At 38.0% G+C, this 125,234-nt stretch overlaps 7 protein-coding genes across 16 annotated transcripts; 4 read left to right on the plus strand and 3 right to left on the minus strand.

The window, feature by feature from the left end:
• Positions 1–980: 980 nt before the first annotated feature.
• On the plus strand, positions 981–2,610 carry si:dkey-78k11.9 (P2Y purinoceptor 1). The gene has a single exon (XM_053644299.1). It carries the CDS (start codon positions 1,078–1,080, stop codon positions 2,047–2,049), a length of 972 nt encoding a protein of 323 aa, XP_053500274.1. The 5' UTR covers positions 981–1,077; the 3' UTR covers positions 2,050–2,610.
• A 770-nt stretch (positions 2,611–3,380) lies between these two features.
• Positions 3,381–19,627, plus strand: pfkfb1 (6-phosphofructo-2-kinase/fructose-2,6-biphosphatase 1). 8 transcript variants are annotated; one of them, XM_053644284.1, is made up of 15 exons: positions 10,044–10,726; positions 11,852–11,902; positions 12,560–12,685; positions 13,304–13,400; positions 13,520–13,586; positions 14,510–14,584; positions 14,702–14,758; positions 14,862–14,983; positions 15,084–15,291; positions 17,353–17,499; positions 17,580–17,684; positions 18,746–18,875; positions 18,969–19,031; positions 19,137–19,201; positions 19,304–19,627. In XM_053644284.1, the coding sequence occupies exons 3-15, from the start codon at positions 12,592–12,594 to the stop codon at positions 19,361–19,363; spliced, it is 1,290 nt and encodes a 429-aa protein (XP_053500259.1). In that variant the 5' UTR covers positions 10,044–10,726; positions 11,852–11,902; positions 12,560–12,591; the 3' UTR covers positions 19,364–19,627. The 8 variants fall into 8 exon arrangements, with proteins under 8 accessions (XP_053500257.1, XP_053500258.1, XP_053500256.1 ...); XM_053644282.1 differs by lacking the exons at positions 10,044–10,726; positions 11,852–11,902 and adding an exon at positions 3,381–4,558; XM_053644283.1 differs by lacking the exons at positions 10,044–10,726; positions 11,852–11,902 and adding an exon at positions 4,770–4,843.
• Positions 19,628–21,292: 1,665 nt separating this feature from the next.
• On the plus strand, positions 21,293–38,689 carry itih6 (inter-alpha-trypsin inhibitor heavy chain family member 6). The gene is made up of 17 exons (XM_053643557.1): positions 21,293–21,526; positions 24,990–25,025; positions 26,753–26,907; positions 28,915–29,025; positions 30,709–30,956; positions 31,282–31,451; positions 31,543–31,659; positions 31,754–31,925; positions 32,018–32,295; positions 32,455–33,634; positions 35,576–35,602; positions 35,963–35,980; positions 36,085–36,138; positions 36,319–36,375; positions 36,480–36,593; positions 37,043–37,417; positions 38,112–38,689. The coding sequence occupies exons 1-17, from the start codon at positions 21,416–21,418 to the stop codon at positions 38,378–38,380; spliced, it is 3,492 nt and encodes a 1,163-aa protein (XP_053499532.1). The 5' UTR covers positions 21,293–21,415; the 3' UTR covers positions 38,381–38,689.
• A 195-nt stretch (positions 38,690–38,884) lies between these two features.
• gdi1 (GDP dissociation inhibitor 1) lies at positions 38,885–49,135 on the minus strand. Of its 2 annotated transcripts, XM_053644292.1 has the most exons (11): positions 48,115–49,135; positions 46,445–46,552; positions 46,139–46,238; positions 45,179–45,313; positions 44,857–45,055; positions 43,930–44,061; positions 43,434–43,533; positions 43,033–43,204; positions 41,635–41,779; positions 40,968–41,022; positions 38,885–40,882 (listed from the first exon to the last, which is right to left on the minus strand). In XM_053644292.1, exons 1-11 carry the CDS (start codon positions 48,157–48,159, stop codon positions 40,730–40,732), a joined length of 1,344 nt encoding a protein of 447 aa, XP_053500267.1. In that variant the 5' UTR covers positions 48,160–49,135; the 3' UTR covers positions 38,885–40,729. The 2 variants fall into 2 exon arrangements, with proteins under 2 accessions (XP_053500267.1, XP_053500266.1); XM_053644291.1 differs by lacking the exon at positions 48,115–49,135 and having other exon boundaries at positions 46,445–46,939.
• Positions 49,136–51,002: 1,867 nt separating this feature from the next.
• On the plus strand, positions 51,003–62,336 carry atp6ap1b (ATPase H+ transporting accessory protein 1b). The gene is made up of 10 exons (XM_053644290.1): positions 51,003–51,260; positions 53,263–53,389; positions 53,960–54,034; positions 55,800–55,990; positions 56,968–56,999; positions 57,113–57,198; positions 58,523–58,764; positions 58,854–58,904; positions 59,025–59,262; positions 60,380–62,336. Exons 1-10 carry the CDS (start codon positions 51,133–51,135, stop codon positions 60,584–60,586), a joined length of 1,377 nt encoding a protein of 458 aa, XP_053500265.1. The 5' UTR covers positions 51,003–51,132; the 3' UTR covers positions 60,587–62,336.
• A 3,204-nt stretch (positions 62,337–65,540) lies between these two features.
• LOC128619392 (complement receptor type 1) lies at positions 65,541–91,361 on the minus strand. Its single transcript, XM_053643558.1, has 28 exons — positions 90,633–91,361; positions 86,373–86,460; positions 85,621–85,738; positions 82,893–83,078; positions 82,455–82,554; positions 82,250–82,323; positions 81,976–82,155; positions 81,689–81,865; positions 80,709–80,897; positions 80,129–80,228; positions 79,925–79,998; positions 79,651–79,830; positions 79,364–79,540; positions 77,603–77,647; positions 77,313–77,375; positions 76,445–76,469; positions 72,892–72,980; positions 72,102–72,197; positions 69,951–70,133; positions 69,668–69,767; positions 69,481–69,557; positions 69,219–69,398; positions 68,646–68,822; positions 68,135–68,209; positions 67,718–67,768; positions 67,050–67,086; positions 66,470–66,531; positions 65,541–65,674 (listed from the first exon to the last, which is right to left on the minus strand). The coding sequence occupies exons 1-27, from the start codon at positions 91,025–91,027 to the stop codon at positions 66,486–66,488; spliced, it is 3,282 nt and encodes a 1,093-aa protein (XP_053499533.1). The 5' UTR covers positions 91,028–91,361; the 3' UTR covers positions 65,541–65,674; positions 66,470–66,485.
• Positions 91,362–92,417: 1,056 nt separating this feature from the next.
• LOC128619831 (C4b-binding protein alpha chain-like) lies at positions 92,418–116,215 on the minus strand. 2 transcript variants are annotated; one of them, XM_053644293.1, is made up of 12 exons: positions 116,081–116,215; positions 106,526–106,662; positions 104,475–104,657; positions 103,245–103,350; positions 102,457–102,530; positions 101,777–101,956; positions 101,425–101,601; positions 101,088–101,264; positions 99,502–99,678; positions 98,088–98,135; positions 96,290–96,344; positions 92,418–94,410 (listed from the first exon to the last, which is right to left on the minus strand). In XM_053644293.1, the coding sequence occupies exons 2-12, from the start codon at positions 106,581–106,583 to the stop codon at positions 94,353–94,355; spliced, it is 1,293 nt and encodes a 430-aa protein (XP_053500268.1). In that variant the 5' UTR covers positions 106,584–106,662; positions 116,081–116,215; the 3' UTR covers positions 92,418–94,352. The 2 variants fall into 2 exon arrangements, with proteins under 2 accessions (XP_053500268.1, XP_053500269.1); XM_053644294.1 differs by lacking the exon at positions 116,081–116,215 and adding an exon at positions 113,365–116,062.
• Positions 116,216–125,234: the final 9,019 nt, after the last annotated feature.

Below are 125,234 nucleotides of genomic sequence, written 5' to 3' on the forward strand. Positions count from 1 at the left end.
GTCAGATATCCACATATTTTTGAATATATTGTGAAGGTTCTTTGATTTGTTTAGTTGTATAATGACTTTTTATTTATTGTTTTTTGTTTGATAACAGGTGGGTATGGTGGTGCAGTCACATGGGGTATTGATATTTGCTAGGTCATAATATCAGAAATTAGAAAATGATACCGGAGTGCAAAACAAAAATTAATTTAAAAAATGAAAATGGTGGATTTTACTTAGATGGTTTTTTCAAGGACCTACCTTCGTATTACTTGGACCAGCTTTAATGTATCTGCTGTTCCATGGGCCACATTTATTTCTGATAATACATATCATAATGTGTTTAGTTGCTACATAGAGGTTTGATCGTATCTCTTGTAACTGCTATTTTAAATTTGCTAGTTTCATATTCACACATTTGAGTATTTCCAGTCAGTAGCGTATGAACATCACACCAGACTACTGTTAGACAACATGATTTGAACGTGGCATTGAAAGCAGAACTGATTCTGAATTAGTATCTATAGCACTGAAACATTAGAGAGGAACAAAAAAAAGTGTGATCTTTTTTTCAGTCTTTACCAACTGCCTGGTTTCAGTAGCATCTTCCTGCGTATGAATTATGAAAAGAAAACCACTCCAACCAACTATTCCGTGCACAGACAAACTAATTAGCTGAGTTTTTAAAGTAGCAAGAGTAGTAGCTCCAAAACTAATGGTACAACAGCAAGCAGCTTATACAACAATCATTTCTTGTATAGTTGTAAGGAATAGTCAACCATAGTAATTATAATTATTAATCATTGATACTGGTGTAAAATGGTAATCAGATACAATTAATGTATGACTGGGTAGTTGCTATTATTATTTTATAAATGATCTGCTAATACCATATTATCATGAAATTTGAATGGTACTTAAATATCATTTTATGTGTTACTCAAGGCACCTGCTTCTGCAAACTCAATTTCCTGTTTAGTGGGTTGTCTTAATGCGCCTTTCAGAGGGGGAACAAAAGCTTGTGCAGAAACACACAGTTGCTGAAAATTCAGAAAGCCTTCCAGAAATGGTTGCTACTCTTATAGCTGTAAAATGGTAGCCAATAAAACTGATAGTTTCTGCTTTAAGGTTAACTTTGAATTTCCAAAAATCTTCTCATCCACTGCATTTTGTATCATTTTTATTTTTGGACTTCTTGGTAACTGCTGGGGACTAAAATCTATTTTTACAAACTGGAGGAAGCTGGGAAACATTAAAATATTTGCCTTAAACTTATGCATTGCTGATATTTTACACCTGCTTACCTTGCCATTTTGGGTGACCTATCAAGTGCACGGCCAAAAATGGATCTTTGGACAGCCTTTCTGCAAGATAACAAGATTCCTGTTCAACACCAATCTCTATGGAAGTATTGGATTTCTCACATGCATCAGTGTGTACAGGTATCTGGGCATTGTATACACTCTGAAGGTAAAAGGCAGGATAAAAGTGTGCCACTCCGTAGGAATATCCGCTGTGGTCTGGATTATGGTGTTGGTTCAATGTCTGCCTGATGTGTTCTTTGATAAAACATTTAAGAAAAGAGAGAAATGCTATGACTCAACTACAGACCAGAGCGTTGGGAGCTACTTGACATACAGCATTATACTGACAGTTACTGGATTTGTAATCCCTTTGGTGTTAATCGTGTGCTGCTATGGCCACATGGCTGTGATTCTAGCCACTAAGAAAGACATCGGCGACACCACGCTGAAGCTGAAGTGCCTCAGGCTGGTGGTGATCCTGGCTGTGCTCTTTTCCATATGCTTCATCCCCATCCACATCTTCAGAAATCTCAACCTGATGACTCGCATCTCAAAAATAAATAAAGTATGTAAGACATGGTATTCCGGCATGTATGTTGCCAGACATGTAAGCGAAGGGCTAGCAAGTCTGAACTGTGTCATTAACCCACTGGTATATCTGTTGAACAGTGATGAACTGCTGAAGAGGTTTTTAAATTTGGGGCGAAAACGACAAGAAGCTCCAAGTTCACCTGAACTCTCGCCTATGAGATCAACATAGAAATTAAGTAATCTTACATAAAAAGGGAATGTTCAATATAATCAAGTTCATGTGTGTCTGTGTGTGGGGGGGTTTTGTTTCTTTATTTCTTTATTATTTCTCAATTAACATGTAATGCGCTGAATGTTCATACAAAAACTCTTGCATGAAGTATTGTGGTTTGTTTTTCAATATTAAAACTGACTGTAAAATGGATAGTGGTACTCCAGGTAAAGCATAGTGTACAACATAAAATATAATAATAATAATAATAATAATAATTATTATTATTATTATTATTATTATTATTATTATTATTATTAAAATGTATACCAAATACCAAAAATAAGGGTGGTTAATACTATTAAAGTATTGTTCTTTATGTGTAATTTATGTGTATTTGGGTGTTTCTGCAACTACTGGTATTTTTGGCTTTATGTTTTTTAGTTGTTGTTGTTGTTGTTGTTGCTTTGGGGTTTGTTTTTTTTTGAGTGGGAGGAAATGGACCTTTGCAGCTTATTATTCAGTCATTGTTAATCGTGGCAAATACTTAATTAAAAAATTTATTTATTAATATAATAATTTATTAATGCAATTTATTAATCCATGAATACGTTTTTTTAATTATTATTTATTTATTTTAACTAATGCATTAAATGATGTTAGTTAAGGGAACCTTAATGTAAATCATCACCTATGCACTCGTGAACATTTTTTTTTTTTTTTTTTTTTAATAAAATAGTATTTATATTTATTAATTTAGCCAACACTTTAGTCCAGGTAAGTTACAAATAAGGCAAAAATATTAGGAATATTACACTTTAAAATGCAAAGAAATGGATTTGACTGTAATACAGAGAGTGATAGAATTGCTGCAGAACCTATTTTCCTCTGCTAGAAAGTTTGTGAGGGAGGTTAATAGGAACGTTTTAGTTGAGTCATTTTCAAGACACTTTTACACAAACTACTCAATGACTACTTTCTATAACACTGTCATACATAGATTCTCACTGTGTTTGTCAAAAGATTGAGGGCAATTAAATAGGTCATTCTGTACCAAGGGGATTTTCTGAGAAGAAGACCTCTTTTCCTTATCATCATCTGGAGTTTTTGCATGTCGTGTGAGCTCTGACAGCAAAGTCCCAAAACCGCTAAGCAGGTCTCATAGGAACATGTGATATCATATCATAACCCAATATCCGAATCTCACTATTACTACAACTAGTATGCCAGTTCTGAAAGGGGAAGTGAAAACAACAGAAACTTATTCTGAGAACTGAACCCTGACTACAGATCTGCAAACCTCCTACTCTTTCTAGATATAAGACATTCGTGGTTATGAATAGGTATATTTCCTTTGTTTCTAAGAATACCATACCATTAGTTGCACCTCTGCAAAGAATACGTTTTGCATTCTGTACCCATGTACAACAACCATGTACACCTCAAATATTTTTGATAATCGTATATCTACTCCTGCACTGACATCTGGTGGCTAATCAATGTTTCTGACCTTCATCCACTTCATTCATTAATCTGCTGTCCTCTGCGTCTGGGTGAACACTGAATGCTATGACTTGTCTACATTGTGCTTCAACTTCCCCTGCTTTTCCAACTCTGAACTTAAATATTTATCCTTTAAATATTTGCCTACTTAAATATTTATCCTTTCTATTTCTATTATCCGGTACAGTTGCACAGACGTGTAGAATCAATTTCCAAGGCTCACTGAAGCAATTTTGGTGGCTCTGGTGTCCAAAACATCTTATTATTAATTTGTCAAACATCTGTATATCAGTCACACTAGCAGTTTTCTATTTTAATATATTTCACATATATTGCAGTTTATATGGGTGAATATACTAACAATAAATTATAATATATGAACTGTTCGATAGAGTATTGTATATCACAATGCAAATGATGCATGGTTTTAATTTAATCATGCATCCTTTGTTATCCTCAATACTGTTTTATTCCATAATGTGATCAACATTTGAGCAGGGAATGAAAATAAAAATACATAAAATGCTGTCATATTATTTCTCCATTAGATTAGTGTATAAAACCAGCAGCTTCAGTGAAGACTGTCACAATTTATCCTACCACATATACTGAAATTTGTATATTCCTACTGTGTATACCCAAATATCCATTGCAGAATAATGTTCTGTGTTAATAGTGTCAAAGACAATTCTGCATATGATCAGTGGAGAATGTGCGTACATGCTAAAAGTCACAGCATGACCTTTGCTCTTGTTATGTGTGATGTGTGTATATAGTGATCCCTTGGTCTGGATGATGTTAAAGGCCAAGATCAGACTGCTCAGATCATATGTCTGTGTGTAATGAGGGAGGGTGTGGGAACCTCAGCAAGAGCCAAAGCCTGTCAGTTCATAAAAGCATCCAATATATACGGCATCAAGCATATGGTACGGTGGTGTGTTCAGGCAATTTCTTTTCAGTTTTCTTCCGGAGATGGACATGTTTCCGAAAGAGTTGCGCATGCAAACCCTCTGTGACAGCACAGGTGAGGACGATGGGCTGACCAGAGATGACCCATAAGTGAACCTATAGAGAGCACACACTGTCAGACTATATCACCTAATTGCATGCATACTAAATGAATAGATTTTTGATATAATTTACATAAATAGCTCCATTGTTAATATACTACCATGTTAAAGGAATGGTCAGTACGCCAGGGTGTTTGGTGCCCAACTTCTGTTGTTTTGCACTGAAGCTATGACGCTAATGTAGCTAGCAAGTAACGGAAGAGCGTGTCCACATCCTGTTCATCAACAGTGACACACAGGTTTGAGGAGATGGTTTATTAAGATACAGTGTGGCTTAATGTAAACTATAAACATTAACAATCACTTGTTTTTGTTTAACCAGAATCATATTTCTTTTTGCTTAGACTAGAGCAATTGTTAACACTTTACAATGCTATAATATGCAATAACTCTTAGGTAACTAAGCAGAAATGAATGAGTAGTACTATATTAACAACAAAGTCACTACTAATAAATACTGGGTAATTACTCAGTAAGTAATAATAAAGTAACGGTTTGCTCATAGTTGATTATGAACTAAGCAATAATTACAGAGTCTTGCATACTAATACACAATAGTATTGTACATTTAGCTTAACAACATCATTTGAAACAACAATATGAAGATTTGGTCATGTATTTACATACCATATTTTGAGGAATACTTCTATTAATTGTTAGATACATTCGTCTCATAGCTCCAGTGCAAAACTAGCATCAGACATCAAGCATGTCATGGCTGATCTACTAACTTTATGGAAGTAATTAGAACACCATTAATGCACCTCCTGTGTTGTGGCTGTATGGAAGCATTGTTCATCTTTCTCTCTCATTTTCCAAATCATTTTCTATTTACAGACCATGCATGCGTTCGTGAGGATGGTTAGCAACTCCCCTGGGTTCAAAACAGCCACAGCTAACATACTGACTGGGTTGCATCACTCCAGCTGGTCAGGCTTTTAATAGCACCAGACATTCATTGAGTAACTAAAAGAGCAGGACACAAATATTTTATAAGATTTTGTATATGAGTTAATGATGGATTATTAAAACGTTTTGTCTTTAATATTTTGTTTCTTTGAACTGTTGGTTTATTCACTAATGGTTGTTCACTATGCAATATCATCTGACTTTTTATCTTTTGGCATATACTGAGTTATATTTGCCCTTAATTAGTATGCAAGCAATGTTCTGTATAAGGATTCACAGTGCAAGCTGTTTACTGTACTCATTTTTACACTTCAAACTACACAAATACAGTATATAAGAAAAGCCATATAAATAAACGCAGACCTAACTTAAAGGTTTCCAAGTACTAAGCACATCATTTAACATGTTCTTAGAAGCATGGGGTTTTGAGCGAAATGCCGACTACCTGAAAAACATATGTGGTTAAGTCTTAACCCCACTTGGCATTAAATAGAACAAGCCAAGGTTTGCTTTCTCTTTCTAAAGTGTGGGCATATTTTCATAAATGTCACACAGAGCTGTAGAAGCTACACTGATTAAGCAAGTGCAGCTGCTGGGGGTTTTATTAATCTATGCCTCATTCCTCATTCACAATCACTGGATTGATGAGATGTTTATCATGAAAATTGTCAGTTAGACACCTATTCTTCTCTGCTTATTGATTCTACTGGTGTCTAGTTTGTGTCATCTGTCTCTAATTGTATTTTTTACTTCAGAGACTCCTCCCAAAAAACAAACAACAAGAGACTTAAGCTGTGGTACAAGCCTGGACAAACATCCCAAAACAACATTGCAACAGTTTGATCGATCGATCGATCGATCTATCTATCTATCTATCTATCTATCTATCATCTATCTATCTATCTATCATCTATCTATCTATCATCTATCTATCTATCTATCATCTATCTATCTATCATCTATCTATCTATCTATCATCTATCTATCTATCTATCTATCTATCTATCATCTATCTATCTATCTATCTATCATCTATCTATCTATCTATCATCTATCTATCTATCTATCTATCATCATTTACCATTTTTTTAAAAACTGAAATCATTAAGCATTTTCCAATGAAACACAAAAAGGAAAATATTATTTTTTTAACGATATTGTTACTCTTTGGTACTACCTATTATATCGGACACTTCCTCATTAAAACTGTGCACCGGTCGGCGCTACACTGTCACTTACTGTGAATATTGTCCTGTTTTAGTAGTACTGTACTGTCCTGTGTTGTTGCTTGTAGATCTTATCTAGTTGTGTGTCGTCTCATGTGGTTAGTGTGTTGTTTTATGTAGCACCGTGGTCCTGGAGGAACATTGTTTTGTTTCACTGTGAACTGTACCTGCTGTATATGGTTGAAATGACAATGAAGCCACTTGAACTTGAGCTTGAAATGTTTTCCCATGTTCGTTCTTGTTGAAAGAGGCGCTAATTTAGCATCAGTAACTAAAATCAGTGTTTGATTTGAGGAAGATTGTCCATCCATCCATTTATTTTCTGTGCTGCTTATCCTGCACAGGGTCTTGGGGAGCCTGGAGCCTATCCCAAGGAACTTGGGGCACAAGGTGGGGGACACCCTGGACGGGTTGCCAACCCATCGAAGGGGACAATCACACACACACTCTCACACTATGGACAGTTTAGAGATTCCAATCAGCCTACAATGCATGTCTTTGGACTGGGGGCGGAAACCAGAGTACCCAGTACAAGGAAGTACACTTTTACTTGAGTTTTACTTTTGAATTTGTATACTTTTACTGCCTCTGATTTATTACATCGGGTTAGCTGGCTAAGATTGGATGTTTTCCCTAACAGTAGTGTAGAATGTCTCAAAGAAAGGTCTTGATTTTAGTTCTGCCTCGTCTTGGTCTTGGTCTCAGTTGGTATAGGTCTTAGTCTGGATTTATTGCAGTCATAATGTAACATTATTATGAAGGCAGGTAAAAGACCTGTGTGAAGTTGGCCCCCCACCCAACGCAAAACGTTGGCAAAATAGTCTCAATCATTTGTGCTCCGTTTGTGCTGGTTTGTGCCGTAAAAATTTTCGTTCGTGCTGCTTCAGTTCTGGAGATATTAAAAGAATCATTTTAAAGGTCATTCTAAAGAAAGGTCATTCTGGGGTCACTCAGCCCCCCCCACATGCTCCAAATTCACTCCAAATAGTCTCAATCATTTGTGCTCAGTTTGTGCAGATAAAAGCTTAGTTCTTGTGACTGTCATAAATAAATACACACACCATAATCTGTTTGCTGTAGCTCTGTGTTTATACATACATAGGCTGTGTGTGTGTGTGTGTGTGTGTGTGTGTGTGTATATATGTGTGTGTGTATATATATATATATATATATATATATATATATATATATATATATATATATATATATAATTTTATTTTTATTTTATGTATATATATACATGTGTGTGTGTGTGTGTGTGTGGAAACTTAATGACTTAAATGACTCAGTGAATTAAGAATTAATTAATTAAGATTTTACTTGTGAAATTGAATTACTGTGTACTATCAAACATCCTTTGACGCAAATAATGGACCTTTAAAAACTTAAACTTAAAAACACTTACTACTTACAAGCTACTATCTGTCTTCAAACCAAGACTTGAGTGAAAAACACCATCAAGCCCGACACTGACAAGCTTAGCTCTCTTGAATGTTGTACCATTATGATTGAAGTTAACTAATAATATTGTAAGTGACAGTGTTAAAACATTGTACTTACACTGGCCAGAATTTTGATTTAGTAACTATATCGACTTTTCCTATACTAACAACACTAATTTCCACAAGATTATCGTGAACACAAGTGTCACTTACACCTAGTGCTGGCAGTGAAGTGTAGCAGATGATCCTCCTTGTAAATAAATGAAAAGTTCAATCATGAGAGACCAGTGAATGAACTAAAGAGAATTGTTTATTGAACAAATGATATGATTTGTCTTGAAAAAGTCTTTGGCAATTCGATTCTAAAAGGGTGCTCACACAGAAGAGATTTGCGCCTATAATTCAATGTCACAAACGAAACTTTTATGGGCACAAACCAGCACAAACGGAGCACAAACGATTGAGACTATTTTACTGACGTTTTGAGTTGGGTGGGGGGCCAACTTCAGGCAGGTAGGAAGAAGTGCTTTAGCTATATAGCGTATATGGTGCGTTTTCATACCATGTTCTTTGGATATATCTAGTCAACTAGCAACCAAGGTTTTGTAGGTTCCGTTCGTTGGTTGTTGTCGTTTCCTTCTGTAATCAAGTTTTGGTAGTGTATCCTGTGTGAATAATAATAATAATAATAATAATAATAATAATAATATCTTGTGATCTGATCTATGCTGCAGGCAACGATCCTTCAAAAACCTTTAATGAAAAGATTAATTAGTAAATGCAAATTTCCCTCTCATTACAATGTTTAACAAAGAGACCAGGTAGAGAATTAAGGGCAAGATACTAGTGACTCGATAAATATCTTGCAGGTGTCATCTTCCCAGACGGTGCAAAGGATCAGACGTGATTCAGGCCAGGCTCAAGCCATCTAATCTTGTTAGCAAACATATGCAGACTGAGACATCTCAGTCTTTTAGGCAAAGAGCATCACTGACTGTATAACTGACCTACTGCTTTGTTTATTCTGGTTTTATTCAATCTTGCACTAATATGTCTAATGGAAGCAAAATGAATAGAAATTTCTACAAGGATACTGCTTACAGTGGAACTATACTTTAAATGTGGTGGGGGGGATTGATAGGGAAAATTTCACTAATGTCTCTATGTTGGAATTGAACAGATAATGTGTTCAAAACAGATACAAATACAGATATGAATAGGGTGATCAGTTACTGGTCAGATATGAAGCTTGCAGGACAAACAAAGACCACGTTCTTTAATGTGAACGTGAGTCAATACGCGATGCATTTGCAGCATTCATTCATTCATCCTTAGTAACTGCCTGTGTACGGTTTCAGTGGTTTAAATTAAGCTACTAGGTTTGTTTCTATTTTGAGAAATAGAACCAACTAAATTTGTTAGAAAATATTGTGGACAGGTGCAAACAAAGATAATAACTGCATGTGTTGGACTAAAAAAACTATGGAAGCTTGTTCCACTTGACTTTTGATAAAGTATATTACACAAATTTGCCTTGCAATTGCGACTTTGTATATTGTGTTTGCAAGTTAATATCAAGCAATAGTGACTTTTTATCTTGCAATTACAAATAACAACACACAATTATGACTTTGTTTAGAGTTATTTTCATGCAACTGTTACATTTAAGACATGAAATTTAACAATATAAGTATATTTAGCAAGGTGTAAACAAGTATCAGGACCTACCTAAGGTATTCTTTTCTCCTGTCCATGCCAGGAGAATATCTTAGGCTTTAACAGGTTGACTTGCTTGTGGTGTTGTTGTGATTTAGTTGGGGGGAGGGGATAGTGTAATAAGCAGAAGCACAAAGTCGCACAAAGGTAAAAATTAACAGCTGTGAGATATTAACTTGGAATTGCAGGATAAATAGACAGTTGTGCGATATTATTTTGCAACTGAGGGATAAAATGTGACATTTTTGAGATAAATCTGTGTAATATTTTCTGATACGTGGTGGAAAACAAATTCCATAAAAACATTAAAAAAAAACAAGCCTTCTGTGTTTAGGCCACGCCCATTTCTGGTTTCAATACAGATATGAATATTTGAAGCACTAAACAGATACAGATGTTGTTAGTGGCATTTTACTACACCAACACTCTGTGATAGATACACTATAGTGACGATTTCTTAAATTGTTCTGTAAGTGACTTCGGCTGGGAACACAACTGAACTTAGAGCCTTTTCCAGATGGTTAATGAGTCAATCCCATAGGCCTCTATGTCGCTTCCTTACTGCTCCTCTTATCACAGTCTCCTCCTCCTCTCCCTCCCCATGCTCACGTCTCCAAGGCAACAGTCAGGTGACCTCAGAAGGAGCAGAACTCACAGAAGGCTGCTTTGTGAGTGTGCGACTGTGACTTGGTGACTTTAGGCTCAGGGGAAGAACAAGGCAGTTAAATGTTATATGACATGTCCACAGAAAAGACAGAACTCATGCAGACCCCTTTGCTGAAAATCTGGGTGCCTGGAGCTGGAGGCTCACTGAGTCAAAGGAGAGGCTGTGAGTGTGAAAAAAATATTTTCATCTTGTTGTTGTTGTTGTTGTTGTTGTGTTTTTTGATCTTAGTCTGCTACTTGTTTAGCGGACATTTCACATCTCCAGTAACAGACCGCTGATAAACATATGTATATATAAAGTAATTCACGTTAATTAATGTTTCAGCATTTTAGATAATCTACCTCCATGTAGATGAGCTGTATAAATTTTTTTCTACTAGTGTCCTTGTTTTTTTTCGGTTTGTATGATGAATTAAGGAAGGTGTTTATCATGCAGTAGCTGGAAAAAGCAAACTATTCCTTCTTTCATTGATTGCTCTGATTTGGGCTGTGTTTTCACCCCACACATCCTCCTCCCATCCAGTCTGCATACAATTTCACCACATTCACTTTAGTATTTCATAGTCTATCAATATCTGAACATAGCAAAAAAAACAAAAAAACTATTACTGGGAATGTGGGCCATCTTGCATGAAAAAATAATTAAGCCTTTACACAATTTTTTCAGAGAATTTTGCCAGAAAATGAGTGGTGTATTGCAAGTTAATGATTGCTGTTATATTGCCTTGCTGTCTCATTGTCCATCCTGAGAAACAGGTGGTAGGACAGCATGCTGTGAGGACGCATGTGGACTCTGATAGCCCTGGGCATAAAAGATCCCCAGTAGTGTTTCCATGAACACCTTGGGGGGGAGGGTGTTACTGGATGTAAAGCAATAGAGGGGATGGGCAGAATTGTTCAAAATGTTCTCCAACACTGCTACCATCCTCTTCATGGTTACCTCCTAATTTTTGATGGCGCTGGTCTTCCTGAATGTTTATGAGTTGATCGATGCCCCCTGCAGTGACATTGACCTTCCAATGGACCACAGGATAAAAGAGAACTCTGGCCACAACAGTCTGATAGAAAAGTACATTCTGGTCTTTCATGTACAGTGCATCAGTGGTATTAGTCCAGTCCAACTGTTCAGTCAGTCTGTTGATCAAGTAGATTCCCAGGTACTTGTCGAGCTGCACCAAAGGTCAGATCTGTTTGCTGTCCAGCCTCTCAAAGCTGTGTCTTCATAATGTGAGGCAAAAGGGTCTATAGTGCTTAAGAATGTTGAACTGTCCTGTTTTTGTCATTTCAGCCATACAGGAAGTCATCCTGTGCTAGGGCCATTTCTGCCATTTCAGAACAGGTACTGTGGCATTCCACTGTAGCACCCTGTGGCTGATTCTAACACACCCCACAGCCTTGTCTTATCCCAGATCTCTTCAGTCAGTCCTCAGACAGTCAGATTACAGTGTGGTGGTGCTCCTAGTGATGGGGTAAACAGTGTGGGATCCAAAGTGGGGGATTCACAGGGACTGCAAAAAGAAGGAAAGAGGGTAGAGTTAGGATTTATGCCTTGCCTGGAAAAAAAAACAACAAAAAAAAACTGGAGTAGGTGACGGTTTGTAGGGTTGAGGTGGCCTGTTGGGACAATCTTCTTCACATTGTTTTGCTGCACCTTTTGCCCTCATTTAGTCACTTCTTAAGCTCTGACTACTCCCATTTGTTCTCCTGAACTGAAAGCACTTGTCTCTTTGTTCAACTGGTCTTTCAGGTCCTTAGAGGTCCATGGTTGCTATTTAGAATACGGCACACATTCTTCGTGGGAATTGTGAGATAGGAATCTGTTATGCACTAACCCTAAGCCCCTCAGATTAAGTTACCCCAACCACTACTATACATTTTTAAATATTGAGACAATATGTCTTTTTTTTTGGCATTTAACCTTTCTTTAATCAATATGTTTCCTGTCTTTTTGGAAAAGTATACTGTTTTACTCACTGTGGTATTCATTATTCTGCAGCGTCACGACCCCAGTTTACAAACTCTCCAACCATGATTGTAATGGTGGGGCTGCCTGCCAGAGGAAAGACTTATATCTCCAGGAAGCTTACACGCTACTTCAACTGGATTGGAGTCCCAACTCAAGGTGCTCGGCCAATTTATAACAGAAGTTCTCAATTCAGAGCATATGTTCATCTGGTTTAGTGTCTGAACCAAAAATATGACTGCAAAAATATGGAGAGCCAATTCTGGACCTGTAGATCAGTACCAGTAGTACCAGAGTACATGATCTGGGAGGAATGGATGCAGATCTGTTAGATATGGAAGGGTAGAACCATGAGGGCTTTAAAAGAAAGGAGTAGGAGTTTGTATTTAATATACTGAGTGTAACGTAGAGTACTTGCTTCTTATGAGAACCTAATTTCGGGGTCTGAATTTTTAATGCGTTAAAGCGTATTTTTTATTGTAGCAGAGTAGTCTAATTATAAGGTTATGAAAAGATGAGCCATATTTTTTTATTGGCTTTTTTTATTGGCTCTTTTTTTTTTTTTTTTTTTTACAATATTTTTTATTGTAGCAGAGTAGTCTAATTATAAGGTTATGAAAGGATGAGCCAAGGTTTCAGCAAACTGAGTGACAGATGAAGTCAGGCAATGTTGCCAAACTGAAGATAAAGACGAGAACAAAACGAGTTTGAGTATAGAACCCAAGATTATCCTAAGATTGTGTAAAATTTTAAAAATGTGATCCCACTTCTCTGCAGTCTTTAATCTGGGCCAGTACAGAAGAGAAGCAGTCAAGAGTTACAAAAACTATGAATTCTTCCACCCAGATAATGAAGAGGCCATGAATATCCGCAGGTATGGAGCAAGATATATCAAAGGAAAGATATAAAAGGCTACACACTACATGAATGCACTGCAATAGCTTGTGTACTGATTAGTATTGTATGGTAATAGTGTAACTCTGTTGTGTGCAGGGCTTGCGTTTTCAAGGCCCTCAAGGACATTGCCAACTACTTCACTAGGGAGCAGGGACAAGTAGCAGTGAGTAAGAGGCAATATGAGAGCACTGCTCATCAAAGCACAGCAAAACCTGTAGTATCATATACTGCTATATTCACTGTTTATTAACCGTGCATGTCTCAGAACACAAAAAAATATCATTACTGATTGATATTTGTCATAAATATGCAGTACTGGTATGGCAATATACTGTATCATTATAAGCAAATCTAAAAAGATTTTTCCTTTTGCTATACCAGTGTAGAAAATAAAACCTTAAAAAAGCTTTCTGACAGTTACAAAGGTAAAGCATACCGTAAGTAAATATAAATGAATGCATGAATGCATTAATGGATTAATAAAATTTGCGAAAACAGTTTACCTTACATTTAAAAAAAAAAATTATTCCACAAAATGTAAATGACTAAGAATCTATTTAAAATGACCTAGGAACATTTCTGCCCTTTTACTCTTATATCAAATACAATTTTACTGAGATTATTTCATGAGAAAGCAAACTAAACTCATACATAATGCTTAGTGTAGTCGATTTTTCGACATATATTGAGGAATTCATTGGTTTAAATAAAAATAAAAATAAAAAACATCATTGTGCAAGCAAATTTGATCTAAACATCATCCAACAGTAACATCATATTTTGAGCTCTAGGGTATCTTAAAACACACAAATTTCCTGATTGCACTAGCGCTGCAGTTTTGTATACTGATATTGTTTAAAGCTGTACTATAGCAAAAACCATGACACTGTACTCATTTTTCCCTAGTAATTCCATCTTTCATCTGAATAAAATGATCTAAAATAGGAACGTTGTTTCTATTGATAATGCTAGCCGGTACTGACTGAGTTTGAATTTAACTTAGTGGGTGTCTGTTTGAACGACAACAAAAAAGACATAATGGGGTGATGAAGCTGAATCAATCTCTGGTGAAATTGTTTTACAAAGGTATTTGATGCCACTAACACCACAACGGAGAGGAGAGGAATCATCACCAGCTTCGCCAAGGAGAGGGGCTACAAGGCAGGTGCAGGGCTTCCCACACGTACATAGAACATAGAAATGTTTCTCCAAATAAAAAAAATAAAAAAACACTTGCTCGTTTTCAAAGTTCTTCAGCAGTAAATAATTTATTTTCAGGTGTTTTTTATCGAGTCGATTTGTGATGACCCAGAAATTATTGAGGCAAATATAAAGGTAAGGAACAATGTAAGAATCTACTCTAATCTAATCTTATCTAATTACGCATTTAAGTTGAAGCACTTTTCATTTAAATCTATTTTTCGTTGGAAAATAACAGGAAGTGAAACTGAATAGCCCGGACTATGAGACCTGTGATAAAGACGAGGTGCTGGAGGACTTTCTGAAGCGCGTTGAATGCTACAAGATGACTTACATTTCCCTTGATGATGAAAAGGACAGGTTAAAATACATCATATGCATCTTAAGAACAAGAGATAATACAAACTACCTGTGTATTTCAATCAATTCTTTCTTCCGCTTCCTATCTTGTGTACATTAGGAATATGTCCTACATTAAGATCTTCAACGTGGGCACCAGATATCTGGTGAACAGGGTTCAGGACCATATCCAGAGCCGTATAGTGTACTACCTCATGAACATCCATGTCACACCACGCTCCATCTACCTCAGCAGGCATGGGGAGAGCGAGCTGAACCAGTTGGGCCGCATCGGAGGAGACTCTGGCCTTTCTTCACAAGGCAAAAGGGTGAGACAAGGCCTGCTGTGTCTTTTGGGTTTGCATGAGTAGTAATATTTGTGAAATCTACATAATTCACTGATGATCAGTGATGGATGATCATAATATTAGATTGAGGGATAAAATTTAATATATATCAAAAGCGACAATGAAACAGTCTTAGGATTGAGTGAATACTGTATACTGTATACTAGGCATCTCTGCTGATGTTAACAAACATATTGTCTTTGAGCTACAAAAAAAATGACCTCTTATAAATGATGTCAAAAAGCTTGGATGTGTTAATTCCTGTGAAAATGCCAGGGTCTAAATGTATATGATACGTGATGCCCCACTAATAAGTCATTCAGTATAACACAGATCCCAGAGAGACGTTTTTTGGGTCATATACACTCACTGTTCATTTTAATATGCCCATCGGTACACTTTCAATCAGTTATATAATCATCCAATCATGTGACAGCAGCACAATGCAAACAATCATGCATATACAGGTCAGGAGCTTCCGTTAATGTACACATTGAACATCAGAATGAAGAAAGAGTGTGATCTCTATGACTTTGATCGTGGCATGGATGTTGGTTCAAGGAGAACTGGTTTGAGTATTTCAGAAACTGCTGATCTTCTGGGAATTTCACACACATCAGTCTCTAGAGTTTACACAGAATGGTGCGAAAAACACCAACAGTCTGTCAATGATAAGTGTATGGATAGCCAAACATTGGCCCAAATGTGGCTGTGGCTCAGGTGGTAGAGGGGGTTGTCCACTAATCGTAGGGTTGGCGGGTCGATTCCCGGCCCACGTGACTCCACATACCGAAGTGTCCTTGGGCAAGACACTGAACCCCAAGTTGCTCCCGATGGCAAGTTAGTGTCTTGCAGCTCTGCTACCATTGGTGTGTGACTGTGAATGAGACACAGTGTAAAGTGCTTTGGATAAACGCGCTATATAAGTGCAGTCAAGAAAAATCATCCAGAAGTGGAAACATGCATTTTATCATTCAGAAAATGTACTAAACAAGCTCAGGCAACAATATTTCATCTTTACAGTACACTGCTGGTAATGGCTGCATTTTTCTCTTCAATGGGTAACAGCATTGAAAGGAACAGGGTTCATTTTTTTAGCATAGCAAATACACAAAATGTGGTTAAGTAGCACCTATACTAACGTCATGAGGACATTAATGACATTCTAATGTAAAAGTTATTTTTATAACATCAATTTAATTTTTCAGTTTATAATTTGGGCTAACATGTTTGCATTTTCCAGATCATTTGACCTCATCAGTTAATATCACAATATAAATGTTTTTACATATATATATATATATATATATATATATATATATATATATATATATATATATATATACATATTAAACAATTAGAGAACTTAATTTTCTTCTTCCCATGACCTTCAGGAAATTCAGACGATGCAAATTCCTGTCGAACATGTGACTTGTTCCAGATATTTCATGGGGGGGAATGTGTTCAGGTAACAGGGTAGAGTGAATGTTTTGGAACTAAATTGTGCACTTTTCATGACATACAATGGATACAAATGTTTACATGTTATACAGATTTACATTACATTTACATTAATGCAAAAATACTTCAAATTAAGGCAAAAAATAAATAAAATAAGGCAAAGCGTAATTATAGTGGACTGGGACTGGCAAAATGCTGTTTTCTAAGTGCTGTTGATTTTGTAGGTTGTTTATTAATGTTGTAAGTTACAGTATTGATCTGAATCATGTGCATGCGTTCTTGTGAAAGGCAATTTGAGTATATTTAAAATTTACTTTACATACTTATTTGTAAATGTAATGTCAGTGGGATACAAATGGCACCCCAATTGTGTAGTCAGTCCAAAATGAGCCGATGACACAGTCAATAATGACTCTGACTCACTAACTCAATTCAACAGCACCATCTGCTGGGAAAAATCGTCTTTAAAAGAATCATCCTTGGCCTTAAAAGGCTTCTTTAGATCCACCACATGTGTGAAGCATAATGGTTTATAATGTAGCTTGTTTGGTATAGACTAAACACCTCTGCTTTGTTTGTCAGTATGCTGGTGCTCTGTCAGAGTTCATCAGAAATCAGGCGATAAAAGACCTAAAAGTGTGGACGAGTCACTTGAAACGGACCATACAGACGGCTGAGGCTCTGGGAGTCACTTACGAGCAGTGGAAAGCCCTGAATGAGATCGATGCTGTAAGATAATATCTCTGATATCTATAAACAACACTAGATATATCAAAACTGCATGTTATAATGTCAAACTCTCATTTAAGGGTGTGTGTGAGGAGATGACTTATGAAGAGATCCAGGAGAACTACCCAGAGGAGTTCGCGATGAGAGACCAAGACAAGTATCGGTACAGATACCCCAAAGGAGAAGTAAGCTAGATTCACAACACCATCCAATCTGTTTAGTGTCAAAATGGCATTGTATATATTTTTTCTAATGCTGGAGTGATACCATTTTTCCCAACATAAATTATTAGGTCCTATAAGTTTTTGAGTGATGACTTTAGTCTTTTGTAAGATTTCCCAAGTATATAAAATATGTTCTAGTATCTAGTATGTTACTGTTTCTATAGTAACAACTTAAACAAGGACTTGTATGATCCACATAAACAGATTTAAAAATCTGTGTAGTTGTTGATATGGTGAAGTTTTGTTTGAGGAGATATTTTTTCGAAGGAGTCTCCAGTGTCAGTATTTTTCAACAGTCAGAAGTAAAGCTGTAAAGATGTTCCAAAAAAGTTGCTACAGGGGCAATTTAGGACTAATAGCAATGTGAGAAGTTGAAATAAGAAGGTGGTGTGAAACAGGTGAGGCAATCGTCTAATCATAGTGTATAAGGAGCCTCAAAAAAAGGCCTAGTACTTCAAGACCAAGGATGGGTTCAGGCTCGCCAATCTGCCGACAGACGCGTCAGCTTTTCTGTTTGCGTAAGCACAAAATAAGGCAACGAAGACCCTGTACAGTTGCGCAGCTGAAGAAATGCATAATGGATGAATGGGGGAAAATTCCACTTGTTAAACTTAACCAAGTGGTGCCTTCACTCAGCGCTCAAACGCTTAATAAGTGTTATTAAAATAAAAGATGATGCTACATAGTGGTAAACTGTCGACTGTCCCAACTTTTTTGGAGTGTGTTGCAGTCATCAGATTTGACATATCAAAAATAAATTAAATTCACAAAGTAAAACATCAAATAATGTGTTAATGATGTGTTTTCAATATAGTACAGGGTGAACTGATTTTCAAACCACTCTTTTTGTTAGTTTTTTTTGCATTTTCCATACTGTCCCAACTTTTTCGGAATTGGGGCAGTACAAAGAGCATCTGGATAATCTCTTGCTGCTTAGCCAATAGAGCAGGCTAATATGTCATGTTGAAAGCCTGATTTAGCATGACCTCAAAGTTACCGTTTCTTCTCTGTCTGTCACACAGTCTTACGAAGACTTGGTGCATCGCCTAGAGCCAGTCATCATGGAGCTGGAGAGACAGGAGAATGTGCTGGTCATCTGCCACCAGGCAGTCATGCGTTCTCTGTTGGCCTACTTCCTGGACAAAAGTGCAGGTTTGAAACAAAAGCCAGGCACTTTATTTCAGCACTGAACACTTCACTAATGTGCAACTCTGTGACAGCACTGAAAATCTGTTTTCTCCACAGACGAACTTCCGTACCTTAAATGTCCACTCCATACTGTACTCAAACTAACACCAGTGGCCTACGGTTAGTATAAGACATGCTGTATATTATTTTAATAATTTGTAACAATTTTGCTGATTCTGTTTATTTATTTTTATTTATTTATTTTTGCTGTTTTTTTTCATATAGGATGCAAAGTGGAATCTATTTACCTAAACATCCCAGCAGTCAACACACACAGAGAAAAACCTGCGGTAATCACCCAAATGCATAACAGAGCAGCAGATTCAGCATTATTTCTGAATATGTGTAAACATATTGTATTTGTTTATGTGTATATTTTATTTGTTTCCTAGAACGTGGATGTGACAAGACCTCCAGAAGAAGCACTTCGCACAGTTCCTGAACATTTCTAACACAGCTTATACAACACTTAGTTCCAAAAGTGATGATATTCAGTATAACAGCTCTGTTACATTTCAGTGTTTCTATCACTCCGCTCGACTGTGTTCGCCACATAAGTCTAAGAATAATTCATTTCACTGAAACCGTTACTGCACTTACTGCGGTCTGTCAGTCAGTCTGTGTATTACACTGCATCACACAACGCTCTATCCAGCTGTGGCTTCTGTGGGAACTGTTTTTGTTGACGGAGGAAAAATAAACAAAATCTTTGGCCATATTGTGTCTGAAATGTCGTTTACGTGATATGAGTTTTCTGTTTGTAGAACTGTTATATAAAAGCAGCATGCCGTTGCAATCAGTATTAGCTCAGCTGTGATTATTAGGATGTGTGATGCGTTGGGGAGAGTTTATTTTAGACTATATGTCTGATTGAAAAAAGGAGATCTTTAGAAGGTTTTGCTGAACAATGTGTGATTAACCTCAAATTTAATCTTATCTTAAAACATGGTTGAATAGGAGGGAGCGAGAGAGAGAGAGAGAGAGAGAGAGAGAGAGAGAGAGAGAGAGAGAAACACTGTGTGAGGTAGATACAGATAGACAGAGAGGGAGAGAGAGTTAGACAGAGAGAGAGAGAGAGACAGACAGACAGAGCTGATGAGAGAGAGAGTTAGATGAACAGACAGAGAGTGAGAGAGACAGACAAACAGATAGTGTGAGGGAGAGACAGACATCACAGAGATCCTGAGGTACAAAGAGAGAGAGAGAGAGAGAGAGAGAGAGAGAGAGAGAGAGAGAGAGAGAGAGGCATCAGGACCTCGGACAGCAACCAAACAAACACTCATCTGTCATACACACAGCTCATAACTTCAACAATCTGACCACAGCTAGCACACATTTCTATTTCAATTGTTTCACTAAATTCCCATAATTCCACTGCAAGCAGAGGTGGTAAAGGTCATCTAAATAAACACTGAAGTGCAGCTTGAAATTCTTCAGTCAAGTTAAAGTAGAAAAGTATTAGTGAGTAAGTATAGTGAGTTTTATTGAGTTTGAGTAAAGATTGGATATGAATTTGGATATGAAAACCTGCTATTGCTGTTATTCCTGTAAGAAATAAATGATAGAATGTTACTTAGTACAGCATCTCAATATGTGAGTCAATTTTGCTTAGTCTAGTAAGTCTTGATCAAATTAGAATATGTTGATGGTTAATTTGGAGAAATCCTTCATACCTGCTTCAACCTGATCGGGGTCACGGCTGCTCCAGAGCCTAGCCCAAGAGCACTCAGATAGCAGCATGCACACTCATTCACGTGTGCAATTTGGCACAGCCAGTCCATGGGTGTGCGATTGTGCCCTGCGATGGGTTGGCACCCAGTCCAGGGTGTCCCCTGCCTTGTGCCTCAGGTTCCGTGGGATAGGCTCCAGGTTCCCCCCACAGCCCTGTTCAGAATAAGCAGTATAGAAAATGGATGGATGGATGGATAGCTAGTCAACACTTTGAGGTTTTCAGAATTGTCGCTGGGGGATTTTGGTTTATTAATGGCAAGGAAGTTTTAGATAAGGTGGCGATTCAAAGATTTGATTTATTGCTGCTATAATAAAGAATTTCGAATACCATAGTATTAGAAGAAAGATCTCAGTGCACGTGATTGCAATCAATGAACAAAAGCTGCGCATATCTACAGAGCACTGTATGGAAAATGACGCACAAACAAACACACACATATACACACACACACACACAAGGCGGGCATTCACGGGTTAACGGTTTGAGGATACTTGGGGCCTCCAAATGATGGCAGGATTGCGCGAAATTTCCAGCAGAGAGCTGCACTTGAACTCGAGCCAATAAACACCCCCTCTGTTCCTCAATATCTAGCCTTCCCACAGGTATGAGACTGACTCTCTCCTGCGCACAGACCTGGATGACTTGTAGAAGTACGGGGGAGGGATTTATACATCAAAAATAAGAAAACACACAGCATTTTGTCACACAATGTTTCGTGTGTGGGTTGCATGAAGCTGTTGGAGGCTGAACAGAGACGTTAGACTGATTTAAAATGATTATGAACATGGACGGGATTGTGCTGAGGCTGCTCATGTTTGTGGTGTGTGTTGGAGGAGCAGCTGAGTTCAGAACGCGTACAGACGCACGAGGTGCCGCTTTCACGGTGAGTGTGTGTGTGTGTGTGTGAGAGAGAGATCATCTGAATTTATGTATCAAGTGATGAGTATAAGGAAATATCATTTATGTCTTTTTTTAAAGCGTAGAATCTATACACAAAAGCACATTTTCTGATCGCTTGGTGCTCTTTGTTAGAAAGTGTACTTGTGTGCTGTCATGTGTTGGCACCCCGTCCAAGGTGTCCTCCGTCTTGTGCCTCCAGCCCCCTGGGATAGGCTCCAGGCTCCCCGCAACCCTGTGTAGGATAAGCGGTACAGAAAATGAATGGATGGATGTACTTCATACTTTATGAAATTTATCCATTTAACAGCCGCTTTTATGACCAACCATTTATTTAAGCAGAATTCTGCAGAGAAGGTTAAGCATTTATAATAAAATGATTCTTCAAGAGAAGCCCTTTACATACTAGCTCTAGGTAAGAATCAAGGGTTCTTACTTTTTTTCAGCAGGCTCTTGGAATCCTCTCTGATAGGGAAACATATGTTGTTGGGTTTTAGGACAAATTGGAAAACAAGAACAAAACTTGTGATTTGGGTTTTACCATTTTCTCTAAGAGGGGAGGAACCCAGGAGATCTTAGAGATATTAGTTTTTTAGAAGATTCATAGCAGGTGTGACCTGAAGAAACCCTATGTTCCAAGAACCATCAGTTTTTAGAGTGTAGAGAGAACAGCGAGAGGTACAACTGAACATATACACACATCTTGGTGAAAACCTTCTATTGACATCATTTTAATGGAGCTTATTAATGATATGTTACACCTTGAATCAACCCAAACCTTAACCTTAGTAACCAAATGGAAACATTGTGGCTCGTTTTATTTTAATTTTTTAAAATAAAAGCTGCAGTTTTTGTAAACAAAAAAGTTCCTGTACTTGTGGCGACATTTAATCCCCACCAAGATATACAAACATTAGAACAATAGTCACACAGTCAGAGTTATACAAGTTGAAGAAGACTAAACTTGTACAAAGTCATACATGTAACCACAGAGGACAATGTGACAAAATCACCTCAGTCTACTGAAAGAAATTCATATGAATTTTCAGCCCAGAGATTGCACGCTCTGAGTATTTGTCTATCAAAAATACATGAGTTTTTTACATTAATGTCTATAGTCTATACAGTGGGGGAAATAAGTATTGGACACGTCAACATTTTTTTCAGTAAATATTTTTCCAATGAGGCAATTCATATAAAATTTTCACCAGACATCAGTATTAACTCAAGAAATCTGGAAATAGAAAGAATTCACAACATTAAAGTCCATAATAAAGTTATGTGTAACAAAGTGGAATGACAAGGGGAAAAAAGTATTGAACACGCGAACTGAAATGTATTTAATACTCAGTGGAGAAGCCTTTGTTTGTAATGACAGCTTCAAGACACTTCCTGTATGAAGAAATTAATGGGTCGCAGTATTCAGTTCTTCTAAACATATTGTCTTTAAATCTTGTTCAATTGGATTCGAGTCAGGTGATTGACTCAGCCATTATAATGCCTTGATTTTTTTTCCCTGAATCCAATTGAGAGTTTCCTTTGCTGTATGCTTTGTATCGTTGTCCTGCTGGAAGCTCCACCCACGTCTCATCTTCATCATCCTGGTGGATGGCAGCAGATTCTTCTCAAGAATCTCCCGGAAAAGGGCTCCATTCATCGTTCCTTCAGTTATATGAAGTCTGCCAGTACCATGTGATGAAAAACAGCCCCACACCATGATGCTTCCACCTCCAAACTTCACTGTTTATATAGTGTTTTAAGTGCAGTGCCATTTCTTCTCCGAACATGGTGTGTAGTACGACAGCCAAAAAGTTCTATTTTGCTCTTGTCTGACCAGACTACACTCTCCCAGTATTTCATAGGCTTGTCCACATGAGTTGTAGCAAACTTTAAACAAGCTTTGACATGCCTTTTCTTTAGTAATGGAGTGTTGCAGGGTGAGTGTGCACAGAGGCCATGGCAGTGGAGTGCATTGCCTATTGTTTTCTCTGTGACGATGGCACCTGCTGCCTCCAAGTGTTTCTGGAGCTCTTTCTGAGTGGTCCTTATCTCTTGGGCTACTCTTCTGACTATTCTTCTGACTCCTTGGTCAGAAATCTTGTGAGGAGCTCCTGTGCGTGGCCGGGTTGATGACGGAGTGATGTTGCTTCCACTTGCAGATAATGGCCCCAATGGTGTTTACTGGAGGATTCAGAAGTTTTGAAATACATCTGTATGCGATTCCATCAATATGTTTTGCAACTATAAGGTTGTGAAGGTCTTGGGAGAGCTCTTTGCTTTTACCCATCATGAGATGTTTCTTATGTGACACCTTGGTAATGAAAAGCCTTTTTATAGACCATCAATTTACTAACCCAGCTGATATTAATTTGCACAGATAGGGGGTATAATTACTTTCTAACTCTTTACGGATTTCAGCTGGTTCCTTGCCTTACCTTGCCTTGGAGAACTGCTTTTTCTTAGCGTGTTCAATACTTTTTTCCCGTGTCATTCCACTTTATTACACATAACTTTATTTATGGACTTTAATGTTGTGAATTCTTTCTATTTCCAGATTTCTTGAGTTAATACTGATGTCTGGTGAAAATTTCACGTGAATAACCTCATTGGAAATATATTTACTGAAAAAAATGTTGACACGTCCAATACTTATTTCCCCCACTGTATATGTATAAACAGATGTGCACACTGAATGAATAGTAAGCTTATAAGAACTGCTTGTTTGCACTTGCATCCCAATTAAATGACGCATGACTTGAGTGTCAAAGTGATTTTATTTTATTTACGTGCACAAACACAGGCAAAGCACAAGCTGACTGTTTTCCCCATTTCACATTCCCTGCATCCATACAGGATTATATGGTAATACACTAACACAGTGATCGTTTATGTGTAAAATTAACATCTAAGAGTCGTCTGTGTACAGTACTGATATTTACCTCCATTTGCACGTCTTTCATGAATGGCTTTGATTCAGTCTATTTTAATACGACGTCGAGTCCCAACCATGTCTCACACGTTGGCGTCAGAGTGATGGACCAAAGTGAGGGGCAGAGTACAGGCGTGTTTTCTGATCTCTTAGTCCATTTTTGTTCAGTATTATACTACATTAAAATGGTTTATACTTACATAAAATGATTTTTAATGTAAAGTAGTTTAATTTAAGACTATAAACACTTCAGCTTTGAGTCAAACTCTCATTGGTCATGCTTGTTTTACAGTCAGGTAATTCATACTTCTGCCAAACACCAGTCTAAACAAAAAGGCAGGACTCTATAATTTGTGTCTATGTGGTATAAACGTTCAAAGAATGGGGTTTTCTCATGCTTACTTGCTGCAGACTCCGAAAAACAGTCTCGTAGAAAAGCAATCTAATATTAATTGTGAAAATGATTCAAATCAGTGGTCTAATTCTAACTTGTCATTCTGTGGTATTGCTTCTTCTCTAGAGATTAAGACGTCAGAGCAACACAGCTAAACCTGCAGTAAGTACTGGATTTTATAATACATACAGTATTTTATTGTTTTTATCATTCACTTGTGAGGACAAACACCATGCCTGCCAATGTTTTCCACTACGGACCAATATTACTGGCACTACTGAAAATATGTTAAATGAAACCATGTTTATTTTAAGAATATGGACACTGGTCAGTCCTGACAAGGATTTTAGGCTAATAATAATTTTATAAGGATAAGGAGTCTTTATTGGTCACATATACATTATAGTGCCGTGAAATCCTTTTCTTCGCATACCCCAGCATGTTAGGTCAGAGCGCAGGGTGAGCCATGATACAGTGCCCCTGGAGCAGAGAGGGTTAAGGGTCTTGCTCAAGGGCCCAACGGTGGCAGCTCAGCAGTGCAGGGGTTTGAACCACCAACCTTCCGATCAATAACTCAGAACCTTAACCGCTAAACCACCACTATCCCCCAATGCAATTATCTGGAATTGTTCTATTTTTTTCTGAAGAAAATGAGGATTTGCTACATCATTTGACTCACTCAAAATACTCATGTGTGTATGATGTAAAAACACAACTGAGTTTCATGTTTGATTTTCTCTTTCTCATATGTATCTACCATTAATAGAGTTATGAAATATCGGAAGCTTGTGACAAAGGCCAGTTGCTTCACCTTTTTCCAAGTTGACTTCTTATAAATTCCCCTCTGTCCCTTTCACTACTAGTCACAACATTTCTGCTCCCACCAAGTTCTCCCAAGTTCTCTGCAATCACAGGCATGGCCTTTGCTCACAAATAGTTAATCTAGTCTTACGATTGCAAATGTATAATAATTTATATAATTGGTACAAAGTGGTCAATTAATTTATGGCTTTTCCTATGAAGTCTGCATGACTGTCAATTATACTGTTAATTATACTTATGCAGGCTTCACGTTTTTTTCCCCCTCGATGCACAAAAAACCAGTCATGCAAATCAGACGTCTAACTAAATATTTGGGTATGTTTATTTTCCACCAAATATCTCCAAGAATAACCTACTTTCCCTAAAGTAGCCATTTGACTGTCATTGCAGAACTTCTCCTGAACCCCTCTGGCAAGGATATCTCATTTACTCTTAGAAATGCTTTGATCAAAACTGTATAAAACTTTAAAAACTGGATGCCTTGAAATTCCATTCCAGTGACTACATCTTGCTCTGAAAAATCACTGTACGGTGATCAAATGTTTTGTTTTGTTTTTTCTCGGAAACTAGAAGAATGGGAGCTCCAATCAGATTGCAACCTTCATATCCTGTGGATAGATAAGAATGGATAACGACCAAAAATTACCCAAGACCTGTTTCCAAATGCTACTAATAGTACAGTTCAAGAATAGAATAAAAAGGACAGACTCTGTAATATGTTATTTTTATATTTGTTCATACCTGGTGTAAAAGTATACTATATATATGCATATCACTTATGAAGGAAGGTTTTCCTAATATTTTAACAGGTACCATGGTGTCCTTAGCCAGACCAATGTGGTCTGAACAAGGGCCAAGCAAACACGCACACACACACACTGCTATGGGCTGCCATTAAATCTCATGACAGGCCAGTCTAACTGCAGGAATAAATGAACTACACAGATACAAGGTGCACATATATATAGCTTCGTTTATAGCAGAGTTTCTCAAATCCACTGCTGGTGACTTATTGTTCTGCACAGTTTCACTTTTATGTACTCACTTTGATAACCTTTGATATCTAGCTGAAGATCACAGATTACCATGTGCGATGCACCGTCATCTCCCGCTATGCTCTCACCACAGTAGAGAGTTCAGTGTGGAACCAGCTCCATTTCACCAAAGAGGTAGCGTTTGAGGTTGACCTGTCTCCCTCAGCCTTCATCTCCAACTTTACCATGTGAGTCATAAATAGTACTATAAATTTCTCCATTTTTGTTCTCCAATTCAGTATACATCTTCTCAGTAACTGTTGAACAACAATAACTTACGCAGGAACTAAAAATGAAGGAAAGGGCCTCCTAGGAATAGCCATATTAGCACGCAAAATCCCTAGAAGTCCCTGTGTAATAGCCGTTATTAGAGAAATGATAACATATTAGAATGACAGCACTGATATAAACCTGTGATTTGAATTACACCTGGCACTATTGTTAGAAAAATAATATGTTATTTTTCTAATTTTAGGCTGTTGTAGAAAAATAATCAACACCTTCTGATTTGAGAATTCAACAGCGCTGTGGTTTTACTACAGAAGGCCTTCTATGGTTCATAAAGTGTATAGAATTATGTGTTAACATATAAAATACAGTTTACCCATGGGGAAGTAACAAATATTTAGTAATTAAATGGAAAAACCATAGTCAAGCTAAATCATGTGATCAAATGTCTCTAACTTATTCTTCATAATACGATATTTAAAGACAGCACAAGAAAATAAATGAAAGAGAGATAAAAGGTTTCAAAAATGACGCTTAAACCAGGAAGAGGTCTAATCCCAAAATAAAACTTCAAAGAAGTCCTCTCTAAGCACTGCTAGGGGAAAGAAGACACATTTGTATATGACTAAGAGGCCTGAAAACCACTTTTCCTTTAAAAAGAATCCTCCGTGTAAGCAAGATCCCGCAAATAAGAAAATGGCAGGCTGGCTGCTCGAGTTGCCAGGAGCTGAATTTGGGGGTGGAAGTGGTTGACGAATGGGGAACCTTCATGCCAGATGAATAGTGGGCTTTGTAGCAAGAAGCCAGAGAGCTAACAGAGAAAATGACATGAGCTAGCCATGTTTGTCCTTCTCCTCTTGCCCACTTGAGTTTACTAAGGCATGTGGCCAAGGAATACACCCTCACATATCATTACGTGAGCACAAACACATTCAGTACACATGCAAGTACAATACACCTACGCACTTACGCCCAGGAGTAGTTCCAGTTAAAAATATATCTCATATGAATAAAACACGTCTGTATTTGCACACAAAACTATACATACACATGCTGAAACTTGTCTTTCGAACACTGACGTCATGCGGGTTATAACTGAGAGGTCTGTGTTGTTCATCTCACTCTGCCATGAACAGCTAATCCAGATCTCTCGCTGGCTCACACAGCACACATACTGTTGCATCTGTTTTCCACTGGCCCTTAAACTCCCCTTTCAATATTGCTCTGTCTGAGACAAGCCCTGTTTCAAAGCTGTCTGTTTATTTTGGTGGGTTTGGTGATTTTTTATTTAAATATGTTTAGGTGAATGGGTCAGCTTTATATTTAGGTTCTTTGCACCACCTTAAACAGGATACACAGTGTGTTTAAAGGGAGTGAGAAAAGAATATGGGGAAATGGTGGTATAAGGCAACATATGGAAGGTGTGTAACATACTGCCACTATCTGTATCTGTATCTGTTTAGTGCTCTAAATATCAGTATCTGTATCAGTATCTCTATGTAGATTTAAACATGAAATGGGTATGATCAAAACCAGAATATTTTTTTAACACAATGGAAAAAAAAAAAAAAAACAGAGATAGAAACGCCAGCAGTGTCCGCATGGTATGTGAATTCTTGCTCTGAGAGTTTCTCAGCCTCAGCTGCATCAGTTGCATAATTGACCTCAACTAGAGATGTTTTTTAAATCATGTTTGCTCACGTTTGTACCAGTCTACAATATTTAGTTGGTTATAATTTCCAAAATATAAACAAACTTATAGCCTAATTTAAACCATAACGGCCCTGACCAGGCAGGTACGAAGGATTCTGTAAACGCATGTTAGTGAATGGATTGCAGATATGCTAAATACAAATAATGCAAATAATCTTTCATTCACCAGAACTTCTCAAGGATTTGACCTGACTATTCGCTTTAGTTTGAACTATTCTTTTTTCCCCCCCCTTTTCTTGTAAATAACACCTCAGCACATCTAACGGTAAAGTCCATGTGGCCGAAGTGAAGGAGAGAGCTGCTGCCAGGAAGATCTACGATGATGCCAAGAAGCAGGGGAAAACAACAGGACTTGTTGCCACCAAGTCAGTCCAAAAGTGTATTTGATACCTCCTCTGCTGGGATTACGCCATGTTTCTTTTGGCATTGACTGAGTGAGCAGACATCCACTTGAAAAATGCTATAGGCCATGTTTCTTTCAATTTTTCTTAAAGGTAAAGCAGGGGTGTCAAACATACAGCCCATGCACTGGGTTACACTGGGTTAAAAACAACAGCTGAGTAAGTATAGGACAGATTTTGAGCTAAACTAACCCATCAAGTTGGGTTGTTAATTTTAACCCAGCAAATGGGTTAAAAAGGATGGTTTCATTTTTACAAAAACGCTGGGTTAGTTTTATTTCATGAATGGGTTAATATTTTCAGGGCTATTTTTACCCATTGAAAATGTCAAATATACTACATTGTAAACAAATACGTCAATGTATTGCTAGAGATGTTAAGTGGTTTTTATATATAGACTTGAAGTAAATGTCTCAAATAAGTCATATATTTAAGACGAAAACGTCAGATTTTGATCAAAGTAGACGTTTAAAACTTCCGAAAAACTGAATAATCCAGTGAGATCCAGTGGGAATTACAAACAAGTAAGCCAAAACTAACGAAGATGTCATGTACACTGGACAGTTATTGTACATTTTTGCTTTTTTCTTGTGTACAGTAATGGTTTTATGGATAAATATATTGATACGAACCTCGTCTCTCCAAATAAATCTAACAGTCTGTCCTTGTGAAAACCGCTACCTCCACCTGAGGTGAATTCAAACAGTCTGCACTGAGTTGACGTGACCCAAGGAGCTGGGCTGAAGCATCGGAGTGGCATCAGGGTGCATTGATTCAACTGTCAGTGAAAATGACCCAGCCACTAACCTGGTGGTTGGGTCACACAAAACTACCCAAGACTGAGAAAATAACCCAATTAAATGACCCAAAAGGCTCAACCCAGCATTTGGGTAGAAAGAACCATGCGAAAAACGAGTGTGACCAGAGAACCATGCGAAAAATGTTCTAATCAGGCCCATCAAGTGAATTTAATAAGTGTTCTAAATTTAAATCATTATGTAGCCTGTAACTGAATTAAAAAAATAATAATAATTTTTAAATAATGAGTCTCTGTTATTCCACCAGGTGCCAAAATAGCGCAATAAACTCAGAGACATAAATCTTAAATCTAAATACGTCCATCTAATTTAGGAATTTCACACCAATGGGGGTAAATACTTATACAATCACTAATCCGACATTTAAGTTTTTTATTTGTAAATAATTAAGCAAACTACATTGATTTCCCCCACTTCAATATAATAATAATAATAATAATAATAATAATAATAATTATTATTATTATTATTATTATTATTATTATTATTATTATTGTTGTTGTTGTTGTTTTTTTAAACAATTTTTATTGTTATTTATTTATTTATTTATTTCTATTTTTTATTCTTTATTTTTTTTCAAGTCCACATGAAACCGGACCAAGTATAATGTGGTCCATTACCTTAAATGAGTTTGACACTCCTGGTTTAAAGCATACCACAGTCCATAAAGGTTTTCTTATTGAAACTTTTTGCAGAGCAGTATGTATTTCATAATAGGTTCAATTAGGATATTATTTTTTGCATTATTCATAAATGGGACTGTGTTAAAAGTGCCATAGAGTTGTTGAGTTGCTTTTCTGTTTTTGTAATCTGTTCCTTTGGTTTAAAGGGAGCGGGAGATTGAGAAGTTTCGGGTGGCTGTCAGTGTGCCTCCTGGAGTCCACATGCACTTTTCCCTGATGTACGAGGAGCTACTGACACGACAGCTGGGGCGCTATGAGCTGGCTTTGGGCCTCAGGCCTGGACAACCTGTGCAGAATCTCTCTGTGGATGTTAGTATAGCAGAGAGGACTGGAATCAGCTTCATCAAAGTGCTACCGCTCAGAACCAGTCGCCTACTCACCAACACTGACCAAGGTGCAAATTAAAGACAAACATTAAATTGTCCATAATCACTAGAGTTGGGCTACTCCTGGCTACACCACTGCATGTTAAGGCTGTTTTTGTTTTTTTTATTTGTTTTTTTATTCTATACTGTGTTATTTTAGTAACTGTTACATCTGTACTTCCAGTTTGGTGTGGTCTCTTTAAGAAGATTCCTTTAAGAAGATACATCTCATTGATATCAAAGAGCCTTTTAGGCTTTTTTTCTGAGCCTTAGCTTTTATCAAGGCAGTTCCTTTAATAACCTTTAATGACTTCAGTATGCTGATGCCGCTAAACTGTTTGCACATGCTTGCAGCCGAGGCCGAAGCACCCCCCTCCGCTCAGGTGCAGCAGAACCTACACTGTGCTCACATTCATTACAACCCTAGCCTGCAGAAGCAGAGGACCATCTCCCCCAAAGGCATCAATGCAGACTTTGTCCTCCAGTATGATGTAGAGCAAAAAGATCTCATGGGAGATATCCAGGTTATGACACTATCATACATGTACAGAATGACTCTTCGTGTTGCGCCGATAAGAGGTTTTCACATTTGGTTCCTTTGCTTCTTCTTTTCAGGTGCACAATGGTTACTTCGTTCATTACTTTTCCCCACGGGACCTGCCAGTAGTTTCTAAAGATATTGTCTTCGTTATTGACATCAGTGGTTCCATGATGGGCACGAAGATCAAACAGGTGTCATATCTTATCAATTATGAAAATGTGAGTAAATTCAACACATAATTCCTAGTCAGTTACTAGCCATCTTATATGTTTTTTCTTGACCCAGACTAAGGCAGCGATATCTACGATCCTGGCTGACCTAGGTGAGGGTGACTACTTCAATCTCATTACGTTTTCGGATAAAGTGCAGATCTGGAAGGAAGGCCGCACTGTACTGGCCACAAAGCAGAACGTACGGGACGCGAGGGAGTTTGTCAAGAAAATCGTTGCAGATGGCTGTAGGTGTCTATCAGTGTCCCTACAAATTACTTCTTCGTAATGTAAAGACCATTACTAACAGCTTTCTCTCCCTGGATTTCTTCCTCTCTAGGGACAAATATCAATGCGGCTCTTCTCTCAGCAGCACAGCTGATCAACTCCTCCTCTTCATCTCCTGATAGCCAATTGTCATCACCAAGACGAGTTCCCATGATCATCTTTCTGACTGATGGAGAGGCTACAATTGGAGTGACTGCACAAGAGGTCATTCTGCATAATGCTCAGAGTGCGCTGGGTTCAGTCTCTCTGTTTGCCCTGGCATTCGGAGATGATGCAGATTTTCCTCTACTGAAACGTCTGGCTTTGGAGAACCGTGGGATAGCACGGATGGTACAGTATACAGCCATAAAGTTTTGTTCTCAGTGATACAAAATTTTGAATGTTTAAAAGTGAAAAAGAACAGGTACACTAAGAATCGCTAAGAGTAAAAGCAGATAACTGGCAAATGACCAATGAAATGTAATATTTTTTTTCTTATACTCCTTTCAGGTATATGAGGATGCTGATGCTGCACTCCAGTTAAAGGGTTTCTATGATGAGGTAGCGAGTCCACTACTGTCAGATATCCAGCTTTCCTACCTTGATGACCAAGCTTATGACGTTACAAGGGCCCTTTTCCCCAACTTCTTCCAAGGCTCTGAACTGGTAGTCACAGGGAAAATTAAGCCAGACATACAGGATCTGAAAGTTTCGTTGACAGCAAGTGGCAAAAAGCAGAAGGTGAAGGTAGAGAGTGAGTTTGTACTGGCCAATCTTGAAGTAAATGAGACCTCAGCACTACTGGGTTGTACCAGGGAACAGCGTGGCATCTCCAACTTTGTGCATCGCCTCTGGGCCTATTACACTATCAAGGAGCTTTTGATTGCTAAACTCAACAGCTCAGATCCATTAGCACAACGCTTGCTAGCAGAGAAGGCCACCAACCTTTCACTGAAATATAACTTTGTCACTCCAGTCACCTCTTTGGTGGTGGTTAAACCAGATATTGATGAGCCAAATCCAACCACTGTCTCTACAACCACGACTACACCCAAGCCTGTCACTACCACTACAGCAAGTGTGATGACCACACCTACACAAACGCCAAGTACCTCTAAAATGACTTCTACTTCCGAGGCCTTGATCAAAAAGCCAGGCAAACCTTTAAAGACCAAACCCCTTCCACACGACCTGCCTATTCCTAGACATCCAGTAAATACTCCTTCTTCAGACAAAAATGTAGCAGCTTCATCACCCAAGAGGACCACATCTTTACCACACAGCGCATCTAAGACCACCTCTGTCCCTCTGTTGAGCAAAGCTCCCATTGTTCCAACCAGCAGCATGAAAACCGAAGCGCCCACTTTCCTCCCATTCAATTCCACCACTTCAACACCTCTCAAGAGTTCAGTTCCAATGGCAAACGTGGCTGAAACCACAACACAACACAGCTCAGGGAAACATCAAGTCCTGCCTCTGGAGAAACCCACATTCTTATCTGACACTGACAATTTTGCCACACCTGATGTTCCTGCAGTGCAGCCAGATTTTTACAAAGTCCCTTCATCAAATGCTTCACCTGAAGATCTTGATCAGGAAATCAACATCTCCACTCTTGTGGCTGCCTCATTTGCCCCTATGCCAGGCATGACAGATGCACCCAATATCTGGGAAGCTACTGGTATTTTAGGTAAGTTCTAATATCATGCAGAGATGCTTTGAAATTCTAGTAACGGCTGCATTTTCATCGGCGGTGTTACAATATACAAAGTTCAATGTGCTTCCAGTTTAAATTCAACTTTCAATTAAATTAAAGATTTGTTTGGTGAAAACAGTAGCCTATAAAGGTAAACCTTTTATTGAAATCCAAAAATTAATCTACTGGTCTTGGGCTCACACAATAGACCTGAAATGACCCCCAAAATATTAGGCATTGGGAACGGAAGGCACATTTTTCTTATTTTTCTCAGCCTTTGTATGGGAAACAAGGTCAGTGTGGTGCACACGCATTTCTGACGTATGGGCATTATCAACACCATAATCTCCCTTTCCCTCTGCTTAATCTTTGGGATATATTTTATAATAGAAATGGTCCTGTACATCATAGACACACTGTCTGCACATAGACAATGCCTTTGTTTTGGGAATTTGATTCGATTTAATTCAGATTATTTACTTTGGAGTGTTTTTAAACTAGTCCAATTTGGCAAAAAATAATGTGACCCTGGCAACCATGGGGCAGCATGATTCTTGTCCCAGTGGGCCTAAATTACTGCTTGTTACAGTTCCCATTTTTAACCACTGCAACGATAACTCTATGGAACTAAATAAAGGACAGTAAAGGGCAGTAAGCTCTGCCTAGAAAAGTATCGTGCAAGTGTGCGCAACTGCGTCAAACTTTTAAAGATTGTATTAGTATTAGTATTAGTATTTAGTGTGCGTAACTGCATCAAACTTTTAAAGATTGTATTAGTATTTAGTATTCAACGATTGCGAAAATGTTTGACAGATTTGAAAGAGTTCTGCTGTGTCTATTATTAAAAGTGTTATACAAATAAAACCTTTGGTCAGCGAAATGCAATGAACAAGGAAATCCCAGCACAAGAACTATAATAGCTTCACTAGAAGGGTGCACGGTGGCTTAGTGGTTAGCACGTTCGCCTCACGCCTCCAGGGTTGGGGTTTGCATGTTCTCCCCGTGCTGCGGGGGTTCCCTCCGGGTACTCCGGTTTCCTCCCCCAGTCCAAAGACATGCATGGTAGGCTTATTGGCATGTCCAAAGTGTCCGTAGTGTATGAATGGGTGTGTGAGTGTGTATATGATTGTGCCCTGTGATGGATTGGCACCCTGTCCAGGGTGTACCCCGCCTTGTGCCCGATGCTCCCTGGGATAGACTCCAGGTTCCCCGTGACCCTGAAAAGGATAAAGCGGTATAGAAGATGGATGAATGGATCCATCATTTAAATGAGCTCATTTGTTTGAGCACAGATGTCTTTTAGCATTAGATTTTTTTGCAAAAAGATTATTAATACTGTATTCTTTGCTGAAATTATTCTTTTTTCATGACCTCATAGTAAACGTGCAAATATGCTTATGCATATTTTGTGCTAATATTTGATCCTAAATAATCCTAAACCATTTTTTCCACAATATTAATGTAATGAAGGTTAGGACGGATGCAGGTGCAGATAAGAGCTTTTAATAAACACAAATCCAGACAAATTCAAATCTTGAGACAATAGCGTGGTCAAAAACAGGCAATGGGTCAGTCGATCTGCAAACAGGCATAAACTAGGCAAGGCAAGAAACGAGAACGAGAAACAAGATCAATGAACATGAAACAAAACGAGGAACAGGGTACAAATGCTCGGTAAGGTGATAACACTCAATACTTCATTGTCATTGTGTTCAAACAGTCTCTTTATACTGTGGTTGTGAGTGCTGTGAATTTGATGCAGGTGTGCATGATTAGAATGAACGTGAGTGTTCTGGGAATTGCAATACATGGCGGCCATGTTTGTAGGCCGCAGTGCAGGATGGGAAATGTAGTTACTGGTTTGCTCTGATATGACAGCTTTTACTCAATTTTTATAGTTGCATTGACTTAAACATTATCTTCTCTGTCTAACAGATGTTTCTACAGCCATCCTGACAAAAGGTAAAGCAAACACTTTTAGTCTTTTGCGTCATTCTAGACTTCTAGCTTAGACTAGACTTGTAGTGGTGATTTATCATTAACACATGGTACTACAATCCTAAATAGATGTAATTTTAGTCAATGATACATCTCAATAAACCTTTTGTTTATTTTTCTTTTTACATTTCTGGAATACATGTTAAAAATGACTTAAATGACTTCACTATAGTAGTAGACTGAGTGATTGTGTCATGATTAATTGGTTGACAGTGAAATGTTGGTTTACCAGACCAGCAAGTAGTGCAAAGATTTTATTTTTGGTGATAGCATATGCATAGAACGTATAAAAAAAAGATACAATATTCTTTATCACTTGTACAGATGCTGATGATGTGAAAGGTATGTCATTTGTTTGATATACATGCATTGGGTTTTTTATTGGTTTGTTTGTTTGTTTTTGGACTGATAAGAATTAACCAATACCAATGTAATCCATCTTATAGAGTATGATGTCTCATATGAGTACGACACCGACTACATCATCCATTATGATTCTCGTAAGTCAGAAAGCACCCTATATGAATAATATGACAGCATCAAGCAATATATTACTTCTCAGTCATATATGTATATACACATATATACTCATTCATTTGCTAGACTTTGGGAAAATACATTGTATCTCATGCAGTCTTTTACAGTATGAATATTTCATTTCAATTTCTCTTTTCTTCCAGCGTCACGAGATGACACAACAGATATCCTAAGTTCTGTGGGAATCTTCTCCTCCTCAGGTAGGTTTTTCATTTTTCACTGTGGCAAAAATTTTTTTTGAAGATTTATAGTTGAGTTTGAGGATTAATTCCTTTTCATATACCTTTTATTGTGTTTTTCAAAGTGGATGGAGACCCCCATTTTGTCGTTATGCTCCCAAGGATACATGAAAATCTGTGTTTTACTGTTGATGGCGAGGCCAATGATGTGTTGCATCTTCTGGAGGACCCAGTCAGAGGTAACTATAACAGTGTTCATTTTATGTAGCAGCAGCTGTGACAATCCTTACAAGTTTATATTAATTCGCTCATTCTAAAACGTTACAGTTTCTATAGTAACAACTTACACAGGGACTTGCTCCATGTAAACAGACTTAAAAAGTTTGTTTTATTTCTTACTTAAACCTCATGTTCTGTTCACTGATGGATGGATGGATGGATGGATTTATATTTTATAATAATACAGATGAAACATTTTAATTAACGATCTAAATTATCAGTAAATATAAATATGTTTAATGGTGTATGTGTGCACCACACCTTTTTTGATCTTTGTACTCTAAGGTCAACTTGACCCTAACGTAACTGCAGCAAAACAAATGTATTTTTCAAATGATTATTTTTACTATTACTATTATTTTCCATGAATTATTAGTGAAAAGAATGTCTTATACACCCCACCCTGCAGGCATTACAGTGAATGGCCATTTGATGTTGGCTCCTCCTAAGATTGGAATCGAGGACCGCACTCGCACCTTCTTCGACAAGATAAGCATCAGAATTTCAAAAGGTGGCATCAAGATCACCTTCACAATAGACTCAGTGGTAGTGAAGGGAGAAGGGCTTGAAACTCTGCCTATCAGACAGAAAGGATCTGTGACACTCCCAGGCTTGAAGATTGTGCTTGATGGACACCAGAGCTGTTGGATTGAGCTCGGAAAAGGCGTCATGTTCCTGGTTCTGATCCATCGATATAGTCACCCCACCTATTTCCAGGTGGAGCATCTAGGATTCTACACAGCTGATGGAGAGGGGTTATCTTCTTCAACGCAAGGTCTACTCGGTATGTAGCACAAAATGTTCTCCTTCTCATGGTGTCCAAAACATTTATTCACTCAGCAGACTTACAAGTGAGACAGAATCTATCCAGTGCAAGCGTATAGCTAAGCACTTGGAGGGTTCTCAAAGCAAGGCTCTCCCCTCAACTGTATAGGTTTCCTCTGGGTTCTCTAGTTTCCTCCCGGCTTCCAAAAACATGCCCGTAGGTAAATTGGTTGTGCTTAATTGTCCCTAGGTGTGAGTGAAGGTGTGAAAGTGTGCCCCGCAGGGTGTATTCCCACCTCATACCCATTACTGGATAGGCTCTGGCTTCAGCATGACCCTGCCAAGGATAAAGCCCTTTCTGAAAATGAATGAATAAATAAATGAATGTTCGTTGCGTAGACATAGATTTAAATTTAGATTTAATTAATATGCAGCAACCCTGTCCAGGGTGTACCCCGCCTTGTGTCCGATGCTTCCTGGGATAGGCTCCAAGTTTCCCCGTGACCCTGAAGGAAGGATAAGCGGTATAGAAGATGGATGGATGGATGGATAATATGTAGCATAGTCAATATAGTATGATTAGCAACAGGTATGAATAGGTCTGCTGTTAGACTATAGGTCTACACTGGAAAGGAGCATTATTAAGAGGATATCTTGCTACTACCGCATAATAGTGCAGACCTGACCCTGAAAACGTCTTCTTCCTTGTCCAGGCCAGTTCCAGCACAGCACCATAGAGGTGGTGAGGATAACAGACAGACACGGTGCCGTGTTCCACCACGGTCAGATCAGCAACAACAACACTCTGGCTTTGGGATTACTCAAGAAAGGGGACGAACAAATTCCAGTCACTTTACAGGATAAGACTTTGAAGGACACATTAAATAAGCGCCACTTGGCCCAGTGCTGGGTGGTGCCCAAGGTGGAAGTGGAGCGGCTCCTGGAGCGGCCTTACCAAAGCTATGTGGTGGATGACCTTTAAATGCCCTGCGGCTACATTTCAAGCTCATGGCTGCTGATTCAAAGCAGGGCCATACAAGAATATAGGACACTACAGTGCAGCGGTGGCATATTCACTCTCAGCTAACATGTAAGCATAGAGCGTGTACAGTATGGGAAAGTGACACTGTGGAAAGTTTTGATGTCTGTATAGAAAATATGACGATATTGCTTTAAAGACTGAAGAATCCAGGAGTTTGAATCGGGATGCGCTCAAGATGAGAAGCTCCAGTTGAAATCCACCAACGAATATTCATACCCAAGTCACAAAGAACTGTATTTCTGGTACCGATTTTATTTCCGGAAATTATTTTAAAATATATATATATATATATATATATATATATATATATATATAATTATGTTTGAAAGCAAGGATTTTTATGTAATGATTATAGTTATTTTGTAGAAACATATACGTGTACAAAATAACCCATTAAATGTGTATTTTTGGAAGAGTGGTACTCAAACCCAGTTTTATTTCCTTAAAAGAAAGAAACCAAAGGCTCTCCTATTTTCAGCATTTTATTCACATTTGAATTCATTTTTCATTCATTGCACAAGACTGCTCAAACACTTGTGATAAAGTCACATCTTAGTCATCAACTGTTTCACGTTCATATGCCAGTGTTAAGTGTTTAGTTCCATGATACACATACAGAAAATAAATAAAGTGCAAAAATAATATTTAAACAGCTACTAGAGTTTAACAACAACAACAACAAAAAAAAACAGATAGTAGGTCAATTTCAATAAGAGCTACGTTCACCAGTAAGATTAATGCTATTTGATCCAGTTTCCAGTGTTAATTTTTTTCTTGGTCAGTTAATAAGACACAAGGAGGAAAGGAGGAAAGGAGATGAAATTGTACCAGTGTGTGTCCTTATAGTAGCATAGTATTCAGCATCACGGTGAGACGACATGTCCACCAAAACCATCTGCGGTAACGCAAAAAAAAAAAAACCCAGAACAAAAAACAAACAAAAACAAAAACACAAAGAGCACTTTTTGAGAATAAAAAGCTGGAATGAAACCTCGGTTGGATTTGGTCATTTATAAATAACACAAGGAAAAGCCTGAAAGTTCTATTCCTTGTGTAATTTAAAAAATGGTAACCTAACACATACGTTAAGTCTTTATACAGTGTTTAATGTTTAAGTATAAATCATTGCTGTGGCTGAACAAGCATGATGGGAAGAAGCACTCCAGCACAATTTCTATCAAAAAATCAACACGGAGAAAGAAGAGAACACACAACTCCAAGTTCTTAGACCAGGGTCCAGCCTAGTTTAACAAACCAGAACACCTAGAAGATAAACAAGTGTCAAACCACAAAGGGGCACGATATTTATTAAAGAGTCACATTACCATGATTTCTATACAAACTGCTGCTGTTGTAGATCCTGAACACGGCTTCTACACGGGCAACTGAAATATTACGTTAATGGCTTTTAATCTCCAATTCCGTACCGCCTAAGTGGTCTCATTCCCATCCTTATCCAACAGTTAAATAAGCCGAGCGTGTCTGTAGAGGCTTTAGGTTCGAAGCAGTGTTGTTTGGAAAGGTGTTGAATGAAAGATGCATGCATGCGTACCGATAGTATACATTAAAGGCAAATCTTCTATCATTTTAGATCATCCCCCTTTTGTTATGACATGTGAACGATGCTTCATAAATGCGAATGTGCAAAATCGTCAGGGTACAGTCGTGGACTTGTCATTAACACCCGTTCAGCTAGCAGAAGGCTTTTAAAGGTGATTCTCTTGGGGTGTTCATTTAACAATCCTTTTTTTTTTTCTTTTTTTTTTTAAAACAGATCGGGAAGTAAAAATGTTTGTGTTTATAGCGATTTTCACAGCGATATCTTCTTGTTCCTAGTGTTAATGGAGCTTGAAAAGACACAAGGGCTTTCTGTGAAAGGCATCATTCATAAACCAAAACAATTACTAAATAAATAAGGCTTGGATATGTTTCACTTCAACAAGATAGTAGCTCGGAAATGACGCATACCGTATTCACGAGAAATGTAAGACTGCTTTGTGAAGGATGAGCAGGGGGAACGTGAGTATAAGAGAGTTGTGCCTGTGTGCTAAAATGTACATAATTTGGAAAAAGGAGTCGAGAGCGAGGAGGAAGCAAAGGAGTAAGACAAGTAGAAGGAGAATGTAGGACAGCTGAACTATAACTGCAGCCTGGTTTGATCGCTACAATCCTGCTTATCTGATACCAGCTACAAATCCTCTACTAAGCAAGCACAAACCCTCAAATCTGCCCCACTCACAGCTGTCCTGATCTACTGCCTTCTCCTCCCCTCCAGCTCGTCTCCCTCCCTCACTGCTCTTCCTCCCCGAAGACGTCGTTCTGTTTGCGCTTCATGTTCTCGAAGTCGAAGTCGCTGCCGGTCATGCGCTTGTAGATGTCCTTGATGTCGTTGCAGGTCGTTTCAAAGTGAGTGGTGGCATCGTAAGACCGCGACGCGAACACCTGCAGGACATCAAAAAGGCTTATACAACTGCTTTGCTTTGCTTTTCTCTGGCCATTTATTTACTCGGGTAGGGTGAGCACTCACCTGGCTATCTGACCCGTCATCTGTCGGTTCGTACATGTCACTGATAGCCACAAACCTAAACGATAAAGACAGAATCATAAACAACAACAACACTAATGATAAAAATAATAAATATTATTAACATAGCTGTAAAATATTTCTTTAAAAAAAAATAATGTTAATAAAGACTATAGTTGTATAATCATTCATAATTAACTACTATATAGTAAAGTAATTTATAGAGAATTGATCAATTCAGATATTATGGTTGTAAAATAATAATTATTCATTATTATTAGTAGTAGTAGTAGTACTAGTCATTTTAGTAGTATTAATACTTTTCAATATCACATTTAATACATTTAAAATGCAGTTCAAAGTGCTTTACAGTATTTACAAAATAGCAAGTTAGCATATAAAATATTCAAAGTAAAAACAAAAGACACTGCAATGTTACAGCAATTATCAAACTTAGATTTGAGATTTGTGGAGCACGAAAGTAAACCTTTTTTTAATGGCCAATTACTCTTAATAAGTAATAAAACTTCATCTGTAAAATCTAATTGGAGCACAACTGGTCAGGTGTACAGATATATATATATATATATATATAAATAACATATACAGTGTACCTGTGTACCTGCAGAAAAGTGCAAGTAAAGAAATAGTGAGTATGCAGAAAACATACTTTTGGTCAATGGGCTCCAGCAGCTCGAGTGCCGGCTCGATTTCAGCTTCAGGCTCGGCGGTTTCCACAGTGGTACTCACAATGGCGATGTACTTGCCTTGGGCTGCCACGTTATGGGCATAGGAGATCATACACACGTAGATATCTGTGCACGAAACAACAAAGGAGCATTATGTCACAGTACATAAATACATGCTGATTAAATGCTAAACGGTCTGCACTTATGTAGCGCCTTTTAACCTTTCAACAAAGCGATTTACGTTGTTTCTCGTTCACCAATTCACACACACACACACACACACACACACACACACACCAATGGCAGCAGCCCTACCATGCAGAGCGCTTGCATGCCATTGGTAGCAACTTTGGGTTCAGTGTCTTGCCCAAGGACACGTCGGCATATGGATTCGCGTGGCCCGGGGATCGAGCCGCCAACCCTGCAATTAGTGGACAACCCACTCGACCACCTGAGCCACAGCCGCCTAATTAATTTTCCATTAAATGAAGCTCTGTAAAACTAGCCCCCAGTCAAGGTCCAAAATTCCCATTTCACTTGAACTGTGACCAACCTGAGATGATGTGAGCGTGCCATCTAGTGGTGTTATTGTGTAATTACTATACAGAAACTTAAAAGTATACTCGGAAATGATCTAAGATGCTCTCTGTAGCATGTGCACTGTGCAACGTCTTGAGTTATGCTGATATAGGAGATGTATTTTCTTTTATATTATAATTAATATACAGCAATCCTGGATGAAGGCTTTCCTTTAGTGGAAAACCTACTGGCAGTTACAAAGTGCAGACACTGGACACTCCGTGCAAGTGCTGCATAAAAATCTCCTTACAAATGTCTCCATCATATCAATGAGGACATGCTTTTCTTTATTATATAACATGCTTTTATCCATACATTATTGGACCTCCATACAAGTCCCTATGAATGAGCTGTTACTATGGAAACAAGCACATTAATATAAACCTGTGATTAGAACTACAGCTGGCACTGCTGTCAGAGTTAATGTTATAGAAAATTAACCCAGTGCTTCTCAAACTGGGGGCCGAGGCACCCTGGGGGGCCACCAGATGGCGCCAGGGTGGCCACACATAAATTCCAGAACATTATTTTTTTTAATAATTTTTTTTTTACCTGTATGTAAGTCTGGATTGTAAACCTTTGAACTATGATGTACATAAAAATGAGAAATATTAATAAATGAAATCAATTATACACAACACACTAAGACACACACCAAACAGAGACATCTGTCGATATACTAGTGTACAGTACTGTTAGCCTCGCGCTGATAAAACCTAAAACTATTTCACACGTTTTTAGATAGAGGACGTACACACAGAGGTGAAGCCGGAGATGCAAGTCGTGTGTTCAGCACTGACCTGACTTGCGGTTAACTTGGTTCTGCGGGATGATGATCTGACACGAGTTTGCATCATTAGTGTTCTTTATGGGATGGCTGAGGATGCAGATGACCCGAATCACTTGGCCTGCTTTGCGCACGCGGTCCGGGATGTAACTGGGGTCGCAGATCAGCTGCTTGCATCGTGCAATCTGATAGGAAAAGACAGACGATTCAGTTCACCTAGATAAAGATGGCAAGAGGCAAAAGTTACTTATAGCAGAAGTAAATACTCGTGCTGCGTCCTTTTCCTTACAGTGACACGCCTTTTCAGCCAAGTGAATTTTATTCATGTTTGGTTTATAACTGAAGCTTAAAAGTCATGTCAGCAAACTGCAGTATCAATACAGCACAAGGGAAACACTATTAAGCTGAGTTCACCTCTCCTTCAGATTTGACTCCAATGACATGCCCGCCCTCCATGACAATCTCGTCTACCGGCTTGTTAAGCATGTAAGTTCCTCCATAAATCGCACTTAGCCTGTTAATACAAAACACAGAATAATGCAACGAACAAAATACAGAGGAACTCCGCTACGAACAAAATAATTATTTAATGAAATGAAAACTTTAGATTTGTTCCTATAAAGTGCTGCTGTAATCGGAAAGGCTGTCGTGTGCTCATCCCAGTACTCTTCTTCACAATCTGCTCACACTGAACAGCCTTTCAACACTTACTTCTGTTTGACTTTAAACTATATAGCTGTAGAAGAGTGATTATTTATAATAATAACAGCGGTTCCCTTTTGAGTCTGGTTCCTCTTGAGGTTACTTCCTCATGTTGTTTGTGGCTTTTTTTGTGGTGGAAAAATCGTTAAAAATATGAACCAGGCTGGTGGGAAAATGGGTTGAGGTGCTCGAGCTGTGTTTTGCTCACCTGGCAAAGCCCTGAGGCAGTTCCCCCAAGCCGTACAGCGGGTACAGGTAAGGGCTCTTCCCGTAGCGGGCCAATGATTCGCTGTACAGCTTAATGCGATTAATAGTCTCCAGACATGGCTGCTCAAGGTAACTGTTGAAGAGAAAATCCCAAAGGAAATCCTGACTTTCAAGATATATATGATGTAGAAAATCCAAGTTTAACTTTGACTTACAGTCAGCGAGAAAAGACACCTGCTTGAATTGTTTTTATTTATTCTCAACATTTTAAAGTGTTTGTATAACATCTGCAGTGTAACCCTAATTCAGTTTGTTGTTTGTTTTTTCAACACACAGTTGGTAAGCTCAGTATTATAAGGCGCCATCTGGCATTTTGAGATAATAACATATTAACGTTCATACAGGTTGTAAACAGATTTTATTCAGAGACGACAATTTCTAAGCTTCTCTCTGCCAACCAATCATCATCCAGGAGATTCATAAGCATACACAGTGAATCACATGCTCTGACAGAAGTCAGCACTGAGGTTCTTCATCAAGCCAGAGAAGAAAGAAAGTTTTAATTGTAGCTGTTTTGCGTTTGAGATTAATTAAATAGTAATTCTGAGTATTTTCCCTTTTAGTGAATTTCCTTTTCTTTGCTGGAGGGCTAATTTTATTCGCGCTTGGCCTGACCGGTGTTTTTTTATAGTCTCTGCCACGTTGTAAATGCTATGGCTAAAACCCTAACATAAGTAAGCTATAAGCTACATTAGAACTTGACCAAGACTGAGTTAAAATGAACTTAAATCCAATATACGTCTGCTCACGTTATTCTTATCCATTTCAAAAATGTTTATAATAATGATAGTAATAATAACTAACTGCATAATAATAATAATAATAATAATAATAATAAGTAATAATAATAACTGTGCTAACTGCATACTCGTCTGTTCTGTAGAGGGCCAAGGCGTGTCCGGTGAAATCAACAACATCCTGTCCCAAGTCAAACTTCTTATACACCTCTCCCATTGTGGTCTGCTTGGGATCGACACCTTCGAAAGTCTTCGGGTCGTTCTCATCGAAGTTAGCCACAAAGACGAGAAATTTCCGGAAACGTCTCTTCTCAAACATTCCCATTAGATCTGGAGGAACGTGGATGACAGAACAGTAAGGCACTGGTGCTGGAGTTTAATCTGGAGTTGCTAGGTAACATAACATTAACATACAGTGAACACTTCAGAGACAGTGTGCCAAATGAAACCTACTGGATGCCAGTGCTTCAGTCTCTGTCGAGGGGACTTTGTAGATCTTTCCTCCTTTATACACAAAGCTTCCTTCCACGACTTTGAAGTCCAAGTATCTGGTCACCTCAGTGTACAATAGCATCTTAACTAACTGCCCTGTAGATATAGCAGACCGAATCAGACACATTTCAGCACTACTGAACCAAAAGTAATCCCAACTATTAGAAGACAAACTATGAATTACGTAAGGAATAACACACAGCAGTGGATGCTGTTATAGGAAAATAATCAACAACTGGGCGGTGTGATGTAGCCCAATGAGAAGCTGAGCTACTGAGTTACCACCCTGAAATTGATTACTTTCCAATACCAGCAAGTCTTTTATTACTTTTTGACAAAGATTACAATTTTTTATTTATTAATGATTGACATCATTTTTCATCCATTTATCGTTGCAATTAATGTTGTGGCACGCCCATAAAACAAGTCAGATCTTGTTATCACGTCTCTCTTGAACTTAATAAGACTAAAAATGTAGTTTTTTTTTCTACTGTCATTCCAAGAGGTGAAGAAGAAGTTTTCGTCATGAAGACTCTCCCATGTCGGAAAACTTACTGATTAAACCACTGACACAGGAGCTTCCATCACCTAATCAACGATTACAAGTTTTTCTTGGTTAAAGAACATGTTTTTTGGTTTAATTTTAGTTTTAGATTATGCGAGCATCCACCATACAAGCCCCAGTATGCTGTTACTATAGAAACAATAACACTGGAACGAGCGCATTAATATAAATCTGTGTTTCGAATTACAGCAGACACTATTTCCAAAGCTGCAGTAATAGAAAGTTAATCAAGACCTTCTGACCAATCGGATTCGAGAAATCAAAAACGCTGTGATATAAATAATGCTAACGTATGAATTGCCTTTTAATATGCATACATGCAATTTTGTTACAGTTAAATACGGCTGCTTTATTACCATTGGCCATGAGAAATTTCGGGATGAGGTCAACATTCCAGTCTCTTCCCCGGCCCATCGACTCTGGAGGGCCGTCCGGAAGCTCAAATCGCTTGTAAAGCTGTGAGAGACAAATAAATAAAGAAATATGAAAAGAAAGGAAAAAAAAAGAAAAAAGTCAATCCATTTTGTGCCATCTGAAATACTATGTTGATAATAATGACATTAGTGCTTTGTGTACCTCTGAAATGTGTGATTAGCTCAAATGAAAACAGCTTTTGACAGAACATTTAGTAGGCAGAGCAGATGGCAAATGTGTATCCTCACCTCCTCCAGAGGGGTGATGGAGGAACTTTCACCTCCATAATATGGGTTCCGATCCATGTGCAAAACTTTCTTCCCGTTGACTGACATGATCCCAGAGAGAATGCATTCCTGCAGAAAAACAAGTAGAAGTAATACTATTATTAACACTATTATTATTATCCATCCATCCATCTATTTTCTGTACCGCTTATCCTACACAGGGTCGAAGGGAGCCTGGAGCCTATCCCAGTGGACTCTGGGCACAAAGGCGGGGGGAAACCCTGGAAGGGGTGCCAACCGTCCTGTTCACACACTACGGACAATTTAGAAATATCAATCAGCCTACAGAGCATGTCTTTGGACTGGGGGAGGAAACCCTCCAAAGTATAGGGAGAACACGCAAAATCCACCCACACAGGGCAGAGCTTGGAGGCAAACATGCTAACCACTAAGCCACTGTTCCCCCTATTATTATTCTTCTCCTTATTATTATTATTATTATTATTATTATTATTATTATTATTTGCATGTGCAAGACTTAAAACGTGAAATGTAGTTGCATCATTAACATATAATATAAATACAATATATACAATATACAATATATATTTTTATTAAGTAATCAGATCATAGATTATATTTAAATTACGTTTTGTAATAATAATAATAATAATAATAATAATAATAAATGCATTTACAACAATGTTAAAACTAACACACACAAACACAAAACACAGAACAATATAATTTAATTACCTTTTTTTGTACATCAGGACCTCGATTGAGTTTAATTCATTATCTTATGAAGGTGAAAGGACTAAGGCCTACAGTCTAATTCATGCATTGCATTCTGGGATGCAGCTCCACCCAGTGCATCTTCATCTTCATATCAAACACCGAACTCAGTGGCTACCAAAGAATGAACTTAAGACTGCTTGCATTTATTGATATCTATATAATAATCACGAATACAGCTGAATAAACCATTACTGTTGATGTAAATGTCCCTCGTCTACATGTTTTGTTTAATGGTGGGAGGAAAAGTGCAGAGCGGCTGAATCCCAAATGGCTCCTTTACTCCCTTCATGAGTGGAGTGCGCTAGCTCATCCCCGCACAATCGTGACACCTGATGCCCACAGAACAGGGGATTTTCATGTATTATCAACAGCTCGAATTATGACAGACGCACATGCGTAAATCACATAAGCGAGACTAATAAATATATATAAATACATATAAAATATACATATGTTAAGAAATGCCGGGTCACGCCTTATCAACGCCTACAATGATGGAGCTTTAATTTTTTCCCCATCCGCATCCCGACAAGCCCCGCCTCCTGCTTTACGATTGGTGAATAACCAACTCCTACAAAAAGTCTCCTGATATTAGGTCAATGGAGTGCAGGAACCTGGACATATTATCCAATCATCGCGGAGGAGGCGGGGCTTGTGTCTGAATATAGGTGTGGAGTAAAATAACGCCGGTCCTGAGGATGCGTCAGCAGCAATAGGCCTTATTGATTATCGCGCAGCATCGATTTACAAAAAAAAAATACGATTTCTCTTCAGCAAAACGATCATATCTCAACGCCTCTTTATATAACATAAACCTACAGGTTACGTGTAAGGTCCTGTGAAAAACTACAACCGTGACATTATGGAGTAAATATAGAATATAATCTACTCACTGTGAGTCCGGTGCCCAGGACGATCACATCATATTCCTCATCCATGTTGTATTACAGTGCAGCTACAATCCCTCTGATGTCCCTGCGACAGGTTTTTGTTTTTTTAAAGGTGTCAAAAGTAAACAAGCACAGCAGCTTCCTTAATTCAGCCTTGGTAGCCGTTAAACTGATGCTTTAACCCGATTAGTTCGCGTGGTACAGTGTATTTCTCTCTGTAAAGCGCGAGCGGAGAGCACCAGCAAAGATGGCCCTGACTACACCACCGACTTGTGTGTTTCTGACACATCCGCGTCATGATATAGTCCGCGGTTCCGCTTTATGAGCGCGCGATATTCATGAATGAAGAATGGCTTTAGCAGGGATAGTTTTTGAAATCTCGTACTTATATTGCAATATGACATGTTATGTGAGGATACACTTTGGCACGTTTATTTATTTATTATTTTTTTTGCTAACCAACAGTTGGGCAGGGTGCATCAGGCTCACTCAGAATAAGGCGTTAAAGGGATGTATCCTTCCGCCTGCAGCCTTGCTGGAGAAGCTTCTTTTGCTAGGGGGAAAGTGGTTGATGATTTAGCTGTGGATCTGCAAATTACAAAACACAAATCTGCTGCTTATCTTCAGAATATTGCGCGTATAATTGTTTATAATATTCACCATCCCGTGTCGATTAATTGCTTTAACCAGCTGCAGCTAAGGACACTGGGTCATATGAAAGGCTAAAGATTCTACACTTTTTAGCTATAACTAGCCTCTTGTCTTGCATTGCAAATATCATAAATCAGTCTAGATTTGGATATCTGTGTTATATGGTTAAACATCCATCCATCCATCCATCCATCTTCTATACCGCTTTATCCTTTTCAGGGTCACGGGGAACCTGGAGCCTATCCCAGGGAGCATCGGGCACAAGGCGGGGTACACCCTGGACACGGTGCCAATCCATCACAAGGCACAATCACACACACATTCACACACCCATTCATACACTACGGACACTTTGGACATGCCAGTCAGCCTACCATGCATGTCTTTGGACTGGGGGAGGAAACCGGAGTACCCTGAGGAAACCCCCGCAGCACGGGGAGAACATGCAAACTCCGCACACACAGGGCCACGGTGGGAATCAAACCCCAACCCTGGAGTTTTCTGGTTTCCTCCCACTATCCAAAAACATGTTGGTAGATGGATTGGCTACTCTAGGTGTGAATAAGTGTGTGTGTGTGTGTGTGTGTGCGCGCACGCATGGCACTTTGCAACAGATTGGCATCACATCCTGGCATCGTCCATCATCCATCGTGTTCCAGCTCCAAGCGTTTGAATATAGATGAATAAATGGATGAATGAATGAATGTTTTACAACCAGTAAACTTTATGATAACCTACACCCTGTGGTTGCTATATTTAGTACACCTAGGTTATACCTACAGTCACTGACCATTTTATCAGTTGCACACACCAGTCACAGCACCACCACTGACCAGTTATTATTTGATTATTTGGATAGTAGACTATTCTCAATGCACAAGTGATACAGACCTGCAGTGGCATGGAAGTGTGTGTGGTCCTGGTATGATGTTAGACGTTAAATGTCATTCTTAAACTGTTTTTAAACATTTTATTAAACCTATATTACTTGTGTATGTTTAACACGTTCTTCCTGTGTCTTAGTGTGTGTGTTTCCACTGGGTTCTCTGGTTTTCTCCTACCTTCCAAAAAAAATGCCAGTGGGTGGAGTGGCTATGCTAAATTACTCTTAGTTGTAAAGGAGTGTCTGCATGGTGCCTTGCAATGGAGTAGCATCTCACTGTGATGCTGACCAGGAGAAAGTGCTTACTGAAGATGAATGAATGAATGTATGAATGAATGAATGAACAAATATTTTCAAGAAAGTTTAAACAAATTCAAAAACTGTCCAGTGTACACTATATGGCCAGAAGTATGTGGACATCTGACCATCACACCGTTATGTAAGCCTTCCCAAAACTGTTGCCACAAAGTTGGAAACACACGATTGTCTAGAATGTCTTTATATGTTGCAGCATTTCAATTTCACTTCACTGGAACTAAGAGGCCCAAACCTGTTCCAGCATGACAATGCCACTGTGCACAAAGCGAGCTCCATGAAGACATAGTTTGCCAAATCTGGACTGGAGGAACTTGAGTGGCCTGCACAGAGCCCTGACCTCAACCCCACTGAACACCTTTGGGAGGAACTGGAACCCCGACGGCACCCCAGACCTTCTTGTCTGACATCAGTGCCCAACCTCATTATTGCTTTTGTGGCTGACTGTAGGGAAGTGGTTTCCCAGTGATTAAAGGCCATTGGTTCAAACCCCAGCACCACCAAGCTGCCACTGTTGGGCCCTTAAACTTGGCCATTAAACCTTTCTGCTCCAGGGATGCCATATCATGACTAACCCTGCAGTCTGACCCCTTCCTAAGAAGCTGGGATATGCAAAGAAAAGACTATTATAATATTGTACTGTACTACACTGTATAAACATCAAATAAAGACTTCTACTTCTTTAAATGGGAAAATCACAACAGCCATGCTCTAAAATCTAGTGCAAAGCCTTCCCAGAAGAATGGAGGTTATTACAACAGCAAAGCAGGGACCAAATCTCTAATAGAAGGTTTTCAAAAAGCACATATGAGTTTGATGATCTAGTGTCCACAAACTTTGGGCTATATATTGTACCTGAATTCACCCTATATAATACTTTGCCGGTAAAAACTAGTAAATCTAAATAATACTAGTGGACTTCCCTGTGGACTAATCCCCCCAAAACAAAGCCTTTGATTGCAGTTATTAATCATGCTCTTCATGAACATCTCGCCTCAGCAGACGCTCATGTGACAGTCGCTGTGAATCCCAAATAGAACCTCGCCCCCTTTATAGGCGCACTACATAGGCTAGGACACAATGGCTTTTCTGCCCTAGATAGCGCACGAGCTGTCACAGCGATTTGAGATTAAACCCCGGTATTGGTTGAGGCACTCACGTGACTTGATGTGATGATGGCGGAAGTTAGTAGTCGGTCTGGATGTGCCTTAGCAATGGCGAAGTTTGCAGTTTTATTTGTATTTTCTTTATTATGTACCTGCAAGGCACAAGTGCCTTTAATCATGTGGACCAGTGATGGGTAGGTTTTGTATTTTAAATGTTTAATTTAATCCTGTTTGAACGAGTTTTACATCGTTTCAGTTTGATCTGCCAGCAATAACAGCCACAGCCACGCATAAAATACTATCTATAAACTATTAACCAGCTAAGGTTTACTGGCTCACATCTGTCTTCAGTATAACTGTCTTCATTATTGTAAATATAGAAATATTTAACTTTTGTGTTTATGCTCATATTAAAGGTTGATGGACTTCTTCTGAACCATATACAAAGCTAGTATCCATTTGGTATCCTAAAAGTATCCATATTTAATATGTGATGATAAATTTATTCACTACTTGTACTTGTAAATTTGTTGTACCTACGTGTATACTATTATCTCCTACCTAACCTGTTCTTTATTGTTGTAACTGACAGTCATTGTGTTGTCTTGGTTAAACCTAGCATTAGTTGGCATTATTAGTCAAACAGTAATAACTGTGCTAAAAAGGGGTGAGAAATATGGAGTTAAAAAAATCACTACATTAAAACAACTTCACGATACTTATCAAGATATATTTATTATTTATAATTTAGCTGAGGTTTTGGTAACAAGTGCCACTACATACTCACTCACTCACTTTTTGCAGGAAATAATAAAAGGACTGATAAAAGCACAGAAACAACAGCAATACTTAAGATGTAAACTGTATCATGATGTTATTACACAACAATATTGATATATATCATCATATTGCCCAGCCATAGTGCTAAAACTAAATCTAGATTAAAATATGGCTTAGTGGGTAGCACGTTCTCCTCACACCTCCAGGGTCGGGGGTTCGATTCCCACCGTGGCCCTGTGTGTGCGCGCGAAGTTTGCATGTTCTCCCCGTGCTGCGGGGGTTTCCTCCGGGTACTCCGGTTTCCTCCCCCAGTCCAAAGACATGCATGGTAGACTGATTGGCATGTCCAAAGTGTCCGTAGTGTACGAATGTATGTTATTGTGCCCTGCGATGGATTGGCACCCTGTCCAGGGTGTACCCCGCCTCATGCCCGATTTATCCTGGGATAGGCTCCAGGTTCCCCCGTGACCCTGATATAGAAGACGGATGGACGTATGGACAATATGTAATCGTGTTACATGGGATACCGATATAATACTTGAGATAGATATCCATGGCGATAGTGGCCTGAGACGCTAGATTGGTGATAGATTATTATTCATATAGCTTCTGGTATGATTTGTTTTATGATTGACGCAACCTAGGTCTTGCACGAAAAGATAGGACATTGACGGTCTTCAAGCTGCCACCTCCAGGATGTTTTATTTGACATAAATATATAATAATATTTATGATTGCAGAAAGTTGCCTTGGTTACTATGAGGAGCAGTTGTAATATTGGTATAAAAGTTTGAACAGCAGTGTTGCAGTTTGGAAAATGATCGTTCAGAGTCTTTTCTTTATTCCAAAATATTACGTAATGGGCTGCTGAATGGCGGAATTGGTCGTGCTGTCTGGGTTGGAAGGACTGCCTACAGAACGAGGTGGGATGGTGGAGCACACAGTATTGTTGAATCCAGCGCTCTGAATCCATCATGACACTAACCACTATGATAAAGTGGTTACTGAAGATGAATGAATGAATAAACGAACTGTTTAATAGGCAGCTGCCTATGGGGTTGTTATTAAGTCTTTCTGGGGATGGGCTTAACATACAGCCAGCATCTGAGAGTTACTCTACGAAGACATTTCAGGTCTCCTCAGTTCCATGCCTTCTCAAAATGAAATTCAAAAACGTTAACCAATGCATGTTCTCAGCAGGCTTCTCCTGAGAAATGTTAAGGATTATAGTATGTAAGCTTAACTGGGAAATATGTGCTGACTCTGAAAATACTGACCACACCCATAATACTCTTCGTGGCATAATTAATTTCATTAATGTTAACATGTCATATCGATCACCACTAGGCGAGTATGAAATGAAAATAATATGAAAAAATGACATGTCTCTTGTCTAAATGCTGCTTGTGTATGTAGGTACACTTTGCCAACCCGGCTTGAAGCAACAGCTGGTGAGATTGTCTCCGGTGCGAAGTTGGCGTCCTATCTGAACTCAGCCTTGACGACTTCGCCACACAACGTGCTGCTGTTTTTACAGGACGAGGTGAGAACAGCGATCCTGACTCAATTCAGTCTGGTCCTCTCAGTGTAGTGTGACATTGAGCCACAGACTCACTTCCTCTTAGAGTTTCCATAGGTTAGGACACTCCAGAATTGTCACACATTGTTTTTTTTTAGAGGAACTGGACTATAACGACTGAGAGTATTACGTAACAATGGAATAATTAAAGTCAGTTCCACCTCATACCACAGTGCTGTAAAAATTTTCAAATCTGATTGGTTTCTATAACAGCAGCTCGGACAAATCAAAGGTTTATATATTAATGCACTTGTTCGAACACGTTGTTGTTTCTATAGTAACAGCTAATTCACAAAGAAATGTATGCAATCTAAGTAACATCTGTAATTGTTCATATGATGAAGTAGATGTTTCTTTAGCATTTTGGAAGGAGTCTACAGTTTGCAGCAGTCAGAGGTGGTTAAACTGAATGATTTGTATAGGATCACATAACTGATTTTAGGCACAAAATGTAGTGAACGAGAGTGTAGTTGTCAAACTTGCACAGCTTCCCATCTTTAACACTTTTAATGTTTCTTGTGCTCCTCTGTGCAGTTAAGCATGGATGATTTCACAGCATACGGCGGGGTGTACGGCAACAAGAAAGACAGCGTCTTTGTAAACTTGGAGGTGAGGCTGAATTTTGTCCCGTGTCTAAATATGCGCTTAAAACATTTAAACGAACCTGCATCTCATATTGTTTCTGAACGTTTTTGAAACACTTGTTTACTGTCAAAGGGATTAGTAAGGCCAGGTCTTCCAATTCCAATAAATTAGTAATTATAAATGTACATCATATTGTAAATGTCAACATAAATGCTATATGGATACATTAGGAGTTTGGTCATATACTGCTTGTTTTCAAAGTGGGGGCCGCCAGGGGGCGCCCGCAGGGCATCGACAATTTGGTGTGAAAAATAAATAAACGTATGTTTTCTCTTTCTCACTCTCAGACACACACACACAATAAATTCCTAATGTGATGTAAGATGTAATTATTAATAAAAAAAAGGGGGATATATTCAGAAGTCTGTCTTTTTAATGTGTTTTAAAGACATCTTGTAAAATGGGGGCCTCGGTCAAATTTTAATGCCATTTGGGGGGCCTTGCCCTGGAAAAGTTTGGGAACCACTGATATAGTGTATTATCAATATTGGAGTTATATTGTAGTTACATTGTTAATGCCATGCTATACAGGTATAAATCAAATCATTAAAATCAGTTATGATTCAGTCATATACAAAAATAAACATGACATTGCTTTATTAGTATTATATTGTGAACATTTCAGCCCTAGGATGCATTTTAAGTTATGAAGGGAAAAAATCTTGCCATTAACAGTACAGTGCTGTGAAAAGGTATTTGCCCCATCCTGGTTTCTTCTGTTTTTGTGTATATCGCATACTAAATCTCCAAACAAATTACAACATAAAACAAAGGTAACCTGAGTAAACACAGTTTTTATTTATCTATTATTATTATTTTTATTGAAGCAAAAAAAGTTATCAAACACCTATCACCAATGTGAAAAACTAATTTCCCCCTCAAACTTAGAATCTGATTGTGCCACCTTTAGCAGCAATAACTGCAACCAAACACTTCTGATAACTGGAGATCAGTCTTTCACTTACTTCTAGGACTAGGATTTACTCCTAGGCTTTGGCTCATTGTCTTGCTGCACAATCCAGCCGCGCTTGAGTTTCAACTTACGGACTGAAAACCGGACATTCTCCTTTAGGATTTTCTGGTAGAGAGCAGAATTCATGTTTCCCTCAATTACTGCAAGTTGCCCAGGTGCTTCCCCAAACCATCACACTTCCACCACTATGCTTGACCGTAGGTATGATGTTCTTTTTGTGGAATTCAGTGTTTGGTTATGGCAGATGTAACAGATCCCTGTCTTCCAATCAGTTCCACTTTCGACTCATCAATCCACAGAACATTCTCCCAAAAGGTTTGAGGATCATCAAGGTGTGTTTTGGCGAAATTCAGACGAGCCTTAATGTTCTTCTGGGTTAGCAGTGGTTTTCACCTCGTCACTCTTCCATGGACGCCATTTTTGCCCAGTGTCTTTCTGATGGTGGAAGTCATGAAAAGTGATTGATGCAAGAGAGGCCTGTAGTTCCTTTGATGTTGTCTTTGGCTCTTTTGTGACTTCCTAGTTGAGTCGTTCCTATGTTCTTGGATTAATTGTGGAAGGTCGGCCATTTCTGGGAAGGTTCACTACTGTGCAGAGTTTTTTCCATTTTGAGATAACGGCTCTCACTGTGGTTCTTTGGAGTCCCAGAGCCTTTGAAATAGCTTTGTAACAATTCCCAGACTGATGTATTTCAATCACCGTCTTCCACCTTCTTTCAACTTTTCTTTCCATTCTTTATTTTTGTTTGCACTCCAGTCCGCACTGCAGGCCTCCACCCCCATGGTGCTTCCGGCTCTGGCCTGGACTGCAGCCGAATCTGTGGTGGAAATCTTCCGGCAAGAGCTCAGACTTCCTGCAGTCAACATTGCACCATCAGAACTCGGCCAGCTTCAGCTGAACACAGCAAAGCCTTCTCTACTGGTCATCAGGCTCCCATACACCACTGGGTAAAGCACAGTATTCATGAGAGATTTAACTTTTAGCACTTAGTTAATTGTCTGAGATATTATGTTTTGTGCATTTCTGAAGAGTTGTTCTTTGCCCTGTGATTTGGGATTTGGCCTGGTATAAAAATTCTCAAAACTTTTCTTGAGGAACAATAAAGTTCATCCATCCATCCATCCATAAAAATATGTATAAGTACAGCTTACATACAGTTGTGCCCAAAAGTTTGCATACCCCTTGAAGAATCTGCTAAATGTATTGCATACACTTTTTTAAATTTAGTATTTTGTCTTCTGGGAGACATGCAGCTACCTTATTTAACATCTGAAGCGTAGTACTAAATGGGGGAATAAAAGATATTCAATTCAAAATATCAATTTACACCGATCATCTTGTTAAAAAGTTTACATCCCCCTTAATGTATCGTGTTGCCTTCTTGAGCATCAGTGAACGTTTACACCTCATATAATAGTCGTGTACGAGTCCCTCAGTTGTCCTCAGTGTGAAAAGATAGATCTCAACATTGTATAGCCGCTATTGAAAAGGGGTCAAATATGCAGAAGATGCTGGTAAAACAAAGAATGTGCAGGACCTGGAGGATTTTTCTGAAGAACAGTGGGCAGTTTAACTGCTCAGGACAAACAAGGGACTCATGAACAACTATCACAAAACATAAACACAGTCGTTGATCATCCAGGTAACAACACACAGTATTAAGAATCAAGGGTGTGTAAACTTTTGAACAGGGTAATTTTTATAAATTCAGCTATTATCTTGTCTTGTGGACTATATGTAAATATCTGTTATGTGAAATAGCTTATTCAGGCTAGGACTAAATAAAAAAAAAAAACATGGGATTTTTATGATCCTCTTATTTTGTTAACAGTATTGAGATTTAGCAGATTCTGCAAGGGGTATGCAAACTTTTGGGCACAACTGTATAGATGATTTATTTATTCATGTTTGCTATGTTTCACAGTGCCCAATCAAAAGAGCTTCTTAGGAAAAATGGTGAGTTATCATCTACTTTTTTTGAATATATGTAGTTTGTGTGTGTGTGTGTGTGTGTGTGTGTGTGTGTGTGTGTGTGTTGTCTGTAGTCACTAATTTCCATCTGTTGGTAGATGAGACCATTGGATACGTCCTGACTATACTGCGAGCTCAGAGTGTGCCTTACACCGCTGTTTACACCGGCCTGAGACCTTCTCATGTAAGGCAGCACCACACAGATCACTAGCTTGACAACGCCATCATTCAAATTCAACTGCATGCTGTAGATCACAAATGTTCACTTTTACTTTTACACTTTTTAAGGTGCACTCCTAAATGCATGCACACACACATCTTATACTCTGAATGCAAGCATTAGTTTAAATTCACTGATATGTTGGCAGACCAAAAAGATTTATTAAAAGCATGAACATTTGAATAATTATTAGTGACATTAGGCTACAGTTTGCTGACAGGACACGGGCTGAACGGCGATGCATGGTGGACCATTAGGAGGTAGTTTATAACATCACAATGCGTTAGCGTCGTTAACAAATAACTGCCTATCACTAACATTACATGGAGCATAAAGTTAGCTGGTTTCACGGACAAACATAATGAAATCAAACGAACATAATGAAAAGGGGCTGTCTTTCAGGTGCGTCGCCAAATTCCAGGTGTTTCCTCGCTTTGTTTGAAATGAACAATAGCATCGGTCGCACACCGGAAACCAATACTAGCTTTCCTCTCTTTTCATCTGAACGAGTCGGGGCGGAGCTAAACTTGTCGCCATTTCTGTAGTTCTTCCCGTGTACTTGTAGGCGTTCTTCTTCACCACTTGTGGACCGACTAAAACACTTACACGTATTTGCTGCCCACATCACTTCCGGTGAGAATTGCAACCACGGGACCTTCATTACCCTCGGCACCCCGCTACTCCAGAAAAACAAGTACCGTCACATTTTAAGAATGTTGGTACCGAAGTTTCGGTTCTTGTGACGTCCCTAGTCTTCAGTCTACAGCAAAAGCAACTGAATTGGCCTTGCCGTTCCAATAGTTTCAGAAGGGACTGTATATTTTGATCGGCTATGAGCAAGACTGAGGAACCTCAAAGGGGAACCCATCCTTTGCTGAGTGACACCAGATAGTGTGACTAGGAATCATTACTCATAACTCCTTCTAAAGTGTATATAAAGTCAAACAGTACTGTGTATTGAAATGATGTTGTGAATAAGAGTCCTGAGATGAAAACCGGACAGTATTTCTGATGAGAGCAGAAGCTCTTAGAAAGTACAAATCTACAGTTTAACACTAATATTGGTTTTTCTTTTTTTATGACCTTATAAATAACAATAAGGTCATAATAAATTAAAAGTTATAATGAAATGTTTACTATGCCATTCCTCATTGTTTTCTCAGTCTGAGTAACATATTAAAACCCTTGCTACGGGAGTTGGAATCATGCCCGTTAAAAAAAACTTTACACACCAACCCAAGTTTACCTTCCTGTTTATTAGACTCACATCATCTTGCCTCATCCATAGGTAATTCAGGACACATCCATGGCTTGGGACTTAACAGGACGCTCGCTGCTGCAGGCACCATCGGTACCAGACGTCAAACCTCCAGTGACTTTCAACAGTACTGAAGGAAAGCCTTGTATTCTGTTCTGGGCTGATAAACTAAATATCAGCTACAACGGGGGAGACTTTTTTGATTTAGGCTCTCTTACTTTCAATGGCTCGGTCTCCCTGGAAGGTTCTCTCTGTAATGAGACCATTTCCAGGTGAGCGTTTTATCTAGAAGTGAATAGAATCATCTTTCATTTGTTTTTTGACAAAACGTTTAGATGGTGATGTATTTTTTTCGTTTCAGACTTGTACTGAATTATCAAAACGTTCTGAGTTTCCGCTCCTTCCAGCTTATGTGAGTATTCGTGTTAGAATGTTTCCTAGTGTACTTTTAAGTATTATTGGTTAAGAATTTTTTTTTGTGAGGTAAATAAAAATGTATGTAGTAGTGAAACATCTCTGGTTCAACCTCCAGCTTCACGATACGCAAGACCTTCTTCCCTGTTTCGGCTCGTTACTGGGCGGTCATGGAGCAGGTGGAGCTGAACTACGACGGCCAGACGGCCATCTTCAACGCCAGCCGTGGAATCTATTCTCCTGCCGAGTATTCCTTCCACTGTCAGAAAGTGAGCAGTGCTCAGAGCCCCCTGCTGGTGCCACGGGATATGACCGACAACGCCACCCACTGGAGTGTCCTCTTCACTGACTTCCAGGTACCTTCATACTTTGCATCAGCACTGTTCAAATATGTCTTACGTGATCAGTGCCCAGTGCGAGCACTAAAGTGTTATATTCAAATGACTGCTGAATTCCGACAGTCAGATTCACTCTTTGTCTGTCATACGGGGCATAGGCGAGGTCATGCTTTGTCCAAGCAGTGTCTGTCAAAATGGACTGTAGATGCAATCGTTCATGCCTATTAGGGCAGTGGTCTCCGGATCCCTCCTCAGGTTTGAAGTCATTCAACCAGGAGTGTGTCTACTTCATGGCAAGCCCTATGAGGGGTCCCTTTCAGATATTTGTGCAGCCGCATCATGGGCATCAACCTGCACATTTGCAAGATTTTATTGGGTTAATGTGGTCTCACACAACCCACAAGCCATTTTTCCTCTGGCTTCATAGCCTTTTTTAAAGAGCATGTAGAACTTCATGACCTTGTTGGTATTACTCATCCAGGTGCTTAAAGCACCGCCTCTGGCAGTCAGTAGAAATGAAATGGAACGATGGTTACGTATGTAACCGCGGTTCTGTGAATTTTCAGATGACCGCCAGAGCTTGGCAGTCACTCGAAATATTCGCGAGAAGAATGCTAAGAGGTCACATCCGGGGTGAGCATGCCTTTAGGGGCATACGTCACCCAGACCAAAGGTGACTTTGTTGATACAGACATTTGACCGGCACGTACACGTAATGGACTTCCCGGTGCTTAAAGCACCGCCTCTGGCGGTTCATAGAACCGCGGTTACATCGTTATTCTTAATTCAGTGTTGAACAGCTAAACTAGTATTCTTACGGGGAAAGCATAACCTGCAGCACGAATGCATTATGAAATAAAAATAATAAAACGAGTTCAGTGTTTTGTGCCTTTATAGCTAACTTTGTCATTACTGGCCAAGAATGAGCTGAAGTTAATGAAGTTACCTGGCTAGCTGCTAAACTAATGTGGATAAACTTTATCATAACACGCATCCCCAATTTTAGTCGAACGTTCTTGCAATTCAGAAACCTGGATTTTAAACACTGTTCTTTTGCTTCACCACAGAAATAGTTGACATTAAAACCCCCCCCATCACGTATCCATGTACGTAACGAATGTCCTTTTAAAACCAGATCCAGGGCTTCAACGTGACTGGGGATTTCTCGTACGCCAGCGACTGTGCCAGCTTCTTCACGCCGGGAATCTGGATGGGGCTGCTTACTTCTCTGCTCATGGTTTTCATCCTCACCTATGGCCTGCACATGATTATGCAGCTGCGCACCATGGACCGCTTTGACGATCCTAAAGGCCCTAGCATTTCAGTGCCTCAGAACGAGTAATTCGCAACTAAAGTATGCCTTCCGGTTTTATTTTTATTGTGTTTGTCCTGACCTAGATTAGAAACCTGTTTTCATTCCAGAAGTTCCAGATTGTAGAGCTCGCTCACTATGCGAGGTGTTCGTCCTGTAGTCAGGACTACAACCTTGTGCTGTTTCAGGTACGGAATTAGTTTAGCAGTTTGTGGTTTTGCTGACACCTCCCTCCCCCCGCCCAACGATTTTGTAACATTTGTTTCACAGTTATGCAGTTTCCTTATCATGTACTTTCCTGAAGAAACAGTACTTCTCCTTAAGTATTAACACCACTAATAGACAAAAAAAAATACAGATCAGTTGTTTTTATTCAGCTGTTGCCATACTGACATTGAATGTCTTGTACAATGCTAAACCTGCTATGTGTATTTGATACAGATGCGGTACTTGCCAAAAATGCCATATGTACTACTGAAGTGTCCTTGAACAGTTATAATTTTAAACATATTTTAATACCAAAGCAAAAACAAAAGCCTGTGGTTTATTCATTAATATCTATGAACTGCTGTGCCATAGGGTTAATTCTTTCCTAAATCTCTCACATTCTCACCCAACATCCCTGAGTTTATAGCTGTGTATGTGACAACAATATGTGAATAATAGAACCGGTTAGGGTGTGCTGTTATAGGAAAATGAAAACAATGGTAGGATGCATTACCACCCCAAAGTTGATTATCGTCGTATAACATCACATCCCAAAATATTTTATTCATTTCATACCACAACAGTTTGCTAACGGATTTTTTTTTTTTTACATTATTAAAGAATGGCACATACTTAATGGAAACATTTTCTTTTTTTGTCACTTAGTTAGCACCAGGCTCTCTTTTTTTTTTTTCTTTCTTTCTTTCTTTCAATTAATGACAGAAAAAATAATGCAGCTGGTCATGTTTTACAAGACACTGTAAAGTACTCCATCCTGAACACTTTCCCATGTCAGAAAGGTTACAGCTTTACCTCTGACTTTTACGTAGTACTGACACTGGAGACTCCTTCCAGAACTGCTAAATAAATATCTATCATTCATTTTACATTTTTCTTTTTTTAAAAAAAAATCTGTTTATATGGAGCATCTGCCATACAAGTCCTTGTGTAAATTGTTACTATTGAAACGATAATGTATGACCCATGCATTAATATAAACCTGTGATTTGCCTTGCAGCTGACACTACTGTCAGAGCTGCTGTTCTAGAAAATTAATCAACGCTGCCGTGTAAACCGCAATATTCAACAGTAAAATACTTTTAATGTGGAGATTCAGTGTAATCTTTCTTGACGTTTAAATGCCACAGAGGACTGAACTGTTGTCCCAAATGTTTACACATTTGTTCTGTTAAAATGCAGTCCAGTGCTAAGTTACTAGTAAACATTATTTTAGTTATAAAAATGTAGAAATTTACGGTATATAGTAATGAATAAAATTTTCGGATTTTATGTAACTCATGGATTTCATTTTCTTACAATTAAATATGATCAAGATTGTTCTTGTCTTATTTAAAAAATAAATAAATGAACAGGTCATGCTTAAGAATATTCTCATGGTAACTCCAGAACGCGCTGCCTGCGTCATTATCGTCACCGTTGCTGGATGTGTAATTGAAAGAAAACTTGGCAATAATTTAAAGCTTATATGTATATGTGTGCCGTTTAAAGTGCTACCATTATGTGGACATGGACAAAAGAAATATGCTTATGAAATAAATATATTTATAAATGATTTTAGTCTATTTTGTTTGTTTGAAGTGATAATGGGAGAAAGTTTTGGGGGGCAGGAAGAAACACTGTGTGAATGATCTGGATTTCTGTGCCTCAGATATTATCTGACCTTCATTTAACTCAAAATAAACATACATTCATCTTCATATTTTAACATACAACACGTCTAAAATGACTGGAAACACCTGCCTCTAGTTACCAACGTTTCAAGAGGTCGTTTATTTACATCTCTTCACTGGACAGATATTTATATTCAAAGTAGATTATAAGCACACAGCATGAGGGTTTTGCTTAAGGGCAAAGTCCTGGTATTTGAGCACACAATCTAGTTTTGTGAACTACTAATCTTACTGACTTTATGGTTATGCAGTTTGAAGTGAAAACATCTGAGCAGAGAAGTCTCTATCATCTACACTAAGAGTACAAAACTGTACTTTTAATTGTTGCTAGAGTGGTACCCTTAGAATCTTATTAAAAAGGTAAGTAGAGTTTAGTATTTTTGTTCCCTGGGAGTGTGGAGGAGATGTTAAAGGGAGTATAATGGGTTTGGTGCTGCTTTAAATGATCGTGGGAAGTTCGACAGTCAGGTGGTCATCTTTGGAAAAAATTGAACCAAATAATAAGGATGTCTTAGAAAGGAAATGTGCCTACTTTCTGAATAAACACATCTGGACAGAGTAAAAACAAACCAAAACTCAATGAATATTATTTGAACATGATAATTAATACAAGAAGACAAACACAGTTTATTGGGTGAAGACTGCATGCTTGCAAGAATATATTTTAATGCAAATTTGGCTCTGTGTACACAATTTTCTTTTTCCAACATTCAATAAGCTTGCTTTGAACAAAGGAGGAAAAAACAATCACTTCTCAAAAGGAACAGATTCATTCTTAGATATTTATACAGCCTTATTTGATGCCGCCCAGATTACAGGATGATTGATTTTCTGATTTTAGTACTGCAATTTAAAACTGGAAGGATTTGAAGCGGTCATAAATGTTTATTATTTTTTGATTAATTTTGGTCTATGATATTGTTTTCACACTAATGATAATGAAGCTTTCCTGGAGAATTTGTTGGTTAATTGAAACAGGAATGATCTGTGAACATGAACGCTCCATGACACATCATGTATTGTATACTGTGTGTGACTGTGATTGTACAGTGACTGCATTTCAGTGGAATTACATTCACTTCTGGTGCAAAGTCTGCTTTTTTCAGAATTAAACACAATCAAAAAAGCGTAAGTGGTACCAGTTTCTGTATGTTGTGAAGTCTGGGTATTTTATTTGACACAGATTCACCCAGTGAAATGCAATGTGGTGTTCTGGACTGCTTTAAAAAAGTGTTCACTTTTTAACACATCACATTTCATTCTTAAATAAAACAATCCCCTGCTGATTATTTGTCTTTAAAAAGACCAATCGATGTAAGAGCAACGCAATAGAGGCTTTGCTTTTCAGTACGGTACGATTTCCATCTGTGGTGTTTCATCCCAATACAAGATATAAGGGCCAAACCATTATATCTAAAAACCCTAAAACACAAAAGTAGTTTAAAAAAGTGTTAACTAACAATTACAAATAAATACAACACTAAATTCTAGCAGGTAATCAAAAATGTAAGATCACAAGCTGTTTTGTCTGCTCAAACATTAGCATAAACCAAAAATATACACCAAGAAGCATCAATCTAGAATCTACACGCTAGCTTCGATGCTATGCTCAGTTGAGTGCAGCATGAAAAAGAAAGAAAACCGTTTATCTATACAGTTCCTGCTTAAAAGAACACAAAGAAATGGTCTTGAATCTGTCCTGGATTAAATTAAGGCTTTGGACATCTTTGTTCCTGTTATATTAACAAAATCATACACACTACACATATCTTCTACCTTCTTTACAAATATTTTCTAGTAACAGTCAAGTCTCAGACATTATCTTTAGTCTTATAAATATTATAAAAGATTTTTAAAGACTATTAAATTGTAGTCAGGGAGTTCACTTGCTAAGTAGCAAGTAGATTTTTGTTTGAATTTTATTTAGCAGATCTAGACTGTGATAATTGTTTAGTGTGCACACTACAGCTACCAGTCATGTTTACTGATAAAACATCGTCGTCACATTACATACAGCTGCTTTGAACCAAACTGTGGTACACTGTGGCACAGACGCTCTTAATGTATACAATTTAGATGCAGCAGGCACAAGGTAGGCAGCACGTTCTCCAAATGAACAAATGGTATACGTTTGAGTAACTGGGTTTTGTGAGCATGAATGAAGATGAAAACATTACAAATCCAAGAGATAGACAAATCTCTGAACCAGAACATCCTGCTAACATTTCCTTGTTTCTTTTGTCACATGTAATACAAGCCAAAAGGTAAAGATTCGGTCTGATGATAAAATAGGAACAGAGCCCAAACTGTCAGATTAACATGATTAGCTGTTAGCTCTTGTGAGCAACTCTTGTAAGTGAATATTATATGCAAGACAGTGTTAAACACAGAACTTATAAAACACTGAATCCTAATTCGTGCAGTTTTTATGAATCAGATACTAGGCCAAATCAGTTTGTATAATTATATTTTTTTTGTTTGATCTACGCAGTAGAGTAGGAAGTATTTTAGTTAACAGCAGAAGACACATGGCTTAAGCACCCACACCGTTTAAATTTTTTTTTAAAATTAATTAATTAATACTCCTAGCTCAAATTAGCAGCCACAGAATATCGTAAAGCAGAGGTTCCCAACCATTGGGCGACAACAATGGGGCTGTGAGGGCATTACACTTTCCAGTGGCAAGGAAAAGACTCGATGAATTGGGAAGTATTGGGAAATAAACTTTCAGAACAACCAATGTGTCTCTGGTTTTGCTCTTTACATTCACACGTTTACATAATGCATCAGTGCAAATGTGTGATGCGAGATACGATATTAATGAGGCATCTCCCATAATCATCATCTCCACCAAAGATGGATTTTTAAAAATAATTATTACAGACTACAATAGAGACTACAAATCTGCAGTGATCACACCCCTACTTTATCACCCCCAATCTTTCTTTCTATCGATCTCTTTTGCTTTCTATAGATATAGATAACACAGACAGATAGATATGTTTGTATATTATAGGTTACAGTTGTTAAAATGGTTGGGAACCCCTGTCCTAAGACCAAAGCACACATTCACACAATCTGCTAATCTCCAAAAAGAAATGATGTAACAGGAGCTCTGTTCATTCCTAGATGTCCATCAGCTCTGTAGGAAAACATACACACCAATAGGAAGCAGGACAACAGCAAGGATCAGTCAAATAGTGTTCCCTGGGACCGAGTTCTAGAAAAAAAGGGCATGGTGGAAATAAATAACCTTTAAAAAGAAGCAAGACCACGTGGGAAGTGTATTTCTGGGTAATGACAGGAGTTAGAAGCATTAAAGCATAAGATATTCATTCAGCATGAAATGATATACCAGAACATGCTTTTTGTTACTGCAAGCTTGGCAATCAGGTTAGTTACGAGTTACGCTACATTCACACTAGCAAGCGACAACATGTGGCCGTTCATTTTCTGTGTACGTGACAGCAAACAAGGCGCAATTCAATGACGATTTTCTTAATTCTATTCAAATTACTTGTGACGACAAAGCTAAATGACTGGCATGAATGATTCCTCGGCCCAATCCTATGGCCTGTGTGGTCCGAAGTTCTTCAGTTACCCCACTTACACTTAAGTGCAAATAGTTCCCATTTGTAAAAATGTAAGAAAAACTTAGAAACATGGGTTCATCTTATCCCATCATATACGACCTCTCATTAATGTGTATGGAGACATGCCCAAGAAGCCTAGAAGGAAGTGTACGAGTGTAACTAAGAAACAAAAACAAAAACCTACCAGTGATACGAGCGAGTGGTCACTTGCTATAGTAATCATAAGGTGTATAAATCATGTGGGGAGTCATGCAGCTGACGCAGGGCTGCCATATTTGATTTTTCATTTGATTTTTTTTGCAATTGATCTGTATTGGGTTTTGCAAAGTCTATGAATATATATAAAAAAAAAGGATGCTCAATAAAAAATAAAAAACGATTTAAGCAATTTCATCCAATATGAGACAATCTGATTTTCTTACCAGGACAGTGATGGTGTTACGCGCCCCCTTCGTGTCTAGTAGGCACCTTTCCCCAACCAGTGCTGCAAACCCAAAGTCCAGCATTGGTCTGTTAAACCTCATCTTATTTCTCTGGTGTTTAAGAGCAACTCCAGCGAATTATACAAAAATCACACACACGTACACACACACGTACACACACACGTACACACACACGTACACACACACGTACACACACACGTACACACACACCCCCATCCAAAACTTTTGACTCAACTTTAGAAAACCCATACATACAAACTGCTCTTACATTTGTGTGCATAACCTTAAGGTGTGTACAAGTAAAAATAAATGAACCAACGTATTTATATTTTCAGTGAGAATGACATGACCAATCGCAGTTACTGAATCTTTCTGGAGCACACTAGCACGGAAGAAAAACGGCATGCACATAAACATAAGAACATTCTCGTTAAAATAAGCAGCAAGTAGTAAGCATGCTGTGAACGTTGACAAACTGCGTTAGTTAACAAAAAATAAATAAATAAAATATAAATGTTTTTGCCAATAAAGTGTTTGTAAAGAAAATAGTTACACTTACCGTTTCTTCAGGAAATACAATATGCATCCACCGATCGCTGTGGAACGGTAAATTTAACATGACATCAATTAAAATGGGAACAACACAAATACACTCCAAATTATAACAGGAATCAACTTATTTCCTGGATGTTCCACACGATGAAATGCAACCATAAACGGATAAAACGTGTGACGTTTCATTCATTCATAAACAAATATTTTTGTTTGAAAATTGCTGTGGTATATAAGAGGAGGATCATACTTCGGGACTTGCTGTTATAGGAAAACAATCAACTCTGGACTAGTTATCGTAACGCCACGTTGCACCAAGCCGCTTCACACCATCTCATCACTGAATAATGTCCTCGAACAGCATGTCCCGGTGCGTGTTTTATTCTTTACATAATATACCATCGCTAACTTCATTATCCTCTTTTTTCCCCCCCTTTCGCTTGAAAAAACATCCAGACATCAGATTCTTACTGCTTATTTCATAGATGCTTAAAATAAATAATTATGTTTTAACCTTAATTCTGATTCGCACTTTAACATTAACTGCAATATAACTGTGTGTATGGATATTTGAATATCACCAGATGTCATATGCCCATTTAAAAAAAAACAAAAAAAAAAACTTTTCTTTATTTTCCATGTGCAAACACAGCTGTTCAGTCAGTGTACACTTACCCAGAATGGCAGCCACAACCCCAACCCCAATCCCGATGTTCCGAGGGCGGTCTACAAATAACAGAATATTACTGGGTATTTCTTCAAAACACAAGTGGGATTACATGCACCCTGTTCAGGGGGAAAACTATCGATCACCATCATCATCTGCATTCATGAAGACTAAAACAGGTTAGCAATCTAGCTCAATGGTAACTAGTAAAACAAAAAGACTGTGTTTAAGTTTTTAAAAAGTGTGCTTTATATAGTTTTGCTGTGTTTAAATCAACCATAGTATAGGCACAGCTTTTCAATTTAGACTGTGTATCTAAAGACACATTTAAAAAGACTATAAATAGACAACACTTACACATTTAATAAATCCTCAAGCAATAAGGAACATTATTAAAATTGGTTCACTTGGAAAGTACAACTTACTATTCAACGGGGGTGCAAGGGTGCTATCTGCGCCTCGGTCCGAGTTTGTATCTGAGGTTGGATTTGAGGTTGCATCTAAAATGAATGAAACGGGAGAAGAAAAAAAAAACAATCATACTCAGCTATACATGTATTTTGTTTTTGTTACAGTGCATCCGGAAAGTATTCACAGCGCTTCACATGATTGGCCGATTAGATAAACGTGTGCTTTTAATGCTTTCACTGTGGTGTTAAAATGTTAGATAAATATCTGATAAATATTTGAGTGTTTTCAGATAGATAGCCACAACTAAGGCCTCTTCAGTTAAATAAATAAATAAATAAATAAATAAATAGTAGCTTTTGGGGCTCATTTCATTACATACATTAATGTTCTTTACAACAGGACAGTTAATACTTTGGCTCGATAATAATTTCTCGTAACAAAATAAGAATAACTACAACTGCTTTTTGTTAAAACAGTGTGTGATGGATAGTGTAAGCATTAAAACATAAAAACATGGTTCAATACCAATGCACACTGGGGGAGGAGGATTCCATCCATTTACGTCACATTTCAGGTAGTCTGACCCTTTCATTCTGTAGCCTTCTTTACACTCGTACCGGAGAAAATTATTATAACCGTAGGGTGGTGATTTGCCTTCAATTCTAACTGCATTATCAACTTTAGGTGCATCACACTTGATTACTGTAAAAAGAGTGCAGACAGAAATATAAAGGATTAACAGGCTGATTTGCCCCAATGACAACTGTTTAAATATAATAACATAATACAAAAGCTGTGAACATTTCTAAGGAAAATACAAATATATTAATAAACCTACTGACAATTTATAAACATAAAGGCATAAGAAAACACCGTTATTAACAGTTACACGATATGACAAACACCACCTATACTTTTAATGATCAAAATATTCTGATAATTGGTATTATCAAATGAAATAATATACAAGGTCAAAAACACATCAGTTATGAGATCAGTGCTTTATAAGCATTACTTCCAATAATGTCCCAAAACTATATGTGAAACGTAAATATCACTTCATGTTTATATGTTTACAGGAAATTATACATAACTCACATAAACATTGAGGAGGAGAAGGATGAAAGGTTCCATTTTCAATACAGGATATTTCTGCTGATCCAATAAGAGTGTAATCTCCATTACAAGAGTAGGTGACTACTTGGTTATACTCATAGGAGTCTTCCTCGGGCTGAAACATTCCATTCGGTATAGCGAGAGGTTTTAAACATTTCACCGCTAATTAAAAAAAAAAGAAGAAGAAAAGAACATTTTAAGTGCTTCAAACAAATTACCATAAAATTACCATAACATTCCTTACCTTCACACACTGCGTTTCTCCCATCCCAACCATCTTCTCTACAATTTCTAGTATTAGATGCTACGGTATTCATATATCTACAAACAGAGATGGATTATACAGTGTTACGTACACAACCATGTTTTGTGCGCGCGTGTATAAATTTGAACAAAGACTAAATAAAGTAAAAGACCACGGCTTTACTGACCCTTTATTACATTGTACAGTAGCTGTTGCACCATACTCAATTCCATCTGGAGTCAAATACCTTCCATTGGACACGTCAGGCAAACTCCCACAGGACTTTTCTAAAAAATATAATTATGTCTTAATATTTATGCTTTGCACCATTAATAAGACAAAAATAAACTTAAAAATAATAATAATAATTAAAAAAAACCCACACTAACAATACAGATACATGGATATTCTGTTAAAAAAGAAAAAAAAAAGGAAAGCTGTACTAAGAAAATGTCTAAAATGAGAATTACTATTGCACTGAAGATCTAGATTGGTCCACTGTTGTCCTTTGCAGGTGATCTTGGGACTTCCTGACACCGTTCTATAACCAGTGGCACATTTGAATGTTGCAGTAGCTCCATCAGGGAAACTATCTAGGTCTGATTCTTCAGTGAGAACCCTGTTTCCCCCAACGCTGGGTCTGCTACATTGTGCTGAGAAGACAGCAGATAAATGAAGGTAATATTAGTACAATATTAGCACAGGTGAAACAAATCAGGATAAATGTGTAATGAGTAATTCCATAGTGCGATGATGTATGACAGTAACAAGATATTAATAAATAAAAATAAAAACAATCATGATCTCCATTTTATAACAAGCAAAATTAAATGTTTACACCAGAAGCTACATCATCGAGGAGTTAAAGTAGCAGTAGTCAAGATTATTCAAGTCTGGAGCTCTAAGGATTAAGTGGGTGAAGTACAAAAACCTCACAGTGCCTTCAACAGTTTTTCTTTGTAATGACCACCAATGGTTTTTCAGATAGCCATGACTACTGCTGTCTAGTCTGAATAAGAGAACAGTTTACATTGGTAATGTGGAAGCAGACATGTGGACTGCGGTACCGGACTCGAGACTACCTGTAAGAGGTGGTCAGAGTTCGATCGTACTGGAACTGTGCGGTGTTTCCCGTGAACATGAACACAAATCGTACTCAGGTCTGCACTTGTTCAAAGTAAAGTTGTAAAGTTGTTGTAAAGTAACCCTCGCATGTGTTTTAGCCGATGATGACATCATTAGTTTATAAAACACACGCGTACAATGAGTGGCAGGGGAAGGTTGTGGGACACAGAAGAGGTCCACTGCTGCACATATTATCTACTGCGCATAACAGCACCAAAATAATAATAATAAAAAAAACACAAAATATACCGAGTCTGATATAAATGACAACAAAGTCAGCAAAGCTTGCGGTTCAGTCTCCGTGTTGTTGTGTATATACGATCAAGGCAGCGTAATGGTCATATGGTAGGGGCTTGACGAATCAGAGAAGGATACACATTGATCCAGAAGACCCAATCAGGGAGCGAATGTGGGCGAAGCCACGCCTTCATTTTCAAAAGTCTTTGCTTTGGTCTGTTTACACTGTGAGGGAAATTATTAATTTCTTACTTTGAAATAGCTCTGTTCAAGTCCATCAGTGATAATGCCACTTGTGGTCATGTCATGGAGATTAGCACAGAACGTTCTTTCCTCTTACATTGACACAAACATGTTACTGTCTTCAGGAATGTCTGTATATGTGCTAGGACCTTGAAACCACCAAACTGGCTCAAATCTCCTAGAACTCCCTTTTCAAGACTCGCAGATGTCCAGCTCTCCTATCTTAAAACTCAGACAGGGCACGTGAGAGACGAGTGCGACAGGGCACGTGAGAGACGAGTGCGACAGGGCACGTGAGAGACGAGTGCGACAGGGCACGTGAGAGACGAGTGCGACAGGGCACGTGAGAGACGAGTGCGACAGAGCTCTATCATCTTCTATCATGCTTCCTTCCTTCCTACAAAATTATTGTTTTGTTTTTTTTAAAAAAGAGCCCTTTTCAGCAGACCTTAGCCATGAGTTGCGCCTGAATGAGCCTTCCCTCCCAATAACCAATCACTCATCACCGTTGTCTGTCTCACCTTCACACTTCTTTGCCCTTCAAGGATATCTTTACAAGCAACAAAAGCGAGACATTCCATCCACAACCATTTCTGTTGTGTCTACATACCGAATATTCACCAACACCACTTCGTTTATCATTTTATTCATATATAAATCTATTCGGCGTGCCTTCAGAAAACGTTCCTTCCTCATGTGAACCGTTTCCATGTGCACGTCATCAGGGTGATTCAAATTTGTCCATGAGATCATCCGGTGACTTGTGATCCGGAGTGTTATCACAGACAAGCAGTTCTCCCAGACAGCTTTTCTCAACCTACATATTACACGTCTGCTTATACAATTCCTCCTCATGTTCTACACATTTACCAGATTATTTGTACTAGGAGCTTCTCTTTTTTTAAATCAGCTACTGCACCTTTAAAGTCTAAAGCAGGATAAACACAATCTCTAGGCATACCGAGTAACAAACCATGGATTACGAATGATGAATTTAATCTATAAATTAATCATACCTTGGATTTCTCCAACCTTCATGAGACACATGAGGAGGATGATCAGACTGTAGCTCGGTGTCTCCGTCATAGTGTTCACCTCGACTTCTTCAGTTCAATGCTGGAACAGGATCAAAGAGGGGAGTGGGGAACCCTGAGTTAACTCAATAGTTGGTTAACTAGGCTGTATTTGTTTCCTTGCTTAAAAACAACCCAACAACAACGACTTAAACGAGCTAGTTAGCCATCCAGCTAGTGTCGTCTTTCTCTCTGGAGAACCGCTCATTCGTTCTGAACCAAAAATACAACCGTTTAAATAACGAATTCACGCGACTTGTTTTATTTTTCACCAAGCGAACAACAACAACAACAACAACAACAAAAAATACATTGTTAAGCTGAATATTTTTAAGTGTATTTTTGTAGTAATTTTAATGAGCTTTACACGTGAACGTTACCCGATTACGAGGACGCTTGAGGTAAACGAGCTAATGCTAATTTCTTTCCGGATTCGTCGTCTATATTGTTAACTATAATGTTATTATTATTATTATTATTATTATTATTATTATTATTATTATAAAAAATAACGTTAGTATTACGTAACATTACTTAATTATTCATTATTAATCACTTAGTTTATCTGAACAAGGGCGGGCCGAGGAACCTCCAGTTAGGTGTGTTAGCTAAACTAGCTCGAAGATACGTGTGTTAACGTTAAGATAGATACGCCCACTTTTACCCAGATTTACCATAAATAATAATAATAATAATAATAATAATAATAATAATAATAATAATAATGTCTTACCTTTTAGTTTAGCGCTACTGGACCTGTAAGTTACCACTAGGTTAGGCGTGAACAACTGGAAACCCTTCTGAGGAAATGAGGTCACACCCCTACGAGAAATTTCGGTAATGGCTATAAGCTTTCCAAATCTCCATTTACAGTAAATTCGCAGCTGATTAAATCATCGTCTCATGTGTTTTGGCATCAGCTCATTTTGTGTTCACTTACCTAGAGTTTATACCTTTAGTTGTATGTGTGTTTGTTTGGGTTTTTTTTTTAAGCGAGGTTGTTATTGTGCACGTCGTTGTTTACTGTGACGTCCTATGGAACGCCGAAAAGGTCAAAACGCACATAAACTCGTACATTGCGTCTCAGATTCTAGACGATTTTGTAGTGCGTGTGTAAGCTGCATTTCGTGCTTAGACTTTGACCCACATGCTCTTGAAGGAATTCTAACCGAACCTGCCTGCTTCTACAAAATGTCTTACCAGTTCCATCCACTCCAACAGTTATCTTTACTTGCACCTGCCTGGGTTATTTTCTGACACACTTTAGTGCTTTTTTTTAAATAGGTAATAGTGTGCACACTCATGTACAAGTGTCCATCACTAATATGAGCAGGTAAGAGGTAGACCTACTGCCTGTCCTGCTGTATGGGCTCCACAGACTCCAATTATCACAAGATGGCAATTCCCATTGAGACCCAAAAAGGCTTCAAAAAAACTCAGTGGGAGTGAATGGCACCATGTCGCCCACTCATATACAGTATATATATAGTGACCTACAGTGGTCTCCGTGCATACCTCCAGTTTACACCAAAATCTTAGCAAAATGTAGTAGTACTAATGTAGTCATTACTCACTCAAACGCTGCGCAGTGTTTCTACGAGCTCTGAGCAGAAAATAATTCAAATCTATTTATTTTGCAATGCGAGAGCCAGTCTTAATTCTGGAGACGAATGTATTTCATGAATCTCTTCAGCACATAAATTTCATCTAATCACACTGACGAATTTGAATGATGTACTGTGGTGGAATTTTGAATTTTGAATTTTATGTATTAATTTTTTTCAGAATGTGTTTCACATAAACTGTTAGAAAAGACACTTTAGGCCTTTATCTAATATATTTTTCAGCCTCGCTGGCCTTAATATTGCCACTATGATTGGTCCTTGCAAAGGGTTTTGGATCAGAGACTGCTACTCAGTCCACATCATGAGGACTTCACCAAAGGGTAAAAGGAAGTGTGTAAAAAGGGCACACTTTTAAAGAATGAGAAATAACTTAAAGCCTCGCCATTTAGTTGGATGAAACTTCAACTATATCTCATATGCAAATTAGATGTAAAAAAAGCTCAAGTTTCCCACTGAGGCTGTCCTGGTACAGGTCAATGACATGAGGTATCATATGAATGAATGTAAGCTACCATCCAAAAAGATTAAAATGCTAAATCTGCAGACAAAAATTTATCTAATACACACATACTATTGTGTTTCATAAGTCTTGTAAGATCAATTTATTTGACAATGTCCTGTTCTAAAAAGGTCTTGTCAGAAACTGTAGGTCATTTTTAAACACTGGAATATGGACTCATAATGAGTCCATGGAAACAGATGCTAAATACAGAACTTCCCTTATTGAAGGGAGACAGACACAGAACAGGCTCAGGGAAACAAAGACAAGGAAAAGACACACTAGGAACCAGCATTATCTGTAACTTAATAACTAGAAAATAAACTCTAAGCAAAAAAAAAAGAAAAGAAAAAGGCCTCAATTATCAAAACATAGTGATGCAAAAAAAGCTAAAAAAAGAGAGCCAAGCACAAAAGTAACCTGACTTGCATTAATGCTCCAGCACCTGAGAAGGAAAACAAACTCCTGGGTATGACTAGACACGAAATGGAGGGAGACAACAGAAGAAGAAATTCTGCAATGACAGTCAAGGTGCCCTCTAGTGGCCAAAGATGGCATTGTCCCATTGGGCCATGACAGGAACAACTTAGCATTTTAGATATTATAATATAGACCTTATCTGAAATTATGGTTCTTGCCATTGTTTTCAACCAGAAGAAGGTAGGCAGTACAAGTGTCTGCAAATTGATGTTACTTCAGATGGCAGTTTTGTGTATCATGTGAGACCTGCTCTGTTTATTAAATGTTTCAGTAATACCTTTTTGCATTGCACATTTGTTTCAGATTAAACTATTGTGATACAAACTATTGTGATACATAGTGAACTAAATCAATCGAACAACAGAAAAAAAACTGTAGAAATGCAAAACAATTTTAAGAATTTCAAGGTACTCATTCAACAATTATGGACAAATTGATTAATCCTTAACGATGGCGATCAACCATGACCAGGCCAAATTCCGCTAAAATCGCTAAACAAAAGCTCTTGTAACTCAAGCTTTAACACATCTCTACTGCGTGGTTAATGTTCTGTACATGTAATAACAATTTCAGCTTCTTAGATTTTTCACCGATACTTAAGACACACACTAAAGCATAACTTTCTGTAGGTCATCTGGTTGTAGAACAGAATGCTCTCAAGTAGCTTGTGGTATGAAGTCATATTTGGCAAATAAATAAAAATCAGCCTTTAAACAAAAAAAGAGCCAAACCAAAAGTATGTTTTGGGGATGCTTTTCTTCAGGAGGTTTGAAACAGCCAATACATTTCCGATTGTGCCTAAGAGCATGACATGTAGATAACCACAACTGTATCCAACAAAAATCACCAGCAACAGAGACACCAGAGTGACATGCTGGCACTGACCATAAGCCTACAGTTGTGCACATAAATTTACATACCCCTTGTAGAATCTGCAAAATGTTAATAATTCTTTTTTTTAAATAAGAGAGATCATTTTGTTTTTTTTATTTAGCACTGCCCTGTATGAGCAACTTCACCGAACAGATGTTTACATATAGTCCACAAGACACAATAATAACTGAATTTACACAAATGAACCAGTTCAAAAGTTTACATACCCTTGATTCTTAATATAGTGTGCAATACTGATGCTAAAGAAGGCAACATTAAGAGTCAGGGGGTGTAAACTTTTTAACAGAATGATTGGTGTAAACTGTTATTTTGTTTTTTTTATTTAGTACTGCCCTTCAGAAGCTACATAAGATATTTACATGCTTCCCAGAAGACAAAATAACAATTTACCGATCATCCTGTTAAAAAATTTACATTTATTTTGTACCGAATATTTTACAGAATGCAGTGACTCTGGCAGGACTACAAGGTCAGTATTCACTTATACTTGGGCAGTTAAAACTGTGAAATAGGTAACACTAATTTTGATGATCACAAATAATAGAAAATAACTTAAAACACACTCGTACATCCGATCTTTATAAATTAGTAATTGCAGTTCAAATTTGTGCAGACGCTCAATATCCTTAAGGACAAAATGATGACACCTTATGAAAATCTAGATCAAAGTGCAAATTTGTTCTTAACCTATGAAAATCAGGAAAAATACTCTAAACTTCGAGACTGTGAACATCGATGGATATCACTTATATAAGAGTTCCTCAGTCTTTATCCAAACAGTTTGACATCAGTCCAAATGATAGTTCTTTGGTCCTAGAAAGAAAAAAAAAAATAGGACAAAGTAAGATGTTAACATTGTGACATGCATGCTTCTAGGCAGTGCTGTAAATAAGCAGGTTGCATTCCAGTTACTGGCAACCAAGACAATCGGAGGTGTTATAACAGGCAATGCATCTTCTTTGTGTGCGTGAGTGTGGTATAATTTTCATAGTTGCAAATATATCGCAGACAACTCACACCTACCCGTAGAGATATTCGGATATGTATAATCCTTGACATTAAATATTTGCTTACTTATTTGTTCTGGTAAAGCCTTTCCAGGTTTTACCAACATTTACTCCCAAAAGTTTTACAAGTTAAACTTGATCTGTTCAAATGTGTTACACTGCATTGCTGTTTCTCAAATTCTCAAATCTGACTGGTCAGAAGATGTTTGGTTATGGTTATGTTCTCAGTTTCTTACTTTGACATTTTTCAGGTACGTTTAGCCTACCTATGTATCTGTCTGTCCATCTGTTCAAATATCCATCTATGTATCTATCCATGTACAGCACTTATTCATGTGTTAAAATGCTTCCAGACCTACAACAAAAATGTAATTCCACAAGAACAGCACTTCCCAATATTTCAGTGCATTTTGCTTGTGTTTGGAGCTAACAAGGGCCATCAATTTAATCATGCTTTTAGAATTTCGTTGTTGGTCTAGGCTGAAGCACTTTTATATTTTGACAACAATACATGCTACAGATCTGTGGTTAACCTTACAATGACACTGGGTTGGTAATGATCGAAATCCTCTATAGTGACTGCTTAAATAAATTAGACAACAGCTTTAATTTTCCAGGTGAAATCATACAAAAGTGACTGTACACTTACCTAGAAGGACAACAATGGATACAACAGCAGCTATTGTTATTATGCTGGGCTTCACACGGTTGCCTGTGAATAAGACACAGTTGCTCAGTCAAAATGAGTTTAGTCTCCAAGAGGTTAACAAGAAATATGATAGCTTTAATTTCAAAACATACTGCGAAAAATTTAGAAAGATATTAATTATGAGTCCGTTTTTGGAATTTTTAAGATTTAAAAATTCACAAAAAGATACATTTGCCAATCAATTAGCATTGAAATGACTAATTTCAGGAAAGAACAACGGTATCACTTACTGTCTGATGGTGGAGATGTAGTGGTTGGACCTTGAATTCGATCAACTAGAAGAAAAAGAAGCACAACATAAAGACTATTGCATACAACATGCCTGTCTAACTAGCTTCTTTTGTGCATGCCAATTCTGTTTGCAAAATTGTAAGAAAGCTGCAGAATTATACAATTGTAAAGGCACACACACACACACACACACACACACACACACACACACTGCCTCACACGTAAAGATGAATTGCAAGTGATGCGGAGCTCATAAAGGCATTATCGTTTAAGCACAATTAGGGCCATAACAAAACAAAAAAAAAAGTTGATGCCTGAAACTTTTGGACAGTTGTCAGGAATTGGACCCATAAGCACAGTGTCCCCACATAGTTGGTAAAGGATGGCGAAGGAGGGGAAGAAAAAAAGGGCCAGAAGATCTGTGTTTTAGTTGCCGGCATGCTTTAGTTGACGGTTGTGCTTGACAAGTTTCAAAAAACCAACTGGTACACCAGTTTCACAACAAGCGGTCTGGAAATGTTGCAAGAAAGAAGCCCTTCTTGAGAAAACCTCACTAAATGCAATGCCTGAATTTCACCATGCATCACTGAAAGTGCAATTAACATTGTGTGTTCATATGAGACCAGAATCAAACTTTTTGGTCACAATTACAGTCGGTATCAGTTTGACAACCAAAGGGGACTGTATATAATATGGAGGTCGATCAGTGACACTTTGAACAGTCAATGACAGCTATTTTGTGTCTGGTGGATCAGGGGCCCTTGTGAAGATTAATGGCAAGTACCAGGACATTTTAGCCCATAACCTGGTTGCCTCTACAAGGAGGTTCAGGTAAAGCTTTTAGCAAGAAGATTAAACATGCAAACGATACAGAAATGGTTAAAAATAAATAAATAAATAAATAAGAATCAGTGGTGTTTTGCAATGACCAGCTCAGTCCCACAGATTAAACTCCTACTGAAAAACTGATTTGAACTAAAGAGGGAAGACCACATGCACAAACAAACTTAAAATGTCCTATAGGAGTGAACCAGATTCCTCTGCAATCTTGTTAAACATTACACATACCCAGTGCTGTTAAGTGAGGAATAATTACGACAAGGACAAGAGGCTTTATACGTGACCAACAGCAAAAAATGGTTGCAGTATAGTGGTATCAAACTCCATCATACGACTATATAACTCTCAAAATGTAAATGTTGTGTACAAATGATCAATGACTAAGTAAGACTTGTCAGGGTCCCGTGATACCTATTTGTATCGTACTAGGCACAACCTTTAATTATATATGTGGCAAGAAAATGCTTAGTCTAGCTTGCAATAATAAATATTATGATTGCATGGAACACATTTAACTGTATGTTCATACAGAATACATAAAGTATATCATTTCAATGGATGTAAAGTAAGTATAATAAAAAAAACACTTGCCAGAAATAAAAAATAAATAAAACAAGTATAGAAAAAAACAAATATGTATGCCACCAGTTATGACTAATTGCCACAGCTGTCTAGCTTGAGTAAACAAGAAGAAAACTGGTTCGAAAACATTACCTCTGTACATCTAAAACTATCGTTTGTGCTAAGATTATTACATTTTTACTACAATGCAACCTGTTACTTGCAATCTAAGCACAAATCCATTATGGACATGAAGATCCTAGTTATGAAAAGTTTATAATCACGTAATTTTGACCACAGAGTAACCCTCACTTTGTCAAGTCAGAATCTCAAGATTATAAAACAGTGATTAATCTTACGGATGCACTCGGGGGGAGGTGGATTCCATCCGTTTTCTTCACAGACCAGGCGACCAGTTCCATTCATTATGTGCCCTTCATTACATTCGTATCGGACGACATTTTTATATCCGTAGGGTGGTGATTTTCCTTCAACTCGAACAGCGTTTTTAATGTTAGGTGTCTCACACTCTACCACTAGAAAAGCAAAGAAAGAACAGAAACTTGAATTATAAAAATATTGAATAAAAGGTTTCAGGGAAAATATTGATTCTTAACTGAAAATAAAAACCTCCAGCGTAACTCACATAAACACTTTGGAGGAGAAGGACGAAAGGTTCCATCATCAGAACAGGTTACAATTGATTCTCCAATAAGAGTGTAACTTCCAGTACAAGAGTATGTGACTGCTTGATTATACTCATAGGATTCGTCCACGGGCTCAAACGTTCCACTCTGTATAGCGAGAGGTGGTGGACATTTCACCACTAAATAAAAGAAAACAATTTGTTTAAACATGCTGTTTCAAACAGCTTGTAATGTTTTTTTCTTTTAGTTTTATAACAGAAAATCTTTCAATACCTTCACACACAGGCTGTCTCCCATCCCATCCATCGTCACGACAATTTCTATTTTTTTCTCCAACAAGCAAATATCTACAAATAGACAACAGCTTCTAAATACACGTTTAAAATATGTAGCCTTTCATGCATTTAAATATGCACATAAACATGATGTAATTTACACGAAAAAGACTTAAAAAACAAAAGGTCAGAATGAATTTACCCTTCATCACATTGTGCGACGGCTGTCGCACCAAACAGAATTCCATTTGGATAAGTATACTTCCCATTGGGAAAATCAGGAAGAGATCCACAGGTCTTTTCTAAAAGTGTACAAATATTACAAGACTGAACACAATTCTTACATCACCACGCTACAGAAAATAAATTCATATCTTTATGTTTTGTAAAATAATTATATGACTACAACTGTTAGATGGGATCTTTATTCTCATGTAGTCGTGAGTCCCACTATTAATATCTGCCACCGTTTATACAGATGCATCATTTACATGCTTTTTTTTTTTTTTTTAAGTTTAGGCCATTTGTCCATTTAGAAATTATGTGCAAGTTTTGTTTTATGTGGCTTGTACTTTAATCATAAGCTATGCATTTGTAATCCCATTTCCCAAGAAATAAAACCAGAACAAAGAAGCAAACAAAAATAAATTAATTATTTAATTCAACTCTAAACATGAAAGAAGAAAATGACCATAAATAACAAAAACTTCAGGTACACAGACATTCTGGGAGAAAACTTGAGAAGTTGTGAGGAATGAGAAAATGTCTGTAAGAAGAATTACTTGTGCACTTAAGTTCCAGATTGGTCCACTCGGTCCCAACACAGGTGATTGTATGGGGAACTGATGAATCTACAGGCCGATAGCCAGTAGAACACTGGAACTTTACAGTGGATCCATTTAGGAATGTCTGCTGGCCCAAGTCACTGATCATAACCATGTTTTCCCCAACATTAGGTCTCTCACATTGTGCTGTAGAATATAGTAAGTATAGTACAATTAAAATAGCATTAATACAGATGAAACAGCTTGGGAAAAATCTCTAATTGCAACCTTAAAATATATTTGGGAGCATTTGTGCGAGTGCAAATAATTGTTGTGGTGTGACCCGTTTTAATTTCTCTACAAAACGTTCACCAATTACTGCACCGTATGTACCTGCTGTGAGCCGATACAGTGACCGGTCCACCTTTCTATCCAACATTACACAACCAATTAAACTTCATCATATTCATATTATGTATAGTAAAATAAAATATGCCATTAATACAGTTGAAACAGCTTGGGGAAAAACCTCTAATTTGCCATTTCACAATATACCAATGGGACACGCACCATTCAAGAACATGTGATTACATTAAAAGAGACACAAGTGTAATGTGTGTAAGTGTAAAAAAAAATACTAATTAGATTCAAAAGCTATTGTAGAACCCATCTGTACAAACCAAACATTGGTGAGACTGGTGTAAAGTAATTAGACTCTTGGATCAGTGGGAGCATATTTTCCAGAATACATTTACTCATTGACAAACACTTTTATCCAAAGTGACAAACTGATGAGCAAATAAGGGTTAAGGGCCTTGCTCAAGATCCTTCACTTCAAACCTGTTTGTTGGATTTAATATCATTTGTATTCTTCCTCTTACAGTTTAGAATGAAGATCCTAGTTATGAAAAGTTTATAATCACATAATTTTGACCACAGAGTAACCCTCACTTTGTCAAGTCAGAATCTCAAGATTATAAAACAGTGATTAATCTTACAGATGCACTCGGGGGGAGGTGGATTCCATCCGTTTTCTTCACAGACCAGGCGACCAGTTCCATTCATTATGTACCCTTCATTACATTTGTATTCGACGAAATTTTTATATCCGTAGGGTGGTGATTTTCCATCAATTCGAACAGCGTTTTTAATGTTAGGTGTCTCACACTCTACCACTAGAAAAGCAAAGAAAGAACAGAAACTTGAATTATAAAAATATTGAATAAAAGGTTTCAGGGAAAATATTGATTCTTAACTGAAAATAAAAACCTCCAGCGTAACTCACATAAACACTTTGGAGGAGAAGGACGAAAGGTTCCATCATCAGAACAGGTTACAATTGATTCTCCAATAAGAGTGTAACTTCCAGTACAAGAGTATGTGACTGCTTGATTATACTCATAGGATTCGTCCACGGGCTCAAACGTTCCACTCTGTATAGCGAGAGGTGGTGGACATTTCACCACTAAATAAAAGAAAACAATTTGTTTAAACATGCTGTTTCAAACAGCTTGTAATGTTTTTTTCTTTTAGTTTTATAACAGAAAATCTTTCAATACCTTCACACACAGGCTGTCTCCCATCCCATCCATCGTCACGACAATTTCTATTTTTTTCTCCAACAAGCAAATATCTACAAATAGACAACAGCTTCTAAATACACGTTTAAAATATGTAGCCTTTCATGCATTTAAATATGCACATAAACATGATGTAATTTACATGAAAAAGACTTAAAAAAACAAAAGGTCAGAATGAATTTACCCTTCATCACATTGTGCGACGGCTGTCGCACCAAACAGAATTCCATTTGGATAAGTATACTTCCCATTGGGAAAATCAGGAAGAGATCCACAGGTCTTTTCTAAAAGTGTACAAATATTACAAGACTGAACACAATTCTTACATCACCACGCTACAGAAAATAAATTCATATCTTTATGTTTTGTAAAATAATTATATGACTACAACTGTTAGATGGGATCTTTATTCTTTACTCATAAGCTATGCATTTGTAATTCCATTTCCCAAGAAATGAAACCAGAACAAAGAAGCTAACAAAGATAAATTAATTATTTAATTCAACTCTAAACACGAAGGAAGAAAATGACCACAAATTTCAAAAACTTCAGGTACACAGACATTCTGGGAGAAAACTTGAGAAGTTGTGAGGCATGAGAAAATGTCTGTAAGAAGAATTACTTGTGCAATTAAGTTCCAGTTTGGTCCACTCGGTCCCAACACAGGTGATTGTACGGGGAACTGATAAATCCACAGGCCGATAGCCAGTAGAACACTGGAACTTTACAGTGGATCCATTTAGGAATGTCTGCTGGCCCAAGTCACTGATCATAACCATGTTTTCCCCATTAGGTCTCTCACATTGTGCTGTAGAATATAGTAAGTATAGCACAATTAAAATAGCATTAATACAGATGAAACAGCCTGGGAAAAATCTCTAACTGGCCATTTAACAATATAATCATATAATCCAAAATATTTGGGAGCATTTGTGCGAGTGCAAATAATTGTTATGGTGTGACCTGTTTTAATTTCTCTACAAAACGTTCGCTAATTACTGCACAGTATGTGCCTGCTGTGAGCCGATACAGTGACCGGTCCACCTTTCTATCAAACGTTACATAACCAATTAAACTTCATCTTTACATTCTTAACTTTAATGCAGATTTTAGATTGGTTAATTTTAGCAGTCAATCACTCCCTTTCACTGTGCTCTGTTGTCACATGACAGGGAGCTAACTAGCACGCAAAATATAAAGAAAAGAAGATGTAAAGAAGAATATAAAGAAAGAAGATGAAAAGAACACTGAGATTTCTTGTGTGAGCTGCCAAAATCTGAGGAAAGTGAAGTAAATGGAAGAGGAGAAAAAAAAGACAGTAAAGCTGAGTAAGAGGACATTACATAGTGCTCTGTTATTATTATTATAATTTAAATAAAACTATTTAAGACCATTATTTGTAGAAAGCCACAGCATTTTCCAACCTCACCTGCAGGCAGTTATGTGAAGTTTATTTAGGGCTATGTGTTTACGGGTTATGAAGTCTTCATTTATAAATGTAGGTGAAATGTACTTTAAATCCTGAACAAATCCTTAGTTCATATAAAAAATTAAAAAAAAAACACTGAAATATTATCAAGATAAAAGGAATAAAGGCATATCTGGCATGCTTGTATTATTGTACTTGAGTTGAAATTATGTAATAACATGTGACCATATCCAGGTCAGTCTCTGGTGCTTCTTGTACACAAATACACCTGTTACTCAAATAAAGGACTAATAAGCTGATAAAGATCCATGACTGCACCTCATATGTACATATTATATAATCATATACGTAAACATGATACATTTACAAACATTAAACCCTACTGTTTCCTACTGAGGTGCCGTAAAGAAAATTCATCTGTGATTAACCGCAGATTTTTTGCAGCCTATTTAAACAACTAGGACGGATGAAGGAACACCACCTTAAGCTTGACTTGGCAAAAACTGCACTTCTTGTCATACCTGCCTGCCTCTCAGTGAACCACAACTTCACCTTACAGCTTTCTTCAACCACACTCAAGCCAACCAGGACAGCCAGAAACCTTGGGGAAACTTTCAATGACAACTTGAACTTTTGAACTTTGACAACAGACCACAATTCAACAACTGCACGGCCCTGTAGGTTCATTCTGTACAGCATCAAGAAAAATCAGACCCTAGCTCACTGAACAGGCTACACAGCTACTAGTCCAGGCTCTTGTTATCTCAAAAATGGACTTTTGAAACCCCCAGGCCTCCCAGCCAGCTCCATCAAACCCCTTCAGATGATTAGAATGCAGCAGCATGCCTCGTCTTCAACCAGCCCACACGAACCCATGTCACACCCCTCTTCATCTCCCTTCACTGGCTTCCTGTAGATGCTCGAATCAATCCCAAGGCCTTGATCCTCATGTGCAAGACCTTGTCTGGAACAGCACCCCCCTACCTCAACATTCCGACACCTCAGTGGTGTCCGCTAAACAAATAAACGTAAATGCAAACAATGGCTTTTACATAAGGAAGTTGATGTACTGAACTGTTTGGTTCGCTGACCGATTACAGAACATCACGCAACACTATCCCTATTGTTGCTGGTTTCCAAAGAAATGTTGAATGGGCATGTGCTCAGTATCGTCGTTTTCAAGCAGGTTTTGTCCGGAAATACGAGAAGATGAATTTCTGAAATGACACAGAAATCTTTCTATCTTTCTCTTGACTAAATGTTATCCATGTTAGAAAGTCTGCAATTGAAAATCCATTGCATGGAAATATCAACCTAAACTGCGTCAGTCCCTAATGCAAAGTGATCCTTGACCTCAGATGTGTGTAGAATAAAAAAACGTGGGGTTAGCAGCTCAAAGTTTTATTTTCCTACAACAGAAAGTCCTGAAGCACTGCATTCCTCTTATACCACAGCAATTGTCCAATTATCACATTTGCTTTATGAGACATCATGGTTTTTTAAAAATTTATTTACAGTTATGTTTAATGCCCAAAAAACAAAAAACATGCTCCTTTTCTCACTTACATTAAAACAACTATAAACCTTAACCTGCTTCTCTCTCCCTCTCTCAACAAGAAAAAAAACATGCAAAACACTTTCTAACCAACAGGATTAACAGACTTCAAAATGACAAATATTCTTAAAAACTAGTGAACTGTATGTATTTTTATGTGCATGTTTGTAATATCTGTCTCTACCCCTGTTGTATAAACCTACAAACCGAACAGCTGTCTATAAACTGAAAGTGAGTCTAAAGAAAAGCTTGAAAGACATTTAGAGGACTATAGTAAAGTTTACAGTAAAGAAATGGGAGAAACAATGATAATTACATCGTTTCAATATGGGTTTTAATAAAAATATGGTAATAATCAGATCTCACCTTGGATTTCTGCGACTTTCATTAGACATGTGATGAAGATAATCAACCTGGACCACGGCGTCTCGCGCATCTTTTTCTTTTTAAACCAGTAGGAGGATAAATAACGTTGTTTGGTCGCCTGAATGTATATTTAAAAACAACAACAACAACAACAACAACAACGGTTAGCTAGCTTACTCGGTTCAGCTGTTCCAAACCCCAAACAATTGCTGACTGGCACACACTGGCACACACACACACAGTTTTACCATGGGTATTATATATACAGGTTTAATATTAACCGTATGGACTTGGTCTTAGATAACTCTCAGGTTTATAACTAGCTAGTGCTTTCAGCTGACAAAATAAAATCCACTATTAGTTCATATAAAAAGGTTCAGCTACTTAACTAGCATGGATTCCATAAAACACACACACACACACACACACACACACACAAAAACAAAACAAAACAAAAAAACCCATGGCTTTATTTATTGCTAAACTGAAGAGAAATAAAACCAGGTATAAAAGGGGACGCCTCTAAAGTTAAAGCTTGTAATATCCTAAGGGGCAAAGAAACTGTAAGGGGTAAAAATAAATAAAGAAAGAAATATCCGAGTTGTCTAACCAGGGATAAACAGAGATTTGTCCGTGTTTATAAAGTCTAAATTAATGATGGCTAACACCGCTAAACAGGTGCAGCGTGCACGCACATATCTCGCTCATTCAGCAAACAAAAAAACAAGCAAACGACCTGCTTTGTATCTTACCTTTCCGCTTAATCCGAAGAGCTCAGCTGAACTGTCAGACGGCGTAGTAAGACTTTGAGAAATGTAGGAAATGTAGTCAGAGCTGCACCTGAGTCAGGAGGTGGGAAGTATTAGTCAGGACCTTAATCGTTACAGGTTTCACAGCCACTACAACAATGACCCTGTGTGGAGATAAGAGTCTCAGTCATACATTTTTTTTATGCTGTTCATAAAGCATGATAAAACATTATACCGTCCCTTTTGTCTTTTATTTTTATTAGATATTTTGTAGAAAGACTGTAGTTCATCTCTTCAACACTTTTCTCACTAAGCCATGATTCTGTGGTGAGACACTGAGACACTGCCATGGAGGGAAAATAAGATGTGTAATGAAAAAGTCCACCCTGAAACACATTAAATTCTAACATATCAGCATGTGATGCACCTGGACATATCAATGTTTCCTGGGGTCATGGGGTGTTTCGGGTTTAACATCAGACAGCCTTGCCCAGGCAAACCAGCCGGGGTTGATCAAGCCCTGACTTGTGTCCAGGTAGCACTATATATATATATATATATATATATATATATATATATAGTGCTACCTGGACTATATATATATACCTAGACTATATATATATATAGGCCCTACTATGTTCATATTGAAATATTTGATGTGTTCCATGGTTGTGTGTCTATTGTTCCTGTGAGAAGTTAGAGGTTTGTTCCACACTGACGTCACATTGTTATTGCTGTCGCTGTTACAATGGAGTTTAATAGGAGAGCGCTTTTCAAACATAATGGATAAAAGGTCAGTTTTTGCTGTTATCCCCCCCTGAAAACAAAACAAAACTGCAAGGGCTTTCACAAACTTTCTCACTCAGCATTCCGACAACATTCAATGTCATATTATATTGTTATATTAATGAGAAATCCAGTATAGAAGTAGTGGAGACGCAAACACTGGACTGAAAGTTCTAGTACTCAATGCAGCTATACGACATAGTTATGGTGTCTCATGGCTCTACGAGATGATGAGCACAATGGTGGTGATGTCAGTATCACAACTTTGAAGCTATGGAAGCTGATCTGATTAAGCAGAGTGTACAGATGATGAGATGAGAGAGTTAGACAGGGTAAAGGAATAAAACGCTGCTGCTTTGCTTTCTTTAAACAGACATGAGTTCCCAGTGCCTCCACTAGCAGTGGTTCATATATTGACATTGTGGGTAATGTAGGAAAAAGCATTACGGAAAATAGACCAAAAATAGTCAATTAGGAATTTAATCATAAAATAAGCATTTCACACCGTTGTAGATCACATATTGATTAAGCATATTGATAAGCAAGTCTTTCAGGGTAATTTTTTTCCCCTTCAATACAAAATTGATGAGCAAAAAGATAAGCTACAGTCTCTAACGGTACACATAGTATACTTACAATGTAAGGTGTGTCTAATAAACTGAAAAGGAAGTTTACACAAAGTTTAAAAATTCCCAGCAATGCTGCTGAGCTTGACCGAGTCATACAAATGCCACACACACCCCCTTGCATCACTGCTGTGAAGAGAAAACTTCCACCCAAATATGCTCTAGTCACCAGTGGTTCTATAATGGTCAGTCATTGATAGATGAGTTAGAGGAGGTTTGACATATTGAATAAAGCAACAGAAGGTGCAACCATATGGTTTTATCAGGTTTACATTTATTTAATATTTATGGAAGGAGTCTTCAGTGTCAGCTCTTTGTAATAGTCCATAAGTTTTTTTGCATCATGGTTTCTCAGTAACAGGATAAGCTGTGTTTTTGCTTCTTTATTTTTTTTGTCATTTTTTTGTATTATATTTAAAAGATTCTGGTACGAGAACAACTACTATAATGTAACTGATAACAGGGACTAAGTTGCTTTGTCAAAATTAAATGTAACTAAAAACAGATAAATTGTATGTGTCATTCTTTATTTAATAAAAAAAAAAAATCATAGTTGGCATGTTGCTGTGGTATAAGTGGAATAAAATGTATCAGGACATGCTGCTATAGGAAAACAATCAACTTAAGGGTAATGGCCCTCCACCTGCACCGGTTCTTGTATTATTTCTTACATACTTACTATATCTTTTAGCTTACTGCCTTAGTAGAATTAGACTTTTCAACGATTTGACATTATAGGGTTATAATAATAGTCATAAACATTTTATTATAGGAGCTTCTTACTCAAAGAAACCAAATTTAGCCTATAACACAGGCATGAACAGCCTAATGGTCACTAACATTTCTGACTTGATATTAAGAGCATTAAAAAAAAAAAAAATTAAAAGCACACCTTATACATTGACTGTTAAGCTAAAAATTATGTTTACAGTGGCATACCAGTGCCTTACTCTTATCAAAGTCATAGCCAAGTTCTCTGGAAACATTACCACACCCCGCATGACTGATCAACAGGAAGTGACTAGCATTTATAGGCGGTTTATATATTTTTTATACACTATCAACACAAGACCTTTGCCCTAGACTGATATTTCCTAAAGATTTCAGCTGTATCCTTATTTTTGTCTGAATAAAGACAATAAGGCTGTTCAGAATATTGTTTTTTCATTCATAAGATGTATTTACACTGAATTTGATGTGACATTTTATCATATTGTAAGAAGATAGAATAATAATAATACAAATAATATATGAATCATGCAAGCATTAGCATATCTTTTTAAAGAATGTACTAAATACAGTATGTACAATTTGAACAATATAGTGTTTTGAATTGCAATATGTGCAGCACAGACTCTAAAACCTTCTCATAGCCTATTCAAAGTCTAAAAGAGATTGCTGTTAACTGTGAATAAAAAGGGTTACACCGTGTTTCTTTAGTGTATTAGTTTTAAAAGACCAAGACTTATATGTCTACAGTGTAAAACTGCATATACAAATATGCAGTATATACATATTTTTTTAAAGCCGTCTTCATCAGAACATACATCAACTTCTATTTAGTAAGCTTTTTTTATTTAAACAAATGAGTTTTATTGTTTTATTGTTTACATAGCCACCAGTCAGTGACTCATTTGTACCACACTGTAGTATGAAAGGTGCAACAGGATACATACCACAAAAATATGGCACTAAATAAAGGCCATTGTGTTTGTTGCGAAACAATGAACTTGCTTTATTCAAAGAAAAAGCATTCCAACTTCTTAACTTAGTGTAAAAAGTATTCTAGTGTTGAAAGAGCTTTTGTTAATAATTAGACATAGTTATCTGTTACAGAGTGTTTTAAAGCTCACAGGGTGAAATGTGTCCTTTAAAGCTAGATGTGGTTATTTAGAGTGACCACAGAAACTTCAGAAGAAATTTCAGACAAAGGGCTTGGTCTGCTGTAATTTCCTGTTAACCACTTTTACAGATTAGAGTCTTGAAACAATAACTTCCTTTCACTAATCATACTACATAAAACTTCCTCATATTAAACAGGTACAGAGAGATGCATCCAGTAGAACAAAAAACATTTCCAAGAATTAAAGAAAAAAAAAAAAAACCTCCTATAGTTAGAAGGTTTTAGTGTGATTCACGTGTCACTGAGCATGGTGTGTTTCTTTCTTTACTGTAACAGCTCATGCAGGGATTTGTGGATGGGTCACATAAACTAAGACTAAAATAAACAGATTTAAGAAACGTGTTGTGGTATAAGTGGAAAAAAAAGCACTTCCGGGTGGCACTGGTACTCTGCTGCATGATGTGCTTGTGCGATTTATCTCACAAAAATATGCCAAGAGAATTTTTTTTTTTTCTCCTCAATAAAATGATATGAGCCAATGGACAGGTGACTCTAGACAGATCTGTGCAGGTGCTGTGAACTCTCCGATATTAACATAATTCCTCGCCCCTTCCCTTTCTTTACATAGTCTGCTTATTTACCTGCTTTAAAAAAAATAGTTTATTCTCAATCTGTTTATTCAGTATTATTGTGCAGATATATGTATTGTAGGGAGTTAGCTCGGGGGAAGGGCAGAGCACAGACCCACAAGAGATAGGTTGCAATTATTAAGGGTGTTTTTATTTCAGCTTAGTGCGAGTGTGTGTGAGTGCGTGGGGGGTGTGGCTGTCGCGTGACCTTCTTGAGGGCGTGTCGGGGTTCCCGAGGCTAGGGCGTGGTCTCCCGTGCCGTCATCCACAGGTGCGTGCGTTTTCACCGCCCGGTGGCCTCGTCCGCACTCACACCTTCGGGGAGAGAGAGAGAGAGAGAGAGAGAGAGAGATTAGTAGTCGGCGTGAGTCAATATTACCGGTGTGCTCCGCGCTGGCACGTCTGTAGGCTGCTGAAGAGCACGCACGGATTCTGTTCGTTCACCGTCGGTCTTCCTCTTCCCGTATGGCCGGAAGCGCGCCCTTTTATCCTCCTCCTCTGTCGCCTGATTGGTGGACTTTTCCCGCCTGACTCCCCAATCGCCGGCCGGCGTAGTGTCAGCGGTCCCGCCCCGCCGTGCCGGTCCTTCCGGCCGCTGGTGTGTTTGGCACGAGGCTGTCCGCTTCGTGCCGGTGCGGCAGTTGGGGAAGGAGCGCCTTTCTTCTCCTGCGCGCCGGCTGTCGGTCCGTCGCGACAGTATGCAGAACCAAATATGGACAAACGATATGAGTGGTGCCTCATGGTCACTGGAATTGCAGAGATGTTCCCTGGCATTTATTTTTCAGCCTCCTCAACAGCATTGTCATGGACATAAAATAGCTGGCGGTTTCAGACTTACTAAGTGCTTTGAACAACTTAACAGCATCAGGGATGTCTTTCTCTTGACTAACAAACGGGTTAACTGTTCTTTTCAGTGTCCCAATCTCTTGGGCTTCGTTGCCATTACTGTCTTTAAATAAAATCCACGAGCCTTTAGTGAAATCGGTCTTGAACAGCTCTGTGGTACATGGGTTAAAAAAAAGAGAATGTTTTCACCATTAAATGATATTACAATTTAAACATACAAAAAAATTTAACTTAATACTATACTGTGGGGGAAATAAGTATTGGACGCATCAAAAGTTTTTTCAGTAAATATATTTCCAATGAGACTATTCACATTAAATTTTCACCAGACATCCCTATTAACTCAAAAAATCTAGAAATATAAAGATTTCGCAACATTAAAGTCCATAAATAAAGTAAATGTTTCTTGTGTGACACCTTGGTAACGAAAAGGCTTTTTATAGACCATCAATTTACTAACCCAGTTGATATTAATTTGCACAGATAGGAGGTGTAATTGTAATCAGCTGGTTCCTTGCCTTACCTTGCCTTGGAGAACTGCTTTTTCTTAGCGTGTTCAATACTTTTTTCCTGTATCATTTCACTTTATTACACAACTTTATTTATGGACTTTAATGTTTGGATTTCTTTATATGTGTGGATTTCTTGAGTTAATACCAAAGTCTGGTGAAAATTTCATGTGAATAACCTCATTGGAAATATATTTACTGAAAAAAATGTTGACGCGTCCAATACTTATTTCCCCCACAGTATATGGCATGCAAAATAATGGTCAACAAGATGGGACAAGAAAAAAAGTAGTGTACACTAAGGTTACTGGTATTTAAAAAAATATTTTAAAACTCTCTTTTTTGTATTAACTATTTTTTTATTCTGCGCATGTTTTAAAAAAAATTATTTATGGAAGCACCCAATTAGTGTAATGTTACAGAGATGTTACTTTTACTTGCATGTTCAGGAACTCAAGTCCCAGTTTCTGCTTATCTAAGATTTTTGCAGTCGATCCGTCTGACTGTCCGTGTAGCCATCTCTCAGAGATTCTCGTTAGCACAATATCTCAAGAACAACTGGTTGAATATTAGTAACAAGAAGGAGTCATTCCCATCCATACTGTTTGTGTCTTATATCAGGCAGCATAAATCTACTTTCCCTGCTGGTCATACCAGAACAGGTCAACTGTTTCTCTTATGATGCGTTATGTTTTTGTTTCGTTTTTTAACCACAAAGACACTTGAAGGAAAAAAAGACAAATATAAAGACCAAATGTATTGAAGAAAATGTCAAAGTAATATCAGCACAAACTTTTATTTTTAAACTACTGTTTTTGGTTTTTTTTTTTTACAGTGAAATTTTATTAATAGTGCAATGTAACAGCAAAGCAATACTTTTTAAATAATTCATCATTATTAATTACAGCCCAGTCCTGAAGTGAACCACTCAGACATTCGATACAAAAGTTTCTATCCGGTCATTCATTCTAATATAATGTTATTTGCCACACTCAACAATTGAGATCAGCTTGATGATATTGAAGTGATGTAAAAGCAATTTTTGGCTTTCTTTGAATGTAGATACAAAAAGAATTCACAGAGGGGGGAAAAAGAAAGAAAGAAAAAAAACACTTCTTGTGTAACCAAACATACAATGGTCACAACGTCAATGTTATGCTACTATATCATAGAGTGCAGCAGGAACGAGTCCTAACACCTGGAAATAAGTTCGTGTTTTTGCACTTCAGGTTCCATCGTCTCAAAGTCAATGGATTTTTAAAATGGATTTTTGTTTAAATGCCTTAAATAAGATTTATGGTTAACACAAGCTGAAGATGTTGTCATGTTATATTCTACAAAATAAAATACATCTGTAATAGCCCACTCATGATTTTTTTGGTTTTACGCGTCTTGAAAAAGTGGCTAAATGGGACTACAGAGGTTGTTGGGGATATTAAAGGTCATCAAGCCAAACAGGAAAACTCATCTACTACAGCCTGTACTACAATGTTTATATCGTGCTCTTGCAAACTATTCCAACGCAAACTTTCCGACTTGTACATTTATCGATTTAAAGTATTTTCCAATTTTAGTGCTTTTAAAAAAAAAAATATTGAAAGTTGTCGGAAGCTTAGTGGTGGTGACGAAGTCATGCGACTGTGGTGTAGTTTGTTTGTAGCATAACTTTAACTTTTACTTCTGGCGATTCTATTTAAACTTCAAAATTCATAAAATTTGATTCAAATGAAATTTGTGATGATTATCTTGATGAACAAAACGTGTAAGAATTGTAAACTTTTGTTGGTCATAGAGATTATTTTCTGCAATAATCTAAAAGCCAGTGGAAAAATTATATTGGCTTTTTGTCAAGGGAACCAGGGTGATGCTAACTTCTGGGCTGACCTACAAAAATGTGTCATCTCTGCAGCACTCTAGTACAATAAAGCAGATATAGCTGTATATTACATCAAATCACATGACCATTTAATTCTTGATTTGGATAGTTCAGAAGGCGTTGATTAATTGTCTATAACAGTAGCTCTAACCTTAGTACCAGCTGTTAAGGAAAATCACAGGTTTATATTAACGCACTTGCTTACTGGATGCTTTTTTTTTTTTTTTAATACTAACAGCTCATTCACATGGACTCATATGGCTGACACTACACACAATTCAAACCTATTAATAAATGTGTAAAAAGCTTGGCTTTACCCCCCTTTTAAGTTTTGTTTGATATATATATACTCAAGAAAGAAAAACCTTGCTACCAGTAACTCTGCCAAAATCCAAAGTGTATTATACAAAAAGTTAAAGAAAATAAAGGGAACAGCAAATTATACACAATGTACAAAACTGTGTGAGTGCGTTTGAATTGTCGGTAAAGGTCCAGGGTAATGTGGGTGAGTGTATGTGTCGGAACGGCCTCACCGGTAACACGCCTCATTCCAGGAGCTCGTGAGAAGCACTGATGTTATGTGACTCAGTCCCAAAGGAAAATAATCCACAACTTCCAATAATTCCTCAATGCGACGAAAATGATCACAGGCAAGATCAGGCAAGGCAACATGAAAAAGTGATCGCTTGTACAATCCAAGAGGAGAACACTGAGCTTTGCTGTTTCTCCCCTTCTTGCCGGTAAGCTGGCTTCTTTGTCTCAATTTGTCTCATCCCAATCTTGATCAAATTAGGTTGATGGAGAGACTCTGGGATGTGTATGGGTCTCAGTCAGTCAGTACATGCTTTTGGGTGAAGATTCCTCTGGTCTATAAATGGTGGAGAACTAGAGTATCGTCTTCGGGTTTGGAATCATTTTGAATCGTTCTGGAACAGAAAGGCAAATTAAGTTGATAAAAACTACACCAATGTGATCATGCTGATAAGTGTTGTTTATTTAGATGTACAGTGCCCTTCACTAATATTGGCACCCTTGGTAAATATGAGCAAAGAAAGCTGTAAAGAAAATGTCTTTATTGTTGAACCATTTGATCTTTTGTTAAAAAAAAATCACAAAAATAGTCTACGCTCATGGATATCAAACAAATTCCAAACAAAAAGGTTTATCCAAAAAAAATATCTTTGTTAAATATAGGTGTGCAACTATTATTGGCACCCTTTCAGTCAATACTTTGTGCTACCTCCCTTTGCCAAGATAACAGCTCAGAGTTTTATATGGCAAGGGATAGAAGACCATACAGAATTTCTCCAGATCCTTAAAATTTAGAGCTCCACGCTGGTGGACTGTCCTCTTCAGTTCACCTGTGGGGTTTTCTATGGGTTGCAACCCAGGGGACTGGGATGGCCATGGCAGGACCTTGATTTTGTGGTCAGTAAACCATTTTTGTGTTGGTTTTGATGTATGTTTTGGATCATTGTCCTGCTGGAAGATCCAACCACGGACCATTTTAAGCCTTCTGGCAGAGACAGTCAGGTTTTCATTTAATATCTGTTGATATTTGATAGAGTCCATGATGCCATGTGTTCTAACAAAATGTCCAGGTCCTCTTGGCAGAAAAACATCCCCAAAACATTAAAGGGCCTCCACTATATTTAACCATGGGCATGAGGTACTATTCCATATGGCTACCTCTCTGTGTGCACCAAAACCACCTCTGGTGTTTATTACCAAAAAGCTCTATTCTGGTTTCATCTGACCATAGAACCCGATCCCATTTGAAGTTCCAGTAGTGTCTGGCAAACTGAAGATGCTTGAGTTGAGAGTAGAGGCTTTTTTCTTGAAACCCTTCCAAACAACTTGTGGTGATGTAGGTGACTTCGGATTGTAGTTTTGGAGACTTTCTGAACCCAAGACGCAACTACCTTCTGCAATTCTCCAGCTGTGATCCTTGGAGATTTTTTGGCCACTTGAACCGTCCTCTTCACAGTGTGTTGAGACGATATAGACACACGTCCATTTCCAGGTTGATTCATAACATTTCCAGTTGACTGGAACTTTTTAATTATTGCCCTGATGGTGGAAATGGGCATTTTCAATGCTTGTGATATTTTCTTATAGACACTTCCTATACTGTGAAGCTCAACAACTTTGTGCCGCACATCACAGCTATATTCCTTGGTCTTACCCATTGTTATGAATGACTAAGGGAATTTGGCCTGTGTGTGCCCTCATATTTATACCGTTATGAAACAGGAAGTCATGGTTGAACAATTTCCTGTTCCTAGTCTCCCAGGAGTACTAAGAAAAAGTAATATATCAATGGGAATATACTTAAAATATATTATTCTCATATGAATTCATAGGGGTGCCAGTAATTGTTGCACACCTATATTTAACAAAGTTTTTTTTTTTTTTTTAAATAAACTTGGGTTTTGTTTGCAATTGCTTGATATCCATGAGCTCTCATGGGAGTCTCAGAGTATTTGTATGATTTTTTTTTTTTTAAACAAAAGTTCAAATGATTAAACAATAAAGACAATTTTTTTACAGCCTTTTTTGCTCATATTTAGCAAGGGTGCCAATATTAGTGAAGGGAACTATATTTAGTGTGCTTCATGTGCCACTGAGCATGGTGTGTGCATGTTTTGGAAAAGAACAAAGAACAGAAGTGCATAAAATCAGGTTAGTGTTCATGCCAGATTTAAAAAAAACATGAAAACAGTGAGCATGTCATATGATTTTTAGTCAAGCTTTTATTTTTACATGTATTTTTATTTGTTTATTTTTTAAGAAAATCGCACTTACTTTTTATATTTCTTTTTCTTCCAGCAGTAGCAACCACCACAAACAAGAACACAAACTATACAAAATAGAAAAAAAAACATGACTAAGATTGTAGGTGAAAATAATAGCTTAACATCTGCAAAAAAAACAAAAAACACAGCAATACCACCATGCTTTACATTATTACTCAATTAAAATTTATTTCCATAGCAGTTTTAACAATAGTCAGTTTCACAAAGCAGTAAAAAAAAACTAACTTATTGCTCTTTTTTTCCACCCTTTTAGGGATTCTAAAGTCACTTGGTGTGCCAGATTAGTTCACTTTAATAGGAACACCTGTACAACGGCTCATTAATGCACTTATCCAGTGTAGAGCTGCAACAACTAATCGATAATCGATTATGAAAATCGTTGTCAACGAATCTCATTATGGATTAGTTTTTCTGCGCGCAGCACGGGGGAGATTTACTCATTACGTTACTCTTCAGAGAGTAAATACTAAAGTTGTGTCCCAAATGACGTACTGTACACTTACACTATGCACTACCGTCTAGTGTGTGGATTTTAGAAAGGTAATATCATCTCAAATATATCACTAGCTTTTTTTTTTTTTTACTAACCGGACCTATAAGCCACGACGGTGCATGACATCATACGCACGCTAGCATTAGCAAACACCCAGAGTCACCGATAATGACTTTCTTCTGTTTACTTTCTGTCAGCGTTACCTTTTATTCCCAACATGACCTCAGTCTCCATCAGATGGAGGAGAAATCGTCAAGTAACTGAGGAAAAAGTGTATAACCTCCAAGTCCTCTAAGGCAGAGGGGTGCATTTTAAACACTGCGAGATCAAACTCATGCACGAGGACAAACTTATGTTTATATCCAAAATGCTCCACTGTGTGTAAGGGGCAGGGGAAACTGGTGCAAGTTGCTTAAAAGGTTTAGTTTAATTTAAGTTTATTGTCATTATATGCTGTGTTTGCGCTTGCAGTGTAACTTCTGTAATTTATTATAACGGAAGTGAGGTGTTAGTAACGAGGCCGCGTTGCTCCTCACGCGCGGTGCAGACGCAGTGATACAGAGTGGGAGCGCGAGTAAGATCTGTAATGTCTCATTAAAACACTACGATCAAAAGTAAACACAAGTAAAATAATATTCCTAAAGGCAGTGAGGAACAGAAACCACACGGTGCAGTGAAAGTGAGTTTTTATTTTTAATTTAGGACTGTAGTAGGGTGCTTTTTGTGCATTAATAAAAAAATAATGCATAAATACTATAAAATAAATTTATATATATGAGAGAGAGAGATCACTTCCATTTATATATAAAAAACATTTATTTTATAGTATTTATGCATTATTTTTATGGATGCACAAAAATCACCCAATTAAACTACAGTCCTACATTAATAGTATATATTCTTGTGTGTGTGTGTGTGTGTGTGTGTGTGTGTGTGTGTGTGTATTGGGTTCTTTTCTGTTTTGGACAAACAGTTGTGTAAAGTTTTAGTCTGAAGTTTATATTTGTAACACTCAGTTTGTGGATTTTACTTTAAATAAACAAAAAATAAAATGTACTGAAAGCTTGCCCTGCCCCCATCCGATTAATCAAAAAAAAATTTAAATACTCGTCCAACTAATCGATAATGAAAATAATCGTTAGTTGCAGCCCTAATCCAGTGCATAAAATCATGCAGATACAGGTCAAGAGCTTTACTTGATCAAACATCAGAATGGGGGACAAAAGTGTGATCTCTGTGACATGGTGGACTGGTTTGAGTATGTGAGAGAGAGAGAGAAAGAGCACATACTTACCCAGGACTCCTAGAACAATTAAAATGATCCTAATCCAAGGAACTGGACCTGCAAATGAATATTAAATTAAATTATTAGATTTTAGTTTCATTAAATGAAACCTTTTACATTTAGTCTGTAGGCAATAATGTGGATACAAACACATGGAAAAAAAAATCAAACAGTCAAAATATAAAATAGTTCACAGTTCAAGTATTCAGTGTTCCCACTGTTGTGAGTGTTAAACTTACACAAGCACCTGGAATAAAACTCCACACTAATATATTTATAATGCAATATACTATAAATTCCTTTGTCAATGTGATTATATTCATTTGACTATTTTACAGCCGTTTACATGAGCAATATTATATTACTAATTTTTAAATCTCTTAATGATCTAGCACTTTTACACATCTTTGAGTGTCTGATAAATTGTACATTTATTCTATTATTTACAGATCTTTTTGTAATATACAATATTTTATTTCTTACTGTTTCTGACACTACTTTTATTTAGTGCATTTTTATACCAGAACACGGTTGAATTCTCCATTCTGATTGGTCAGAAGGTGGTGTTTGTTCTTGTATAAACAGCAGCTCTGACAGTAGTTCTAGCTGCAATGAGCTTCTTCTAATGTTATTTCTTCTACAGCAACACCTCATTCACGTTACAAAACAGATTAAATCATGCTGGTATTTAACAATGACAAATGTATCATTGATCTGGTGAAGATTTCTGTAAGGAGATTTAATATTTAATAATAATAAGAAGATAAGGTTAAGACACAGAAAAGTCTTCAGGACAAAGAACTTTGTGCTTTCTGGTTTCTCTTTAACATGACAAGTAGCATTTTTATCTTATTAATTTGAAAAGAAAGAAACAAATGGGAGGATGGAACAGGAACAACTATTTATAGCCATAATAAACATAAGTGCTACCAGGAATGAACTTGGCGCACGGACATTCGAGAACTATAAACAGTTAAAAAACATACAGTGCAGTTCATTAATAAATGAAACATGGCTATCTGCTGTGGTATAAGAGGAATGAAGCACTTAGGGACTTCAGCCACATCACACCCTGTTGTTGATTATTTTCCAACAGCAGCACGCCAGGTTGGGTTTTATTCCTTACTTATTACTTGCTTTATTACTTTATTGTTTGTTGTTGTTGTTTTTTTTAAATATTCACCTTGTACTTTGAGCTGCAATCTAAATGTGTGAAACTATATAACTAACATTTATTATTATTATTATCATTGTCAGGGATATTATATATATATATATATATATATATATATATATATATATATATATATATATATATATATATAAATAAAAATTGTTAAACAGGGTTCCTTCTGAATTCCCAATCAGCCAATCATCTGGTTGAGGAGGCATATCAGGCATTCAAAACATTGATTAATCTTACGTAAGTGGCACTGTGGAGGAGGTGGATTCCATCCATTTTCCCCACAGGTCAGGTAATCAGACCCTTCCATCTTGTATCCCTGGTTACAGTGGACCCGGACCGATGATTTATATACAAAATATTTTTCTGTGCTGTCAATATATCCATGTTCAATTTGAGGTCTATCACAGATCACATCTGGAAAAAGAGAAGAGTGAACAGAAACATAGAATGCTGTTTATTCCAAACCATATCAACTGTACACCTAACATCAATGTGCTAATAGAAAATGGGTTCATTATATTATTGTGTGTGTTTGTGTGTGTGTGTGTGTGTGTGTGTGTGTGTGTGTGTGTGTGTGTTCCAGCTCAAGCACACCTGGTGCAAATAATGAAGCCCTTGACTAGTTGCATCAGGTGTGCTTGAGACAACACCTGTTTTGCATATTTGTGCTGTTGTGAATCTTTGAGTGTCTGATAAATTATTGTACATTTACTCTATTATTTACAGATCTTTTTGTAATACACAATATTTTATTTCTTACTGTTTCTGACACTACTTTTATTTAGTGCATTTTTATACCAGAGCACTGTTGAATTCTCCATTCTGATTGGTCAGAAGGTGGTGTTTGTTCTTGTATAAACAGCAGCTCTGACAGTAGTTCTAGCTGCAATGAGCTTCTTCTAATGTTATTTCTTCTACAGTAACACCTCATTCACGTTACAAAACAGATTAAATCATGCTGGTATTTAACAATGACAAATGTATAATTGATCTGGTGAAGATTTCTGTAAGGAGATTTAATATTTAATAATAATAATAAGATTTAATACTTAAAATCCTTAATGTTAAGGTTAAGACACCGAAAAGTCTTCAGGACAAAGAACTTTGTGCTTTCTGGTTTCTCTTTAACATGACAAGTAGCATTTTTATCTTATTAATTTGAAAAGAAAGAAACAAATGGGAGGCTGGAACAGGAACAACTGTTTATAGCCATAATAAACATAAGTGCTACCAGGAATGCACTTGGCGCACGGACATTCGAGAACTATAAACAGTTAAAAAACATACAGTGCAGTTCATTAATAAATGAAACATGGCTATCTGCTGTGGTATAAGAGGAATGAAGCACTTAGGGACTTAGGCCACATCACACCCTGTTGTTGATTATTTTCCAACAGCAGCATGCCAGGTTGGGTCTTATTCCTTACTTATTACTTGCTTTATTACTTTATTGTTTGTTGTTGTTGTTTTTTTTAAATATTCACCTTGTACTTTGAGCTGCAATCTAAATGTGTGAAACTATATAACTAACATTTATTATTATTATTATTATTATTATCATTGTCAGGGATTATATATATATATATATATATATATATAAAAATTGTTAAACAGGGTTCCTTCTGAATTCCCAGTCAGCCAATCATCTGGTTGAGGAGGCATATCAGGCATTCAAAACATTGATTAATCTTACATAAGTGGCACTGTGGAGGAGGTGGACTCCATCCATTTTCCCCACAGGTCAGGTAATCAGACCCTTTACAGCAAATTTCAACATCACACAAAACAACACAATCGTATCTGAGATTTTCTCAAATACTTACCCAGACATTGGGGAGACGTCTCAAATGTTCCATAATCAGTACATGATATTGTTGAAGCTCCAATAAGTCTAAAACCTTGATTACAAGACCATGTGACTGTTTCTCTGTATTCATATAACTCCTTCTGGGGGTTAAATGTTCCATTCTTTATATCAGGAGGTTTTAAGCATGTAATAGCTGAGGAAGAAAAGAATGGCAATTAAACCTCTGAAAAAAATCAAATCATCAGAACATAACATCTGATTGCATGAATCTCCGTGAACCAGTCATAACTGATGCTGTTTGTGCTGTGAATATATAATTATGTTTATTATTGAGAAACATTCATTAGTAGTACCATTGCACTGAGGAGGAGGTGGATCCCACCCATCTTCCTTACAGGTCAGGTAATCAGACCCATTCATTCTGTAGCCTTTATTACACCGGTAGCGGACAAAGTTGTTATATTTATAAGGTGGTGATTTTCCTTCAGTTCTAACTGAGTTTGGGATTTCCGGTCTCTCACAGGACACACCTGTATAAAAAGAATGTCACTTTTTTTTTTTTTACTTCTTGTACCCGTTTGTGCTCAAATATACAATTTATAACTTTTAAAATCATCATGATCAACATAAAAATGTAAAAACAGGATTTTTATTCTTATTTTTTAATGAAATATTGTTTTAAACACTGAATTGAGTGGAACTCACGCAGACACCGAGGAGGAGAAGGCTGAAAAGTTCCATTACTAGAGCAGGTTGATACTGGAAGTCCAATAAGATCAAGACCTCTGTTACAATAGTATGTGACTGCTTCACCATAATCATATGAGTCATCCTCTGGTTCAAAAGTGCCATCTGTTATACCGGTAGGCTTTGGACACTTCGTCACTGAAAAAAAAAAAATCACAATAAATATTCAGGTATTCTATAATTATTTTAGACTAATGTTGAAGGAGAAATATAATTGTATAAATTCTGTGGTAAAATCTACAGAGAAAGGAAAATACCAGAATGCCATCATATTGTGCAGTGCTGTAATAAGGACATTCATGTCATCACATTTTAAACTGAGAAGGTTTGTAGGATTTGAACAGAATGTTGATGATTTAGTACAGGATACATTTTAAACTTGGTATTCATCACTATATAACACCCTTGGAGACTGGAGAAATCATTAATGTTCCTCCATAACAGAAATTACAAGCAAGTCATTCAAAATGTCAGTTTGCAGCATTGGGTCATCTTCCTCTAAAACCTTGCCAAGCTGGTAAATGAATGCTGACAACATTTCTAAATTCTGATTATTATCTAGTATTATTATCTTCATTGTAATGTAGCGCAAAGCTGTTTTTAATAATGAAAAATGTAAAAGTGAAAAATGACATTACCTTCACATATAGGAGCTCTCCCATCCCAACCATTTTCTCTGCAATTTCTTGTTTGTGTTCCAACAAGCATATAACTGCAAAGAGATTTTAATTTAGCAATGAAAACAAGTTAGTTTTTTCCTTTAGATTTTCTTTCAAACAATGAAATGAAAGGACGTGTCAGTCTGCTTGTCATTATTGGGAGGCCATTAAAGCAGAACAGTCAAGAAGCTGCATTAGGTGTATTAACATACAGTCTTATCTTTGTATGATCAGCAACACTTTTGATTTTACACTACCAGGTAAAAGTTGGACACACTTGCTCATACAAAGAAAGGCTTCTCTCTTTTTTGAAATTTTCTTCCATTTTATAATAATAATAATGATCATAATAATAATAATAATAATAATAAAATACACATTAACACGGATGTGGAATTATGCGGTGATCAAAAAGTGTTGAACAATTCAAAACTATTTTCTATTTGAAATTCTTAACAGCATTTCTGCTGCATTACTCTTGGCATTTTCTCAACCAGCTTCATGAGAAGCTTCACCCAGGAGGCTTTTATTTAAATTCTTTTATTCAAATTTGTTGATCTCCACACTTCTTCTCCTATGTTCTAAATGAAGGCTACTTGTTTAGGCAAACAATTTAAATTTAAATGTTTGACTAGTAGTGTAGTATAGTTTGTATACATTACATAGTATGCTTATTCACTTTTTTATAGTTTATCCACAGTCTGTTTATTCACTATTATTGTGCAGATACATGTGTGCAGAACCAAATATGGATAAACAATTTTTACCCTTCATTACACTCTGCTGTGATGGTTGCACCAAACGAAATTCCGTCTGTAGGTTGATATATATACTTTCCATTGGTAATCTCGCCAGGACTTCCACAGGGTCTTTCTGGAAAAAAAAGAATTTCCACTTATACCACAGTGATTTGTCAGCGTTTATAACATTTTTCACATTTGTCACATTTTTTAACGGTTTATAGTTAGATTTGATGCTGTGGAACATTTGAGAGACAAGTTATCTCCTGTTCTCACCTACGTTATCGCTATGATAGACAATTATATCCTCACCAGTCTCTCTCTCTCTCTCTCACACACACACACACACACACACACAGCACAGGCCGTGATTTTACTGTGAAAACAAAGAAAACTGAAAATGTAACCAAGACTGAGAGCGCTTACAACCAAGACTCCTTCCATAAATGTTAAATAAACGTCTCCTAACAAAAAAACGTCATACATCTACAATTAAACACTTTACTTTGCTAAACCATGTGTTTTTAAATCCATTTATTTTAAGTCTCCTATTATGTGAAGAGTCCACGTCCCTGTGTATGAGCTGTTACTATAGAAACAATAATGTACTAGAACCTGCATATTAATAAATACGCATATCGTTTATTTTACAGCCGGAAATACCTGTGCTGTTTTACAAACATAATACATGCCTTCTGACCAATCAGATTCCAGCTTTTAACTGTGCTGTGGTATAAAGGGTTGCATGTGTCCATGCAATAAAATAAGTATTTTTCCTATTAAAGTGCAAAGTGTCCAAAAAACATTTATGATATGAATCCAAACTACTATGGCAGGGACAATATGGCAATATAATATCAACATTGTGATAAATTATGTCAAATATGCTTTTCTGAGAAATCATTATATCTTACTTTTTGTTTTGTTTATTTTTAGATAATCTGACTAGAAGCAGCTGATGTGATCTTAAAATTAAGTTTTTACAGGTTTTCTTCTACTTTTAAAATGAAATATTTGAAATATAAAAAACCAAATACATTTATTTTTGTGTACATTATACAAACCACTTAAATGTTTATAAAAAAAAATGTTATATGGTTGTTTGATCATTTCTTGCTAAACTAATATATCATGATACATATCGTGTATGGTAGAAATGAGAATCGTGATATGATATTTTTGTCATATCGCCCACCAGTAATCCAAACTATACACAAATTAAAGCTCAATATAAAAAGATGTTTGTAGACAGTTTACTTTTGCATTGAAGTTCGAGGTCGCTCCACTGGGTTCCAGTACAGGTGATTGATCTGGAAGCTGATGATTCCACAGGAATATAACCAGTGGAACATTTGAACGTTACAGTGGATCCATCAGGAAAAGTCTGGTGGTCTTCAGTCAAAATCCGGTTTTCCCCAACATCAGGTCTCTCACATTGTGCTGAGCAGATAAATACAGATCAGGCTTATTAGTGATTATCAAATATCCAGATATCCTTTGTATGGCCTGCACTTTGTCTGTTTCCAAAATCATAACCTTTTTTTTTTTTTTTTTGAGATATGGATATTGAGATCTGGATCTTAAAACTGACATTTTTATCTCATATCTCATGCGTCATACAATTATATATACAGTATCTCACAAAAGTGAGTACACCCCTCACATTTTTGTAAATATTTGATTATATCTTTTAATGTGACAACACTGAAGAAATGACACTTTGCTAAAATGTAAAGTAGTGAGTGTACAGCTTGTATAACAGTGTAAATTTGCTGTCCCCTCAAAACAACTCAACACACAGCCATTAATGTCTAAACCGCTGGCAACAAAAGTGAGTACACCCCTAAGTGAAAATGTCCAAATTGGGCCCAAAGTGTCAATATTTTGTGTGGCCACCATTATTTTCCAGCACTGCCTTAACCCTCTTGGGCATGGAGTTCATCAGAGCTTCACAGGTAGCCACTAGAGTCCTCTTCCACTCCTCCATGATGACATCACAGAGCTGGTGGATGTTAGAGACCTTGTGCTCCTCCACCTTCCATTTGAGGATGGCTCAATAGGGTTTAGGTCTGGAGATATGCTTGTTCAGTCCATCACCTTCACCCTCAGCTTCTTTAGCAAGGCAGTGGTCATCTTGGAGGTGTGTTTGGGGTTGTTATCATGCTGGAATACTGCATACTGATCATGCTCTGCTTCAGTATGTCACAGTACATGTTGGCATCCATGGTTCCCTCAATGAACTGTAGCTCCCCAGTGCAGGCAGCACTCATGCAGCCCCAGACCATGACACTCCCACCACCATGCTTGACTGTAAGCAAGACACATAAGACACACTTGTCTTTGTACTCCTCACCTGGTTGCCGTCACACACGCTTGACACCATCTGAACCAAATAAGTTTATCTTGGTCTCATAAGACCACAGGACATGGTTCCAGTAATCCCTGTCCTTAGTCTGCTTGTCTTCAGCAAACTGTTTGTGGGCTTTCTTGTGCATCATCTTTAGAAGAGTCTTCCTTCTGGGACGACATCCATGCAGACCAATTTGATGCAGTGTGCGGCGTATGGTCTGAGCACTGACAGGCTGACTCCCCACCCCTTCAACCTCTGCAGCAATGCTGGCAGCACTCATACGTCTATTTCCCAAAGACAGCCTCTGGATATGAAGCTGAGAATGTGCACTCAACTTCTTTGGTCGACCCGTGGCGAGGCCTGTTCCGAATGGAGCCTGTCCTGTTAAACCGCTGTATGGTCTTGGCCACCGTGCTGCAGCTCAGTGTCAGGGTCTTTGCAATCTTCTTATAGCCTAGGCCATCTTTATGTAGAGCAACAATTCTTTTTTTTTTTCATATCCTCAGAGAGTTCTTTGCCATGAGGTGCCATGTTGAACTTCCAGTGACCAGTATGGGGGAGTGTGAGAGCGATGACACCAAATTTAACACACCTGCTCCCCATTCACACCTGAGGCCTTGTAACACTAACAAGTCACATGACACCGGGGAGGGAAAATGGCTAATTGGGCCCAATTTGGACATTTTCACTTAGGGGTGTACTCACTTTTGTTGCCAGCGGTTTAGACATTAATGGCTGTGTGTTGAGTTATTTTGAGGGGACAGCATTACTGTTACACAAGCTGTACACTCACTACTTTACATTGTAGCAAAGTGTCATTTCTTCAGTGTTGTTACATGAAAAGTTATAATCAAATTTTGACAAAAATGTGAGGGGTGTACTCAATTTTGTGAGATACTGTAATATATATAAGGTGGGGAAGCTGCAGCTGTAACATTTAATGTATAAGAGACCTCACCTCGGACCGTTACGGCAGTCATGAGAAGTGTAGAGCAGATGATCATGTAGCGCAACATCTTCAACTGTAAATATTAGACACCAGATAGGCTCTAGGTGGTCCTCTGTCCTAGATCACTACTGTCCAAGAAAGTTACCCTGAAATAAAAAATATATGTTTCTGGTTTACAACGTAAGAAATTACAGACTGCCTCTCAGTAGATTCCACCCCGAACTGTGTTAGGATAAGCTTGTTCCACAAAAAGGCAGAATTAGCAAAGGGACAATTTATCTCAGTCTCAGCAATATGTGTATAATACCACCTAAAGTGACATTCACACAGTTATAGCATGGGAAAGGCAGTAGGACATCAAGAACCATTATAGAAAATATTTATGAAGTATAATCAATATGTGTAACTAACATCTGGATATGCTAATAAAGTGTAATCAATATGTATAACGAACATTTAGATTTATTACTTAAGCATAATCTACATGTATAATCAATATTTATATGCTACCCCTAGGTCAAATTATTCGTAAACATGGAATTAGCTTCCACTGTTATGCTGATGATACACAGTTGTATGTTTCAGCGAAGCCAGAGGACAGACAGAAGCTTAGTAAAGTTGAGGATTGTGTAAAGGACATTAGACATTGGATGTTAATTAACTTCCTTCTACTTAATTCTGATAAAACAGAAATACTTTTATTAGGCCCATGTGTAGCTAGAAGTAATCTTTCTGATCACATGGTTACTCTGGATGGTCTTTCTGTTTCATCATGTACAGCAGTTAAAGACCTTGGAGTGATTATTGACTCCAGCCTATCATTTGATGCTCATGTAGATAATATTACTAGGATAGCCTTCTTTCATCTCAGAAATATTTCTAAAATAAGAAACATATTGTCACTACATGATGCGGAAATACTAGTTCATGCATTCGTCACCTCTAGATTAGATTACTGTAATGCCTTACTGTCTGGATGTTCCAGTAGGAATATAAATAAGCTCCAGTTAGTCCAGAATGCAGCTGCAAGAGTCCTAACTAGAACTAGAAGATACGACCATATCACACTGATATTATCAATACTGCATTGGCTCCCAGTAAAATCTCGCATTAACTATAAAATACTTTTATTAACCTATAAAGCACTAAATGGTCTCGCGCCACAATATCTAAGCGACCTTTTGGTTTTATATGATCCGCCACGACTACTTAGATCAAAAGATGCAGGCTATTTGACGGTACCTCGAATAGTGAAGGCTACAGCAGGGGGAAGAGCTTTCTCTTATAGAGCCCCACAGTTATGGAACAGTCTTCCTATTAGTGTTCGGGACTCAGACACAGTCTCAGTGTTTAAGTCTAAGCTTAAAACGTATTTGTTTACTCAAGCCTACCCTGACTAGATTCTGTTCTACTACTTCGCAGTCATAATAATCTTTTTTCTCCCTCTCTCCTTTCGCCGAGCCCCACACGAATTTATGGAGATACTAGAGATCCAGATCCTTTCTGCCTCTGGATGGAGCTCAAATCTTCTTTAATTCCAGACTGCTGGGACTACGGCTGCTCCTAACGCCATACAGACTTCATATAAATCCATAATGAACTTTTTCACACTAACTGTTGTTACCCAGATGAGGATGGGTTCCCTTCTGAGTCGGGTTCCTCTCAAGGTTTCTTCCTCTTAAAACATCTTAGGGAGTTTTTCCTTGCCACCGTCGCCACTCAGTGGCTTGCTCAGTTGGGATAAATTCGCACCTTTAATATCTGTATACCATGTTGATATTTCTGTAAAGCTGCTTTGAGACAATGTCTATTGCAAAAAGCGCTATACAAATAAAATTGAATTGAATTGAATTGAATATTTAGAAGCATAATCTAAACCCATAGAACTTTTTGATCAAGTTCTATTCTAAGTGTGTATTGAGTTAGATGAGTTCTGTGTCTTACTGAACAATAATTGTTTTTCTGTATCCGCCTGTACTTTCCTACACAGACGTAAATAACCTTGAGGCTGGAGGACAATTAAGGAGTTAGGATAGGGCCTCAGGAAGGGAGATAGATATCAGCTAGGACAGCAGAAACAGACAGAAGCTCATTGAAGCATAGGAAGGGTGTGTTGATCAGAGAGAAACAAAAAACAAAGACTCTGAGTGAAACCCTTTTTAAAAAATAGAAAAGAAAAAAAGAAACCTTGTCCTCATAAAACCTTTTCAAGAAGAACAACTAACTGCGCATGCTCCACAAATTTAAGATAATAAGTAGACATGAATAATTGTGGCGAAGATGATTGGTCTGTTTTTAATGAGAAAAGGTAAAACCCCGCCTAAGATGAGTACGCTGTGGAGAAAGGTATAAAAAGGGCTGTGTGTGTTTGTATAATTTAGACGTTCTGTAGACTGTCTCACTTTATTGTTTCAATAAAGATAATTACTTTTTGACATCTACTAAGCTTCTCTCTCTGAAGATTTTTGACTTAGGCTTGAAAGATTGTTTGCCACGACACCATCCCTGAACAAAGGGGATATGTGACCGTAGTTAGCATCATCACCTTTTAGGGTCACATCTGTAAGAACATCCGTACCGAGATGTGAGTATGGAAAGCGATCACAGCAAATGCTATCCTTAATTTTCATTTATAATGAAACTTTATTTACATTACATATAGAAAACCTGGATTGAAACACAGTATAAAATGTCTGTGCTGATATTGCTCGTGGTTCACTTTGACTCAGACAAACTTGAAGTGCTTCATGTACTTTGTCACTGCCATGCTGTAATAAATGTATTCTTCATGGAGATCTTCGACATCCTCTCCATTTTTTCTTACAACAGCATTTCTTTAAAATCACAAGACTTTTGCATACACAGTACATACAGGTAGTGGTGGAAAAAGCAGAGTGCTTCTGAGGCTGTAGTGAAACCAGTGGATATGCTTGACGTAATAGCTGTAGTCAGAACATCACGTTCATTTCATGGGGTACTAAAGTTCCCAGAGTGTAGATCAGCTCCTTGTCTTTGCGTTCCATGGCACAAGCTATGACATTTCTTAGGAATGATTGCACATTTCCTTATTTTTCTGGAGAAAATTTTCATTTTCACTGCAAACTCATTTAAATTGGTAATATTTCAATCAGCATGGAAAGGAGAGCCTTCTGAACTATAGAAAATCTCTTAGTGCTGCTAGATCAGTCTATCTCTCCATCCTAATAGAAGATAGCAAAAACAATCCTAGATTTCTATTCAATACTGTAGCAAAATTCAGTAGGATTAAGTCCACCACTGAAACAGGCACACAATCATTATACAGCTGCGACGATTTCACATATTTTTTTCAGTAGCAAATTTGAAAGTATTAGACATGTAATTCAGACTATTAATTTAAAATCTTATAACTTACCCTGTAAATAATAATATAGCAATATCAGATCAACAATTAGAATGTTTTACTCGCCTTAGACAGACCGAACTAAATTCATTCATTTCTTCATCAAAATCATCAACTTGCAAACTTGATCCCTTACCTACATGTTTCTTCAAACAGATTATTCCAGGAGCAATCAAACCCCTTCTAAAAATAATCAATTCTTCCCTTAGTCCTGGCTAAGTACCTAAATCACTTAAACTAGCAGTTATCAAACCCCTGATTAAAAAGCCTGACCTCAACCCCTGTCAACTGTCCAGCTATAGGCCAATATCAAATCTCCCCTTTATCTCAAGATCTTAGAAAAGTTTGTAGCACAGCAGCTATGCTCGTAACTACATAGGAATAATATACATGAAATGTACCAGTCATGATTTAGGCCTCTAAATGACCTAAACTGGCCTCTGATCAGGGTTGTGTCTTCTTACGTGTGTTACTTGACCTTAGTGCTACTTTTGATACCTTTGATCATACTGTTCTCCTTGATAGACAAGAAAATGTTGTTGGCATTAAGGGAACGGTCCTCTCCTGGATCAGGTCTTATTTGACCAATCGTTATCAGTTCGTAGATGTAAATGGTGACTTCTCCACGCACACTGAGGTGGAGTTTGGTGTTCCACAAGGTTCTGTTTTAGGCCCACTGCTTTTTACTTTATATACGCTAACTCTAGGTCAAATTATTCATAAATATGGTATTGGCTTCCACTGTTGTGCTGATGATACACAGTTGTATGTTTCAGCAAAGCCAGATGACAGACGGCAGCTTAGTAAGTTGAGAAATGTGTAAAGGACATTAGACGTTGGATGCTTATTAACTTCCTTTTATTAAATTCTGACAAGACAGAAGTACTTCTACTAGGACCACCATGGGCGTAACCACGCACCCTTTGGGGGGGTCATGTCCCCCCCAATGTTGAGGAAATACCAACCTGTCCCCCCCCAATATACAGTACAAAATATTTTCTATATGTCCCCCTTTAATGAACCCTACCAACGGATCTGTCTTTTCTTCATCTATTCTATTTATTTATGTCTATTCCTTTTTAATATATTTCCGTTTGTTAAGGAAAATAGGTGTGTGCCCCCCCTCCAATTGTATGCTTAGTTGCGCCCATACTCAATGGAAGTTCGTTGATATATTTTAGCCGCACAGTCTGTAAGAAATGGTGGCAGCAGCCAAGCATAGAAAAGTGTAGCAGAGCATACAAGCTTTTTTCAGACAGTAAGTAACTAGATACTAGGTGACCTTAGCTTAGTATAGAAGGCATCATAGCATGGCTTGGTTTGTTCTTAAGAACGTCAATTAACTTTTGATATTTGCACACCCATGAAGTAGGCGTGGCTAACGTCAGTTCCAGTTTTTGACCATTAACGTTACATTCACTTGCATATCCTCCCACCGAGTTTGTTGGACCCCACCAATGTCCATACCATGGTTACGCCCTTGAGGACCACATACAGCTAGAAGTAAGCTTTTGATTACATAGTAACTCTGGATGGTCTTTCTGTTTCGTCATATGCAGCAGTAAAATACCTTGGGTGATTATTCACTCCAGTATTTCATTTGACGCTCATCTATATAATATTACTAGGATAGCCTTCGTTAATCTCAGAAATATTGCTAAGATAAGAAATATAATGTCACTACATGATGCAGAAATATTAGTTGCTTTCATTACCTCAAGGTTGGATTATTGTAATGCCTTACTGTCTGGATGTTCCAGTAGGAGCATAAACAAACTCCAGTTAGTCCAGAATGCAGCTGCAAGAGTCCTTACTAGAACCGGAAAAAATGACATCACATCACCCCGATCTTATCCACACTGCACTGACTCCCAGTAAAATTTCGCATTGATTACAAAATACTACTATTGACCTATAAAGCCCTAAACGGTCTCGCACCACAGTACCTGAGCGAACTTTTGGTCTTTTATGATCCGCCACATCTACTTCGATCAAAAGGTGCAGGCTATTTGTTGGTACCTCGAATAGTGAAAGCTACAGTAGGGGGAAGAGCTTTCTCTTACAAAGCCCCACAGTTATGGAACAGCCTTCCAATTAGTGTTCAGGACTCAGACAGAGTCTCACTGTTTAACTCCAAGCTGAAAACAGATTTGTTTACTCAAGCTTACCATGAAGACTTTTTTTATTTTTTTACACAAAGTACACTGTCTTATCCATTATGGGACAATAAGCATACCTAATAATCTCTCCCTCTCTGTCTCTGTCAAGCTACACGATATTCCTGAGATGCCAGTAATCCTGACTCTTTCTGCTCTCCATACCTGCCCGATCCATCCTGATGCCCTACATCTGGTGGGAGTTCCCATCAACTGGAGGCTACATTCTACTACTGAAGACAGCCCCAAGCGGTGCAGCCTGGAGATTTAGTGAACAGTGGATCAGTTCAACAAAACAGACTTCATATAAAAACTACAATGAACTTCCTTTTACTCTATCCGGTGTTACCCAGATGAGGACGGGTTCCCTTCTGACTCTGGTTCCTCTCAAAGTTTCTTCCTCATATCATCTTAGGGAGTTTTTCCCTTACCACCATCTCCACTGGCTTGCTCATTAGCGATAAATTCAAACAATTAAAATATACTGTATCCTGTGTTTATATGTTTCTGTAAAGCTGCTTTGAGACAATGTTTATTGTAAAAAGCGCTATACAAATAAATAAATTGAATTGTAGTGCTTGGGATGTTAAGAATTTAAAATAAGAGTCTACAATGGACTGTGTTTGTTTTTTTTTGTGGTATCTGCTGACTTCAAAGATATGTCTAAAAATATTATTTTCATTCCAATGTACCTAATAAATAGTGTGGGTACCTGGCCCATAATTTGATCAAAGAAATTGTACTCAACAAATCCAACAAAGACGTTTGCATCAGAGGATCCCATTTTAGTGCCCATACTAACACATCTTACTTGGGAGTAAAGCCTGGAAATGAACTTGCAGAAGTTAGGTGTTAGTACAAGCTCTGATAATCTTGAGAGAATTTCAGTAGGTGGGTCCCTGTCCAGTCACACATCTAGAAATTGTTCTAAGGCCATCAATCCATCCCTAGTAGGAATGACTGTAAATAGGCTTTTGATGTCCATAGAAAAAAAATGAAATGATTGTTTTCCAGGGATTGCTCTTTGAAGTGTTGAGGGATTTGTAGAAAAAGTGAACAAAAGGTTGACAAAAATCTGTAAAGTGTTGTAGGAGATTTAGATCTCAGGATTATGTAGCCTCAGCCCTACCGTTATTTCTTGCTTAAGTGTAAAATACAAGCTGATGTATTATGTTATGTGATTATGATTAAACGGTGTTATGATTAAACTATGTAAAGAACCTCAACCTTGACAGCCCGGGGAAACACAACCGCATCAGGAGAAAAAGAGGGCCAAGAAAAAGGAAGGGCTCAAGCCGTTCCCCAGGTACCTAGCTACGAAGACGGACTGGAAAATCTTCTGGTTCAGGGGCCACTAAGAAAGCTGTTCCTGATGTTCTGCTCCTCCAGCAAGACCTGCGAGATTTACAACTTGACACGCTGGATGTGAAAAGAACTGAAAAGCTGATATTAAAACATGAACGTTTAGAGAAAGAATGTGATAGCATATTAGGTGTTTTGAATCAAATGAGAGCTGAAGCTGAGAGATTGAAGGATTGTGCTAGATACAAGAGAGCCGAAGGCATTAGGCAACTAAAATCAGAGATATGGGCAAAGATACACAGAAGAAATAAAAAGAGCCGCTCGTGATTGTAATACAGAACCCAGACCCTCTGCCTTTATTAGACACATAGATGAATTAGAAAAGGCGCTAGGGCGTTTAGAAATAAAACTGAAACGGACCAAGTAAAGCATATCTTCTGTTTTCTGCACACACACATAGATGAATTAGAAAAGGCGCCAGGGCACCTAGAAATAAAACTGACATGGTCCGAGTAAAAGCATACATCCGGTTTTCTGCACACAGCTTAAAAATTAGAGCTCTATACCAAGTTCCCCAGTCCATTGTGTCTCTCTGTTAAGCCCAAATAAGGACATGCATCATGTTTCTCTACAGGTAACGTGAAGGTCAGAACATGTAACCCCATTCTGTGACCTTAAAGAAGGCATGGTTTTGTGCGCTAGCCTGGACACTAGCGCACAGGGCCACACTCAAAAAATGTATAAATATCGAGGCAAGGCAAGTGTTTAGATGCCATTTCCACGGGTGAAGACTTACTCGTTTTAATTTCTTCTAAAAAGAAAACCATTATCAGACTCTGCGTAGTATACAGTTGTTCTTTATTTTTCTTTATATTCTGAGTTAAGATATTTGTAATCCTTTTATTCTTTAATAAACCGAAGTCCATATAAAGGACGATTCATATACCTTACTTCAAGAGTGAATTCCTTAGTTACAAACTTCTTCAGAGAAAGAGAAAGGACTTCAAGGGTTCTCGAGCCCAGCGGCACGAAGACTCCACCTCATGAGAAGGTAAGAGGAAGTAATTCTACAAGCTCTATCAGTTGTATGACAGGGTAGAGGGTAGAAGACTAAAAACTGGGATACGGAATTCCCAGAAAAACTCAAAAAAAGACTGAAGAATGGGCTGGGAAAACCAGGATATGATTTGTTGGAATTATATTTGGAGAAGTCAACATGGGCATCAGGAATTCTGGATGATGTTTGTTCATCTTTATTAAAATGGGCATGAAGATTTAAAGGTGCATTAGGCAAGTTTTTTTCCAATCTGGTTAGATGGGTTCAACATTTGAATGTTTTTTTTTCTCCTTGGGCTTATTCCCACCGATAGTCATTAAGCTCTGCCCCAAAGATCTTATGGGAACCCACAGAGTGTCTATAAAATGACAGACAAGAGGTGCATCCAAACAGAAAGAAGTCTTCCAAACTGGAACTCAGTTTTCCAAAAGGTTTTCTCAGCAACTTTATTCACTTTCACTAAGGCCATGGCTTAATCCAGTGTTTTTAATACATGTTCTACATATCTTTTAGGTTATTTGTACAAGTAAGGAGTAAAAATTGGGGGAAAAAATTGACTATTTGGTGTTGGCCATCATAGCTATTTTTAAGATTAAAAAGTACTTCATACACCTATGCAAAAAGATTTTTTTCCCAAATAACATTCCTATCCTCATCCATGACAACGCTCTCAAAACTAGCCTGCACCAACTGAAATGTCTTTCTGGAAAATAAATTCACCAGACCCTCACTTTGTGGATTGGACATGTCAACTTTAATAAATCATAATCCTAAAACTTGTCTCTAGAATTTTTTTTTAAATGAATGTATTTAGTGAATGAAACAGTCAGTCCCTCCAGGATTTTCCACAGATTTGGGCCATGTCAGGTCATGTGAGGTCATGTCAGGTCATGTGACATCGTCACAACATGCATGCAGCCAAAGCCCTCTTTGATTCACAAGCAGGAGTACAGCTAATAGGTCTTGTTTACCAACAAACATGTCTGCAAAAGACTGTGCAAAACAATTTCGTGCAACTGCAATTTTACCAATTCTCCACAATTTGCATAGCAAATTTTAGAAAAAGCCGCAACAAATCAGTCTTTTTTTGGCCACACGCTGACAGCGGTAGACCAATCACAACAGACTGGGACGTCTGACCAATCAGAGCAGAGTATGCTCTCTGGAAGGCGGAGTTTAGAATGGATCCTTTAGAAAGGACCATTGCAGCAGCAATTTGCTTGTATTTCAGTAACTTGCTGTATATACCAAACACATAATAACTGAAATCAGCTTCTAATGCGAATAAACATTCAATTTCAATAAATTTACAGTCAACTACAGACTAATGATTCCGCTATGCTTTCTTACAGACACGTCCCTAAACTCGGAAACTCCGGATTAGAGAAATTCCCGAATTTCCCCACTCGTAATGGAGTGGAGGCGTTCATGTGCGTTCCACTTGTAAAACTAAAAGAATGTAACGTCTCTCATAGTGCGCTCATTTTATTTACTAACTATAGTCGAGTTCATCTCTGTGTGTCTACAAACCACACTGGAAAAGTCTCGCGAGTTGTTTTTTCAGTAGGCACTAAAGACGTCGTATATTAGATTTTATTTAATGTTACACCATAAACTCAGTCTCGCGATTCATTTTAGCTCTGGTTAAAGTAATTTAAACATCTTACTTATCTTGTTACGCGTCCTGGGTGTTTACCTTCCGGTGACTTATCGAAAACTGTGACCAGGAGTCGCTGTTGAGCAAATGTTCGAACGGGAAAGCGCGTGACGTCCGCGCGTGACCGTGAGCGCGTAGACATTAGTGCAGAGAGCTGTGCTGTAAACAGAAGATGCGTCATGCCTTAGAGAAACACGTTCATTGGACAAGCTAGATATTGTCACGAGCATCGAAATGCGTGTCTAGAGAAGAAATAAAACATTAATGCTGCTGCTAGACCGCTAATGTGTTACTACTGTGAATGGTTTGTTTATGAGATGTTTTACAGTAGCGCTTGTTGATGTGTATAACATTCTGGTTGTCTGATAGACATGTAGGCTTATCTTTATTCTTATAACTATTTACTGTAATGACCCAATAATGTTGGAGATCCTATAGTTTGTTCTTTACAAATGCATATTACTCTGAGATATGATAGAGTAGGCTAGGATCATTGAATCTGACTAAATGTATAGCTACCGAAATATGTTACCCCTCTTTATTTCATCATAACTGATTATAATGTTTAATAAAGTGGCTCATGTGATGTATCAGGTCCTCCCCCGTTCTATTTCTAGTTCATTCTATCCCTTCCGGGTATAAAGACAGTGGTGGTTTGGCTCCGCCCCTCAGGAAACCGAAACTGTACCCAAAAAAAAAAAAAAAAAAAAAAAAAAACAGTCCTGCAAAAAAAATTCAATACCATTCTCTACTAATGTGTCTAGTGTCATAACTAAGCAGTCCGACATAATTAAGGACGTCAAAATGGTTTAAACGCGTTCAAACGAACCGAGCTCTGGCGAGTTTAGTTTTGCGGCTTGTGTGTTTTCAGGTAATAGCTTCAAGGCCTATAGGACTAATATGACTACAGGATTCCCCCTTTTTTAAAAACAGTACACTACTCTTTTTAGTTACAGTTTCAGTATGCCAAGGGCTGCAACTATCAATTATTTTCATAATCGATTAATTGATTATTATTATTATTATTATTATTATTATTATTATTTCAATTAATCAGATGGAGAGAAAAAAATTCGGAAAAAACATTTTTTCATTTCGTTCCAGGGATTGCAGTTCATTGACTACATTTACATGGACAGTAGTAATCTAATTATTGACCTTACTCTGAGTAAGATAATAATGTGATTAAGGTGTTTACATGAGTCGCTTTTAGAATACTCCTGTCATGTACCCGTTTTACATGTTATAGAACATAATTAGATTAACGGCACACGTCATTACATCACCGCGCCACGCCGTCAGACGTTTCCTCCAGAATTTCACGTATCAACATACAGTTCGTCTTCGTTATGGTACCATATATATAGTTTTGGGTGTTTTTATTTTAAATTTTTACGGACACGTCAAGTGCGGTTAATTATTTGTCGTGCTATACGTGCTAATAGACGACTGCTTGAAGCCATGGGCTGCGTCCCAAACCGCGTACTTACCTACTGTATAGTAGCCGAGATACATGTATTTTGCCTGCTATAGGCCTATAGTAGGTAAGTATGCGGTTTGGGACGCAGCCGTGCTCTCGTTTGCCGTAAAACGGTCGAGCACTGCCGTGTGTGTACGTGTCCTGTCGCAAAATGCGGTGAAAACTCCCACACGCCGTTAATAGTGTGATTAAAGTGTGTACATGTCTGTAATACACATCGATAATGTGACTAAAATAGGAATACTCCACATGTCTTAATTCGATTTGTGTTTACTTCGAGTATGACCTTAATTGGATTAAAGTAATTAAAAATTGCTGTTTACATGGTAGTTTTTTAATCAGAGTATTGTCTTAATTGGGTGAAGAGTGGGTTATTGTTGTCCATGTAAACGCACTGAGTGTAATAGATATTGTGTCATCAGGTAGGCGTGGTCTATTTTGAGAATCTGCATAGGTCAACAATCATGCGCAGTTTGAGATGAAAAGCCATTTGCTGCAGATAGTCGTCTGTGCTTGATCACAGGGGTTTCACATTCATACTGCTATATCTTCAGATACCTGTCCATGATCGCAGGGGTTTCATGTTTGAAAAATACCATTGTTATGAAATGCTTGTTTCACTTAAAGACGCTCAAAGTCTTGCTGACCTTACATCAATTCTATCATGTGTCCTCCTAACAGTAGATTAGAAATAAAACAAGGTCAGGGAAGAAATGCAATTACTACTCTAAATATAAATAATAAAATTGTAACTGATCCAAGAGAAATAAATTATGAACTATTTAAGTTTACCTTATGCCTATATTCATCATCTTTTTCTCAAGCAAACTCTGAGAATTTCTTGAAAAAAGATCCTTTTATTCCTAACATAGACCAAGATTTTAAAATGACATGTGACTCTGATTTAAAAATTGAGGAAATTGTTACAGTTATTAAGAAAATGGTTTTAAGGAAGTCACCAGGTCAAGATGGAATACAACTTACCTTTCAGTTTTTCTGAACTGATATAAGAGAAATGCTATTTAAGCACTGAAGGAACGCATAGAAACTAATACACTACTAACAACAATGAAACAAACTATAATTGTGTTAATATCTAAACCAAAAAAAGACAAAACTTTTATTGATAATTTAAGGCCACTTACATTGCTTAATGTTGACTACAAAATATTTACTAATGCTTTGGCTAGTAGACTTAAAAGTAGTACAGGTAATTAGTGATACACAATCTGGATTTCTTCTAAATCGATTAATACACAATAACATCTGGCTTGTTTTAGATTTGTTAGATTATTCATATTTAATAGAGGATGATGGTATATTATTATTTCTGGATTTCTTTAAAGCTTTTGATAAACTTAAACATCCTTTTATTTTAGAGTCTCTGCAATATGCAAATTGTTGCATATGCAAAATGCAACAAACAAGTTCCGTCTAACTTCAGTTGGGTACTACAAGAAGATTTGATATTAAAAGGGGAATACGTCAAGGACACCCAGTTAGCCCGCTTCTTTTCTTACTTGCAAGCACTTATATTACCAGTTACAAGCACTGTATATTAAAAATAATGAAAGTATAAAAACATTAAATGTTTTGGGTAGATCCTTGATAATTACACAACTAGCACAACCTTATATTTAAAGGACTCTGATCAAATACCTAATGCCTTTTCAGATGCTTCAGGGTTATATTTAAACTTGAAAAAATATGAGATCCTCACTATTCATGATAATACACAAAATTTTATTAAAAATATTCCATTAAAAAATTAGATTGCATACTATTACTAAAAAATGTTTGTTTGTTTTGTTTTTAAATTGAATAACTGGTTACCAATAAATATTTAAATTTTTGGAAGAATTGTATTAACAAAGATGGAAGGAATATCAAGATTAATTTACCCAGCATATCCATTGGCAGTACCAGACAGGTGTATTAAGGAAATAAACTGAATTCATTATCATTTTATTTGGAATAATAAGCAACATTTGATTCGAAAAGGTGATATGGTAAAATTAACAGAAGAAGGAGGGATGAATGTAATTGACTTTGGGGTAATAACTGGAGTTATAAGTCAAGATGGTTACAAGCATGTGTAAAAGATGAACAATCTCTATGGTTTAGTTTTCCTTTTCATCTTTTAGGAGGAATTTCGTTTCTTTTAAGATGTGATTTTGACCCATTTGAAAAATTTATTAAGTAATTGAAAGGAAATTCTCTTATATCATGTACTCTCTTATATTATGAACTGCTATCAAATACCTATGATGAATGTATTCATTTGATTACCTCTTTGAATAAGCTGATCAACTGCTATGCTTGATTATAGCTATATCCTTGAAATACACATGTATTTCCGTGTCAACATGACACAGGACTTATTTTGTATTATGACTGTGCGCTGTGTGTTTTGTTTAAATCTGTCCGACACCTAGACCAGTACAGACCGTCCACGCACTGCTTGTTATCAATGTGTATAAATACTCTTGGATTGCATGAATAAACTCGGATGTCTATTTGAGCGTGCATATGTCCGTGTGTGTTCACTTAAGCTCCCCAGATCGATCTGAAACGCTCTGAGGCAAATCACACTTTCTAGCTCATGGCAGCACAGCAGCACATCAGTTAATAGAAGTAATTGTAGAACAGGGTGGAAGGCATGATGGAAGATCTGACAGGCATAATCTGAGATTCCTGGGATACATGGAAATCTAACAGTAATATCAGCACAAACATTTTTTTTTTCAACCTATGTTTTTTTTTTTGTTGTTGTTTTTACAGGGCAATTACATTAGTGCAATGTGACAGCTAAACAGTATTTAAAAATAAATAATAATTCCTCGTTATTAATTATGGCCCAATCCATTGGATACAACATGAAACATTATTTCATATACAAATTTACAAATTTTCAGGTAATTCTTCATTCTAATAAAATGTTATTCACCAAGCTCAACAAAACATCAGCTTGATGCAGTTTAAGTGATGTAAAAACAATTTTTGGTTTCTTATTTTGTATGTAGATACAAAAAGAGTTTACAGAGGGGGAATAAACATGTGTAACAAAACACTATGGTCACAAGGTCAATGCTATGCTACTACAGTGCCCTCCACTAATATTGGCACCCGTGGTAAATATGAGCAAAGAAAGCTGTGAAAAGTTGTCTTTATTTTTTAACCTGTTGATCTTTTGTTCAATTCACAAAAATACTCTGCTCTAAAGGATATCAAACAACTGCAAACACAACAAAGGTTTATTTTGTTAAATATAGGTGTGCAACAATTATTGGCACACCTATGAATTCATATGAAAAAAATATATTTGAAGTATATTCCCATTGATTTTTTTTTTTTTTTTTACATTTTTTTTAGTGCACCTGGGTAACTATGAACAGGAAATTGTTCAAGCATGACTTCCTGTTTCATAGGGATATAAATTTGAGGTAACACATAGGCCAAATTCCCTTAGTTCTTCATAACAATGGGTAAGACCAAGGAATATAGTTGTGGTGTGCTGCAAAAGGTTGTTGAGCTTCACAAAATGGGAAGAGGCTATAAGAAAATAGCACAAGCATTGAAAATGCCCATTTCCACCATCAGGGCAATAATTAAGATGTTCCAGTCAACTGGAAATGTTATGAATCAACCTGGAATTCGGTGTGTGTCTATATCGTCTCAACACACTGTGAAGAGGATGGTTCGAGTGGCCAAAAAATATCCAACGATCACAGCTGGAGAATTGCAGAAGTTATTTGTGTCTTGGGGTCAGAAAGTCTCCAAGACTACAATCCGAAGTCACCTACATCACCACAAGTTGTTTGGAAAGGTTTCAAGAAAAAGGCTTCTACTCTCATCCAATAAACAAACTCAAGCGTCTTCAGTTTGCCAGACACTACAACTTCAAATGGGTTCGGATGCTATGGTCAGATGAAACCAAAATAGAGCTTTTTGGTAATATACACCAGAGGTGGTTTTGGTGATGGAAAAGTACCTCATGCCCACGGTTAAATATGGTGGTGGCTCTTTAATATTTTGGGGCTGCTTTTCTGCCAGAGGACCTGTCCATTTTGTTAGAAAACATGGCGTCATGGACTCTATCAAATATCAACAGATATTAAATGAAAACCTGTCTGCCTCTGCCAGAAAGCTTAAAATGGGCCGTGGTTGGATCTTCCAGCAGGACAATGATCCAAACCATCAAAACCAACACAAAAATGGTTTACTGACCACAAAATCAAGGTCCTGCCATGGCCATCCCAGTCCCCTGACTTGAACCCCATAGAAAACCTGTGGGCTGAGCTAACTGAGAGTCCATCAGCATGGACCTCGAAATTTGAAGGATCTGTAGAGATTCTGTATGGGGAATAGTTTCGGATCCCTTGCCATGCTCTTCCCTCATCAGGCATTATAGGAGAAGAATCAGAGCTGTTATCTGGAAGGTAGCACAAAGTATTCACTAAAAGGGTGCCAATAATTATTTCAAACCTATATTTAACAATTTTTTTTTATCAACGTGTGTTTTGTTTGCAATTGTTTGATATCCATGAGAGCAGCGAATGTCTGAATATTTTGAACAAAAACTTAAACAATAAAGACAATTTTTCACAGCCTTCTTTGCTCATATTTACCAAGGGTGCCAATATTAGTGGAGGGCACTGTATATTATTATAATAAAGCAGATATAGCTGTATATTACATCAAATCACATGACCATTGAATTCTTGATTTGGATAGTTCAGAAGGAGTTGATTAATTGTCTATAACAGTAGCTCTAACCGTAGTACCAGCTGTTAAGGCAAATCACAGGTTTATATTAACGCACTTGCTCTGATAAGTTGTTGGGTTTTTATATATATATATATATATATATATATATATATATATATATATATACATACACACACACACACACACACACACTAACAGCTCAGTCACATTGAATTACATGGCTGACGCTACACAGAATTTAAGCCTAATAATAAATGAATAAAAAGCTTGTATGAAGGCCTTCGTATGTCACTCCCCCTTCCTGCTCCATGGAGGACATCGTTCCCCCTGTGCTCCGCGGAGAGCATCGTTCCTCCTTTTGGCCTCGCGAAGATCCTCGCTACTCTCCCTGGCCTCGCGGAGAACCTCGCTCCCCTCTATGGCCTCGCGGAAATCTTGGAGCTTCCCTTGGACCTCGGGGAGAACTTCGCTCCCCTCTCCTGTCTTGCGGAGGAGGTTGTCCCGCTGTCCTGCCACGAGGACATCGCTCTGCTTTCCTGTTCTGTTGAGGACGTCGCTCTGCTTTCCTGTTCTGCCGAGGATGTCGCTCTCCTTTCCTGCTCCGCCGAGGACATTGCTCCGCCTTCCTGTTCCGCTGAGGACGTTGCGTTGCTTTCCTGTTCTGCCGAGTGCGGCGCTCTGCCTTCCTGCTCCGCCAGGGACGTCACTCTGCCTCCCTGCTCCACTGTGGACACCGCTCAGCCTCCTAGTTTTGCTGGGGACATTTTGCCCAGGGGGCCGGGACCACCAGATGGAGGGCATGTATTTTTGGGCGCCTTGGCGGGGGGGTTCTGTCATATATCAAGGAGGTAACAGTGGACTTCAGTTCCCATCAGCCACTGCACTGCACTACATGCCACATGACCACCTGCACCTGATTCACGTTTCTGTTAACGAGCACACTTATATATATCCATTGTCTGCACTGTTTCTCTGTCTTTCGTTTGTCCTAGACTTCTGTGTTACCTTGTTTCTTGATCTGGTTAGTTTATGTTCAGTATTATGCCAAAGTTGTCTTAGTGTCTTTGTTTTGTTGTTCGTTCGTTTAATAAACTATTTTTGAAAATCGGCGATTGCTTCCAAACTCCAACCTTGAATCGTGACAACCTTAAAACAAGATGTCTGGACACTCATCCAAATCTTGGCCAGATTACATTGCTGGAGAGACTCTGGGATGTGTATGGGTTTCAATCAGTATATGCCTTTTGGTGAAGATTCCTCAGTTGTATGATTGTGTTACGTTACCAGGTGGGAGGCAAGCGCGGGCCGAGCAGTGACAGAAAGGCGAGGGAAGCGTGAAGCGCAAAGCGCACAGTCCGAAGCAACAGAAAGAGTCCAAGACGAGATCCGGGAATCGTAAGTCATAAACGAGGCTAGAATCCTTTAACCAAGAAAGTCCGAAGCGTAGTAGGAAGCTTGGTAACTTACTCGCGTTTGGGGAAAACTGAGTGTTACTTCGTGCCGCGCTGCCGTTAACAAGGTCTTAAATAACCTTGGGTGGTGCACAGGTGTTGGCACTCAGCACTCCGGCGAACTTGAGCGCGGTCGTGGCTGGGATATGTAGTCCACGCCGGCTCGGTGGCCGCGAGTTTGCCGTGGTGTAACAGAGCCCCCCCCCTAAAGGGCTCACTCCGGGAGCCGAACTCTTCCGAGGTCGTCCTCTCCTCCGGGGTGCCGGTCTTTCTGGATGAGCCGCATGGAAGTTGTCGCACAAGCTTGTGTCCAGAATATCCCGGGAAGGGATCCAACACTGATCCTCTGGGCCGTAACCCTCCCAATCCACCAGATACTCAAGTCCCCTTCTCCTGGACACGGTAAGCTGGGTGGCCCTCAATCTCTAACAGGTCCGGCGGGGCATTCTCCGGAACCACCGTGGCTAAGGGGCCCAATGTCACCGGCTTGAGGAAGGAGACATGGAATGAGGAGGCAATGCGGCTGTGTTTGGGGAGGTCTAGGCGGTAAGTGACCTCGTTTACCCATTTCAGGATCCGGAAAGGCCCGGCATACGTAGGTCTTAGTTTGCTGCCCGAGAGAGGTGCCTTGAGGTTCCTCGTTGAAAGCCACACCCTGTCCCCGGGCTGATAATCGGGGATGCCTGTCCCGTGGCGCCTGTCCGCCTTTTGTTTGGCGGTGCGGGAGGCCCGTACCAGCTGTTGATGGGCGCGTTCCCAGACCTGCTTGCTGCGGCGAAACCACTCGTCCACTGCCGGGGAATCAGTGGTGGCGGCGTTCCAGGGAAATAGTGGCGGCTGATAACCAAAGACACATTGGAACGAGGTTAGCTGGGTGGTGGAATGTCGCAGCGAGTTCTGGGCGTACTCTGCCCACGGGAGGAAGTGACTCCAGTCCTCCGGGCTGGTGGCGCAGAAGGTTCGGAGGAACCAGAGGATCTCCTGATTGGCCCTCTCTGCCTGTCCGTTGGCTTGGGAGGCGAGCTAGGGCTTGGTCCAGGGCCCACTCGATGGCGCCCACAATGGAGGAGGGGGGTACGATGTACTTCTCCTGATCTGCCAGGCCCTTGGGAGAGTGGATGCGGGACAGAGTATCAGCCTTCGTGTTCTTAGTCCCTGGCCTGTATGACAAGGTGAATTGGAACCGGGAGAAGAACAAAGACCAGCGTGCTTGGCGGGGTGTGAGCCGCTTAGCCATCCTCAGGTACTCGAGGTTCTTGTGATCAGTGTAGATCATGAATGGGTGGTTGTCGCCCTCCAACCAGTGTCTCCACTCCCTGAGGGCCAATTTGACGGCCAGGAGCTCCCGGTTCCCCACATCATAATTACGCTCAGCCGGAGACAGTTTTCGTGAGAAGAAGGCCACGGGGTGCAGCTTGGGTCTGTCCCCGAACCTCTGAGACAGGATGGCCCCCACTCCCGTCTCAGACGCCTCGACCTCCACGACGAACGGTCTGGAGGGGTCT

This window comes from Ictalurus furcatus, chromosome 15 (assembly GCF_023375685.1).
Source record: "Ictalurus furcatus strain D&B chromosome 15, Billie_1.0, whole genome shotgun sequence".
Classification (NCBI taxonomy): Eukaryota; Metazoa; Chordata; class Actinopteri; order Siluriformes; family Ictaluridae; genus Ictalurus; species Ictalurus furcatus.

Bases quoted from the DNA above. Each gene is read 5' to 3' on its own strand.
- LOC128619392 (XM_053643558.1), bottom strand. From the start codon at position 91,027: ATGCCAGGGAACATCTCTGCAATTCCAGTGACCATGAGGCACCACTCA. The intron at 79,999-80,128 runs GTAAATTCATTC...GTCTATTTGTAG, and splicing joins GTCGCACAATGTGATGAAGG to ATATTTGCTTGTTGGAGAAA. The intron at 67,769-68,134 runs GTAAGTTGTACT...TGTTATTTGTAG, and splicing joins CCTTGCACCCCCGTTGAATA to ACCGCCCTCGGAACATCGGG.
- si:dkey-78k11.9 (XM_053644299.1), top strand. From the start codon at position 1,078: ATGGTAGCCAATAAAACTGATAGTTTCTGCTTTAAGGTTAACTTTGAA.
- atp6ap1b (XM_053644290.1), top strand. From the start codon at position 51,133: ATGATGGCGGAAGTTAGTAGTCGGTCTGGATGTGCCTTAGCAATGGCG. The intron at 54,035-55,799 runs GTGAGGCTGAAT...TTTGCACTCCAG, and splicing joins GCGTCTTTGTAAACTTGGAG to TCCGCACTGCAGGCCTCCAC. The intron at 55,991-56,967 runs GTAAAGCACAGT...TATGTTTCACAG, and splicing joins AGGCTCCCATACACCACTGG to TGCCCAATCAAAAGAGCTTC.
- LOC128619831 (XM_053644293.1), bottom strand. From the start codon at position 106,583: ATGTTGCGCTACATGATCATCTGCTCTACACTTCTCATGACTGCCGTA. The intron at 101,602-101,776 runs GTGAGTTCCACT...CTTTTTATACAG, and splicing joins TTCTCCTCCTCGGTGTCTGC to GTGTGTCCTGTGAGAGACCG. The intron at 96,345-98,087 runs GTAAGTATGTGC...TATTTTGTATAG, and splicing joins AATTGTTCTAGGAGTCCTGG to TTTGTGTTCTTGTTTGTGGT.
- gdi1 (XM_053644291.1), bottom strand. From the start codon at position 46,615: ATGGATGGATGGATAATAATAATAGTGTTAATAATAGTATTACTTCTA. The intron at 41,780-43,032 runs GTCAGTGCTGAA...TTTCGTGCACAG, and splicing joins CCAAGTTAACCGCAAGTCAG to ATATCTACGTGTGTATGATC. The intron at 40,883-40,967 runs GTGAGTGCTCAC...GATGTCCTGCAG, and splicing joins ATGACGGGTCAGATAGCCAG to GTGTTCGCGTCGCGGTCTTA.
- pfkfb1 (XM_053644281.1), top strand. From the start codon at position 10,624: ATGTTATATGACATGTCCACAGAAAAGACAGAACTCATGCAGACCCCT. The intron at 18,876-18,968 runs GTTTGAAACAAA...TTTTCTCCACAG, and splicing joins CTTCCTGGACAAAAGTGCAG to ACGAACTTCCGTACCTTAAA. The intron at 19,202-19,303 runs GTAATCACCCAA...TTTGTTTCCTAG, and splicing joins CACACAGAGAAAAACCTGCG to AACGTGGATGTGACAAGACC.
- itih6 (XM_053643557.1), top strand. From the start codon at position 21,416: ATGATTATGAACATGGACGGGATTGTGCTGAGGCTGCTCATGTTTGTG. The intron at 21,527-24,989 runs GTGAGTGTGTGT...CTTCTTCTCTAG, and splicing joins CACGAGGTGCCGCTTTCACG to AGATTAAGACGTCAGAGCAA. The intron at 31,452-31,542 runs GTTATGACACTA...TCTTCTTTTCAG, and splicing joins ATCTCATGGGAGATATCCAG to GTGCACAATGGTTACTTCGT.